At 32.5% G+C, this 144,179-nt stretch overlaps 4 protein-coding genes across 9 annotated transcripts; 2 read left to right on the top strand and 2 right to left on the bottom strand.

Moving 5' to 3' along the window:
* Window positions 1-31,263: 31,263 nt before the first annotated feature.
* Window positions 31,264-54,542, top strand: LOC139481674 (carbonic anhydrase 1-like). 2 transcript variants are annotated; one of them, XM_071265148.1, is made up of 8 exons: window positions 31,264-31,433; window positions 48,151-48,177; window positions 48,424-48,579; window positions 48,963-49,114; window positions 49,481-49,573; window positions 50,991-51,057; window positions 52,317-52,480; window positions 53,156-54,542. In XM_071265148.1, exons 1-8 carry the CDS (start codon window positions 31,376-31,378, stop codon window positions 53,345-53,347), a joined length of 909 nt encoding a protein of 302 aa, XP_071121249.1. In that variant the 5' UTR covers window positions 31,264-31,375; the 3' UTR covers window positions 53,348-54,542. The 2 variants fall into 2 exon arrangements, with proteins under 2 accessions (XP_071121249.1, XP_071121243.1); XM_071265142.1 differs by lacking the exon at window positions 31,264-31,433 and adding an exon at window positions 32,729-32,885.
* A 13,327-nt stretch (window positions 54,543-67,869) lies between these two features.
* On the bottom strand, window positions 67,870-85,422 carry LOC139481659 (poly [ADP-ribose] polymerase tankyrase-1-like). Of its 3 annotated transcripts, XM_071265127.1 has the most exons (8): window positions 85,292-85,384; window positions 76,511-76,564; window positions 74,140-74,219; window positions 73,176-73,327; window positions 72,830-72,896; window positions 72,035-72,133; window positions 71,030-71,249; window positions 67,870-68,937 (listed from the first exon to the last, which is right to left on the bottom strand). In XM_071265127.1, the coding sequence occupies exons 3-8, from the start codon at window positions 74,152-74,154 to the stop codon at window positions 68,462-68,464; spliced, it is 1,029 nt and encodes a 342-aa protein (XP_071121228.1). In that variant the 5' UTR covers window positions 74,155-74,219; window positions 76,511-76,564; window positions 85,292-85,384; the 3' UTR covers window positions 67,870-68,461. The 3 variants fall into 3 exon arrangements, with proteins under 3 accessions (XP_071121228.1, XP_071121212.1, XP_071121220.1); XM_071265111.1 differs by lacking the exon at window positions 76,511-76,564 and having other exon boundaries at window positions 85,292-85,422; XM_071265119.1 differs by lacking the exons at window positions 76,511-76,564; window positions 85,292-85,384 and adding an exon at window positions 85,182-85,285.
* A 170-nt stretch (window positions 85,423-85,592) lies between these two features.
* Window positions 85,593-103,737, top strand: LOC139481641 (extracellular signal-regulated kinase 2-like). Of its 3 annotated transcripts, none has more exons than XM_071265083.1 (12): window positions 85,593-85,798; window positions 88,784-88,882; window positions 89,556-89,676; window positions 90,730-90,860; window positions 91,566-91,735; window positions 92,278-92,417; window positions 93,043-93,100; window positions 93,452-93,692; window positions 94,093-94,318; window positions 94,687-94,790; window positions 97,142-97,297; window positions 99,735-103,737. In XM_071265083.1, the coding sequence occupies exons 1-12, from the start codon at window positions 85,733-85,735 to the stop codon at window positions 99,921-99,923; spliced, it is 1,701 nt and encodes a 566-aa protein (XP_071121184.1). In that variant the 5' UTR covers window positions 85,593-85,732; the 3' UTR covers window positions 99,924-103,737. The 3 variants fall into 3 exon arrangements, with proteins under 3 accessions (XP_071121184.1, XP_071121193.1, XP_071121200.1); XM_071265092.1 differs by lacking the exon at window positions 99,735-103,737 and adding an exon at window positions 97,851-97,999 and having other exon boundaries at window positions 85,647-85,798; XM_071265099.1 differs by lacking the exons at window positions 97,142-97,297; window positions 99,735-103,737 and adding an exon at window positions 95,694-95,816 and having other exon boundaries at window positions 85,647-85,798.
* Window positions 103,738-105,512: 1,775 nt separating this feature from the next.
* On the bottom strand, window positions 105,513-139,576 carry LOC139511986 (uncharacterized). The gene is made up of 26 exons (XM_071299290.1): window positions 139,465-139,576; window positions 133,881-134,183; window positions 132,555-132,893; window positions 131,540-131,878; window positions 130,589-130,927; window positions 129,641-129,979; window positions 128,690-129,028; window positions 127,742-128,080; window positions 126,791-127,129; window positions 125,839-126,177; window positions 124,887-125,225; window positions 123,932-124,270; window positions 122,983-123,321; window positions 122,029-122,367; window positions 121,079-121,417; window positions 120,129-120,467; window positions 119,179-119,517; window positions 118,225-118,563; window positions 117,272-117,610; window positions 116,321-116,659; window positions 115,370-115,708; window positions 114,416-114,754; window positions 113,457-113,799; window positions 112,533-112,885; window positions 106,530-110,513; window positions 105,513-105,916 (listed from the first exon to the last, which is right to left on the bottom strand). The coding sequence occupies exons 1-26, from the start codon at window positions 139,520-139,522 to the stop codon at window positions 105,822-105,824; spliced, it is 11,916 nt and encodes a 3,971-aa protein (XP_071155391.1). The 5' UTR covers window positions 139,523-139,576; the 3' UTR covers window positions 105,513-105,821.
* Window positions 139,577-144,179: the final 4,603 nt, after the last annotated feature.

Below are 144,179 nucleotides of genomic sequence, written 5' to 3'. Positions count from 1 at the left end.
CTGTTTAATACCGGCGTCACACATCAGCGTATAAAAAATCATATACGCTGCCAATACGCTAGTAATTGTGGATGCATTCAACCTGTCAATCGTATCTGTAACATATGGACAACGAGCTTTAAGCGTGTATAGGGCGTACGAGAAGCGTACCTTTAGCGTTTATCGGTAATTTGTATATTTTTCCTTCGATGTGTACTCGCTGATAATGTCAGTATTAGTGGACTAGCCGTGATACAAAAATTATTGGGTTAGTACGCAATTGACATGCGCAAATACAACGCGTAAGGATCTACTTTCCACTTTCATTCACAAAATTGCGCGTGATTTTTTTCGCAGAAACGCACGAGATTTTTGGCGAATGAAACACTTTACATTGTTTGAAACTTTCACAAAGTTAGTTTAGCCTTTTTGAACGATTGATGTCAAAATGTAAACAAAAAATGCATGAAAAAGCCGATAGACTTTTTTTTTAAAAATGCGTTAATTATAATTGATATATTAAGTACATGACTAACATTAATGTATCGTCCATGATGTTCCAATCCGAGTTTTTATGCATATAATACCAATACATAGCCGGGTGCTGTTCCAAGTAGTTTTCTTTTTCTGTTTCTTGAGAAGTATTTGTTTTACCTGTTCAGTCACTATAAAGTGTTACAATTCATATTTAAACGCAACACATAAATAGTGACCAAAAAGGTACCGCTATCGCATGAGATAAGCTAGAAAATAATGGTCAATTTAAAGACAGATATTCATAGAACAAAGAACAAAAAAGTTAACTTATTCATTTTCGGATCTACATGTAGAATAAATTTTAAAAAGGGGAATAACCGGGGTCACCAAACTATACATGTATAAAGGTCTGTTTTGACCTGAATTGTAGCCTTTATAAGCTAAGAGGTGACTGACACGGGTCGCCTTCCCCTAAATTCAAATAAGAAATTAAAGGTAACCACAGGGACTGTAAACTCCAATTTTCATATTTCTGGTCCGTGTTGAAAATAGAGGAACAAGACTTAGACAAAAGCAAGAATTATATTAAGCTAAAAGTTTAGTGACGTCTATTAAAATGTTTGAAATAATTATGAAGTAGACAAGAAATGAGCTTGTTCAGACAATTTACAAATAACTTTAACAGTCACTCAGCTCCTGAAATGTCTCCTCACATAGTCCAAATAATCATGACGAAAAAATATGATAGACTTTCAAGACGTCATAATTATTTGGACTACTCCTCAGTGCTTTCTTAAAATTATTTGAAATCAATGTGATCGTTTTCATGATGAACACTGAGCGAATAATGACAAGATAAATGTAATTTTATCCACTAAACTAAGTAAAATATAATTATAATAACTTGTCGTTGAACTTAAAAATGATGATCGACGAACAATCTGCTGATTCATATCGTATCATTCTATAGTCCAAATAATTATGACATCTTGAAAGGCTATTATAATTTTTTTCTTTGACGCCTTACTTCGTACTTCGTCGAAATAAGGCGTCAAAGAAAAAAAATACAATAGGCTTCAAGACGTCATAATTATTTGGACTAATCATTCTAATGTTCAGTTGGAAAGCAGGTCACGGTTTGACTCCAAGTTTATCAGCAACAATAGAGTCACGTGACCGTGAAAATTCAGTAAAAAAACGGATGAGACAAACCTCATTTTAACTCACTGAATACTATTGTCGTAATAAAAACTTATTGACATAACTAATCTTGAGTATCCATAGTTTATTCACGTCAAAGCTCACACATCAAATCAAAGTCCTTTATTCTTTATTTTATCTGCAAACTTGGAGTTTGGGTGAAAATTGTCAAGTCTCATGAACGAAAAATCTAAATATTTACGAGGAAACTAAAAATGATGGGCTGAATTTAAATTTAATAAAGCATCTTATTAAGACAAACACTCGATGTGAATATCTCGGCAATAGAATGTTGGATACGCAAACGTCAAATTGAGCAAAAACTAGCTTATCAAGCCAAGTCAGCCAAACAAGAAGTTTATTCATAGAGATGTTACAAAATTGAATTTATTCAAATGGCAAATTCTTGTCAAATTTAAGCATCTTTGACACAGGCACTTATTTCTGTCAATGTGTGGTTCATTATCCATACCAGTGCAAAAAAAAACACAAGGTAGCTAACGGAAATTTTCAATGTGTTCGCTTCAACCAATATTTTTTTAATTTCCCTTGATTTTTTCACAAATAAAAGTACACCAGTCTGTCGGTAATTGATTTATCTTTACAATGAAACAACTTTCATGTACCTTGAGAATACCCCTCAAACAGAATAACACACTTCAGATGAGATATATATATAATATAACTGTGTAATCCCATTGGTCACATTTTTCTGGTTACTGGTAACTAGTATCAATAAACAGGTAACCAGATGAATTAAACCAATGGGATTGCACAGTTACATTAACTTCCTACGTTTACCGGAAGTTAAGTCCTTACAAATTTAATGGTCTGGAAAAAGGTCAATAATTCCCATCTGAAGTGTGTTATTCTGTTTGAGGGGTATTCTCAAGGTACGTGAAAGTTGTTTCATTTTGTTTGGCTGACTTGGCTTGATAAGCTAGTTTTTGCTCTTATTACCATAAAATTGAGAATGGAAATATAGCTTACTAAGTAAAGAGATAATAATATCAGCAAGATTTTATTAACTGACCTTCATTTTCTTTTTTCATATGTTTTTTTTCCTACAGAATTTTCTTTGCAATGCATTTTCTATTGCTATTTTTGTGCTTTTGTCCATCCATACAGTAGGCTATCAATATTTGTCAGATCTGTCAGAATTTTCCAAGACGTTTAGCTTTAAACGCAATAAAGAAGATCTTTGTTTGTTGTTTCACTTTTCCAATGTGTAAATTTTTACTATGCACATGACCCTGACACATATTTTGTTATAAACGTTACATGACGTATGTTGAAAAAAGAAAAAAATGTCACCGTCAATTTGTGTAGGGGTTTTAGTTACTTTAAAATACAAGTATCGTATGGAATTGTGAAAATCCACAACTTTTAATTAAAATTTCAAATGACGTAACGCAGCCTGTGACGTCAAGTGTGATTCGCCGTGATCCGACGCGAAAAAGAAGTTCGTTTGTTTGTTTTTCTCTATTATTGTAGTGATTTTTTATTTTTTTTAAATTACCGATAAACAGAATAAAGGACTTTTTGTTTTTGATACTGACTTTATCACAGAAAATATCAGGCTCGCCCTTCGGGCTCACCTGATATTTTACTGTGATAAAGTCTATGGCAAGCCAAAGTGGACAAAAAGAGCTATTTTTTAATATTAAAAAATCATTTTCTAATATTAAGAAATCATTTTCTAATATTAAAAAATTATTTTCTAATATTAGAAAATGATTTCTTAATATTAAAAAATGATTTTCTAATATTAAAAAATGATTTCTTAATATTAAAAAATGAATTTCTAATATTAAAAAATCATTTATTAATATTAGAAAATGAATTTCTAATATAAGAAATTACTTTCGATTTTCTAAAATTAAAAAAGAAATTTCTAATATTAAAAAAGGAATTTCTAATATTAAAAAAGGAATTTCTAATATTAAAAAAGGAATTTCTAATATTAAAAGGAATTTCTAATATTAATAAATGATTTTTTAATATTAGAAATTCATTTTTTAATATTAAGAAATAATTTTTTAATATTAGAAAATCATTTTTTAATATTAATAAATAGTGTTTTTCTTTTTTAATATTAGAAAATGATTTTTTAATATTAAAAAATGGCTTTTTAATATTAGAAAATGATTTTTTAATATTAAAAAATAATTTTCTAATATTAGAAAATAGCTCTTTTTGTCCACTTAAGCTTGCCATAAAAGTCAGTATCAAAAACAAAAAGTCCTTTATTCTATATTTATCGGACGTTCAAGAAATGTATGTTGGCGTAAGCCTGGCGTTTGTCTAACGTATATGGAATGCACGTTACGAAGGAAAAAGTTTTTGAACGTATTTGAGACGCGTCCCGGTCGTATCTTGGACGTTCTATCATGGGGTGTTTGTTACAAATATACCCGCATACGTTTTAGTTAAAGTCGAACGATCTTGAAGCGAATACAACGTGCCCTAAACGTGTATCAAACTTATCTGTAGCGCGTTAAACGCGCTTGTAGCGTATGTATTACGTGCGTGTAGCGTACAGGTAAACGCTAGACACACGCTTGAGCTGGATGAAAATGTTTGTGCTGCATAAAAATTTCCTCGAGTTGTAGCGTTCACCAAGCGTATACCTTTGTTTTTCGATGTACTTCAAACGTATGCTGCGCGCGTTTAACGTATACCGACTTTGTCAATTTTCTCTGTACGTTTGGTGCACGCCGGTCTTTACACCAATGTAAGACGCCGGCATAAGAATTGTTTTATTGTCAATTATATCACACTTTCCATTTAATCCCCCCCCGGCACACACGGACACCTTCTTCAACCTCGGAGAGTTGCATAACAGCATATTCGTACAAACTGACTAAAATCAGTTATCAAAACTTCATAATTAATCAATGTTTAAAAAATAAAAGAAACAGAGGTTTGGAAGTTTTTTCATGTGACATTTTTTGCACTCCAAACATAACAAAAGCCGTCATAATAGATAAATTGTTATTCCCCTTAGGTTCAAGGCAATTCCGAAACCTCTTTAATCCGATTATCCGATATCAGGTTTTAGGTCAGTCTTGATATAATACCAGAAAGTATAGAGAACCTAAAAGGACTATTTAATTAATAAAATGCGATAAAATATATCTGCTGTGTCTCAGGTGGATAATTTTTAGGCCAATCGGATAATGAAAACGAAATTTTAAAATTGCATTGTCATCAATCTCCAGCTTACAAATCTTGTAGGTTATTTATGAAAATGATATTAAAGGTTTATATCATCAATGTCTCAGACAAGATCTTAAAATCAATGCCTCTTTTCTTTTTTTTCTTTTTACATCCGCAATGGCTTGGTAAAGTTCGAAAATCAGCGCTGTTGCAGATCATTAGATTTAATACTCTAAACTATGGCACAAAATAGTTACTTTGAATAGTATCCCAAACAATCAGAGTACCGAAATACTGAACATCGGGTGATCGCAGTTCTGGGGGAAGATCACAAACACTTGTCCTAGAAAAAATCATATCTCTTTACCTGAAAGATAGGTGAAGGAACATAGATATATTTTTATGAGATAAGTTCCTGTATTCATGACAGGTAATTCAACCTCACCGTAATAATTATTATATTGTAGTTCTATGATCAGTATATGGTTTGTTGTAATATGTTATATTAATATTCATATTTATATAGCAGATAATCTTTATATCTCTACAGGCAAATTTTAATCCATCTATATATCTGTTTTGATATTCTACTATTCTAATGATATCGCAGTGCAAGTGTGTAGTGGACAGTCTTCTGTAACAATTCGCTTTTGTAATAGATTGGACTTGAGTCATTTTCGCTAGCCAAGGGTTACGTCAAAAGTAAAAAAAAATATTTTGATTCGTTATATTATATTACATTCAAAATATAACCGACTTATAGGTACAACATGAAAACAAACTACACACATAAGGCATTACTATAGCACCATATAGATAAAACATAATTATGCAATTTAAAAACAAACATGATTTATCCATAGATATATCACGGTCATTCACAAATTCTTTCTTGCATTTTAAAGATAAGTTATATTTATTAAGACAAAGCACTCAAACAATACATTCATGCATCAAGCTAAAACAAATTTTCAGGTACTAATCTAAAGCACTATAATAAAACAAGAAGTTGTCCATTGTGCATGCATGGATGACCCACTCGCTCGATCATTTTCTATGTTCAGTGGACTGTAAAATTCGAGGTCAAGACTCTTATTTTGCATTGAAATTCTTAAAGATCATACCATGATAGAGAACATGTGTTATAAGTTTAGAGTTGATTGGACTTCAACTTCATACAAAACTACCGTGACCAAAAACTTTAACCTAAAGCAAGACAGACAGACGGACGACGAATGAACGGACGCACATACGAAAAACGGAATGCCCTTAGGTGGAGCATAGAAATACATGGGAAATTGACCTTACCTCTTTCAACTCAAAAATAATTTAATTTGTCACAGTTTACAGGAAACCTAGATTGAAAATTAAAAGGGTCTTCATTCAAACCAAGTAAAATAACACTAAAATCAAACTTGCTTGATTAAAGAACAAATTAAAAAGAATATTCGTTTTAATTCAATAATTTAATTCAACTGGATACATTAATAGTGGTAATTTATTATGTATGTATTAAAAAGAGCTGTGAATATATTGACACCAAAATAGTATTCTAAAAGGTTGTTTATTCTCCCTTCATACCCCATATAATACTAATAGTTCGTTCCATTTAATCTTTTAATTACTCTCAAGGTCCAATTGTTCCCCTGTATACGACATTAAATCTGGTTCAATCTTTCTTTAAACTATTTTATATTCTTTTGTAACGAACACTTTACACATATCTAAAATATTTCAAAATAAATAGCTGTTAACAAATAAATAAACTAGTGAATGATTTTTATAGTTGGGTCATTTTCAAAAACTGTCGAATTTTCAGTACACCCATGCTAATTTTTTTATTTCTAATGGAAATTTCAGTTGTAATGGTTTAAATGAAAGCTTGTCGGATTTGTGATTCAGAACATTAATAATAAACACACCTTACATCTATTTTGATAAGATTAAACTGCATTTAAGGTCGATTTTGGGGGTATTTGTGTGTGTACATTGTCAGGAAAACACATTTCAAAGATTTTTTTTCGATTTTCTGATCGCCTTGATATCTGCAAAAGGGACTTTCTAAGAACCTTAATTATAATTCTAACGAAAAATCGTAGCTTCTTTATTATTGTATGTAACAGATTATCTACAGCGTACAGGAGGTTCATATCTATCCTGTTACCGCTACTTAAATCAGTCGTTAAATTATTCCCCCTATGAATATTGAATCAGTCAGTGTTGATTTCAAAAATGCAAAGTAATCTTTACATTTAAAACGCCTCGTTTCTTCAACGACAGTGTAGAGAAAAGAAATTTCAAGACATTTAGTGAAAAAAATAGAGCGTACTCTTGTTCATGTCTATGCTATTACCAACCATTTTGATTAGTTACACTAACAGAATGGTTGTAAAAAGTGCAATAACGTGTTGGAAACCAAATTCACAATAGAAAATCATAATCACTTCACCAAAGGGAGTAGTTATTTCACAACAGCAATCAAAAACGAAGAAATTTGTCTATCCTGTTATGTCTATCCTGCTATTATGGTTCCTATGGTTACAGTAACAGGATAGACAATTATAGACAAAAACGTCGTTAATTTTTTTTATCTTAACATGTAGGTGGAAAACGAATGAAATATTTCATTGTTTGAACTCATCTTAAGGTTATAACGTCTTAATCTTCCCAATTAAGCATTTGCAGGTGCAATACTGATATCGGTAACAGGATAGACAAAAAGGTAACAGGATAGACTTTTATATAGTGATATATCAGAAACGTACGTTCCTGTTACCAACGAAATAAAGAGAAAAGTAAATTAAATTATAAGGGATTTACTTGATGTTGGTTTTATTTGAAAGGGTGAAAAAAGGCCGAACAATATAAATTGCTATCTTAGACTTGCTTACTGGTGGTAATTTTTACAACCTTTGAAAATTTTTAGAGCCATTTTTCAGTACAACCTAGAAAATTGGCAAATAATCTATTATTTTACAGAACGAATATATATAAAAGTTTATTTTCTTGAAAACCATCTAATTGGTAACGTAAAACAGGACGAGAGTATTTCAGAAGAAATCAAGAACATCTCTACCGCTTTCGTAGACCCAAAAAATTCAAAAGTTTAGTATATCAGCATTTAGATAAGCATAATCATAATCTGAAATATATAAAATTCCAACCGCTCGAAACCGTTCAAAAACAACCAGGAGAATCGCACAAGCAATTTGAAAAATCACGCGAAGTTCGCGAATTGTTTTGGATAAAAAGACTTCAAACAGCTTATCCTCTCGGTTTAAATGATAAAATATTAGGGCAGGGGAACATATCTAAAACTCATATCGATGTCATTAATATTGTTGATAAACGACTTAGAAATAATAGGTCTCATGGTAAACGCAAGAACCGTAATCAACGTATTAAACATCGTATAAATTATACACTTGCTGATCTGTTATCTATAATAAAGAATAATGGCAGACATCAAGTATTATGCAAACTGGGTCAGATACCTATAAGTAAATTATATGCTATTTTTCTGGAGTGTGATAAAATTTCTTTTTTTAGCCCATTTTATGAATACACCCGTATTATTACAGCCTTTTGTCATCACAGGCTTTTTCCTATTATTGATAAACCTGAAAATCATAAACGACATTTTCTCAAATTAAAATATATAAATAGAGGTATTGATTTTATTAATTTGTCTAGCATATTCAATGACTCTTCTGTCTATAGCTTAATACCTCCATATTTTGATAATATAGAACAACCCATTATTTCGTATTCTTATAAAAAACCAAGCAGAAATTTGATTTTCAATTATACGTCAATTACAACAGACGTCAATATAGAAAATAATGTTCCTTCCACTTGAGATTGCGAAACATCTAGTTTTAAATATGTTCCCTATGGTCATGTTATCACAGGAGACCTCAACATCGTCGATGACCGTGAAGTCATAACTTTTCTAAAGAAAGGACCGAAATACCGTCCTCCATCTACAATAGATTGGAAACAGTGTCGTCAGGTCATTAAAGACGCTCTGTCCGCCTATTGTAAAAATTGGTGCAAACGTGAAAAATCCGATAAAAAATCTTTAGACAGTTATTTGAATAAAATTATGAATACGGTTGATATTCGAATATCTCATTTAGAAAACAATTCTGAAATTAATAATAGGAACCATGATATACCCATTTCTAGAATAAAAAACAAACTCAAGGTACTCGCAGAGCGGTTTGTGTTCGTACCGGCAGACAAGGCAGCAAATAATGTAGTGGTGGTGTGACGCATATACTACACGAAAGTTCTTCAAAACGAAATTATCAATTCCTCTACATTCAGGTCAGTGCGCACCACAGAGAGTCAAATCGTTAACAAGCATACCACTGCCACTGCCCAGCTTAAAGCATCTTCCGAACATTTGAAAGTCCCTACCATGTACTGGTTACCGAAATTACACAAAAAACCATTTAAATTCCGTTTCATCTCCGCTTCCAGTAAGTGTTCTACTACTAATCTATCAGTGCTTCTAACTACCTCCCTTACTACTATCAAAGAACTGGTTATTAACTTTTTTAATAAAGCTTATGAAAATAATGGTATTAATTATTTTTGGAGTGTTAAAAATTCTTTAGAGGTTTTAGATAAAATACATGCTTTCAATGGTCCTTACAATTCTGTTGACAGTTATGATTTTTCTACTCTGTACACTACACTTCCACACAATCTTATAAAGAAAAAGTTTTTGTATTTGATAAAATGGTCTTTCGAAAAATCTCATTGTAATTTTATTTGCTGTAACTCGTTTAAGGCCTTTTTCTGTAACGAAAAGGGAAAGTATGCTAGATACACTTACTGGAAATGTGAGGATATGATTGAAGCTTTAAACTTTCTGCTTGATAACATTTATGTACGTTTCGGCGATAAAGTGTATCGTCAGGTAGTAGGTATTCCTATGGGCACCAACTGTGCCCCTTTAATAGCAGATTTATTTCTATATTGCTATGAATCTCAGTTTATGACCAAACTCAGTAAAGACCCATCATTGTTACATTTGGTTGATACATTCAAAAATACCTACCGTTATCTGGATGATATTTTTTCGTTGAATAATCCAGAGTTCTCTAAATATACTTCAGAAATTTACCCAAACGAACTTACTTTAACTAAATCTAACATAAACAGCAGCAGTTGTCCTTTTCTAGATTTAGACATTTCAATTTCAAACGGGAAACTTCACACTAAAATTTACGACAAAAGAGACGATTTTTCATTTCCTATTGTTAATTTTCCTTTTTTAGACGGCGATGTGCCTTTGGCTCCATCATACGGTGTTTATATATCGCAACTCGTTCGGTTTGCCCGTGTGTGTTCTGATGTCATAGATTTTAACGAACGTAATCAATGCATCACTGGTAAATTGTTGTGTCAGGGATTTCGATACCATAAATTACTTAAAACTTTTACTAAATTCTTTCATAGATACAAAGATTTGATTAGTAAATTTGGCTATACCTGTAGAAAGCTTATTAAAAATGGTATTTTACATCCTAAATTTTATGGTAATATTGTACTTAAAGCGAGGAAATCACTATGTGATCCTTGTAAACTCATCGAACCTTTAAACAAACTTATAAGTAAGGGTTATCGTACCGATATTGTAATAAGATCTCTGAATATAGTTCACATTGGCACTAATATTGATATTGTCATTAGCAAATTAAAACATAACTAAATTTCATTATCTTTTGAGGCGAGATGTATAGAGACACAGACACGTTAACTTTTATTTCTATAGAAGTCGCTCTTCACTATACTACTACCTGTCGATACATTTATTTTTGGCATTGCACAAGTCATGTCTTCTTTGACTATTAATGACGTTAAAATACTAAATCCCTGTGATGTGTTTTAGTCGATTTTAGTCTCTGATGCATGATTTTTTATTATTAATTGGTTTTGGCTTTTAACTAGCTGTCAGTAACTGCGAGTACTCTCAAATCGTATTTTCTTGTTAATTCGACCTGTTGATACTGTTTATAATGCTTTTTTGTCATTTTTTATTTATACGGATCTTGTCTGTACACCAGCTTTGATTATTTGTAATATCTTCACTTATTCTTACAACATTTGTATAAACTTCAAGATTATAAAAAAACCGGTTTTTTTCTAAAGTGAACATTGATTGGTTAAATATTTCTCAGTCATGTCCTGTTTTTGAATTTGTTTGTTAGCTTTTTGGTCATGAATGTTTGTCTCTAATATTTAATTAACTGTGCATTTGTATTCAGATATCGCAGATCAAATTTATTCGTTCATTGTTTAATCATACGTTTTTTGATTGAGTTAAGTCTGCCAATTGATATTTTATCGTATGTTTTTCTTTGTTGTGATGTTATGCTATTGTTTCAGAAAAAGGGAGAAGGTTTGGATCCATTAAAACGTTTAATCCCGCTGCAAATGTTTGCACCTGTCCTAAGTCAGGAATCTGATGTACAGTAGTTGTCGTTTGTTTATGTAATATATACGTGTTTCTCGTTTCTCGTTTTGTTTATATAGATTAGACCGTTGGTTTTCCCGTTTGAATGGTTTTACACTAGTAATTTTGGGGCCCTTTATAGCTTGTTGTTCGGTGTGAGCTAAGGCTCCGTGTTGAAGGCCGTACTTTAACCTATAATGGTTTACTTTTTAAATTGTTATTTGTATGGAGAGTTGTCTCATTGGCACTCACACCACATCTTCCTATATCTATTAACATTTTATCTGAACCTTTTCTTAATAACCCAAAATCTCTTTTGAAAATGGTAACAGGATAGACAAAAAATTGTACCACCGATCAAAAAATGTTTCAAGATATTCTTATGTGACATCATTAAGATTGCATCTTTTAATATGTTGTTCTTAAAGTACTGTTTGTTTTGATTTGCTTATGTAGAGGGTTGTTTGAATACGTAACTTTTAATAAATTTTTCAATTTCAAAATTCGACATTTTTGAAAATGACCCAGTTAATCCTTTTCCTGATGGATAATACATTAAATTTTCGTGTATCTATTTGATTACTAAATGTAATTTACAAAATATGGTGAAATATCTATTTAGAATGAAGTTTGCTTTGACGGAAAATTCAGATTGTCGTTAGAAAAAGCGATTTGATGGATAGCGACAGAATTTTTTGCCTTGCAACAAGCCATTTAAGAAACACTGAAAGGGTTATAACAGCGGTTCTGATCCTGTATACAAAGCGGCACAACACAAAGATTGGGGCACCGGATTCAACGTCCCATTTTAACTAATTTATTGCATTCCTTATAAGAAGCGATAATTGTCAAATAACAATTTCAAGATTGCGTGCACATCGAGTGAAACTAATAAATTTAATGTGAGAAGCTTTTACAAATTGAGGACTTTATCCGTATCATTTCAAAAATTATCAATTTATTTTATCAAAAAGAATTTGACGTGACATTATATAGCAAGATAGACTGGTGTCGTATCAGAACTTGAATGCCAATACTGTACTTTTTTTTCACGGAATATATCGTCGTGACAGCGAAATGTTCCAATTTCTTTAACTCATTCTAGCCAATTTAATCTTTCTTAAATCATAAGGCAACAATGAGCACCACTATTTGTTACGTAATATAGCGTGAATACCGTATGGAACAAAATCTTTCGCACCGTGACGGATAGCAAACAATATTGTATTTTGTATCTACTTCTAGGCGGCATAAGGAATAATAGAAAAAGACTGGTTCGCTTCGAGTCAGCAGATTGATGTTTCCTGGAAATGCGAAAGGTCTATCTGTGGATTATCACCTTGTTAACTAGCACGTCAAAAGTTCGTTTCAGTGTGTAGGTTGGAAAAGCAAGGATCATACTATTTTGCATTAAAATTTTCTTGTCCTAAATATGTATCTTATTTTTCACTGAACGATAAACTGCCATCCATCTAAACGGATACCACTGAACAAGAGTTCATCAAGCATGAAAAAATAAAGTTTTGGTGACAAAATTTCAAAAATAATACAGTAAAACTAAAGTATAGAAAAAGTGGTTTAGGAAAATTGAATTTTGTAGAAACTTCTTTTACAAAAATTTCACAGATACGTGGCCAAAATATAAATGGTAAAAAGAGGGAAGAACTACTATATCTCTGTAAAACTTATTTTTTCTTAAGGTATAGATTGTTGAATATTTTGACAATTTTTATGAGAGTATGCATCGGATACTCCGAATTTAAACGTTAAAAATAGACTGAAAAATTCTTTATAATCTTTGGGAAATTATTAATACTTCTTTTTTATCATAAAAATAAGTGAATTTCGGTATTAAATACATTAAATCAAAGAAGCAGAGAATGTTTTATTGAGGAAAAAAATAAATTTATTTTATAGTCCATAAAGATTTAGAAAATAAAGCAATTCAAGATTTGATTGAAGTTGATTTGATAAAGGAAGCCAATCAATACAAGTCTGTATTGTAGTCTTGAAACATGTTAGTAATATGTTGTTTATGAGAGATTTTAGTTTGAGGACGGATGAACTGCTAGTTGGTTGTGACAATGGAAAGGTGCAATCTGATGTCTCGAATAGTGAGAGAAAATTGATGTATGCACGTTACAGAAAAAACCATCTCAACTTTTACAAATTGTGACTTAGATGGAGAGTTGTTTCATTGGCACTTATACCACATTGTCATGTATCTGTTAACAACTGCGTAAGGTTGATTGCTTTCTGCAAGGTACAAATTTTGCCACTATCTAACATGTCATTGTCTCCAGCGGTAGTCTGCTTTTCATTATACGCATTTCTATCGTCCCACTTGCAGAACCTTCATATTGTATTAATTGTTTTATTTTCTTGACATGATTATGCATGAAATAATTGCCACTGGACGTTAATTAAGCAATCGGTCTACCATCCTATCAACATTTTTCGCGAAACTGTACCGTTTTTCCAGTTTTGCCTTTTGTCTATATTCAGTAGTGTACATGATTGTTAAATTTGTGTGCCTTTTAATGGCATACTGGCATAAAGATGTTATCAAATTTACAATGTATTTAGATGACGACTTGTTTTTATACATAAACTCAAGATCTAGCAGACAAAGATTAAATGATTCGATTTATCAAGAAAAACAATTGGCATTCTTCTGGTGTATACAATTTGAAATTAGCCAAAATATTGTTAGAACCATGTAGTACAGATATTGTGCAGTGATACTATAGATTTAGGTAAATATAAAATAATTTTTTGAAAATGGCGCCTTTGCCTATAAAAAGAAATTTGGAAAAAATTGGCCCAACCAAAAGAGAGAGAGAAAATTCATTAAGAAAGGCAATACCATAACTCGTGTAGCTGATAATTCAGATGGTGGTTGGAAAACAGTAGACAACCTTCTATTCGACGAAGCGCTAGTGACCCAGAGGACGAGTAACGTAGTTGAGCGACTACAAACAGAACAGTCAATATATTTAAAACTGTTAAAACAAAACGGAGAAAATCAAAACCAGGGGTTGCCTGATATAGTTGTGGACTGAACAGATACATGGCAAAAAAAAACGGGAAAAGGGAGAAACACTGTTGGACGAGAAAACTGATCTTAGTAGAACTTTAGATTTTCTTCATTTTGACATTTTTTATGCGTATGAATCTAGTACTTCAAGTTATAACGTTAAAAATAGACTGAAAAATTCATTATGTTTTTGAAAAATTATTAATATTTTTTCTTTGTTTTGAAAATAGGTGAGTTTGGGTATTAAATACGTTAAATCAAAGAACCAGAGAGTGTTTTATTGAGAAATAATAAATGTTATTAATACCATACAGGTTAAGATTTTTAGGATTTGATTGAAATTTATTTTGATAAAAGAAGTACATAGGGTAAAAATCTATTTTTGTAGTCTCGAGACATGTTAGTAACAAGTTGTTTATAGGAGATTTTTTAAGTGCGAGTACGGATGAACTACCCGGTTTTTTTTAAATCGAAAGGTGCAATCCGATGAATCGTATAGAGAGTACCAGGATCTCTACGTTAAGGAACAATCTTAACAACAATTTGAGGTGTCTGTTTCTGGCTTATTGCAAGGTAAAAAATTGCAACTATCCAATCTTTCATTGATTGCCAGTGCTAGTCCGAACTTCCTATAAGTCATACCTAACATGCCACCTAGCAGAACCTATATATTGTATTCGTTGTAAAAGTTTCTTGTCCTTGATATGCATGAAATAATTGCATCTGAACGTCAACTAAGCACATAATTATGGAAATTTTCTCGAAAATCAAAAGAATCATGGATTGTCTTTTATGTTTCGCGTATTTTGTTTTTAAGAGTACATTTTTGCCTTCTGTCTCTATTCAGTAGTGTACTTACTTATTCAGATTCTGCGACCTCTAGTTGCTAACTTGCATAAAGATATTATCAAAATTACAATGTATTGAGAAGCGACTTGTTTTTATAAGAAATTCAAGATCTAGCATGGACCGTTTTAAGTGTGGGTCGTGTTGTACTCTAATTTGTCTGTTTGTCTTTTTATTTTTTAGCCATGGAGTTGTCAGTTTATTTCGATCTATGAGTTTGACTCTCCTTTTCGTACCTGTCGATCTGCTTTTGAATGAATGGATACTATCAGGATTTGTCCCAAATACGAATAATTATGGTAAATAATCAAAATGTGCCAAAATATCGTAAGAACTTTTCTGCATTTATATTTGATTTAGAGAGTATTAATCTGATACTCCGAGTTAAAATGTTAAAAATAGACTGACACATTTTTTAATTTTTTTGTAAACTTATAAATATTTCTTTTTCATTATAGAAATAAGTTACTTGTAGTTAGGGTATTAAATACATTAAATCAATGAACCAGAGAGTGTTTTAATGAGAAATTTATTATACCATAAAGATTTAAAAGATAAACGGATTTGATTATTTTGATAAAGGACATACATCGGGTACAATTCTTTATTGTATTCTTGAGACATGTTAGTGACATGTGGTTTATAAGAGATTCAAGTATGAGGACAGGTGAATTGCTAGTTGGTTTTTGAGAGAGTTCCAGGGTCTATATATGTTAAAGAATTATCTTAATGGGGCTCGCGGGTATAAATCAATTTTGTTTTTAAATATAGGATTTCGCTCTATTTTTCTATAAATGAACTTTATCATATACTTAATAGAAAAAATAAAATAAAAATATGGGGTCACCGTTCATCTAAGCTCACAATCTGCCTTCGAAAGAAGTATACATTTTTGTAAAGGTTCTTTTTTTCTTCTGTTGAACTAATAGGAGAAATAAAGGTAATATCGAAATAAAAAAGAACTTAATTACAGAAATCGCTCAAATTTTACAATAATTTAGTTTGAGTACAGCTAATTTGAAACTAAATAATAAAAAAAATATAGGTCACCGATGAGTTAAAATAGACTTTTCAATTTTAATGCCCAAAAATGTCATTTTGCACCAAAGGGAGATAATTTGGAGCTTTTTACAATTTTATATACATTTTAAAAGTCATCTGGGGCCAAAACGAATTGATTGTTTTTGATGATTTTTGTACCATATGATAAAATAACAACAAATAAAGTAATAGATAAAATTGTAATGAAAAAAAAAATATTCTGTAAATTTTTGTACCCTCGAACCTCCTGCTAAACCTCTCACTTGTAATGACAGTCGCCTAAAATTCCATTATATTTCAAACGATGTGTGAACAAAACAAACAGACATTATAGGTAAAAGTGTTAATTCCAATGTATTTCAATGTGTTTAGAAGACGACTTGTTTTTATCTTAGACCCAAGATTTAGCAGAGAAGGTTTAAATGATTCGATATAATCAGGATTTGTCCAAAATAAGGATAATTGTGGTAAATATTCAAAAGGTGTCAAAATCTCTTGAAAATTGTGTTTTTGGCACTCTTTCGGTGTTAAAAATTTGATGAACTGTTCATAAATTGGCCAAAAGTACAAATATATTTGACAGTGATATCATGAAGAGAAGAAAAGTTTGAAATACTTTTTCAAAATGCCTCTTGTGTTAAATAAACTCGAGGAAAATCAGCCCAACCACTTTCACAGACACTACAAAGGAACTTGAAAGAATTTTGGACAGCATCGATAATATGGCCATGCACTGTATAGATCACCATGGCCACGAGAAATACATCAAAGTACTAGTATAATCGAAACAAAATCATCAAGATAAGGAATACACGGGCTCGTATAGCTAATAAATCAGACGGCGATTGGAAAATGTTGGACAAATTTCTATTCGACGATTCGACTAGTGACCCAGATGACGAGGTTCGTAGTTAGGCGACTATAAACAGTGCAGTCAAGACATTTAAAACTGTTACAACAAACGGAAAAGATAAAAACCAGGGGTTATCTAATATAGCTGTGGAATGAACAGACACATGCCCAAAAAGCTGTAAAAAGGGTGAAACATTGTTGTAAGAATAATTTTATCTAAGTAGAACTTAATATTTTCTGAAGGTATAGAAAGAAGACAATTCTGACGATTTTTATGAGTATGAATCTGGTACTTTAGGTTAAAACCTAAAAATAGACTGAAACATTCTTTAGTTTTTTTGGAATTAAAAATGTCACTTTTTATATTAAAAGTAAGTGATTTGGGGTATTAAATACATTAAATCAAAGAATCAGAGAGTGTTTTCTTGAGAAAAAATGAAAAATTCATTTAGACAATAAGATTAAGTAGATAAAGCATTCCAGGATTTGATTGAATTTAATATTGATAAAGGAAGTACTTTGTGTACAAATCTTTCTTTGTAGTCTCGGGTCATGTTGGTGTCATGTTGTTTATAGGAGGTTCAAATGTGAGGAGCAGTGAACTGCCAGTTAGTTGGGAAAATATAAATGTGCAATCCGATGACTCTTATAGAGAGAGTACCACGGTATATGTTCGTTAAATAATAATCTGAACAACTTTTTAAGGTTGGTGGCTTGTTGCAAGGTGAAATTTCTGTCACTATCCAACCTAGCATTGCTTTCCGATGGTAGCATTTCCTTTAAGTCATCCATATCGCCACACTTGCAGAACCTTTATATTGTATTTATTATAAAGTTTCTTGTCCTGGATATGAATGAAATAATTGGCACTGACGTAAATTAGGCGTCTAATTATGGACATTTTTCTTCGAAAATCGAAAGAATCGTGATTTTTCTTGAAACTTTGGCGAAACTTAACGTTTTTTGTTTTTACTTTTTTGACTTTTGTCTATATTCAGTAGTGTACTTATTAACCAGGTTTGTTGGGACCTCTAGTTGTTAACTTGCAATTAAGATATTATCAAAATAACAATGTCCTTTGTATTTAGACGAATTGTTTTTATAAGAAATCCAAGATCAAGCAGAGAAGGTTTACATGATTCTATATTATCAGGATTTGTCCCAACTAAGGATAATTATGATAAATAATCAAAATGTGCCAAAATCTATTACGAACTGTGGCTTTTTTTTTCTTTTTTTTTTTTTGGGGGGGGGGGGGGGGGGGGGGGGCATTTTCGTTGTATACAATTTAACGAACTGTTTATAAATTAGCCAAAATATTGTCTGACCCATAACGTATACATATTTGACAGTGGTGTTGGAAATAAGAGTAAAGATTGAACTACTTTTTGAAAATGGCCCATATGTTAAAGAACTCGGGGAAAATTGACCCAACCACTTTCGCAGATACTACCCAGAACTTTGAAACAAAAGTAGAGAAGTCTAAGAGGTCTTTTAAATTCAAAGTCAAGAAGGCTTGATTCGATTTAAATCGAAGATTTTGAACGGCATCGATAATATGATATGACCATACACTGTATATAACAACATAAACTTCAGAAGGCCATCGAAGTACGATTAGAATCGGGAAAACGCCTTTAGACAGGGAGTACATTGACTCGTATAGATAATAAAGCAGGCGACATTTTGGGGAATGGTAGACGAAGTTTGTTCGACGACACGGCTAGTGACCTAGGGCACAGCTAACAAAGCAGTCAAGATAGTAAAATCTGTTACAACTGAAGCATTTTTCGGGTCTATGGTACTTTGTCACCGACACAACAAAGCGGAGAACATCAAAACCAGGGGTTATCTGTTATAATTGTGGAATGAACACATATATGGCCAAAAATCAGTAAAAGGGCGAACACTGCTATAAAAGACGCAAACTTTATTTTTTTAGGTTAAGAATGTAAAGAATTTTGACAATTTTTATGAGTATGAATCTGGTACTTTTAGTAAAAATGTTAAAAATAGAGTGAAAAATTCTTTTGATTTTTGGAAATTGTTTATGTCACTTTATTAATAATAGAAGTAAGTGATTTTATGTTATAAATACATTAAATCAAAGAATCAGAGTGATTTATTTAGAAAATTAAAAAAAAATAATGTACACCATAAAAAAATAGTAGATTTAGCAATCCAGGATTTGACTGAATTTATTTTGATAAAGGAGTACATCGGGTACAAATATATTTCTGCAGTCATTAGACGTCCTAGTAACATGTTGTTTATATGATGTTTACGTGTGGGGACGCTTGCACTGCTAGACAATGTTTTAGATTTGATAGGTGCAATCAAATGACTCGTAAAGAGAGAGTAACAGGATCTCTGCACGTTCAAAAACAATCTTAAGTGTCCTTTTCTGGCTTGTTGCAAGGCAAAATGTCGGCCACTATCCAATATATCATTGCTTTTCAGTAGCAGTCCGAATTTTCTTTTATTCATTCATATCGTCCCACTTGCAGAACCTACATATTGTATTAATTGTAAAAAATTCTTCTCCTATAGAAGCATGAACTAATAGCCACGGGGCGTTATTTAAGCAATCGGATTATAATTATATAGACATTTTACTTTAAAATTTAAAAAAAAATGGATTTTCTTGAAAGTTTGGTGAAACTGAAAAGTATTTTAGTTTTTACAGTTTTGCTTTTTTGTATACATGTATATTCAGTAGTGAATGTATTTAATAAAGTTGCACAACGTCTAGTTGCTAACTTGCATAAAGATTTACCAAAATAACAATGTATATAGATGACGACTTGTTTTTATCAGATACTCAAGATTTAGCAGAGAAAGTTTAATTGAATCGATATAATCAGGATATTTGTCCCAAATAAGAATAATTATAGTAAATATGCAAAATTTTCAAAAATCTCTTATAGTATGTGGTCTTTGGTGCTCATATAGTGTATAAAATTTGATGACCTGTTCAGAAATTAGCCAGAATATTGTAGTAACCTTGAAGTAGAAATACTTGGCAGTTATATGCTGTAAATATTGAAAACATTACCAGCAAATTGAACGAAAAGTAAGGAAGTATGAGAGTTCTCTAATCATAAAAACAAAGAAAGTTCAATTTGATTTAAATTTGGAAATTTTGGACAGTTGAATATTGCCATTAACTGTATTAATTGCTAAGTAAAGGCTATCAAAGTGATGATATAATCTGGAGAATCATATAAGAAAATAAATCAACTTGTACGTATAACTGATGAGTTAGAAGGCCATATAAAAAAAATTAGAAGAGTTTCTGTCCAGCGATGTGGTTAGTGACCTAGAGGACGAGAATTGTATTTAGGTGGTTGCGAGCGTAGCGGTCAAGATATTTATTGTCAACGACCTGCGAGTGGTCCTACAAGCATGATTGCTCAAAGTGGTAATAATAGACACAAATGTTTCCTATCATTGCCCTTTTCGGGTTGAGGAACCTTCTTCCCCATAACAACACAGCGGAGAAGATCAAAGCCATGGGTTATTTTATATAGTTGTGGGTTTAACGGGCAATGGACCCAAGGCTGTAAAAAGGAGAAAACACTGCCCCTGAAACAGTTTCATCTTAGAATGTGACCTACCGAATTAGAATTGTTATCGGATTTGAAATAACATGAGCAACATGACGGATGCCACATGTGGAACAAGATCTCCTTACCCTTCCGGAGCACCTACGGTCACCCATAGTTTTTGGTGGGGTTCGTGTTGCTTAGTCTTTATTTTTCTATGTTGTTTCATGTGTACTATTATTTATCTGTTTGTCTTTTTTCTTTTTTAGCCATGGCTTTGTCATTTTATTTTCTATGAGTTTAATTGTCCCTCTGATATATTTCGCCCTCTTTTAGTAGAACTTCAGAAATTCTAACGGTAAAATTCTAGGCAATTCTGACTTCAGAAATTCTAAAGGTACAATTCTAAACAATTTTGACTCTTTTAATGATTATGAGTCTAGTATTTTTAGTTAAAACTTTAAAAATAGACTGAAAAATCTTTAGATTTTCCTAAATTATTAATGTATTCTTTTGAAATTAAACATACATGAGTTTTCCTATTTAACACCTTGGATCAACGAAATAGACATATACAATATTAATTAAGTCAATGTCAGAAAAATATAAACTGTTTGGGATAAGGCTGAGAAACTAGGTAAGGGCGATGTTTTTCCGTGCCCTTCCCCAGTTTTGTGCCGACTACATTGTTTGTATGCTAAAACTTTAATTAGATAAATACTTTGATAGCTATTTAAATGTAACACAAATTTAAAAAAATGATTTAAACAGACCGCATGTAGTTAACTCTTAAATGGTTTCGTTTGGTGGTCTATAATTGTAGTCCCTGTTAGCAACATGTTGTTTATAGAAGATTTAAGCTCGAGGACGAGCAAACTGCCAGTTAGTTTTTCAAAAAACTTCTATTCTAGATTGTCCTTGATTTAACACCCCATATGGTGACTAGGCTATACATAATAATCATATAGGTTTTCTCTCGACGGGCAGTAGAAATGTTGCCAAAGATGGGCGTCCGTTTGGCTGTGCAGGATTTACAAATTCGCAGTCATGTCTAAGTAAAACGGAGACGTTATATCCGATGCCTCTCATACAGACAGTGTTAGAAGTCTCTGAATGTTGAAGAAAAATTTTAACAACTGTTTAAGGTTGGTGGCTTGTTACAAGGTTACATTTTTGCAACGATCCTACCTATTGTTTTCCGGTTCCAGTGACAGCCCGAATTCCCTATCATGCCACTTGCAGAACCTACATATTGTATTAATTGTCCTGGATGTGCATGGAATGATTGCCACTGGACGTTAATTTAACAAAAATCTATTTATCAATATTGAATTTAAAAGCGGACTTTATATAATTATATAGACATTCATGTCTCTTGGTTTTTCTTAAAAATTTGAGGAACTGTACATTATTTTTTTAACAGTTTTGCTTTTTTCGTTTATATTCAGAAGTGTAACCAAGCTTTATTACTTAATTTAGTTTCTAACTGGCATAAAGAGGATATCAAAATTATATCTATACTATTAAACGAGAAGACCTCATTTTGTGTGTCGCTTCTCTTCTTTCCACGATTAGTTAATCATCATGCCTCTGTGTTCTATAGGTAACATGTATAGTCGCATTTGTTTCGATTGAGTTATTTTTGGAGAAAAACGACAAAAAAGGAGTCCGGATATTGATTCCGTCATCAGACTGACTTTTAATCATAGATAAGACTTCCGGTTTATCACAACCAATCGTATTATAGATAACAAAAATCGAAAAATAAATTAACCAATCAGAGCTTTCTCCATATCATGGTGTTTAGATCGCGAGAACCACAACTATTATATCTCCTTAGAGAGTACAATTATTTTATGTGTTTTCTCTACATGTAAACTACGATTATGCTACTTTAATATATAGACCCTCTCTGTATTTTGTCTACTGTTTTCTTTGAAATGTTTACTATTTAAGGGGTCATACCAGTTGCATATATATTTAAATAAGTAATACATGTGGAAACAAGATTGTGTCCATAGTATACAGATGCCACATCGGCACTATATTTACTAAGTTTCGAGTTGATTGGACTTTAACTTCATCAAAAACTACCTCGACCAAACTTTAACCTGAAGCGGGACAGACGGACGGACGTCACGAACGAACGAACGAACGAACGAACGCACGGATGTTCAGACTAGAAAACATAAAGCCCATAAATTGGACATAAAAATTTATTGTTGAAAGTGAAAGTAGTGATTTGGCAAAAATGAAATAAGGGTAGAGACTAGAAGGAGGCAGGACCTTTTTCGGGACTTCGGGATCGGGTGTTTTTAAGCTCGGGATCTGGGGATTGATTAATACGGGATCCGGGAATATATTTTTCGATTTCGGTATTCCGGGATATCAATTTCTTTAAATTCTGCATCTCGGGATTTCATGTTTTCAAGACCGGGATTTCGGGATCAGGACCCCTCTGACCACCCCCCAAATTTGCCTTAATCGGTCTAAGTCATTAATACAAGATTCATATCCTACCATTGGCATGTTAATAAGGCTCTCAAAAGAAAAAGCACTGATGGATCCGATTGTCCTAGAAGCATATTTTATTAGACTAATAATGGTCTATATATAAGTAGTTACATTAATTTTATGTTTGAAGCTGTGCAAATTTTTAATTTAATTTGACTTTTACCAAAAGATGCATTGTAGCAAAGGAGAATAATAATTGTAGTATGAGGCCAGAAACACGAAAATAGTTGAATTTAACAGAAAGGAAACAAATATCGAACTTTGGAAAAAGGGAGAGGGCTTGTGATACCTTTTCTGAAATTCTCCATGATACATAATTATCTTTTACAAACATCATCCTACAACAGTTAATAAGCTGTATATGCCCGCCATTTCGCGTGTGTGCTCTAGTTTAATTTAAATGAAGGGCTTTTTCATCAGAGACTTGAAAATTAGGTCAAGATCAAGCGGAGAAGGTTAAAATGATTCGATATAATCCGGATTTGTCCCAAATAAGTATAAACGTATTTGGACACCAGTTCAATCATTAGTTTGGCTTGGTTTCACATGGAATTTAAAAAGCTCCTTAATTGAGTTGCCTTCAAACAAAATAGATAATCTGATCAATCTCATTAATGGCATTTTGTCTACATCTTGTAAAGTGAAATATGATTGTTTGCTAAATTGTGTGAAAAACGAATAAAATAATTTCTTTTTTCACCAGCTATAGGGAATGTCACTCAAGTTATGACAGGGTGTACATTTTCTGTTTGATTTAAAAGAAGACTGGGACCAGATTGTTTTTACTTGAAATACCATTGATGTCACTATTCAAGAAATGTAATTTGAAAAATAAATATTCATTGTTTAAAACATGTATTCAGTTATAAAGTTGTCACGCGCATCGAATGCAGACCACCTGAAGTTTAAGGTTTTTTTTCAAATATGGTAATAACGTATTTAATCAAAATAATTAGTTCGTAGAATCGTCAAAAACTAAAATGTAATAGCTCAAACATTTTAATTCAAAGGGGGAGGGGTGTTATAGTTTCTGGTCTAAGACAGATTTTATTTTCGTAGTAAGTGCGATTATTTGGGTTTTTTTTTTTTTCGTTTTTCGACGCTATCAATGTAGTTATTTTTGTACAAAATTTTAACACTACAAGGTAAGGGGATATTCTGGATTCAGAATATTTCTTTTTTTTTCTCTGCTTGATGAATATTTCATTAGGAAAACCATATCCCTATTCCCTTTTTAAAGTGAAAAAAAGTGAAATGGTCGTTCTTTACCAAGGCTTTCCTACCTCAGGAAAAGATCTAAGCTGTAATTTGCAAAACTTTTAGGAATTTTTAGTCCTCAATGCCCTCAGGCGTGTATCACTTTCAATGATGATCCAAATGATGGATCTGCCGTAGTTTTGTCAGTTGTTTAGACTGACGCATGTACTATGTTTACGTTGATATCAAGTGAATGATGCAAGTTTAACAGAAACTTTATACAGTTAAATATATGTCGAACTCAGGTTATGTGTAGCTTTCCTGCGTTCTTTGTGATGTTACAGACGTGCATATCGTAAAGGTCATGAGACGACTTACGACTTGAGGAAACAATGATGCATCCATGTAGGCTTTTAACTCTACATTAGTATATAATCCTCAAAGAAAATGAACTAATATTTCTAAACATTTCAAAGTCGTTAGATTTAATAACACTGCACAGAAATGAAATATGCAATAAACAGACATGCAAGTTAATGCTTTTTAAATAGTTATGTGTCTTCAAATAATGAATTACGTCATCTGCAATTTATTAAGTTACTTTCTTCTTAACAGAGTCATGCATTTTATAATTGAATTTGGGTTTGGCTCGATCTTCTTTCAATTACTTATTCATTTGCATATCGAAACTAAAAATGAAGTTTTACGATCTACCGGTAAATAGTTCTTTTATTCGTGTCCAAATTATTTATTAAACAATATTTAAACATATCCGTTTAAAAAAGAAAAACTTTTCAAATAAAGATATATTTTCTCAATATAACTATTGTATGTAAACACTTATAAATGCACCTTTTGAGCAAAATTTCTTTCAAATTCTGAAAATGAAAAAGCAGTATCTCAACTTAAGCTAGTAGTTCAAACAAAAAAAATCTGATGTATTTAAATGACATTGTATATTATATGAAATATTAAAATGCATAATGTCTAGAAAATTTATTTTTTCATAACTCTTGTATATCCAAATAAATAGATTTCGAAAAGTTAACAAAATACTGCTCCGAAAAAAATTGACCTTGTATAGAAAACCTATGAACTGTTTGATAATACTAAACAAAATAAAAAAAATGTTCAAAACTTGCCGCACAGTTCCATCCCGTTTTTAATTTTAAATTCACACTTGTCGTAATTTTGTCTAACAAACTAGATCAAATTACAATTTCATGTTCAGTCTGTTCATAATATTATTATTTTGAAACAAATTATTATTGGTTAATATAATCACTTCTGTATTCAATTTTGAACTTAATATCCGAAATAACATTTGTAAATAATTTCAAAAGAAATGTTTTATCAGTTAAATGATGATATTGGTACAAGTTTTTGTCTCCGCGTCAACCTTGAGTTCATTTTTCATTTCTGCTAATGAGATGTCTCGTTGACATACATATGTGTGATCGGTCTGCTCCCCAGGTTATTCGTCTATTTTGCAGCCGAGGGACTGTCATTAAGTATATAAGTTGCATATTATTTTACTATGTAGACTATTGACAAATAAATGTTACCCATTTAAAATATCCCCCTTTTTACATATAGTACTACCATGTATGTGATTCTGCTCAAACGTGATCACAGCCCAAAGGATCATTAAAGTTTTTATAAGATATTGACTCTTTTTATATGATAATGTAACCAAACTATTGATATCAAAGTCTTAATACAGATTTTTTTTATCAGTTGTTATGAGTTTTGAACTAGTTGTCAGTTACTGGGAGAACTCTCTTCTGGTTTTTGGGATGAACAAGTACCCGGCCACGTCCACTCTGTTTTTTTAGATGTATTTCTATTTGTATCCATCTGATGAGTTCATCCTTTTTCAACGGATCTTTATAGTTCTTTTCTATGTTTTACTGTTACGCCACTCTCCCAGATTACGAAAGGGTTGGAATCCCGCTTAGATGTTTAACTCCGCCACATTCTGTATATATCACATTAATAGGCTGTTACTGTTTTCGTTTCATTGTTTTATATTTGTGATTTTAAATAGCTGACTATGTGGTATGGAGACGCTCATTTTTCAAGGCCGTACGGTGACCTATAGCTGTTAATTTCTGTGTCATTTTGGTCTCCCGTGAATACTCAATAGTTGTTTCATCGGTGAAAAAAGCATAAAATATATAAAAAGCTAAAAAGCTAAAAGAAATAAAATTGTAATGTATTTTAAAAAAAGATATCAGTTAACCCCGATTAATGTCGAAATGTATAGTATCTGAAATTTTCCAAATTTGTATTTACTTCATAAAAAAATATTAAAGAAATGAACGTTGCTTGTTTTCTACCCGAGAATAATCTCCGTTTAGAAATATTTATATGATAGATTGAACATTGAGATTATAATGTTTTCTTATTTTTGGCGATCAAACAGCATAAGTATTTGTTTCGAAAAGTTAAACCCAGAGTTCATATGTATGTGAACAGTCGGAGTTTCGGAAATAAAAAAAACATCGTTTAAAGGATAAATAAACTAATCTTTAAACCCTATTATGAAAAACATTTAAATTCTTTTAGATCATGCGGTCAAATGATGTGTATACATTTTATACATAAGGTGAGACGTAAATAAAATATTGAATTGAATTGAATTGTGTATATAATAAATAAACATTTTGTATCAATCAGATGAATTAAGCCTTTTTCAACTTACTTTTGTAGCTTGCAATTCTGTTAATATAGACAATGCAATTTCCCTTAGGATCTCCTTTTACAGCTAAAACTGTCACTACTTTTACTATGAAGTTTCTTAAAACACATATATTCTAGAATGAAAAGCTCATATGCGCTTCTATTTTTTTCAAATGTTAAAATAAAGGCTGTGTGGCATATTTTCAACAGTTCTATGCCACGAACGTCTAAGAGTTTAAACTTAAACTTAAATCTCTTCACTTTGGGTCTTTCACAGAGTTCAATTTGGCCACTACTCGTTTATATTGATACTGGTAAAATATTCCCAAGTTATGTCTCTTTGAGATGAAACAGAGAAACCAGAAGGTTAACAAAACAAAATATCTATGAATATTTTGTATTTCCCCAAAAGAGGCGTGGTATGTGAAACAGCTGTACTTACAAAGTGCAACACATAGCTTGTTCCTATGATGCACTGTTACACCACTGTCCCAGATTATGGTGAGGGCTTGCTTCTTCAAACAAGGATCCGTGTTGAAGGTCGTAATTTGACCTGTAATTGTCCACTTTTTATTCATTGTGACTTGAATGAATAGTTGTCTCATTGGAACTCACATCACATCTTCTTATCTACATTTACCCCGCCACATTCTGTAAGTCCCTATCCCAAGACAGGAGCCTGCATTTCGGTGGTTGTCGTTTGTTGCTGTGTAACTTATTATTATGTTTCGTTTATTATTTTGTTCATGAATTAGGCCGTTGGTATTTCCGTTTGAATTTTGTTACATGTGTTATTGCGGGGCCTATTATAGCTGAATATCCGAGATGGGCTTTGCTCATTGTTAAAGGCAATAGGGTGACATATAGCTGTTAGTTTATGTGTAATTTGATCTTTTGTGGACAGTTTTCTTATTGGCCTTTCTTTTTTTTATGTTATCATTGCAAATGTAATAAGGAATAAAAATTCTTATCTGTATACATACTAATAACTTCTGTGTATGGCTTTTGTTTTCTCAAAATAAATCAATGAAAGAAGATGGATAGATTTTCAGTTTACTTATACGTTAATAAATGCAATATGTTTTGCACAATTTTTTTATCGATGGATCCTTAAAATCGTAGGTTAGACATAGTTAAAATTGGGACAGGAAATGTGGAATATGTCAAAGCGACAACAACCCGACCATAGAGCAGACAACAGCCGAAGGCCACCAAAGGGTCTTCAATGTAGCGAGAAACTCCCGCACCCGGAGGTGTCCTTCAGCTGGCCCCTTAAAAATTATGTATACTAGTTCAGTGATAATGGACCTCATACTAAACTCCGAATTATACACAATAAACTAAAATTAAAAATCATACAAGACTAACATAGTTGTTTACATTTGCACCATTTGGTCATGGGTGGATAGTTGTTTCATTGGCAATCATACCACATCTCCATATATTTTTATTGCCGGAGTAATGGTTCAAATATTTCAATTTAAAAAGGGCATATTTACAACTAGTGTCCTTTTCAAGAAAGCAGCATCATCTTAATTTCCTATGTGCAATATTATTTGTATGGGGTTCAAATTTGTAAGGTTCATACTTTCTACATAACATGTATTACATCGTTTATCGGTTAAAAGTAAAAGGTGATATTTTATCTTTAGAAACTAATTCTGAAGGATAAAAGTTTCTTTATATTTTTAGTAGATGATTTTTCATAAGTCAGTGTACATAAAAAAAATATACGTACAAAAATTTCGTTTAAATATTATGTTGATTAACTTTTCCGATGTTTGTTGCATTTCGTGCAACCAGTAACACGTAATCTAGGTCTTTAAAAAAATCGTAACCAACAACTTAATCTAAATGAATACATACGTAAACAAACAAAGCCACAAAACGGAAACAGTACGCCCTAGTCTTTCATCCGCAAGTTGGCCAAGGCGAGTCATAAAAGGCCGAAAAAGACCCCAAACAATGTCGAAAAGGCATAAGTACGCATGTGGTCTTGATTGCATTGTGCATTGAAAACTTACATTTACAGATTTTCGACGTTTTTTTTCAAATTATATTTGTACCAAGATCTTCCTTAAATTAAATTTTCTCGATAACCCGTTCAACAATTTTTGTTAAACCGCGATTTTATTGCACTTCAATTTTCATTTTTTTTTTTTGCACCGTTGATAAATGTCAAATCTATAGAGCTCACCAATTTTCGATTTTCATGTATTTTAAATCATTCATGTACATTTCTTGTATAAAAAAAAGTTGAAAATAAGATTTTCGATGCACAATTCAGTTATGTGACTTCAACATCAAAGAGTTAATCTTTTAATTGAATCAGTCTATATTATCAATATTTTCTCTCTAGTCTTAACTTTCATCCATAAATGAATACATCTGCAGGTTAATAGAAAAGCAAAATTCTTACTTTTTAGTAAATATTCTGCTTCTGAGGTTTTGCTTATTTTAGGTTTATAAATAGTTCAGCTTTATTATGTGCCTGCGTAACTTAATTCTATATGCTTTTATGCATGACTAGACATTTTTACGTTACAATTGTAAATGTGTTAACTATATTGAATGTCTTGTGTTTCTTCATGCATTGTATATAATATGCATGTCTATAATTTATTATGTGTGTCAGTTCAAGAGTTCTCTTATATCTTGTGTTGTAATGTTATTTAAGATGCAATCTTCAAAAAATAAACCTTATATTTATTTGATGCAGCATACAACCAATAGCGTCTTTGTAGAGAACGTCCCAAAAATCAGAGGGAATATACCGTACGATTAGTTATCATTTGAGTATGATATTCTGTTTTAATTTCATTACATTAAAATCCGTTATTATGATTAACTGACAAAAGAGAAGCGAAAGATACAAGAGGGCCATTTAAACTAGTAAGTCAAAAATAAACTGACAACTCCAGTTCAAAAAGTAAAAGACCAACAGACGAACAATAGAACACAAAACACAACATAGAAAACTAAACTGAGCAACACGAACCCCACCAAAAAACTGGGGTGATCTCAGGTGTTCCGGAAGGGTAAGCAGATCCTGCTCCACACGTCATGATGACAACAATCGCAAGGCACTTCAACGTCAGATTTTATTTCCGCATAAAAAGATACAGCTATGAATGCATGTGCTATCCGTGACAATGATAAAGCAGTATATAGAAGAAGAAAAAACTAAGCACTTGATACTTACTTGTAAGTTGACTGGATACAACTCTTAGTTTCATGTGTTTAGCATAAAAATGTTAATTAATAGCAGTGGTGGATCCAGGGGGGGTTTCCGGGGGTTGGAACCCCCCTTTTTTTGGCCGATCAATGCATATGAATGGGAGCATATAGTTGGAACCTCCCCTTTACTCTGGGTTGGGACCCCCCCCCCCCCCCTTTATAAAATGGCTGGATCCGCGCCTGAATAGAATTGAATACTTATTTATATATTATTTATATTAAAAAAAGTGTTTATCGTGCATACCTTTTTTTAATGAAGCACTTCCGGATGTTTACTGTGTGCAACAGTGTGCGAGAAATTGCGTTGCGTTTTTACATATGTAAAGGACACTTTGAATACGTGTTCTTTCGCAATTTTTATTGAGATTGGGTTTGTGTAAGTTGATAAAATGCTGTACTTTTATGGCTGTGGTTGTAACATATTTACAACAAAATATTTTTCCGAAAAAAGTAGCGAATGGAAGATTGTTAGTTGAAACCCTCAAAATTTGTTTCGCTTTTTCCTATCTTTTATGCAAATACTGTACCCCACATGTCCTTTTATTAATTTAACAGATACAATAAATAGTTCAATAGTTTATTGAAACGAATAAAAGGTGTGTGGTATACATCAAAAGGACAGCTAATATGGTTCGAATGAGATAATAAAACAATACTATCATGATTGTTATTAACATAGTGTTTAAAAACTTCAAAATCTACGAACTTATAGGTATAAGTACTTATTAATCAAATGAGACACGAAAAAATTTGAACGTTGAAATTTTCAGCCTTCTTATAGATTTTAAGTATCAACCCAAAGTAAGGTATATCTATGTTTACAACATTAAATTTGTCACGGTCAAAATAATCGCCTTCTTTTTTTTTTAAAGTCGTATATAAAATATGATTTAAACCTTTAATATTGTGTCCAGTATCGGGTTAAAACAACGTATTTGGTCACATATTCGTTTGAACCCAAAACCATTAGGCGTAACAGCCTTGGGAAAGCTTCGCTAGTATATAATGCAGGATTTTAAACCGTCATAATCACTGGTCGATTTATGCTGGTGCGGCTGACGATTATACTTATATCTGTGTGATATATAAAAATTGTAATAGATCAAATATTACCAAGATTTACTTCGGAATACTTTTAAGAAAATGGAACTACAAAATTTATTTTTTCTTCTTATTTTAATTACACAAGCATCGGGAGCAAGTAAGTCTTTTGATAATGACATATACTTTTCCCACAAGTTGACTAATACAAAAGTTCTTTTTTTTTTAAGAAACAATAACATTTTTTTATAAATGTTATTATTCTCTTTACTATTTACTAACATTTCTTCAACAAAATATGTATCTTACAGTATGCATATTTTGATCAGTACAAATTATAGATTTTTAATTACACAAGCAAGGGCAGCAATTAAGGCATTTAATAATATCATAAACTTTTCCCGCTTTCAAAAGTTAAATAATACCATTTGTTTTTTAGAAACAATAACTTTTTATCACGGTCTTTTTTCTGTAATCGTTATCAATTTCATTCCTATTTACATTTTGCATATTTAGATTAACATATAGTTATAGATTGTTATTATGTTTATCATAATTATTTTTGAAATAATATGAAAATGTATTTTTTTTATGAATTTAGATAGGTATTTAACCCACGATTTGTTAGATTACAATTTGTCGATATCCTTTTAGTTTACAAAAATGAAACATGAATATGCTTTGTGGTTACTAACAACAGAACTAAGCACTTGATACTTACTTGTAAGTTGCCTGGATACAACTCTTATTTTCATGTGTTTAGCATAAAAATGTAATTAATAGAATTGAATACTTATTTATATTTTATTTATATGAAAAAAAGTGTTTATCGTGCATACCTTTTTTAAATGAAGCACTTCCGGATGTTTACTGTGTGCAACAGTGAGCGAGAAATTGCGTTGCGTTTTTATATATGTGAAGGACACTTTGAATACGTGTTCTTTGGCAATTTTTATTGAGATTGGGTTTGTGAAAGTTGATAAAATGCTGTACTTTTATGGCTGTGGTTGTAACATATTTACAACAAAATATTTTTCCGAAAAAAGTAGCGAATGGAAGATTGTTAGTTGAAATCCTCAAAATTTGTTTCGCTTTTTCCTATCTTTTATGCAAATACTGTACCCCACATATCCTTTTATTAATTTAACAGACACAATAGTTCAATAGTTTATTGAAACGAATAAAAGGTGTGTGGTATACATCAAAAGGACAGCTAATATGGTTCGAATGAGATAATAAAACAATACTATCATGATTGTTATTAACATAGTGTTTAAAAACTTCAAAATCTACGAACTTATAGGTATAAGTACTTATTAATCAAATGAGACACGAAAAAATTTGAACGTTGAAATTTTCAGCCTTCTTATAGATTTTAAGTATCAACCCAAAGTAAGGTATATCTATGTTTACAACATTAAATTTGTCACGGTCAAAATAATCGCCTTTGATTTATGCTGGTGCGGCTGACGATTATACTTATATCTGTGTGATATATAAAAATTTTAATAGATCGAATATTACCAAGATTTACTTCGGAATACTTTTAAGAAAATGGAACTACAAAATTTATTTTTTCTTCTTATTTTAATTACACAAGCATTGGGAGCAAGTAAGTCTTTTGATAATGACATACACTTTTCCCACAAGTTGACTAATACAAAAGTTCTTTTTTTTTTAAGAAACAATAACATTTTGTTTTAAATGTTATTATTCTCTTTACTATTTACTAACATTTCTTCAACAAAATATGTATCTTACAGTATGCATATTTTGATCAGTACAAATTATAGATTTTTAATTACACAAGCAAGGGCAGCAATTAAGGCATTTAATAATATCATAAACTTTTCCCGCGTTCAAAAGTTAAATAATACCAGGGTTTTTTTTAGAAACAATAACTTTTTATCACGGTCTTTTTTCTGTAATCGTTATCAATTTCATTCCTATTTACATTTTGCATATTTAGATTAACATATTGTTATAGATTGTTATTATGTTTATCATAATTATTTTTGAAATAATATGAAAATGTATTTTTTATGAATTTAGATAGGTATTTAACCCACGATTTGTTAGATTACAATTTGTCGATATCCTTTTAGTTTACAAAAATGAAACATGAATATGCTTTGTGGTTACTAACAACAGAAATTTAGAATGAAATTTATGTTAATATAAACTATTGTTTAAATAGCTGAAATGATTATTTTAATATGTTTAAATTGTTTTTTAATTAACTATTAACAGAGTTTTCTTATTTGCACCAGGTTAACTATTAGATGATATTGTATGCTAAGTTCATTGTTTTCTCCAATTCAGAGAGGCAGAACCTAACTTCCTTGATAAATTTCACACCTGGGCCATTTTCTAAAAATCCTTTAATCTTTTCTATCATTGATTCACAAACATGTAATCGTATACATAAAATTGTGAACAAAATGTTGATGTATTTTCTAACATTTGACCAAATTATAACTGATTGAATTAATTCAGGGTTGTAAGGACATCCTTCGATGTAAAATTTTATTAAAACGCGAAATTTGCAATTATGTATATAATAGCAATAACTTTATGTAGCACTAAACATATTTTTATATAATCCAAAGTATTTAAAATTGTTGATAATTTGGTTGTAAGATTATTGTATAGACTCTTAACATACGAATTTTAGAAAGTTTTAAATCCTGTTCAATATGCCATTCAAAATTAATGTATTTAACAAAACAATCCGCAATACATGAGCATATGTATATGTAAAAAGAACACAACTTCAATGCAGTAATATACGAGACAATTGGGACTATTCAGTTGATTAAAAAGAGACTACAAATAGATTGAAGGTAGCACAATACAAAGATTTTTTTACTGCCAATCACTCTCTTTTAAAATGCTGTAACTTTCTTATGAATGCATAGAAAATAATAAAAGAGGTATATATAGATGTAGTAGAGAATTGATAAGAAGTAGTGGATTCGTAAACGATAATCAACGAGCGACTTTAGTCGCGAGTTGATTATCGTTTTCGAATCCACTACTTCTTATCAATTCTCTAGCTTAACCCATTTCTAGTAAAACGACTATCTGTTTCATGATCTGACAATGAATCAACGGAATTTCATGAACATGATTTCGTATTTTGTCTTTTTTATTCTCTGATAGCTGGAAATGATTAGATCCACACGGTTCACATTTTTATATAACTTAATATAAGTTAAATTTAACTTAAATGTGTTGTTATCTTCCCTTATTATTACCAGATTTTATATTTGTAAATAATTATTTCAATCTATGTTTAAGCATTACAAATTATCTATATTGATTAGATTTTAGTATTTATAATTCATTCAAAAAGACATATAATTAATATACGTAATTTTTTTAATCTTTTTTTGAAAGTTAAAAAAATTTGACTACCAACATTTAGAAACCTTTAATATTTACATATATAGTTTTTAGCAACCGAATGAGCAGTTAATGTCGTCAATATCTCCCAATTGATTAGGTTTACAACACACATTAAAAATGACTTAAACATTTTAAATCTTATTGAAGTGAAAATGTCACAGTAACATCACTTCTCTAGAAACCAGTTGATGATAAGATAAATACAAGTGATTAGTCTTATTTAAAAAATTATATATACATTTTGTGTAAAATGGTTCCCTTTCATTATCTTTTGATTATTGTAACATTATTTCATTTGGCATCCATCGACAATCAGTTAATGAACTAGTATTATTTGTGGTACTCATTCTGAAACCCAAGCAGACTTGCTCTTATTACAAATGTACAATATATAAGGTATTCAATTTTGCAGAGTATCATGTAAGCTGTTCATAGCCGTGATCGTCTAGTCGTTGGCATGGTAAAAAAAAATTGTGATATCAACAGTGCCAAGTTCAAGCCTAGTATCCTGAATGATTTTTTTGCAATATTTTTCTCTACTAAAAAGTAAAATCACAAAAAAACTGAACTCAGAGAAATCAATTCGGAAAGTCCATAATATTGTTTTTAATCTTAGGGGTATCTTTATTTCATTTTTACTATAAAGTTGACGATTTTGTATCTAGTTTTGCCGCCAAAGAAGTAGTTTTGTAGTCAAAGCTTATCACTCTTTATTAAAATTAGAGTCAGTAAGATGTTGATTTATATAATCAAACAAAGAAAAACTAAGTGATCATGGTATGATATCATTTTAATACTAAAACCAAAATTAAGCATTTGCCATGATCAAAAGGGAAAGGCCTTGTACATTAAAAGTCATAAGTGTAATGTGTACATGGATGTTTATTTTATTAAGGAATTGTACTAATAAGTAATATTTACAATTCATTGATTTAAAAATCACCTGTGTAGATATTTTATTAGATAGCAAAAAGACTGAAATTCAGTATATTGACATGCATTGACAGATATACGATATAAGAGTGATATTTAATTAGTAATTCGGCACTCGTGGTCTAGTGGTATCATGCATAGACTACAGACTTTACTGACGAAAATACGCGCGAGTTCGAATCTTTCATTAGTCACTCGTTTTTGAGAATATCACATGCCGTAAGTTAAAAGTTTAAAGTTATGATATAAGTTATCTTAAGTTAACATGGTGGCCAGTGGATTCTTGAAAAATAATCCACTGTTAGAACAATAGACTGACGTCAGAGAAATGGGTTAAAGATAAAAGATTAATCTTTTAAACGGTTGCAATATTTTTTTTATGCAATCATAATGTAATAAGTGGCAAAATCTGGGTCAGTTCATTTGAATCTCATTTGAATGTATTTAGCTCTATCATCTCTTTAACTATACAATTTTTTTTTATATAAATCTTGGGCTTCAAAAGGGTGTCTCAAATTGTCATTATGGTATTCCATGCTCTCATAAATCTCTAATTGGTGTAAACAACTTAACCACATAAAAGAAGAAAATGTTTGAATAGGTGTAAAATTTGTTCTATACATTCTATCTGAAATCTGAGACACCCTTTTGTAAATAATGGCCATAGAAACAACATATAATAAAATCAACCCTCTAGGGATACCTAAGCAGAAGCTAATTTCATTTGAAAGTGGAAATTTGATAAAAAAATATTTTAGACACAGTTAACATTATAATTGGTTACATAATTGTAGCATAATACTAACATTGTATTGATTTGAAAGAGTAATCTGTTAGCTGTCCAAAACTACCACTTTTATAAATTTTCAAGCATTATTAAGAAAGTTACAGCATTTTAAAACTTGAGAGTTGGAGTCATAAAATCTTTGTATTGTGCTACCCTTAATAAATACATATATTATAGCTCCAGAGTAAACACTATCAAAGACCACCTCACTCCTAAAACTTTGTAAAATCATACTCGTACTACCTATGAATCAGTTCACAGAAATAAGTCCTACCACCGATTACGATTAGTTGGTTTGATTATTTGACTATATGCGCTTGTTTTTCGACATTATTATATCGAAAATGTAAAATGAGGGGGGATAGGACCTTTATCGGGACTTCGGGATAAAGTTTTTGAAGCTCGGGATTTCGGGATTGACCCTTTCGGGATCCGGGAATTCTTTTTTCGAATTTCGGGATTTCGGGATTTGAATTTATCTAAATTGGGTACCTCGGGATTTCGTGTTGTTAAGCCCGGAATTTCGGGATCAGGACCCCTCTTACCCCCTAAAATATAATGGTCTGTACTGAAGCAAGACAACCTTGATTTCCCATAGTTCAATGTTTCAGGAAGACGTAAACATAACCTCAAAGAACCTTTTAATCTTTAGTTGTTATTTTTTAATATGAATGCATATTTTAACGACTTACGTTGCAGTCAATGATTTGAACCGTTAGTGTATATAGGTATACCCGTTCAGTCACTTTCTATTTCACAGTTGTTTAAACACGTACCTTTGATACGAAATTCACAGGTATTAGAGCTACTTCTATAGATTGATTGATTGGCATTTGCTTTACTCCGCCTCAGCAAAAAAATGTTATATCGCCGCGATTTACTGTTATTGTTTTTCTTCTTGTGACATATCGAGGCGTTAATGGTATTTCGAACTTATTGCTGCTGTTTCTGAGAATTGAATAACGTTAACCTACTGGTGTCTTCATTTTTCTAATTTTAAAAATTTAAAGATAATAATATATAACTGCAAAGTCCTTTCATTATACTAGTATCTCATTTACTTATTGATACCAATAGCTTGATGAGATCTGCGATATCTATTTAAACGAGTGTGTTGTTGACAAATTACCCAATGATATAGCTTTACAGTTATAACTCATTAACCTGGTACACAAGGTCAACACTAATCAAATAATGCATGCTTCGCGAATTTTTAAAACAACCATATAAGTTAAAGGGACACTAGCTACGAGATATGAAAAATTAAAATATGATTGTGTTTGGTTCAATAATTAATATAAGTGAAATGATGAAATAAAAAATCGTTTTTAGCAACCAATTTGGTTCAAGAAACATTGTTGATGAATCATTCACTTGCAAGTGAATAATTCGACCTCATTGGATTTATATACATGTGACCTTCAATTTAACCCAAAAGCTAAAGATTGCGTACGCATGTAGTAATCGTGGTCAGCCATTAAAAGGAAAGGAATGTCAATATTGAAAGTGAAACAAAGATGAACCATTACTTTGGCTGATTCGATCCACACCAAAAAATCAGTCTTATACAGGTAAAATCTATATTTACCTTTTATTTAACATATAACATTAAACCAAACAGACCAAAAAAGATCCAATTGCACGAGGTCCCTATTTATTTATATTTAAGTTCATGTTTATATCGGGTTGAATGACAATCTGCCGCCTCCGGTGGTCATCTCCCAAGTTAATGAGATGGCGTCTAGGCTAAAATATACACGAAATTCTGATATATATATATTATGGAGTACATGCAGTGTTAACTGTTTATTTCAGAAAGATATATAACAACTATAAAATGGAATATATCAATAATTACTATAATAACAAAAATAATAATTCGGCCAACTGTAATTGTCTATAAATACTTGACGTCACTGAAAAGGAAATTTATCTTAATTCAACTTTTAAAATTATCAGATAAATCTATGGATCAGCTTGGAAAATAGGTACAGTATGAAAAAGTTTATCTTTTTTGTATTCTTCTTAAGTGTTCATTTACATAACGAGTCTTCTTTCAGTCTTTTAAAAAATTAGAAAAATAAATGTATTTTTTATTTTTTTTATTTTCTGATGATTTCAGCATGTCCAAGTCTAAAAACTTTGACCAGGTACATATACAGTAAATTGATCTTGATAATCTATACCCTTTGTCATTGAGCATCATCACATTCAACATGAAAAAATGAATAGATAGATAAATACCTTAATGACGACTATCACATATATATGATACATACATTTTTTGTCACAGTTGACAATACATTAATATTAGGGGTTAGTAATTTTATTTAAACACGATCTTTACTCTCTAAATGCTTAACAAAACATTTATTCAACTTTAGTCGACTGCATAAAAACCGGGGTTAACTGTTTTATTTGTCTCTGTAAAAGTAACAAAAACATGTATTCAACCTTTGTACTGCATTAAAACCGGTCTTAACAAAGAAACAAGAATCTTTTGAAAAAAAATGTTTTATGATTACATATACGATCTATATTTCAACCCCGTGACCATTGGTAAGTTTCGCACACAATTTATTAACATGGTATTCTGAAATTATCCTCTATTGTAGATTCACTTAAATGGTGTATAATAAGTCAAACATATATTTTGACAACGTAAACGCATTATTAATATAACAAATACTATGATATTGATTTCAAAGGTTACATTGTTTAAGCGAAAGTTCAATATTCAAATAATTTGAAGTAAAAATACTTTGTATTTGATATCCTACTTTATAGCAGTTGCCTTTTAATGTACGCACAGAAGACAAAGCAAACTTACAACAATCAGTTCTACATTTTGATATGATAGCAAACTTTATTTTCTATTAGACACAATCAGTGTTTAAATAAACAGCAAACAAACAGAATGGTATACTAACACTCTGCAAAAATAGAAACGCATTGGTCAATTTATTTTAAAGATAAAATTGACCATACCTAAAACATGTTAAATATCTAATCAGTGGTGTCTTTTAAATTACAAAATGCTTGTATGAGTATTTCCCCCAGTGTATTTTTAAAGACATAAAAAAATAAAGATTGAACAGTTACCCTGCTGACAAAACTATTCATGCTTTTCGTCCCCGAGGGTATCACCAGCACAGTAGTCAACACTTATGTGTTGACATGAATATCAATAAAGAGGTCTTTTTTTTATAAATTTCCTGTTTACAAAATTTTAGATTTTTTTCGAAAAACTAAGGATTTTCTTATCCCAGGCATAGATTACCTTAGCCGTATTTGACACAACTTTTTGGAATATTGGAGCCTCAATGCTCTTCAACTTGGTACTTGTTTGACTTTACAAATAGTTTAATATGAGCGTCACTGACGAGTCTTATGTAGAAGAAACGCGTACCTGGCGTACTAAATTATAATCTTGGTACCTTTGATAACTATTTCTAGTTTAATCACCTATGAATTTATCGCGTATAAAACTAGGATGCTAAACAGGCGATTGTCATTACAATTTTGAAATATTTCTATGAAAAGATTGGACCTTGCTACAAGTATCAACCTCGTCGATCGTCTGCAGACTGGATATTATCGATTTGAAGTCTCCTAACATTTCAACGTTCACTATGAACAATTTCACGCCTTTGACAGTGATGAAATTAATGAAATCAGTGTCGTCTTAGAAGTGTTGGGCAATGCCCCTGTTATTCCGTTCAAGATCGATGTATCCCATTGTTCATTCTACTAGATTTATTATGAACTCATTGATACAACCACTGATGCTAGTATACAAAAGTTTCTGCACAGACACTGCGTTATAGGATTTTCCAACACAAATTCGACACAAAGACAAAATTTTGGACTAGTTGTGATCCAAATACACAAACGTGCACATGTTCGTTGATGTCGTGAAACTAGTCAAGTCCGCAAACGCAAATCCTTACATCAATGGATTGTAAAAAAAATTTGATTCTTGCCATGTCAAAAAGATGACGAACATTGTGGTCCCAATAGATACTGACTTAAAACAATTCAATTTATCGTATGCGACGGTCTTTTAAAAACTTTGTTCCGGATCCTTTATGACATTCGAGTCTGAAATTGGATCTTTGTATACCAAGCATTTCTGTCAAATATCGATTTGAATTACACTGAATAGAGTTTAAATAAAAGTATCTGTCTTTTTGTACAGAATATGTTTTAATTGGTTGATACAATATGATGTAAATGTATAAAGGACATTGGCGATTGTATAATGACTGTAATTACGTTGTTCTGATAAGCTCTTAACTACTTAAACTACGTAGAGCGCTAGTTGACTTATGATGTATCGTTACTTTGTATCTTCTTTATTAGAATATAACATGTCAATCTAGGCATCACTAGTGTACCAGCCTTACACTATGCATCAAAATATGAAAATCAACAAAGTAACAACAAACGCTTCATATATTGATGCAAAATCACTGGTTCGAATTGTTCGTTTTTTGGGGTTTTTATTTTTTTAACATTAGGATATATTTTTGTAACAAACGTTTTTTCCCACATAGTCTAAGCATTTGCAAAAATGTTAAGACAATATCTGTATTAATCTACCATTGCCATTGTTAAATATGCTTCTGAAATAACCGAACATTAAATAATTCAAAAGTTCTTTTCCTTGAAAAGCCTATCAGGCCACCCCTTGTTATTGTGATCTTCTATTTTTGTATGGAAAATGTCTGTCGTTTTCAAGACAAATTAACTTTACTCAATAAAGGCAACAGTAGTATACCGCTGTTCAAAACTCATACATCTATGGACAAAAAACAAAATCGGGGTAACAAACTAAAACTGAGGGAAACGCATTAAATATTAGAGGAGAACAACGACACAACATTAAAATGTAACACACACAGCAACGGACTAAGCATTAGACAAAATCCGATGAGAATAACCAATATAACATCAAAACCAAATACATGAATTTGGGATAGAAAAGTACCGTGACACGTCTTATAGTAATGTGAATTCACACTCAAAAATACTCAAGTTCGTTTTCGAAGTCGCGTCTTTGGTAAAAGTAGACTCAATTTGCAAAATCTAAAAACTGAATATATAGTTGATTTGTTATATTCGTTTATATGAACCTTAAGCAAACTAACTTCTGTATATTTGTATTAAGATTTTAAGAAAGTGTCAAAGACAAAAAGGGAATACTTAAAATTTGTAAGTCGAATGAAACATACATTTGTGGCCAAAAACAAAAACAGCGATATAAGACTAAAGTATACAACCCAAACTAACAACTAAGTAACAGCCGCCGCATCAACGGTCGGGCTTATACACTAATGGTTTTGGGATATAATATACATTTTATACACAATACTAATACAAAATGGTCTTCCCATTTCTTTAGACTTTTTAAAACCAAAAGAAGTGAGAAACTGCATTTTTATTTTTTTTAATAAAAGTGATTAAATATTTCGTACGGAAAGAATAAATGTAGATGAAAACTTAAGAATCATTGTCGAATATATATTAAGAAATGTCCTTCATTTATTAGTCAATTCATGCTTGCATGCTAATTCATTAAGAAAACAAACTCGGCTCACTTTTTTTTTGTATTAAATTGAAATATATATAAAGCCAATTGTTAATGTTATCAGAACATATATGGATTAGTTTTGAGAAAAGTTGCTTCAAGAACGTTTTAATTGTATTACAATGTTATTTACATTTTTTTTATAAATTGAAGACATAAATAGATTATTATGTAATTTGTAGTATAAGTCAAATTCATGTTCACCGATTTGACTGAAATACTCATATTTGGTTTACGACAATGTAAAGCATTTATTCAAATTACGAAAAGTCTAAAATAAACAATTTAGAGATCTAGGGATCGATAATATGTAGTTTAGTTTCGTTTGTATTTAAGTCTAGAATCCATCTAACTAACTATCGAGTTCACCTCCGAAGACCTCCGATGGTCATAGAAGCAATATAAACATAAATATTGGTAAAAATAGACAACGAACTCGTGAAATTGCTTTTTTTCTAGGTCTGTTTTATTTCATATTATAGATTAAAAATGTATGTTTAACATCGTTTTTACCTGTAAAAGAATGAATTTGATGGATCGAATCTACCAATAAAATAATTTATTTTTGTTTCACTTTCAATTCTGACATTCTTTTACCTTAGAAGCCCAACGCGCACTATTCGTGTATTTTCTATCTCTTCATAACGGGTTAAATTGAAATTCACATTGATAATGATTCAATGAGGTCGAATTATTCATTTGCCAATGAATAAGTCATCATAAATGTTTCTCAGCTTTTTTTTTTTTTGACAATTTGAACCATACTGGCTGCTCAAAGCTAATTCATATTTCAGTATTTCACTTTCATAAGTAAACAAAACAAATTATATTTTACATATTTTATACATCTCGTAGCTAGTGTTCCTTAAAGAGTACATCTTGACAAAGACTAGAACCTCTGTGACACGGTTCCTAAACTGTAATTCAATCTAATGAAATACGTTTAACCTTGATCATTTTTTAATTGAATATGAACAATAAATAGATAAAAATAAAAATTATAGACAACTTTTAATCTATAATGCATTTATCTTTTGGATATCATGGGTCAGCTATTTAACTTAAATACATACTTCAAATTAAAGCCTCTTAAGGTTTAATAGATTCAAAAACAAAGACATGTATTAAACTTTTGTACTGCATAAAACTGGTCTGAGCAAAGATACAATAATTTATTTTTGAATCATACAAAAGAACTATTGTAACCCATTGACCAGTTCAAAGACTGGCATACAATTCATTTACATAGTACTCTGACATTGTAATTGTATTTGTAAATTGGACACCATTTACATATTTACTTGTAGGGTGTGTTAAAAGTTTAAATCAAGATATATTGAAATACAACAAATACTATAATATTTTTCGTAAATGCAACGTATCAATGCAAACGCTGAATATACAAATACGTTTACGTTAGGTTGTTTATCCCTGTAACAGAAAGTTTTTTTTTAGTATAATCAATAAGGTTTGCTTTAAGCTTAAGAAACAGTTATGTCAAATTCATAAGCAGCATAGTATGTTAAGTGATAAAATGTACATAAAAAGGGGGGGTCATGATAATATCTATATGTGTGATATATATAAATACTGGTGATAAGTGATTTAATGCAACAATAGTTAATCGATCTACAAATCAGGGTAACAAACAAAAATGCACGAACTCAAATAGTAATAAGAATGGATAATGTGTCGACTGGAATCAGTTTCTACCAGCCCAGTAGTCAACATTTCGATGTTGACATGACTATTAATAATGTGGTCATTTTTATAAATTTACTGTTTACAAAACTTTGTATTTTCGAAAAAAAACTAAGGACTTTCTTATTCCAGGCATAGATTACCTTAGCCGTATTTGGCACAACTTTTTGGAATTTTGGATCTTTAATGCTCTTCAACTTTGTACTTGTTTGGCTTTATAAATATTTCGATATGAGCGTCACTGATGAGTCTTATGTAGACGAAACGCCCGTCGGCGTACTAAATCTTAATTTTAATCCTGGTACATTTGATAACTATCTACTCATGTGCATGCATCACCTGCGAATCGCCCACTCATTTAAAATGCCACATTGGGTACAATTACAAATCACATGATTATTCTGGTAAATTATTTACTTTAAAGATTGAATTTATGGTCTGACCACTTAAACATTTTTATTAGCTAGGTAATGCGTTAGCTGACCGATGGTGCATTGTTACATTTGCAGCTTACTTTTCTTGGAAGCACTCATGTAGCATTTAACCATATATGAAAACGTTATAACGAATTTACGTTTAAATTCAACGCCTTGCGTAAAGAAAGTGAAGATACGAAAGTGATATCCAAACTCACTATAAGTCGAGAAACATACAAAGCCATGGGAAAAATCGCCAATCGACCAAACGACAAACCACATCTTTAATACACAATAAATCAGTAGTTTATTGTATTTTTTTCTTTTCGCAGTACTTGCAAGAAAATCAACAGTCAAATTGTGAGCAAATTGAGATTTCTGTATTTTGAAGGCTCTTTTAGGGTAATTTGATCTGCAACGTTCTGTGCTTATTTTCCAAATAAGCAAAGACCATAAGTCTAATTGCAAAAGGAAAAATCATTAATTTATAATTGACCTCCATTTTGTCATTATTAAGATGTTGAAAACAATGATTGAAGGTTTCATAGATTAAAACACAGAAACGACATAAAGTGCATTTTATAATTCTATTTTAAGGACCATAACTCCTGAACCGTAGAAGTGAAAATCGTAGATATTAAACTTGACCCCTTTTGCAATCTCTAACACCATTTTTGAATTTGAATTTGAAAATCATTTTGAAATCAAGGGTGCAGTAGCTGCCAATTTCGTGTTCATCGATTTGACTGAAATTCTCACATTTGAGTAGTAACGTATAAACTTATGTCCAAATTACAAAAAACAAGGCGAAATTATTGACTTGCAAGTCAATAATACATCAATCATGTTATTGTAGCTAATTCTGACAAATTTGGGTCAAACGGACTGCTTATGTTAAAATGTTATTTCAAAATTCCGCTTTTTTAGCTCACCTGGCCTATAGGGCCAAGCGAGCATTTCCCATCACTTGGCGTCCGGCGTCCGTTGTCCGTCGTCGTCCTGCGTCCGTCGTCGTTAACTTTTACAAAAATCTTCTCCTCTGAAACTACCAGGCCAAATTTTACCAAACTTGGCCACAATCATCATTGGGGTATCTAGTTTGAAAAATGTGTCTTGTGACTTGGACAACCAACCAAGATGGCCGCCATGGCTAAAAATAAAACATAGGGGGTAAAACGCGGTTTTTGGCTTATAACTCAAAAACCAAAGCATTTAGAGCAAATCTGACACCGGTGAAAATTGTTATCAGGTCAACATCTATCTGCCCTGAAATTTTCAGATGAATCGGACAACCCGTTGTTGGGTTGCTGCCCCTGAATTGGTAATTTTATGGAAATTTTACTGTTTTGGTTTATTATCTTGAATATTATTATAGATAGAAATAAACTGTAAACGGCAATAATGTTCAGCAAAGTAAGATTTACAAATAAGTCAACATGACCGAAATGGTCAGTTGACCCCTTTAGGAGTAATTGCCCTTTATAGTCAATTTTTAACCATTTTTCGTAAATCTTAGTAATCTTTTACAAAAATCTTCTCCTCTGATACTACTGGGCCAAATTAACCCAAACTTGGCCACAATCATCATTGGGATATCTCGTTGAAAAAATGTGTCCTGTGACCCTGTCAACCAACCAAGATGGCCGCCATGGCTAAAAATAGAACATAGGGGTAAAATGCAGTTTTTGGCTTATAACTCAAAAACCAAAGCATTTAGAGCAAATCTGACTGAGGTAAAATTGTTAATCAGGTCAACATCTATCTGCCCTTAAATTTTCAGATGAATCGGACAACCCGTTGTTGGGTTACTGCCCCTAAATTGGTAATTTTAAGGAAATGTTGCTGTTTTTGGTTATTATCTTGAATACTATTATAGATAGAGATAACCTGTAAACAGCAATAATGTTGAGAAAAGTAAGATATACAAATAAGTTAACATGACTAAAATGGTCAATTGACCCTCTAAGGAGTTATTGGCCTTTATAGTCAATTTTTAACAAATTTCATAAAATTTGTAAATTTTTACTAACATTTTCCACAGAAACTACTGGGCCAAGTTCATTATAGATAGAGATAATTGTAAGCAGCAAGAATGTTTAGTAAAGTAAGATGTACAAACACATCACCATCAACAAAACACAATTTTGTCATGAATCTATCTGCTTCTTTTGTTTAATATTCACATATACCAAGGTGAGCGACACAGGCTCTTTAGAGCCTCTGGTTATATAATGCATGAAACAAAAAGAATCCCCATTTTTAATTTTAATTCAAAACGCAGCTAATGCCCCTTCAACATGCCAAAATGTTTAATTTCACTGAAACGGCTCATTTATTCTGAATTCCTTTTGATAAGTACACTTTACCTTGAACATAGTTGAATAGAATTTATTAAAACAAATAAATTAAAAAAATATTTCAATGTCAACTATTATAGATATATAATATACAAATCAATCAGAGCATGTGATATTTACGTATTCTATATCACAAACAACAATGAATTATCACTAAAGGTTAGCAATCTTATTCAAATACGTACTTTACAATTGAAGCCTCTCTGAATGCAGAACAAACACAGCTAGTTAGCTTTTGTACTGCATAAAAACCGGTCTTAATAAAAGATGAATATTTTGAAACATATATATTTTACGGTCAACGTCACGAATTAGCTGACCTATATGAAGTGACCTGTTTTCGTAGTCTTTGATTTTTTGAAACCAGAATAGTTGTCTATTCTGTAATTCTTAGACTGTCGTAACTTTTTTTTACTATGTGTGGATTCCAAAAGCAGGCAATGAATACTATTTATGTACTTTTCGAGGGAGTAAAAGCGCAGGGCGAGGACCATTGTGTATGGAGTGTGGAAACCATATTCAATTTTGATATCTTCCCCATGTCTAGAATATACACCCAAGTTCATACAACATTTTTATAATGTATTTCAATATACCGTTACATATTGACTAACAGTCTTTTATCATATTTAATACTTTCGTCCGACGAAAACCAAAATGATCTAAAACGAAAAATAAATATTGAACCTTATTTTTGACAGTAATTATAGATATTAATTTCTACAATAAATATTTTCATCAATGTATGATTGTCAATTTAAAACCAATATATACATAAAAATGAACGTGTAGCCGCCATAATGGAATATTTTGATTTTGGATAAGTCGTAAACAAGGTTCCAACATTCAAAAAATAAATAATGTTAATTGTTTTACTTATCACCAGAATTGGTATTGTTTCCATGAACTAAAAGAAACAAGAAATGAATATGCAGTTCCATGATTCAGAAATCTCAAATATATTTAGCAATATAATAACCCAAGTGATATATTAATTAATAGTAAGATTTAAACAAATTCAAACGTTTTTTTCAATCTAAATCTTCATTCTCACAAACCTTTGGCATTTTCGTCATAAAAATCTATGCTTCTCCTAAATTACTAACAGTCGGTTTCTTGCAAATTGTTAAAACCTTCGAAGCTCCTCATAGACTCTATGTTTTATTATATATGATGATACAATGCGTGGATCTGTGATTTGTTCGATACTTCTGAAATTTCCAAAAAAAATCCTCATTACCTTAAACTTTATAGTTCATCGGAGAAAATACAAAATTTCAAAGTAAACAAACAAAAAATGCAGTCCCTGATTTTGAATACGATAAAATGTTCGTTTCCTAAATAATTTTACTATTTGATGTTTTTTACACCCGATATATGTTTTTGAATTTTCATAGGGACTCGCTTAATCCATTCTATTATATCCCCTGAGTCGTCAGGGGAAGTGGATATATGCAATTGACATGGAATGTGAGCCAATAGTTCAATAAACAGTTAAAGTATACTTCAACATCAATTACCATTTTGGATTTTGGGGTTTTTGCAGGGGAACTGAGCCTTTATGTCACCTCTCAATGTAGCCAATTAAATTTGCACGACTAGAATTGGTATTTTCTATAGTATTATAAATTATTACATGACTAACTTTCTAGTTGATGTTCACATTTTACATTTTATAATTACAGGTTATAATTATGACAGTAATGGAGATGGTAAGCAGTTATATTCTTTTTCAATTCTATCTTATGAATTTCAAAGTAAAATGATACTTTAAATAGAATAAGAATAATTAATTCGCCTTAATTATGATAGTATTATAAAGTTTATGCATGTTAAATCTGTTGTTGCAGAGATTTATTTGTTATTATGAACGAGTAAAATTTCAATTTTCTACGAATACCTGCATGCTTTTTTTATTTTGCTGTCCAATTATTAACATACCTATTTTGTTGTTTTAGATTGGACAGATGGAGTTTGTTCTACAGGGACTAGTCAGTCACCAATCAACATAGTTCTTTCGTCAGCTACGGTCGACACTTCACTTGGAGAGTTTACCCTTACAAACTATGATGATGCCAGCAAATATGGAAATATTAAGAATAACGGACATACAAGTAAGTAACGATAAACCATATCAGATACGTTACCACTGCTAACTATCAGTCTACAGTGGTACCATTCAATCAGTGTTTTGTACCAGGAAAATTTAAGTTATTATTTTGATCGAAGAATTTCAGATTATACAACAATTGTATTTACTTTTTATAACTTATTCATGCCAACTTTTCCTCAGACAGCTTTGACTGTTCCATTGATGTCCTAAAATGTGCCCTAGTTCAGTTATAATGGAGGCCATTCAATACTCCAAAACATATAAATTAACTAGAATTATAAATCCTACAAGACTAACAAAGGCCAAAAATCTTGTTTAAATTTGAAGAAAAAATAATGTTAGACTTTCAAATATATGACTAAGCGGTACTACTCAATTCTTCAGTTCAAGTTGATATGGCAGACGACACCGTTACTTTGAATGGTGGAGGACTAGACGGTGGACCATTTAATTTAGCACAGTTTCATTTCCACTGGGGAACATCAGATTCAACGGGATCCGAGCACACAGTTGATGGAAAACAGTCTCCACTTGAAGTAAGAAAGCTATTAGTTCATGTGAATGTAATTTCAAAGGTTAACGATATTAATTCTAATTAGAGAAACGTTGTATAAGTTATAGTTATAACTACAATTGAAACTCAAATCATCAGTTTATATGTTAAGTCGACATACACTAACGATAAATTATGGTATTATTAGGTTTTTTTTAAATTTAAAATGTTATAAAATTTCAGATGAATTCTGAGGCAATTAAGTATCGTAATTATTCTTTACCTTTATAATTCGCCCTAATCAGAAGTTATCATTTGTGTTGACTATGTTCCCTCTATGTCCGGGAGTGAGATCATAAATTTTGGTAAACAATAGAGACAACATACACATATACCTATCTTTTTGCAGATTCATTTTGTACATTACAAAGCGTCATTAGGTGACCTTGGTACTGCAGCGGGAACCGCAGAGGGACTAGCTGTCCTTGGATTTTTTTTCGAGGTACTTTTAATTATTTTCAGACACTGCAAAAATCTTGGTCATAAATAAACGTTAACCAAACAATAAATCCTGAAAATAAGATCAATGTAATATAAACAACGTCAGAGGGCAGTACACATTCCATTAACCCAAACACCAAATATATTTGACCTCAGAGGCGGAGAAAAACATGAAAACTTAATTGTTGACCTTTGAACAATTCATATGAGGTCAAGGTCAGATGAACTCTGTTTGGTGGACAATTAAACGCTTCAACTATTCCATACTTAACCCACTATTCGCAACTTTCTGAACTTTTAAAGGAAACCTCATGATCTTCTGATATTGTGTGTTGCGGTTATTTTAACCTAAATTATGCAACCCTTATTTTTATTAACTATGTATTTGCATTGTATCACAGATCAAATTTATTCGTTCATTGTTTGTTAATTTGTGTTCCTACGTTTTTTGATTGAGTTAAGTCTTACAATTGATAGTTAATAGTGTGTCTTTCTATGTTGTGATGTTATCCTATTGTTTCAGAAAAGGGAGAAGGTTTGGTACCATTAAAACGTTTGATCCCGCTGCAATTGTTTGCACCTGTCCTAAGTCAGGAATCTGATGTTCAGTGGTTTTCGTCTGTTTATATGATTTATAAGTGTTTCTCGTTTCTTGTTTTTATATAGATTATACCGTTGGTTTTCACGTTTGACTGGTTTTACACTAGTAATTTTGGGGCCCTTTATAGCTTGCTGTTCGGTGTGAGCCATGGCTCCGTGTTGAAGTCCATACCTTGATCTATAATGGTTAATTTTTCATAAATTGTTACTTGAATGGAGAATTGTCTCATTGGTAATCATACCACATCTTCATATATCTATTCAATCAGTATATGAAGGATTTATGAACTTCCGAGTCGTCAATATTAGTATATAAGTATCGTATGTGAAACGGATCTTGTGCAAAAATAAACTTCAAAACTAGATTGAATATATTAACTGGAATATAAATCGGGGTTATAATAAAACATATAAAAAACATATCTCTACCGCAAGTTGTTCGGTCTTTTCTTTAATGGTAAGTCTTATCTTTTCTATAATGTGTTTTGTAATTTGTTGTTTGTCTTTTTGTCTTTATTTTTGCCACGGCGTTGTCAGTTTATTTTCGACTTATGAGTGCGAATGTTCTTTTGCTATCTTTCGCATCTCTCTTGTTGATAAATGAATTATTTCATATTTATTAAACATTTTCAGCACATATCATTCATCATTCATCATTTAATTGTTATTTTATTTTTTGTCTTATATTGTCAATTTAAAATCTATATGATAAAGATCGTAGCATATTTTGAATTTTCATTTTGCATACAAGGAAATTTTATAATTTCAACTAGCAGTTGGATAAGATATACCATTATATAAGTGTTATACCATTACAGGTGTATCCATCAGACAACGCCAACCTTGATCCCTTCCTTGACGCAGTAACTAGCGTTGCAAATAAAGGTAGGAATTTTATCAAATAACAAAAGTTATCATGTGATGTTCACTAAGTTATCATGTGATGTTCACTGTACAATAGTAAAAAATAGAATAAAATCAGAAAAATTTATTTGGAGATTAGTTTATATAATCAAGAAACTCTCTGGAGCTTGTTGCCGACATTGCGGTTACTCCATGTAAAAAGGTTTTAACCAATCAAATTGAATGACTCTTCACATTTTATTTATTGGATAGTCTATTGTCAAAAACCACCTTCTGCAATTGTTTTACAAAGGAATACAACCTGTGTAAGAACAGACTATTTTTTTATTTTACTTTTCACTGTCTCTTCAAACCTTATGGAAGGTAAATCTGTTAAAAATGCATTCTCGATTTGGAAACAGAATCCAATTGATATATATTCTGAACTTTTGTATAGAACCTTTACACGTCAATCCTTGTTATTGTTCATGTAAGTGGATAGGATAGAAGGCGTTACAGGTTGATGTAATCTTATTTATAAATTTACTTCTTTCCAATCACGACTGTTCTACTGAAAGCTTTGTTCATATACTGATTAAGTAAACTCATCATCTCATTACCTGGATTAAACTTTTGTATTTGGGCCAGATGCGCGTTTAGTCTACAAAAACCCACTAGTGACGCTCGAATATAAAAAAAGTAAAAAAAGCCAAATGAAGTATAATAATTAGTAAAATAAGTCTAACAGCATTGGGTATTGCTATCACTGTGTCGATTTCTCTGCTGGTGGACTGTAAAACCCCGAGGGTATTACCGTGCAGCAGCCAAACTTCTGGCATGAACTTATACATGTTGTTTTATTTAAAGGAATGGCTCTCCCACGTGTATAGCTAAGATTCCTATATTCGAATTTAATGTATAAAAAAAATCGTAATCATTTTAAACTAAGCAATGTATCCCCCACATGAATAGGTCTAATTCCGGTGTCCGAATTTTATTTTATTTTTGTCCTTTTAAGTTTAACCTGCAGCGCTATAACGTTTGTATTATTTTGTGTATCTTCGAATATATTTGGTCTCGGCATCATTAAAGAAACAATAAAACATATCTCGTAAAGCGTATTCGGTGTAATAAAACTGGTATTGTTAATGTTATAGATACAATGTTCATCTTTTGATACTGGATACACGTACTCTTTACTATTGTATATACCAATTAAGTAAAGATATATACGTAAAGAGTAAAGAATGAAAATTGGGGATAGAAAACTTCAATTAATTATATTGTTGGTTTTTTTATAGATCAAACCGCTACTTTGTCATCACCGCCTGTGATTAACGCAATATTTCAAAATGTTAATACATCATTGTTTGTGAGATACAGTGGAGGTTTAACAACACCAGGGTGTAACGAAGTTGTTCAGTGGACAGTTTTCACTGAGAAAATTGCAATCTCAAGTGCTCAAGTAAGTTATGATAGGTTTTCATTATTTGCGCGTCAAAGATACAGAACAATATTTGACTGTTCATCTTAATGCGGAAATCAAAGTAACTTTTGTTTCTTATTATTTGCTAGTTATGACAAAAAGTTTGTTTTAAGTAGAAATGACTTTTATAAATGATTTACAAACATGTAGTTATAAACGTAAGTAAGACACAAAATTATAGTATAGAATTGAGCGGTCAAGTCACGTGATATACAATGCTACCAAATATAAAAAGCTCTTGGACAAGCTGTTTCTCGCATAGAAATACGCACAGTGTAACAAAACGGGTGAAAAAAGGTTATTTATTTATTTGATCGATAGAAATCATTTAAAATAAAATTTGAGAATAAAAAATGTCAAAGAGACCACAGCCCGACCATAGGACAGAAAACAGCCAAAGACCACCAATGGATCATCAACACAGCGATGAAATCCAGCACCCTGCTCCCTAACCAAAAAAGTGTGCTAGTTCTGTGAAAATGTTTTGTGAGATCTCAACCCTCCCCCGATACATCTAGTCAATGTAGAATTAACAAACACATAGTAATACGTACAGTAAACATCTTTTCGAAAGAAATCCGAGTCTGAATAGTTGACATAGACAAAATGACAATAATGATATATTTGTACTATCGTTACTCCTTTATTTTTCAGTTGGCTAAGATCAGACTCAGTTACCAAGAATCCTCTGGGACAACATTGATAGGGAAAAATTACCGTTCAACTCAGGATCTTAATTCTCGTACTGTCAAAATCTCGTATGATCCCGACATTAGTGCTGCATCAATTCTTACTCAAAATATGCTGTTTTTATTACTGCCAGCTATTGTAGGATTTTTATACTGAAAAATATGACATTCATATGTGCATCAATATTTGATTTTTTTGGTTTTATTCCACAATCGCATTTGAACTGAACAACTACTTTATACTTGAGACTCACTAAAAAGTAAATCCTCAAGTTCTCAAAGAATTTACGAGTAATGTTATTTGTACAATACGCATTCCTATTGAATATCAAAAGTGAACTTATGTTACTCATGTTATATTAATTCTCGTTAATTTTCAGTTAAATATATATTTTTTTTTATTTGTCCTCATTGAATCATGTGAATTAACTAATTTAAAACGGTTGTAGCATTGTATTAGATATGTTTAGTTTATAGGATATTTAGATTTATCATATACTTAGACTAAACAACACATGATTTTTACTGTATGATAATAGCATTAAATCAACGTAAATTCCATATTTTTCCGATATGGTGATTAGCGGGCTGATATGAAAAGTTTATCACATGCTTCGATTGTTATCACATGCCTTTCCGTAACGTTATCGCATGGCATTCCGGTGATACTCGGCAAATTCCGGAAAATGCACCTCAATGCTACGTTTTCTATGAAAAACATTACAAAGTAGTGTACAAAACAATTATTTGGATACTGGAAAGTATATTGTGTAAAACAACACCAAAAAAAAATAACACACAAAATTATTGAATAAATTAATGCATTTTTAAAAGTTTCAAACATAATTGAGGTACTTTAAAAAAAAAGTTGACTTTTCCAAACAGTGTTCATTAAATTTATATTTTGTCGATTCGTCCATATTAAAATAGGTTTCTTCTCTGTTGGCATATAATAGAAAAATTTCATACCGAATGTTCTAAATTTGGGGTTCGACGTCCGTGAACTTTTCACTCTTTAACTTCTATTTGGGAAACACGTAAAAGGATTAATTAATGAATCTGTTATTTTCTCCATTGTTGAAGCATATGATAAAAAGATCATAACATGGCATTTTTCATATCGCATGTATTATCAGCTCTCGGTCAATATCAGCCCTCGAGCCATGCGGCTCTTGGGCTGATATTGAACCTAGGGCTGATAATACATGCGATATGAAAAATGCCATGTAATAATCTGACAGTATTTGCTTGTAATGATAATATTATCAATGTAGTTAACTTGAAATTGTAACATTATAACCATTGTTGAATTTGAGGTTTAATATATATAATATATATAATGTGTTACAAAATAGTTGAGTGCATAGAAACCTTGAACAGTCTAATGGAATATGGTTTAACCTTCGGCAGTAACGCTCGAAACAAAACAAAAATAAAAACATGGGATGTACAACCATATGAAAAGCGATGTGGCGAAGTTGACTTAAAATGAGATAAGCAAAACAAACTACTTTTGTTGGGTGGTTTTGAATTATGATTTTTTAATAATTTATAAATTCATCATCAAAGTTATATTCCTTTCTAACTAAAGGCAACAGTATATATATAGAGTCTATAAGAATCTACCAACCAGTAAACTTAATAGGTATTGGATCATCAAAATTGACAATACTACACAAACAGGAAAAATTATATGAGTCTGAAAGATTGTGTAACAATACCGATAAATAGATGGAAAACAAAACACTAAAAAGTGTTGAATATCATTGCACAAAGATGGAAAAACTGAACAGATGATATAAATTATACAATAATTGCAAATATTTCGGCTCAACAAATGGCCTTCTTCGGTGACAAAAGTTTATATAATGTATAAGGTCGTAAACATAGATCAGTAATAATACAGGTAAGTTTTGGTCGATTGATTTTAATCCAAAATCCTGAATATAATAATATAAACACTAGACTGTAAATTTAATTATTTCTTTCTATTGATTCCATCTGGATGGAGGACACCCAGTGTTTTTATCCAAAACTTCTCCCGATTTTCTCTTTGCCTATTTTGCCATGTACAATCCTGCTCGATCACAAGGATCTTCATATGATCAAAATCTTTCAGATTGTGATCTGGTAACCTGAAGTTTTGGCTGACAGGAATATACGTTTTTTTTGTGAGGTCACTCCTGTAGCCATTGAGGCGTTTGTGAAATGGCTGCATAGATTCACCAACATATTGGAGACCACATCTAGGACACTCAAGAACGTAAATCACGTTTGAGCTTTTGCAGTTGACATTGCAGAAGATCTTGAATGTCTTTTCTGTGGTCTTACTGTGAAATGTTGATGAATGCTGCAATTGGTTGCAACATTTGCAGCGCTTATCCCAACAAGGCTGGCAATTACCTACAGTATGGTTAGGTTTGGAATGGTCAGCACGGACAAGTATATTTCTCAGGCTGTTAGGTTGTTTGAAGGCAATCATAGGAGGCTCAGGAAAGATTTTGGATAACTTCGAATGTTTCTCGATTGCTGTCCAATGATCACGAATGGTCTAGTATTTATTTCTTTAATTCAAATGTCGATAAAAACCCAAATTAGTAAACAGTCAATACAGTAGTCTCCAAGAAATTACATTTCTATCTGGGACTTTTATACTCAATATATATGTCCCAGTTTCACTCAAATAATCAGAAATTAATAGCATGGTATTTGCTGTTATCACTGAAAGTTAACAACTGTAATATATTTGAGCGTTTGGCTTTATCAACTTTTATAGACTTTCACCATTCCTCAATTTATACCTTTATTTTGGTATTCCTTTTATACATGTTCTGGAAAAAGAAGGTAAATAAAAGCAACAGTAGTATACAGTCATTCCCAAAAAATGGGTACAATTCGAATGTAGACACTGTTAAAAAATAAATTTCAACTGAGCAGAGAGAGTGTGTTGTTTTCTTCTGTGTCTATATCTAGTCTGTCATTTTTTTAATTTTTACTTACACCATTTTAGCTGTTTTCTAGTTTTAGCATTTTTTGTAAGACAAAGTAAGTATGAACGTATCGGAGGTTAATGTTATATAAAGTCATCTTAAAAATTGCATTAGAGAAAAACACAAGATTTAAATCCAGGCTCATGTGAAATGGGTTACATTTAACACCATAGCAAACTGATTTATACGTATTATTCTGTATATATTGAAAGTAAATACCAATTTTAAGGTCTGAATTAATATAGTGTTTAAAAAAAAATTCAAATAAGTAGTTTTCACAACTTATTTAGCAATAGATTTATTAAACTAATGAAATGTTATGCTGTATAATATTTTAGTTTCATAATACAGCTTTCCAGGAAAAACCCTATTATTTATGTTTTGAATTACTTGTATGTATTTTTTATGCTTGTATTAATCCACACCCCCATCTTTGTTACGGAGGTTGATAGCAAACCAGTATCTGAATGCTGATACATAGTAACACTTAACTCTTTAATGCTAGCTTTTCTAATCAATTTATTGACATTACAAACTAAAAAACTGTTTTCTATCAAGTTTTAGCACATACTTACAACTTCTCGTCCAATCAAATTGCTTGAATTTGCCTTCTAATTTTCATAGTACATACTTTTTCCGTGTACTAAGTAACTACGCATGAATGACCACAAGGGTAAGATTTCATTGTATTGTAATCAAGATATTAGAACAAAAATTGCTACTGGCTATTTTGAAATAAATGATGTGTTCCAAATTTAATACCCTAGTCCCACTAGGCCACGATCGCACTACGATCTGTGAAAAAAATGCAAATTTTGATGATCGTAGTGCGATCGTGTAGATCGCAGTAAGGTCGTATCAAGGTCGTGGTGAGGTCTTCAAGATCGTGAAGAGCGTGGCCAACTTTGAACATGTTCAAAACAATCGTGGTGCGGTCGTGGCGAAATCATGTCGTAGTAGAAGCGTAGTGAGAGCGCACTAAGATCGTAGTAAGATCGCAAAGGTCGCTGTACAATCGTAGCGAGAGTGTAGCGAAAGCGTGATTCTATTCGGAGAGATTGCGCTACGATCTCACAACGACGTTATCACGACCTCACTACGACCATCACGTTCTCACTGCGACCCAACTACGCTTCCACTACGACTATACCACGCTGTTCACGACCATAGTACGATTCTAGCACGCCCTTGCCGTCCTCATCACGCTCTTCTTACGACCTGACTACGTTCACACTACGACCATCATTCTCATTGTCATTTTCACATAAGATATATGAAAAAGCTCCCTAGATTTTGTTTGTTTGAATGTAATTATCCATTTGCTCTAACGACTCAACCATGCTTCTCGTTTTTATATAGATTAGATCGTTGGTTTTCCCGTTTAAATGGTTTAACACTAGTAATATTTTGGGTCCTTTATAACGTGCTGATTGATGTGAGCCAAGGCTCCGTGTTGAAGGCCGTACCTTGGCCTATAATGGTTTACTTTTATAAATTGTTACTTGGATGGAGAGTTGTCTCATTGGCACTCATACCACATCTTCCTATATATATTGATACATCTATGTCATATCTGCTATCGTTCACTAAAATATCGTCATTGAGCTTCATGGACCAGCAATAGGTTGTAATTTATGTTGGATTGGTCGGTCCGACATCTCTGCTTGATCAGAATTCGTTACTTTGCTCCCTTTGCCTCTACATCAACTCCTACCACCATGCCCACGTGTTCTGGTAGATTTTGGTGGCATGACTGTATTGTTTCCGAGAAATCTACGATTTAATCAGAAATAGAAGGAATGGAACTGTATTGATATGGAACACGATGTTGACGTTATTGCTGAGAACGTAGTAAGATCGTGCTATGAACGTAGTATAATCGTGGTAAGAACGTGTAATAATCGCAATAAGATCGTGTTGCAATCGGATAACTCGTTGTTTGGTCGTAGTGAGAACGTGAAGAGCGTAGAAAGATCTTGATAAGCGTAGTGAGGTCGCAAAATAAGCGCGGTGAGAACGTGGTATAATCGTAGCGGGATCTTTGTAGAAGCGTAGAGAGGACGTAGTAGCATCGTGAAAGCAACGAAAATTTACATTTTATTTTAGATCGCGGTGAGCGTGGTGCGATCGTGGTCTAGTGGGACTGGGGCTTAACTGAATAGTTTGTAATTAGTTTTCAAACAGATTTTTAACATCCTACTAATCGATCTTTTGATCTAAATTTTGTTTTTAACAATTAAAAAAGTTTCTTTCATTTAAATAAAGAGTAATAATAATGGTGCTTTATACCTTGACTAAAGTACAACTCAATCTAAAATGTGTAATCCTTTATCTTCCATGCAATTACTTTGTACACAAAAAGAGTCAACCACGAATCGTTTGAAGGGAAATTTGATATATGTAGTCATAAATTGGTCGATAATTGGTTGCCTAATGTCCAGTGACAAATATTTCATACACATAAACTATCTACTAGACTACCTATGGGTACATACCAGGGGCAGATCTAGCCATTTTTAAAAGGTGTTAACAGTTTCAACCAAAGATGTGGGAGGGGGATCCAACTGTTTTTACTCATTCAAAAGCTAGTTTTAGGTTTTATGTGAAATTTAAAAAATGTTTTCAAGAATGTAAAGCTTTTACTGCAATTTAAGAATTGTCTTCTCTTGGTCAATTCATTTTGTCATTTTACCATGCAAATAAGTACATGTATAGTAAAACAACGCTTCGTTCATATCAATAAACATACTTACACCAGAAGGTACCTTCTTTACATTCTAAAGTCAAGGGGCTTTTGAAATCTCATTTTTACCATGATATTATAGTGAGTAGATTTACAAAATTACGTAAATGAGCTACATCCAGTCAGCCAAAACATATCAAATAGACTAATTACAGGATTACTCAAGTTGTAAATATGTGCTAAATTGGATATTGTATAGAAAGGTATATACTATGAAAATAAGAGCTTGGGGCAAAGCCCCTCGCTCTAATTTTCATAGTATATACCTTTCTATACAATAACCGAGACATATGTTTCTTTTAGTCAAATGGACTTGTTCTTGTCAAAATCTCCGTAACGATTCATGAACTTTCACTCAAAAATATGTTTTACCTAAACCGAATACTGTTCAACTTAATTGTATTAGCTCTATACAGATAATGTCATCTTCCTTCACACCATAATGTATGTATTATACTCAACTATGAAGTTTTGAAGTCAAAATAGTTTCATTTCGAAAATGTCTATCCTCCGTAACGACATTTAAAACCTCCATAACGGACAATTCCAGTTCTTACCAACAGCAAACCTATAAATGAATGTAAATATTGGAATTAAATGACAAACAAGACAACAGAATTAAACATTTTTTCTTAGTAAATCGTTATCTAAAAAAGAGTAAAGTCCTGTTAGAGAAATCAAGTTTATTAAACGTTATAATGTTGCTCACATAATAGGGAAAAAACAAGTTAACCTACCTTTCTCAAAACAACATTTTTTTTCTCAAAATCTGTATTTTGTTTGTCTGTTTTCTTTATAATAAATGATGTCTGCTACAGAAATGACTTTCGGCAGTGTCGGCAGCCGCTGATACTGATAAAAAAAGTCTGACAACTTAACTGTAAATAACTGCGTCACGGAGGTTATTTAAACGGAGGTTAAGCTGGGGTCACACATTCACGATTTTTACTGCCGTCCTTGACAGGACCATTCCCGATTAAAATTTGTCAAAAGTCTGATCAAGATCCTGTGAATCGTGGATGGAAATTCGATTTGTATATTTCGCCAGGTAAAATTCGACCGAGTCTGTCACGACTGCGTCCCGATTCTACCGAATGTAATCCGACAGAGATCAGATAGTGACAAGACAGTGAACCGACGCTGACGGAAGTTATCCGTTCGAAAACTGTCGGCATAATCGGGATGATCAGGTACTGTCGGAACGTAATCCTATCACGGTCCGCTCTATCGTATTGCAAACGGCTTTGTCTGGTCTCAGTCGTATTGTATTCTGTTATTGTCGGGACTTCTCCAGATCATTCCCGTTCCACAGGACACCGTGCTGAATACACAGAACATTGTTAGGAATTCGATCCGATACAGCAGAATCTGTCACGACATAGGCACGATTGTAATCCGACTAGACAAAATCGGCTGAGTTTCCCCGAATGTTACGGGACGCACCTAACTGTCGGGGTGCTTTGCCGAACTATTCGGACCCTTCCCGACCAGTAGGAATCTGTTACGAACTAAAACGACTGCGTTCAGACAATGATAGGACATTCCAGATAATTGAGGATACTAATCCGACTTTTTGACTTTTCGTGTCGTATCGCTGTCTGATCTCAAACGGGAGCAATAATCGGCAATGTGTGAACCCCGCATTAGTTTTATTTACATTATACATGGAAATATGTAACAATATTGTTGAGTTGCTTTCTCAAAACTGATTATTGAGAAGCTTTATGGGTGCTTTCAATGCAATAATTATCATTTTGATTTGTTCTTGGTTAGTGCGTTCCAAAATACGCGTTACGTAGGTTGGATTCTTATATGCGACAATCGAAGAAAAGGGAAAGAGAAGATTTTTTTTTGATTTTTCGTTTCATTGCAATAAAAGTTAAAGGCAGGATTTTAAAATTTGATGTATCAACTTTGCTTAAAGTCACTTTAGGCATGATTTCCAATCATATAAATTTGTTTTGACTGTACCTAAAGATACGTTACGGTAGGTTAAAATACGTTTATCGGCGACATTGGTTTAATGGGTAAATCAAAGTGTATATTATAACTTTTGATTCTAAAATATTTTTGTGGATAAAAATTAATATAGTGTCAAATAAAAAAAGCAAATCTAATCATGATTTAGATGAAATAAAGTATTTTAATTCACACCGATATTTGGAGTTTTTCTTGGCGACATTCGGAATTCGTGTGATTTCCGTATATTGAATAGAAAATCACACAAATATATTTACGATATACATCACAAAAGAATATAATTTTATTTTAGTATACATATTAATCACTTAGAACACGAAAAAGATTATCTGTGACATATGTTAAGCTTGCATTTTGTGGTTATTTGCCGGCGACACTGAAATTTTGTAATTGTACCCATTTTTTGGGAATGACTGTATATCTCTGTTCAAAAGCCATAAATCGAAAGAGAGAAAACAAATCAATGTGACCTACCGCATTAGACTGTTTACCGGATTTGTAATATATTAAGCAACACGACTGGTGCCACATGAGGAGCAGGTTCTGCCTACCCTTCCGGAGCACCTGGGTCGCCCCAAGTTTTTGGTGGGGTTCGTCACGGTTGATTAGTCTTTAGTTTTCTATGTTGCGTCCTCTGTACTATTATGTGTCTGTTTTTATTTTTATTTTTAGCCATGGCGTTGTCAGTTTATTTTCAATCTATGAGTTTGACTATCCCTCCGGTATCTTTTCAACTTTAAGAGGAAACAGCGAAACAACAGAAAATTCGACAAAAAATAAACCACAATACATCATGCATAGTAATATTTTTAATTGGGGATGTCATATTTTGTCGATCAATGTAGTTTGGTTCGAATGAACAAAGAACGATAACTCCGATTATAATTTTACCTTTATTGCTATTTTCATTTAAAAATCAACTAGTTTTCACGAACTCGTGTAAATGGCTAAACATATAATTTTATACATAATTTTGTTACTCAATATCTGAGTGTATTTTTCATTTTAAAAATTGCTTGAAAAACTTAAAATAGAAAACAGTCAATGATTATAATTATACTCTCTCACAAATTACAACAATTTTTACATATTTCAATCAAATATTATTAAAAAGCCCGTAAGAACTGTCAAATAAATATTGCATTCAATATGTTGTCGTGTCTCTTTATTATGGCATTACTCCCATATTATCCTGTTTCTTTGGTTTAACATATTTCCCCAAAAAGGTTTGTGTTGTTATTATTCATTACTTCAATTCTGGCGTTATTAATATAATTATTTTCTTTCCTTTAATTTCTCTTTTGATGTTTCTGTTTTTGTTTTTTGTAATAGTGTTAGTTTGTCCGTGATTTTGATCCTTTGGCTTGGTTATACAGGTATTTTTCAGCATTTTCTTGATCTTGGTGGTTATCCATGGCAATCATTTATTGGACTTGACTATTTTAAATGTAATGTGTTTGCCTATACTGGCGACTTAGTGTTTCTAAAACGTCAGCCATGCTTCGTTGGCATTTTTGTTGTTTTGGATGTTTTTCTTTATATGTGACGACAGTGAATCTATATTTTGCTCGAGATATTTTGATTCAGTTCATTCCAGTTTCTTCGTGGAATTGTGTTGTAATGTGGGTCCTACTAAAAAGCACCCGGGAGTGCTCGGGTAAGAAAAAGCCCCCGGGGAAAAGAAAAGGCGCCCGGGGGAAATATATAGATTTTGTATTGGCATGAGACAACTTTGTGTCGATGAAAAAAGTTATGCACATTGATTTTTTTTTAAATTTTAGACAAGTATTTTGGAAATTCAGATAATAGACATTTGTAATAAAGCACAAAAACAAGACTAGTATGAATGTTTCAATTCCCGGGCGCTTTTTAGTAGGACCGTGTAATGCTTATGTTAATGCTTTTGAACTTCATCTTTTCTTCGTGTGTTTTCGGACTACACATACGACATCATACCATTATACGATCCCAAAAATACTTTTGCGGTCATATAACTAGAGGCTGTCAAGAGCCTATGTCGCTCACTTGTTACTGTATTTACTGATGTCGGCCATCTTGGTTGGTATGCGAGGTCATTGGACACTTTTTTAAAATAGATACCCTAGTTATGATTGTGGCCAAGTTTGGTTAAATTTGGCCCATAGTTTTAGAAAAGAAAAGATTTTTGTACAAGTTACAAAAATGACGAAAAGTTGTTCAATATTGACTATAAAGGACAATCACTCCTTAAGGGGTTCTCTGACAATTTTGGTCATGTTTGACTTATTTGTAGATCTTACTTTGCTGAACATTATTGCTGTTTACAGTTTATCTCTATCTATAAAAGTATTCAAGATAATAACCAAAAACTGCCAAATTTCTTTAAAATTACCAATTCAGGGGCAGCAACCCAACAACAGGTTGTCCAATTTGTCTGAAAATTTCAGGGCAGATAGATCTTGACCGGATCAACAATTTTGTCCAATGTCAGATTTGCTCTAAATGCTTTGGTTTCGAAGATTACAGCCAAATCTACATTTTACCCCTGTGTTCTACTTTTAGCCATGGCGGCCATCTAGGTTTGATGGCCAGGTCATCGGACACTTTTTTTAAACTAGATACCCCAAGGATGATTGTGGCCAAGTTAGATTAAATTTGGCCCAGTAGTTTCAGAGAAGAAGATTTTTGTACAAGTTACAAAAAATGAAAAAGTTGTTAAAATTGACTATATAAAGGGCAATGGGGTTGACTGACAATTTTGGTCATGTGGACTTATTTGTAGTTCTTATTTTGCTGAACATTATTGCTGTTTACAGTTTATTTCTATCTATAATAGTATTCAAGATAATAACCAACCAGGTGCTCCGCAGGGCGCAGCTTTATACGACCGAAGAGGTCGAACCCTGAACAGTTGGGGCAAGTATGGACAAAACATTCAAGCGTGATACAGCTCTGAATTTGGATTGTGATCAAATTTTTGACATTATATGGGTTTTTTACACAAAACAAATGTCAATATTTTACAAATCAATTAAAGATTTCTTCTTCAAACTTATTTAAATCTAAAATTAAATAGTTGACACAGCATAGGTTTCTGACACAGAATGAATGTGGTCTAATGAACTTAAATTATTTTTTTTTGCCTTTGAGCAATTCACTATGCTGTTGAATATTAATCCTCTCAAAAAAATGTATGAAGAAATTTTCTTTTTATTTATGAAATCTGAAATGAGAAAAATTTAGCCCCCCCCCCCTTTTTTTTCACATCCTCCTTTCCCTTTTTCCAAAACTGATATCAATTCAAATTTCTAATGGAGTTTGCAACAATAACTACTCTTTTAAATACATCATAAAATATTAAAATGTAAAATAAACTGCTTGTTATCACTGAATGGTAAAGATTGGTTGGTATAGTGAATATACATTGTATATTGTACATGTATAAAACAATGATTTAAGTTGATTCTACTACTATTCTGAACAAAGAAAGATAACTCCAATTGAAAATTTCTTGCTATTGCACAACATTGTGCAATTAGATATTTCTTGCTATTGCGCAATACTGTGCAATTAAAAATATTTGCTGTTGCACAATACTGTGCAATTGAAGATTTCTTGCTATTGCGCAGTACTGTGCAATTGAAGATTTCTTGCTATTGCTGAATACTGTGCAAATGAAAATTTCTTGCTATTGCACAATACTTAATATAATAATTTTGGATCCTGATTTGAACCAACTTGAAAACTGGGTCCATAATCAAAAATCTAAGTACATGTTTGGATTCAGCATATCAAAAAAGCCCAAGAATTCATTTTTTGTTAAAATCAAACTTAGTTTAATTTTGGACCCTTTTGACTTTAATGTAGACCAATTTGAAAACGGGACCAAAAATTAAGAATCTACATACACAGTTAGATTTGGCATATCAAAGAACCCCAATGATTCAATTTTTGATGAAATCAAACAAAGTTTAATTTTGGACCCCGATTTGGACCAATAATCAAAAATCTAAGTACATTTTTATTTGCCCGTGTCTGTTGTGACGTTTTTGATTTTAACAAACGCAACCTATGTATTACTGGTAAATTATTAAACCAGGGATATCGTTACCATAAATTACTTGAAACCTTTACTAAATTTTTCCATAGATATAAAGATTTGGTTTTGAAGTTTGGTTGTACCTGTAGAAAACTTATTTCAAACGGTATAGCAAATCCTTATTTTTACAGAAATGTTGTTAACCGTGCCCGGCAATTTAGAAATGATCCATGTAAACTTGTCACTCCTTTAAATAAACTTATTCTAAAAGGTTACCTATTCAATACTGTAATAAGATCATTGAATATTGATTTTATTGGTATAAATATTGATTTTGTTATCAGTAAATTAAAAGCTAACTAAATATACATATTCATGGAACTCCAATCTGTCGATACCTGTACTTTGGCGTTGCACAAGGTCATGTTTTTCTCTGGCTGTTTATGACGTCTTTACACTAAATCCATTGGATGTTGGATGTGTCAGATTGATAGTTTAGTCTTAGTTGCATGATTTTTTTATTAGTTGTTAGTGGCTTTGAACTAGCTGCTAGTACTCTCAGATCTGTTCATTGTGTCTTTTTGTGTCAGGATGTATAAGTACCGGGCCGCGTCCACTGTATTTTTGTCCATCTGATGAGTTAAGCCTTTTTCAACTGAGTTTTATAGTTCGTTCTTATGTTGTACTGTTATACCACTGTCCCAGGTTAAGGGGAGGGTTGGGATCCCGCTAACATGTTTAACTCCGCCACATTATTTATGTATGTGCCTGTCCCAAGTCAGGAGCCTGTAATTCAGTGGTTGTCGGTTGTTTATGTGTTACATATTTGTTTTTCGTTCATTTTTTTACATAAATAAGGCCGTTAATTTTCTTGTTTGAATTGTATTACATTGTCTTATCGGGGCCTTTTATAGCTCACTATGCGGTATGAGCTTTGCTCATTGTTGAAGGCTGTACGGTGACCTATAGTTGTTAATGTTTGTGTTATTTTGGTCTTTTGTGGATAGTGGTCTCATTGGCAATCATACCACATCTTCTTTTTTATATGTATACCATCTATAGATGACCTAGTGCTTATATCTCATCACCAAAACTTAACATTGACCAATGAACCATGGAAATAAGGTCAAGTTCAAATGAATCCTGTGGACTGGTAAGGTACCTCACAATCATCCTATAAATCAACTTGCAATGGTTCCATATACCAAATGCAGATAACCTATCACTCATTATTAGACAGAAATGCACATTTAAATAAGACATTTTAAAATAAGTGCTTATAACCATGAAAATAAGTTCAAGGACACTGTAACATATAAACTAATATATTGCATTCTGTAAACAATGTTTAAATTATCTAAGCCTTCTATATTGAAATATAAAACTTTATACAAATAGTTTATGCTGATAAACAACTCTTTGTGAGATGTGACAAAAATTCAAGACTTTTGAAGCCACCAAGAGTTTGTTGATCATTATGGAATATGTCACATGATCCTAATTAACTTCATAATAATATTGCTTTGGCCTCATTTCCTCAATTGTAACATCACAAAATGAGACTTAAATACAGAATTTGTATTTTACCATGAGTAGTAATATGGGTCCCACATATAGAGAAGGATTTGCATATACCCTTCCCAGGGGCGGATCCAGCCATTTTAAAAAGGGGGGGGGGGGGTTCCTAACCCAGGACAAAGGGGGGGTTCCAACTATATGTCCCCATTCAAATGCATTGATCGTCCAAAAAAAAGGGGGGTTCCAACCCCTGGAACCCCCCCTCTGGATCCGCGCCTGCTTCCAGAGCACTGAAGAAATTATATATTCAAAACTCAGAAATTCCTTACATCTTTGAACATCAAGGATTACAGGTTTGATGTGCTCATTGATAGTAATTCAGTTAAAATATTTCTTTGTTATGACAATATGTAATACTTATTTGATTCTCACAAGAGACATGTATATATGTTTCTGCTCTCACAAATACTGCTTAGTTTCACTTACATTTATGAGACCTTATAAAACCTGTTAAGGAGTGTATGTGTACATGTTGTTTCTGATATTTTAATGTGTTTATGCAGTGGTTTCAAATCAGCAGATGTGGATACCTTAGCTATCTATCTATAGAAGTGCCCACATTTTGACCCTGCTTTCCAAATTTAGTGCAATTAAATTTGTCTGTTAAAGTTACAACAAGAATGTGTCCATAGTACACGGATGCCCCACTCCCACTATCATTTTCTATGTTCAGTGGACCATGAAATTGGGGTCAAAACTTTAATTTGGCATTAAAATTAGAAAGATCATATCATAGGGAACATGTGTATTAAGTTTCAAGTTGATTGGACTTCGGCTTCATCAAAAACTACCTCGACCAAAAACTTTAACCTGAAGCGAACGGACGGACGCACAGACAAACGGAGGCACAGACCAGAAAACATAATGCCCCTCTACTATCGTAGGTGGGGCATAAAAATGTAGTCACCCTGCAAATGCACTATGCAGTCTTTTTGTTGTGTGATTTAGTGATCAACTTTAAATAGTTTCATTTAAAGGCATTCTTCTGAGCAACACTCCCTCGAAATGTGGTTGATCTAAAAGGAAATGAAGAAAATGAAAATTAATATTTCATGTATTTTTCAACGAGTACAATTTATGCCACTCAGTATGCATAGTGTGCCATGTTTACCACAGATCAATGTTAAATGACTAATTTTTAAACCTCCAATCAATCTGTTTTAGAACAATTTGTAAAGCACATCATGCACATATACATGCAAAAAAGGGCCAATAACATAGGACATGATGATCATGAAATAAAATTGTCTACGGAAAGGCAGATAAAGGATGCAGAGAAACACTACTACAGTAAAGACATTATATTGTCAGCAAGATTGACAATTATTTTCATTTCCTGAACTGCTCACATAATTTTGTGCATGTCACAATACTTTTCACATATTTATTCTGTTCTATAAACATGCATAATATGTCATATTACAAAATTAACTGTACATCAATGTTGTTTTTCTTCACAAATCACATAATATGTACACGTCATATTCAAAATTACATCCATGTTTTTGTTCTTTATTGGTTTTTTTTCTCAATCATATATGTCATATTACAATATTTATTGTACAACAATGAGTTTTACTTTCTTTAATGTTCTTTTCTCATATTCCATCATGTGTCCAAGTACAAAATTTACATTGATGTTTTGTGATTTCTTTAGTGTTTTTTTCTCAAATCATATGTCATACTACAATATTTATTGTACAACAAATGATTTTTACTTTCTTTAGGGTAATTTCTCAAATCACATAATATGTCTTACTACAAAATTTACATCAATGTTTTTTTGCTTTCTTCAATAGTTTTTCCACAAATCTGTAAGCAATGGGTATCTAATACCATTCTAAATGACTACATTATATTTTATTGTTTCTTGTGTGTTTATTATGCCATCATAGTCATAGAATAACCTAGGCCATGCACATGGGGCATTTTAGTAGATACTGAAGATTCGAAATAAAATCATCATGTTGGCACTGTTATTGGTCGTTCCATGTTCTGCATGAATCTAAATACTGAAATACCACAAACAGTTTCCATGATTTCTCCTACTTTAACAAATCCCAATTTTTCAAAGAAACCTACAGCACGACCTGCACTTTGAATTCTGATTGGTCGAATTTTATCATGACTTTTAAACTCATTCAATACTTTTTTCACCAACTTTTTACCAATTCCTTGTAATTGGTAGTCTTCTTTTACAAACATGAATGTTATCTGACTATAGTATTCGCTGTCAAAATTACTGCCGGGTGAATCCATCTTCAAGTCACAAAACTGGTAACTTATTTGACCAATGAGAGATACTTTGGAGGGTCGTTTTTCATAAACGAACCTGACTGAGTTGTTTTCTGGAATGTCACATACTTCTCCACAAACCTCTCGGGAAAGCTTTCTGAACTTGGTCCGGTTTGGATTGGTCCTTCCTTCTTTCTTTATTTCTGAAAACAGAAAAATACTTTGTATTATTGCTGTTTACAAAATTAATGTATCTATAATACTAAAATTATGAGGTCCAATTTGTCAGCCGTCATCACGTAAAAACGATGAATCAAAGAATTCAACTTTATACATAGCTAATATATGAGTGGTGTAGATTAAAAATTACACCACTCCAGACCCTTTTGTTTTCCACATAATTAATATTGCCAATAATTAACAAGTTCCGGGTCGAATCCGATACCGATACCAATAGTATATTCACCTGTTACCTATTACCTTATCTGTACGTTCCGCATCTGACAGGCACACCACCAAACGGTGTATTTAGGATTTTGCTATATACACGGGTCATAATCACAGGGTTGACACTACTAAATTCATTCATTGTCAAAATATTCCCTATTGTAGTATTTTAATCAGTAAGACTTTCTAAGATAACAATACTAATGACCTGTTGTTTTCCAAATAATTAATATTACCTACCAATCATTCAAAATTTCCAGTTTGACGGGTTCAAACAGAAAGATTTGAAAACAGAGAAAACTGTGTATCTTATAATCGGCTCAGATGACAATACCAATACTAAAATAGGGCTTAATTCAGTCACGGACCCGCGATATCACAGGTGTATTCTAGTATATTTGTAAATATGTTGTACTGGATATGCTGATGCTTGAATTATTATGTTTTTCTCTAGATTTCTGTTTTTTTATGTTGATTGATTGCTGTCTCATTGATGTATACAATTTTCCCAAGCTATATTTTTCAAAGAAGTCTGTGTCAAATATTAATTTACATTTTTGTATTCTAACATGTTTCTGATGTTGTTTCTGTTGTTACTCAGTCTCATGACAAATGAGACCAGAAGTAAGAAAGAGATTTCTGCTCAAATGCGGGAAAATCAATAAGTTAAAAAAAAAGTTAAAGATTTTGAAAGTACATTGGAAAATTATACTTCTTAATTCTTTTTTTTTTTTATGGATTTTTCTACTGTTATAGGGGACTTTGTCTCATTATTATTGCTCAGCTGTTTTAAACATAAATGCATGCCATGAACAATTAACGTCATACAATAGACAACCATAAGTTCAATGCATTTCCTTCAAAAACTCTGGTTTTAGTGATCATTTGTGCGGATAGGGGCATCATCATTTCCGTTCCCATGTTGAGCAATCAGTAGGAAAACTATGATGCTATATTGAACGAATTATTCGGAAAATTGAATCCTCATAATTGAGTCAGCACTGCTGTCATTAGGGAATTGTGATTTAGTACCACAGGCACTTGTTTCTGTCCATTGGAAGACCCACTATCAATGTATATTTACGAGTACCTGGTACTTGATGAACATTTAAAGTGCAGGGATACAGGTGATCCCCTCTATCTGGTAAATGACGTCATAAAGACGTGCATAATTGAAAGGATTTTCCCATGATGGACAAACTCGAAAGTGGTCTATTGGAACAGTGAAAGGCCAAATCAAGGATGTAGTTGAAAAGCATCGGAAACAAGATCTTATAAGGGACAACTAAATCCAAATTTATGTATTTAAACAAAATAAAACAAAAACTTTTTAAGTGTTATTTAAGTTTTAAAATATTATATACACATCATACATTTCCCCTTTCATTTTAGTTGATCAGTGAACACACATATTCGTTTTCTAGAAAGATAATTAGTTAATGTCCCACTAGTGACACCAGTTTATATAAGTTGTTAGAAAATACAAAACTGGCAGAACGGTTGAACCCAGACACAAATTATCTGATATTCAATTGCTCGATAGCGTATAAATAAATCAAATTAAACAGCTATCACTTATACAATGAAAGAAGCATTTTTAAGATGAATGAGCATCTCGGTTTGATATAATGACATTATAACATGCCAAAATTCAATATCTTGTTGATGAAAAAACCTAATATATGAAGGAGCTTGGTGGTTAAAAACCCAATTTTATATTGGCTTGAGGGGTGAATTGGAATAAATAATGCAATTTAAAAAAACATTTCACTCAATTACATTAAAAATGGTGGGTAAAAACCCCAATTGTGAATTCTTATCTGGAGCTCTGATATTTCAGTGTATTACCTACTAAATGCAGTGGAGTAGAATTTCTTCCTTGATTATCTCTACAATTGATATTTTCTTGTGTTGATAATTTCTGTTCTCGAGTCAAGTTTCTTTTTTCGGCAGCTTCTGACAATGCAGCATCACTTCTAAGTAAATCAGCTACATCATGATCACCTTCTTTGACAAGGTCCAATGGTGTGTTTCTATCCTTATTCTTTTTGGTTGCATCTGCTCCATGCTGAAAGCAAATTTAAAACATTTAAGACCTTCTGTGAATTTATTTTTATGTATTTAGAAAACTTGCATTTTCCTGGAAACTTGATTTTGTGGTCTTTTACAATTTATTTTTTATACAACTAAAAAGATTTGTTTTAAATGAACACTTTAATTTGTGGTAAACAATGTTATTAAAATTTGCTGTTACAAAATGATAGAAATTATTATAAATTAAGGAATGTATCTCCCTCATGCAAAGCTCTGATTCCTTTCACGGATTTGGCTATACTTTTTGGACCTTTTGGATTATAGCTCTTCATCTTTTATATAAGTTTTGGATTTCAAATATTTTGGCCACGAGCATCACTGAAGAGACATGTATTGTCGAAATGGGCATCTGGTGCAAGAAAATTGATACCGTTAATTTTATTACCAAGGAAATCAACAAAATTAGTACCAAATGAATAATATTTGAACATTTTGCTTTTTCCAAATAAAAGTTTGAAATAATAGTATTCTTATTACCAGCCATTCCATTCAAACTATGCTTTTTTTTGTTAGAATGTGTTATTCTATGTAAAACAGTCCAAAGAGGGTTAAATTGTACATGTCTGATGACCAAGAAGAAATTTTGCAACTTTAAAGTCAAGCAGTCATATATTCAACAATTGGACCAATATTTTGTTTTCCTTTTTCATTTTGACTTTACAAACATTAAAGAAGATTAGTTGATTTAAATTTCAATTTGCCTTCTATGCAAATGTATGAATGTATGTTGACCCTTGCTGTTTAAAATGTGTATAATACCTTCAGCAATAATTTACATATTTCCAATTTGCCTTTAGCTGCAGCTTCATGTAGAGGAGTAAACTTCCATAGATCTGCAACATTTACATCTGCTCCATGCTGAAAATACAAAGTATCAATGTAACCATCTAATGGCAATATCAGTGCATGAAAATAAAAACTTAAATCAGAGCTTTCCCAGAAAATTCAACTTGAACTATAAGTTTTGATTTAAAACTACTCAACTACAATATTTACAAATGTATATTTCGGCTGTTGTCTGCTCTATGGTCGGGTTGTTGTCCCTTTGACACATTCCCCATTTCCTTTCTCAATTTTATTAAATGCTTAAATAAACACATTGCTGTAACCCCCCATAATGCTCAATTCCCATGATATTTAACCAAGAAATTCTTTATTTTGTTAATAGAAAACTGTAATAAAATGGTGGATTTAAGGATTCCCACTATTATAATATGGCAGTATAATCCATTACAAAAACTTGGCATAGTGGTATGTCACAATAAAATGTCAAGTCAAGGTTTAAATGTAACGATGAAACAAACAGAATGTTTGAATGTTATAAATTTCAACTGATATGATAGAAAAATAGCCAGCTACTACAAAGTATCACAAAAGCGTTTGTCTTATCACCTTACACATTTGTCTATGCTATGCCAGTAGTTATATATTTTTTATGTACACTAAAGTTATTTCTTATATTGGTAACTTTCTAGTATAACAGTATCACTTTTCTTCTCCAACTAATTTTCCTGAAGTAGGCAATGCATCAGTTGTTCAAATCTCTAAATTAACCTTTATCAATAGTTCTGTTACTTCATAATGTCCATAACTACAGGCATTGTGTAAAGGAACCAGTCCTCTGAAAGATAAAAATATAAGTTCAAATATCCATTTAAATATTGTAGAAAGCAAGTACTTGAGTTAACTATTCAGTTTGTATTTAATTTGGTGGATGTTGAATTTGATTAACAACTAATTCTGGAGTTCAACAAATTACAAATTGTCAATAAAAACTCAAAACACCATTCAGTCTATAATGTATAATGTGAGGTCCTTTTCAACAATGACTTAATGAAAGCTTACTCTGAAATTTCTGTTGCACAGCACTATTCTTGTAAATTTGTATATATATAATTACCCTTTGTCTTTAGCATGCATGTTGGCATCATGCGTTAGTAAAAATTCAACCACAGTAACTCTGTTATATCCAGCAGCCACATGTAAAGGTGTTGAATGTCTTCCATCCAGGTCTCGACAGTTCACTGAGTGTGGGTTAGCTGATATTAACTTCTTTAAAAAAAATGTGTGTGATTTTAGGATATTCGCTTGTCATGTTTTGGAATTTTTGTCAGATTTTAGAAACCCTCAGGTTTTATCCATTTGAATGCCTTAAAAAAATTGCCCATTCAGGTATTGACCCCCATTTTTCTTTTAATAAATCTATTACGTACATGTATAATTATAAGCCATTTGTAAAAGTCTTATAAAATCTTATTTATTTTTTAATAGTTTTTGAGAAATTTAACTTGTCAATGATAAAGCTATGAAAAATCAAGAGAGAACATTTTCCCGCCATAATTCCAATGGATAATATCTCAAAAACAAGCTTTTAGCACATTGATATTTTTTTTGCTTTTTTGATTCCTCAATTAATCCCCTATCAATATATACTAGCGTTATGGAAAGCTATTTATTTTGAAATTGAGAAGTGAACTTCCTTAACTTTTAATTCTTAAATACTGAACATTTTTGGCAAGGATGGGTGTTATTCTAAAAAGAAAATAATAATATTTTAAAAGACACAGAGTGATCTATAGATTCTTATAATATGTTACCAAAGCAACCTAAAAACATGTTAATTACAATCAATGATGTATTTTTTTCATTCCCCAGGATCAAAAGAAACAAATCATTACTTATAAAAAATATTTTAAAATCATGCATAATGTTTCAAGTTAGCAAATAACCCAACCAATAATGAACTCCATTAAAACAGGTTTGTATCACAAGAACTCCCGATTTTCATTCCCATGTAAATAAATCTGAACCTTTGTTTGTTTGAATAATTCCTTTTGATGTCAACATCCGTTGAGTAAACCTACTTTAACTACCGCCATATCCCCAGCCTTTGCTGCCTCCAGTAACTGTATATCTACATCTGTACCTCCTACAGGGGGGTCTTCTGTAAGAAATGAAAAATATGTTATAAAATATAATCAATGATGATTGGTGGTAAACTTCAATGAAAAAGCAATGTCTTCCAAACTTTTACATGCTGTATATGATGGATTATACTGCCTATTGAAAAGAGGGATTTTTTTATTATTAAAAGTGTATTAAAACTAGAGGCTCTCAAGAGCCTGTGTCGCTCACCTGTATTTACTGATGCTTTGTAAATCGTGTAAAATTAGGTGAATTGATAGTATTAGATATTAGATATTCATCTATAATACTAAAATTGTCAGCCGTCATCACGTAAAAACAACAAATCACAGAATTCAACTTTATATATAACTAATATAGTACAAAGGTGTAGATTAAAAATTACACCACTCCAGGCCCTTTTGTTTTCCACGTAATTAATATTGCCAATAATGAAGAAGTTCCGGGTCGAGTCCGCTACCGATACCAATAGTATATTCACCTGTTACCTATTACCTTATCTGTACGTTCCGCATCTGACAGGCGCACCACCAAACGTTGTATTCAGGATTACCGGTAATATGCTCTATACACGGGTCATAACCACAGGGTTGACACTACTAAATTGTCAAATTGTTACCTATTGTAGTATTTTAATCAGTCAGACTTTCTAAGATAACAATACGAATACTAAAAATCTGGACTAAAAATAAGGCGTATAGGTACAGTTTTCAATTTGTTAGTGGGCAAGACGTAAAACAGCAAAGCAAAGAATTCAACTTTACTTATAACTTATATAGGACAATGCTGTTGAATAAAAAATACTCCATTCCAGGACCTTTTGTTTTCCAAATAATTAATATTACCAATAATTGATAAGTTCCAGTTCGACAGGTTCAAACAGAAAGACTTGAAAGCAGAGAAAAACTGTGCATCTTATAATCGGCATGACTTTAACAGATGACAATACTAATACTAAAATAAGGCTTGCGCATAGTTATATACCGTACTTTAATTCAATCACGGACCCGTGATATCACAGGTGTGTTCTAGTGATATCTAAGATTATAAAAAACTGCAAAATTTCTGTAAAACTACCAACTCAGGGGCAGCAACCCAACAACGGGTTGTTGGATTCGTCTCAAAATTTCAGGGCAGATAAATCTTAATCTGATAAACATTTTTGTCTCCCATCAAAGTTGCTCTAAATGCTTTAGTGTCAGAGATATAAACCAAAAACTGCATTTTACCCCTATGTTCAATTCTAGACATGTTGGCCATGTTGGTTGGAAGGCAGGGTCATCTGACACAATTTTTAAACTAGATACTCTAATGATGATTATGGACAAGTTTGGTTTAATTTGTCTCAATAGTTTCAGAGAAGAAGTTTTTGTAAAAGATTACAAAATTTTACGAAAAATTGTAAAAAAATGACTTTAAAGGGCAATAACTCCTTACGGGGTCAACTGACCATTTTAGTCATGTTGACTTATTTGTAGATCTTACTATGCTGAACATTATTGCTGTTTACAGTTTATCTCTATCTATAATAATATTCAAGATAATAACCAACAAGAGGCTGTCACAACAACAGCAAACCGGATTTATTAACATTTATTTCTCTCCTGGCAATATCACAAGAACCATAAGGCAGCAACCATTTGATTTTCTGGGGGGGGCTATGTTTTTTTTTCTGTGCAAACTTTTTTTTTCGCCTTTGGCGAAGAACAATCTATTTTTTTAGCGACAAACCGAAGACAATTTTTTTCTTTCAATTTTAGCATTACATATAGTGGCAGCTGAGGGTGAAACAAACAATTTTTTTTACTCAGGGTCCAAAACAAATTATTTTTTTCACCAAAACCTGGAAACAAACTTTTTTTTCCAAAAACAATTTCACCCTAGTCAGATTTGCTCTAAATGCTTTGGTTTCAGAGTTATAAGCCAAAATCTACATTTTACCCCTAAGTTCTATTTTTAGCCATGGCGGCCATCTTTGTTTGTTGGCCGGGTCACCAGACACATGTTTAAAACAAGATACCCCAATGATGCTTGTGGCCAAGTTTGGTTACATTTGGCCCAGTAGTTACAAAGGAGAAGATTTTTGTAAAAGTTAATGACGACAAAAGACGCCGGACGACGGTCGCCAAGTGATGAGAAAAGTTCACTTGGCCCTTTGGGCCAGGTCAGCAAAAAATCTAAAGTATGATTCTTTTTGTTCAATCATTAATGAATGTGAAATAGTGAAATAATAATATGCTTTTATCAGCTAAAATGGTTCAATTTTGTCAAATAAAGCTTATAAACATTGATAATGAATTATTTACTTACAAGTGAATAATTCGACCTCATTTAAACTGTATTCATGTGAACTCCAATTTAACCCTGTAGAAATTAGAGATAGAATAACACATGCATTGGCTGTGTATGGTTATTTAAAGGAAAAGTATGTCAACATTGAAAGTGAAACAAAGGTAAATAATTTGATAGACTAATTCGATCCACAAAAAATCTTTCTTATAAAGGTAAAAACGACGATAATTATAAATTCATAATTTATAAAAAACAAAATTTAATAGACCTATAAAAATCCAATTGCACCAGTTGCTTAATCTATTCATATCTATGTTTATGTATTTATTGATTATATGGTCATAGAAGGTCAACTCAATAGTTAATTAGATGATGTCTTGGCTAAAATTCTTACGAAATGAAGTTACATCTTATTGAGACCATGTCTTGTAAATTGTTTATTTTATACTTTTGATAGTTTGGAAAAATGTTTTACATTGTTAATTTGTTATAAATAAAATATTAGAATTTGAGTCAAATCGGTGAACATGAATTTCAATCTATCAGAACATCGGATTTTAATGAGATTGCATGAATTTGGCAGCTAGTGCCCCTTTAACATAAATTTCAAGCAGCGTAAGGGAGGTCATCAAGTAATCAAACATATATATAACTGTATTCTTTAAATTTTAATTGGAATTGGATTACCTCTCTTACACTGCTTTTAAATTGTCTAAATTGTCCTTTAACCAAAAAACCTTGTTTCCCCCCTTTGATGCCCCTTATAGCTTAATGATTTGATCCATTACCACCTGTAACCATCCTTTTGTAGTATGAAAACTTGTGGTATAATTTCAGAGAGATTTATACACTTAAACACAAGTTATTGACTGAAAACTACAAAAATGCTTATTTGGGCCCCAAAACTCAATTCCAGCCTTTACTTTGTAGTAAGAAACCTTGTATAATTTCAGAGAGATCCATATACTTAAACACAAGTTATTGTCTGTAAACTAGAAAAATGCTTCTTTTTGGCCCTTTTTTGGTCCCTTATTCCTAAATGTTCAGGGTTATATTAACCCCAAACTGACACCAAGCCTACCTTTCATTATATGGAACCTTGTAGTACAATGTCAGAGAGATCCATACAGTTAAACACAAGTTATTGTCCCGAAATTTCAAAAATGATTGTTTTTGGCCCTTTAATTCCTAGACTGTTTAATGCCCCATAACCCTTAAAATAAATCCCAACCTTATACTTAATGGTATGAACATTGTGGTACAATTTCAGAATAATTGAAATACTTATACACAACTTATTCCTAAACCAATGGGACCATAACCCCTAAAATCAATCCAAACCTTACTTTTGTGGTTATAAACATTGTGTTAAAATTTTATTGATTTCTATTTTCTAATACTAAAGTTGTTTCCCCGAAACCATCCGTTTTCAGACGACGTGATACCAATATACGACCACAAAATTTTTGCGGTCATATACAAACTACAAACTTTCTTAAAATTACCAATTCAGGAGCAGCAACCAACAACAGGTTGTTGGATTCGTCTGAAAATTAATGGGCGGATAGATCTTAATTCTGAAAAACATATGTACCCCTTCAGATTTACTCTAAATGCTTTAATTTCAGAGATAGAATCCAAAAACTGCATTTTTCCTATGTTCTATTTTTAGCCATGTCAGCCATCTTGGTTGACAGGTGGGGTCATCGGACACATTTTTTTAAATTAGATACCCTAGTGATGATTGTGGCCAAGTTTGGTAAAATTTGGTCCAGTAGTTTTAGAGGAGAAGATTTTTGTATAAGTTAACAGACGACGACGGACGCCAAGTGATGAGAAAAGCTTACTTGTCCTTTCAGGTCAGGTGAGTTAAAAATAAATACTATTTAGCCAAGCTCATTATGTTGAACAGTAAAATTGAGAATGAAAATGGGGAATGTGTCAAATAAACAACAACCCGACCATAGAACAGACAACAGCAGAAGGTCACCAACAGGTCTTCAATGCAGCAAGAAATTCCCGCACCAGGAGGTGTCCTTCAGCTTATGAGATCTCAAATCGCCTCCTATACCTCAAGCCAATGTAAACAAGAGGCTCTCAAGAGCCTGAATCGCTCACCTTAAATTTTTTGCTTAAATCTTCAACAATGATTATTTTGGGTTTTCAATTTATATAAATGGTTCTTCGATTCTGTCATATCTTCTTCAAAAAGCAAAAACAAGAGTGGACACACTGAAATGTCTCGTTTGTCTTGTGTTCATAATATAATTTATTCTGAAGTATAAAAAAACATTGTATACCCCAAGCATTACATTAAATTAACTGTACTTGAGATGAAGGCGAGATAAACCCTTTCAGACATAAATGTAGTTCATACACTCATTCCATACAACAAATCGAGTTTACCTATTGCTAAAAGTATCTCAGAAATAACCTCATAAAAAAATAACTTTGACCAATGAACCATGAAAATTAGGTCAAGATCAACCTACACTTACTAAACAGACATACACACCTTACAATTACATGTATTCCCTACACCAAATATAGTTCTACTATCGCTATAGTATCTGATAACTAGAGGCTCTAAAGAGCCTGTCTCGCTCACCTTGGTCTATGTGAATATTAAACAAAGGAAGGAGATGGATATGACAAAATTGTGTTTTGGTGATGGTGATGTGTTTGTACATCTTACTTTACTGAACATTCTTGCTACTTACAATTATCTCTATCTATAATGAACTTGGCCCAGTAAGTTTCAGTGGAAAATGTTAGTTAAAATTTATGAAAATTGTTAAAAATTGACTATAAAGGACTATAACTCCTTAGGGGTCAATTGACCATTTCCGTCATGTTGACTTATTTGTAAATCTTACTTTGCTTAACATTATTGATGTTTACAGTTTATCTCTATCTATAATAATATTCAAGATAATAACCAAAAACAGCAAAATTTCCTTAAAATTACAAATTCAGGGGCAGCAACCCAACAACAGGTTGTCAGATTCATCTGAAAATTTCAGGGAAGATAAATCTTGACCTGATAAACAATTTTACCCCTGTCAAATTTGCTCTAAAGGCTGCGGTTTCAGAGTTATAAGCCAAAATCTACATTTCACCCCTATGTTCTAATTTTAGCCATGGCGGCCATCTTGGTTGGTTGGCCAGTTCAAGGGACACAATTTTAAAACTTATTACCCCAATGATGATTGTGGCCAAGTTTGGTTTAATTTGGCCCAGTAGGTTCAGAGGAGAAGATTTTTGTAAAAGATAACTAAGATTTACAAAATGGTTAAAAATTGACTATAAAGGGCAATAACTCCTAAAGGGGTCAACAGACCATTTTGGTCTTGTTGACTTATTTGTAGATCTTACTTTGCTGAACATTTTTGCTGTTTACAGTTTATCTTTATCTATAATAATATTCAAGATAATAACCAAAAACAGCAAAATGTCCTTAAAATTACCAATTCAGGGGCAGCAACCTAACAACGGGATATCCAATTCATCTCAAAATTTCAGGGCAGATAGATCTTGACCTGATAAACAATTTTACCTGATGACAAGTTTGCTCTAAATGCTTTGGTTTTTGAGTGATAAGCCAAAAACTGCATTTTACCCCTATGTTCTATTTTTAGCCATGGCGGCCATCTTGGTTGGCTGGCCAGGTCACTGGACACATTTTTTTATCTAGATACCCCAATGATGATTGTGGTCAAGTTTGGTTTAATTTGGCCCAGTAGTTTCAGAGGAGAAGATTTTTGTAAAAGATGACTAAGATTTACGAAAAATGGTTAAAAATTGACTATAAAGGGCAATAACTCCTAAAGGGGTCAATAGACCATTTTGGTCTTGTTGACTTATTTGTAGATCTTACTTTACTGAACATTTTTGCTGTTTACAGTTTATCTCTATCTATAATAATATTCAAGATAATAACCAAAAACAGCAAAATTTCCATAAAATTACCAATTCAGGGGCAGCAACCTATCAACCAGTTGTCCGATTCATCTCAAAATTTCAGGGCAGATAGATCTTGACCTGATTAACAATTTTACCCCTGTCAGATTTGCTCTAAATGCTTTGGTTTTTGAGTTATAAGCCAAAAACTGCATTTTACCCCTATGTTCTATTTTTAGCCATGGTGGCCATCTTGGTTGGTTGGCCGGGTCACCGGACACAATTTTTAAACTAGATACCCTAATAATGATTGTGGCCAAGTTTGGTAAAAATTGGCCCAGTAGTTTCAGAGGAGAAGATTTTTGTAAAAGCTAACGACGGACGACGACGACGGACGACGGACGCCGGACGCCGGACGCCGGACGCCAAGTGATGAGAAAAGCTCACTTGGCCCTTTGGGCCAGGTGAGCTAAAAAGACCAAATCATTGATGATTTAACATTGACCAATGAACCAAAAAATAAGGTCACGGTCAGATGATTATTGCTAGACAGACATGTACACCTTACAAACATTCCATACACCAAATATAATTGACTGGATGCTAATAGTATCTGAGAAATAGGCCAAAACACAAACATTTAATTTTGACCACTGAACCATGAAAATGAGGTCAAGGTCAGATGACACCTGTCAGTTGGACATGTACACCTTACAATCATTCCATACACCAAATATTATTGACTGAATGCTAATAGTATCTGCGAAACAGACCAAAACACCAAAATTTAACTTTGACCACTGAACCATGAAAATGAGGTCAAGGTCAGATGACACCTGCCAGTTGGACATATACACCTTATAATCATTCCACACACCAAATATAGAAGACCTATTGCTTATAGTTTCTGATATATGGACTTAACCCTGTAAACTTAACTTTGTTCACTGATCCATGGAATGAGGTCAAGGTCATGTGAAAACTGACTGACAGACATGAGGACCTTGCAAGGTACGCACATACCAAATATAAATACTTATTATTACCTATTTATACTTATAATTAGTGAGAAATTAACATTGCAAAATATTTGAACTTTTTTTTCAAGCGGTCACTGAACCATGAAAATGAGGTCAAGGCCAATGGCAATGGTCATATGATCTTCTGAATATTTTCAACCCTTACCTGTTTTGCTTCAACTCCTTTAGTTTTTGAGATTTTTAAAGCCCAACACTGTATATATTATCCCTATGTTCTCCTTAGCCATGGCGGCCATGTTTTAATTTTTTTTTAGATATATATACTAAACACAATATGGATCCTTTAGCCTTAGTTTAGCTCAAATTGGTTTATAAGTTTCAGAGGAGAATATTTTAAAAGTTAAACAACATGATGAACTAATTGTGTAAAGTTGAGTTAAAAGGCCAATATTCTAAGGGGTCAAAAGCCAAATTGGTTATTATGCTTTGCTAATTGTTGAAGGCTGTACAGTAACCTATAGTTGTTAATTTTTGTGTCAGCTGATGGATCTTGACTTAATAAACATTTTCACACCTGTCAAATTTGCTATAAAAGCTTTAGTTTTTGAGATATAAGCCCAAAACTGCATTTTACCCCTATGCTCTATTTTTAGCTATGGCAACCATATTTTTTGACAAAACAGAAAATAAAACACAAACTTTATTTTAGACACCTTAATGATAATTCAGCTTAAGTTTGGTGGAAATTGGTTCAGTAGTTTCAGAGGAGAATATTTTTTAAAGTTAGCAAATATGATGAACAAATTGTGTAAAATTGTCATTAAAGGACAATAACTCCTTAAGGGGTCAATTGACACTTTTGGTCATATGAACTTATTTGTAGATCTTACTTTGCTGAACATTTTTGCTGTTTACAGTTTCTTTTTATCTATAATAGTATTCAAGATAATGACCAAAAACTGCAAAATTTCCTTAAAATTACCAATTAAGTGGCAGCAACCCAACAATGGGTTGTTTGATTCTTCTGAAAATTTCAGGGATGATAGATCTTGACCTATTGAACATTTTTACCCCCCTCCCCCATCAGATTTGCTCTAAATGCTTTAGTTTTTGAGATATAAGCCAAAAACTGCATTTTACACCTATGTTCTATTTTTAGCCATGGCGGCCATGTTTTTTGATGAAATGGGAATTAAAACACAAACTTTATTCTAGATACCCTAGGAATCAATCAGATGAAGTTTGGTTTGAATTGGTTCAGTAGTTTCAGAGGAGAAGATCTTTGAACTAGTTTACGACGACGACCACGACGACGGACGACAAGTGATGGCAAATACTCACATTTCCTTTTAGGAAAGGTGAGCTAAAAAGTAAACGCATAACAATACACACATTAAAATTCAGTTCAATAAAAGTCTGAGTCTAATGTCAGAAGATGTAACCAAAGAAAATAAACAAAATGACAATAATACATAAATGTCAACAGACTACTAGCAGTTAACTGACATGTCAGCTTGCCTGCTCTAGACTCCAATTAAACTTAAACTGATTGAAAGATTATGTCTTCATCATATGAATATCAGGTACAATCCTTCCCGTTAGGGGTTTAGTATCATACCATCATAACATACATGTATATGAGAAGAACATAACCTGTGTCATGCCAACAACTGGTTTTTAAATAAATGTGTTGAGTTCCGATACAAAGACCCTATAAGTGAATCAATATTAACGCCAATAAATGCAATCTTTAATGACCTGACAACAGTATCGTAACTATATCCCTTCTTAATAAGTCTTAATAAGTGTTCACTTTATATTTGCTTGCTTTTATTACATGTAGATATTATGATAATTATCATGATTCAAACATCAATGTTCATACAATCCAAATTTCTTATAAATACTGGCTTGACTAGCAAAATGATATCAGTATCACAATGAGTTAGTCCAAGAGAAAGTTCTTCTTTAAAAGAAATTCTGATGACATTGAATCATCAGTACAAAGTTAAAGACGAAGAGTTAGTCCAAGTTAAAGTCTTTCTTTAAAAGAAAACCTGATGACATTGAATCATCAGTACCAAGTCAAAAACCAAGAGTCTGTCAAAGTTAAAGTCCTTCTTTAAAAGAAACCCTGATGACATTGAATCATCAGTACCAAGTCAAAAACCAAGAGTCTGTCAAAGTTAAAGTCCTTCTTTAAAAGAAACCCTGATGACATTGAATCATCAGTACCAAGTACATTAAAAGACCAAGAGTCACTGACCCACTACACCAAGAATTGATAGATATAGAAAAATATTCAGATTTGGACAAATATTTATTTTTCTTTCAACATGATATCCCAGAACTCCCAAGAAACATCACTTCTGGTGAATATAAAATATAAAACTCGGTAAAATTTGATGGACCCTAATTTCCTGAACGTTCGATTTCTATTATCCGGAAATTGGGGTCTGTCAAATTTTTATGAGATTTTAATTTTATATACTCTTCAGAAGTGACATATTTTGGTAGTTCTGGGATATCATGTTGAAAGAAATATAAATAATGTCCACCTCAAATGGAATCGTATCTTGTTTTATCATTTCTTTTGGATATTTCTGGAAATATTTTGTATCAATAAGCACAAAAAAGGAAGGACTTTGTTACTACGTTAAAATTTCCAGCCGGCAATAAAAATTTCATGTCAAAATTAGGTCGCAAAGTCCCCCCCCCCCCCCCCCCCAACCCCCCTGAGCCAATGGTACAAGTCTAGTCCAAATAATTATGATGTCTGGCAAGGCTATTTTATTTTTTTTCTGGGACGCCTTCCTACGATGTCATAACGCCGAAGCCATTTTTTACGTCTGGAGTTTGAGAGCAAATTTTGAGGGGGACTAGTCTTTGAGACCTTATTTTTACGTTATTACAAAGTCCTACCTTTTTTCTGTATATTGATGTTAAATATTTCCAGAAATATCCAAAAGAAATAATAAAATAATTTTATCTCAGGCATAGATTACCTTAGCTGTATTAATTTGGCAAAACTTTTGGGAATTTTGGTCCTCAATGCTCTTCAACTTCGTATTTTAATTGGCCTTTTTAACTTTTTTGGATTCGAGCGTCACTGATGAGTCTTTTGTAGACGAAACGCCCGTCTGGTGTATATACTAAATTTGGTCCTGGTATCTATGATGAGTTTATTTATAAGATGCGATTCCATTTCAAGGGGGCAAATATTTTTTTGTTTCAAAGAGATTTCCCACAATTACCAAAGAAACGTGACTTCCGGTGAATATAAAATATTAAAATCGGTTAAATTTGACAGACCCGAATTTACGGATAATGTAAATCGAACGTTCGGGAAATTCGGGTCTGTTTAAATTTTACTGATTTTAATAATTAAAATATAATTATTTGGATTAGTATAAGTCTACAGATTGCTTGAAAGCAATTGTATCCCAAAAATGTCGTTTTGTGTGGATGTGAATTCAGCATTATGACGTCATAGGAAGGAGTCTCAGAAGAAGAAAAAATAGCATTGCCAGAAGTCATAATTATTTGGACTAGGGGTGATGCCAATATGAATCCTCTAGATTTTTCATCTATTTGAAGGGGATTACTGATAATTTATATTGCCGATTATTTTTAACCAGAGTATATAGATATCATATAGTATAATTAAAATCAAAATGGAGATATTATATAGTGTCTTTAAAAATATTAAAAGAGTAAAATTATTCAACTGGTGTCGATATATTATATATCAATTAAATTAATTTGTATTGAAGTCTATGGAAAATCCAGAGGATTCTTATTGGCATCACCTCTCAACATTGTTTACACAACACAAATGCTAATCATTGATTGGTCAGTTACATGTTGTAATGTCACTGCAGATCTGAGAATTTCAAAAAGTGGTGAGTCCAGGACTCACCATGAAAAATTCCTATTGAGAATGAGTTGTCAAGCTGACTATTTTTTGTTGTCATTATTAATTGCTGTTTCCCGCCATTTTCAAAACCGGATACAGTAATGTAATCGCTAAATCATGAACCCTGTTTAGAGGTTGTTAGCTCCATGACAACTTCACATAATTTCGCAAAATTGATGACGTAAAAATAATTGTGTAAATTCCAATTACTTTTAATATTAATACGCGTCACGAAAGAAATCTTTATCGATTGTCATAGTTTTGTCTTTTGACATATCTAAAATCTGGTTAAAGTCTTTAAAATATATTATTAAAAACGAACACAGCGTGATTTCGTTCGTAAACCGATTCATGATTGGAACTTTATTATAGCGTAGGATTTATTTATAAGTGATTTGGCATTCATGTCTGAATTTGATGTAATCAAACTAATGGTCTGAAAATATGAGTACTGAAATAGAGCCCCATATAACCAAAAAGTATGAAATCAAGAAGCGGCTCGGTAAAGGGGTTAGTATTTTATACTCTGGACAAATAAACGGTGTTAGTTTCTCACTTAAACGTAATTGTGAACGCATTTCTAACGAATGTTGCCGCAATGACAGCCCAGAAATTATGTGTTGATACTTGATTTTCAGTGACTTTGACGTCTGTAATCCCCGTCAAAGTTTCGGTTTAGTCTCGAATGTTTTTTTTATCAAATGACCAGTCCCATATGAATTTAGAAAAAAATATTAACTTTTGATAATGATCGAAAATGCAAACAGATCACTTTGAAGCCGAACCCGGTATTTGTTTACCTGGTATAAAATATTTGGGTCCAGGTATAGGGAAAGTATAATGAGGGTAGTAATGGGGTGCCTTCATTACGTATAACAGTAAAAATTCTTGACAAATGATGTTAACGGTAATTCTAAGTGCATGACGATAAAATGTACACTTTCTTTTAGACGATATCATAAAAAAAATCAGCAGAATTTGACGAATCACGCTGTTTTTCCCAAAAAATAACGGTAACAATAATTATTTGAGACATCTGACGAATCACAATAAGAATATTTTGACGAATCACGATAAAAATTTAACCAATTTGACGCTAACTGCAGGGATCTCCATGGCCTGTTTAACGATGGCGCCCCGCCATCGTTCAAATGTCTTGCGCCATCGTCAAATGACTCGCGCCATCGTTAAATTGTCTTCCGCCATCGTTCAAAACTTCATCGATAATTTAGATTAAATAAATAAATTACTAATCCAGTTACAAAGAAAACAGTTTAACAAGTCGAACAAGTGTTTTATTTTGACTTACGCAATCAGCATCCCCCTTTTTTAAGAAGTACAAAATAAGACGCAAAACAATAAATATTATTTCCTCGCAAATAACTCGAGTACTGCTGTAACGATAATTTAGAATTACTTTAAAAGTTTAAAAGTAAAAACTTAAATATTTCCTGTAAAGAAATATCGTATCGTAATTCCGAATTAATTTCGTATATTACAATCAAATTGATACATCCGCGTTTCCGGTTTCTATTCAGACTCGAAAGATGCATGTTGCACAGCATCAATTTGCCAGATAAAGTCATTAAAAATCTTTTCATTTGTCAACGTTTGCTTTACAAATCTCTTTAACCTTTTACATAACCCGTACAAATCGTTTTGTTGTTCCTGCAAATCAGTCATACCGGTAACGGGTTCTGAATTTGACAGTGTCCATGAAAAATAAGCTCCACATCATATGATTTTTAACCCCCATAACAATTACCAAAAATACAAGAAATCTACATGGGGACCTTCATGACAGCTTTTGGTCATTCTCGAATAAATCTCGACTAAGGGGGACCATGAAGACTTGGCATTTGAATGGTTAAAAACGGCAATAAATGAAAATATTGATACTTCTAACTCTATAATGAAAATTCAAATAAATATAATTTAAATTAGCAATGAATTAGCATGTTCACCATTCCTTGTATAGAGTGATAAAATACTTCCGATCGCGCACACTGTACCGTGTAGACATGGTTTGTAATGGTGAAAGTTCCTCTATCGTTTAATTTTCATCCATGGAGATCCCTGTAACTGTAGCCGAAAATTACCGTTTGATGCCTGATGGTAAAGGGCATTATAACCCTCTATAGGTCACAGGTAGTACTACTGTAGATGATAATAATAAAATATCATGTGGATAATGCAGACTTCATTAACAGGTTAAAATGAAGTAATTATAACATCTGATAGACGAGGCTGGTACACTACACATGTATTTGGATTTTGCGTTTTTGGCATGTTCAGTAAATGGTTCTCTACATGTATGTATTGAAGTTACAAAAATGTACACCACTGGCACTGTCACAGGTTTAGGGGGGGGGGGGGGGTGGCGTCTCTAAACATGTAAGTTAACCCTGCAATATTCTAAATGTGTCTGTCCTCAATCAAGAGACTGAAGTTCAGTGGTTGTATCTATAACATTTATGCTTTTTGGCAGTTAATATCAATGTAAAACAATTCAAACGAGAAAAATTACGGCCTTATTTATATAAAAAAATAAAAAAACAAATATGTAACACATAAAAAAAATTAAGTCCACTTATTTGTTGGTTTACTGATTCTGTGCTATATTATTGTACATGTATTTCCAATTATCACAATTTAGCATGAAGTGTGATATGTATGTTACATAATAATGTATGTCTAGCTGTTGTCACTATAAATGGATTATGGAAGCAAGTCCTGTACCATTGTAAGCTCATTGTATATGTATACATATTATATATGGTATGTCATCTTATACCACTCTTACCATAAAAAAAAGTGTCCAATATCAATATACTGTAACTGTTATATATGCTACATGTATGTACAAATGTATGCATTGTCATTAAAAACCATTTGAGATTATCATTAACTTATCAAATTAGATTTGAACTACATGTAATTTATGGATTGACCTTAATTTATTTGATTTAAAACTAATAATTTAATGTTTTTATCGTTCATATCAATGAATTACCCAAATTTGTTGTCCCCAAAATAACCTGATGTTGAAAGAAATCCAAGACTTAGTCCTAGCTTTGGGGCTTGATCACCTACAGAACCAAGACTTAGTCCTAGCTTTGGGGCTTGATCACCTACAGAACCAAGACTTAGTCCTAGCTTTGGGGCTTGATCACCTACAGAACCAAGACTTAGTCCTAGCTTTGGGGCTTGATCACCTACAGAACCAAGACTTAGTCCTAGCTTTGGGGCTTGATCACCTACAGAACCAAGAACACATTTGAATTAATTTGAGACTTAAAAAATGCTTCCAAGTGATTAAATGTAAATATGCATGGATACATTGTATGTAACATTTGATGACCAAACATAGTTGTATACAGAGGAAATATATTCATTTAATTTATAAAGTGGTTTTTTGAACAAACTAAATGTGTCATCTTTTAAGTGTGCGTACATTATATATACATTTATAATTATATATTTTTATATTAACAGGCATATGGTATTGTATGGAAAGCAATTGATAGGAGAACCGGTGAGGTTGTTGCAGTCAAAAAGATCTTTGATGCCTTTAGAAATCAGACAGATGCACAGGTAGGGAGATAGATATGTACAATGTATACTCTATCATGTTTTGAAGCAAGTCTTGTAACTTAAGGAAATACATTTGTAATAACATTGTTTCACAGTGATAAAGTTCTGATTTTTAAAAAAAGGAAAGGAACACAAGTGTAAAAATTCTTAACACTCTTAAAAAATACAAACTTCTCATGCACAGATACATGTATATATATAATTTAAAAAAAGGTGTCTTAAAAATGTAAATACATGTAGTAGAATTGCTACATTGTTATATAACATTAGATAGACTATTTTGCTTGGCTAATCCCCAATGTTCTTTGACAATCACCCGTCTGTTGTTTACATCATTTTGCTTAACCTGGAATTTTCTAATGGCATCTTTTCTTTCTTTTTTTTAAGAAATCATAGCTTCTAATCCATACATAAAACAACATCTATAATAACATAAATTTCATATTACAGCATTACCTTCAAACAACTAACATGACTAAAGCATCATATTACCATATTTTAAATGACTGAATAGTCAATGATAGTACAATGGATATATAGTCTGCTATCACCAGATGCATCACCAGGCCAATATGTGCAGATGTTAAACATTAAAGCAAAAGTTATATTTTGTTGAGTCTTTTATAAGTGATTACTTTACATAAATTGTTATACATGTGTACTTGTTTTTCAGAGAACTTTCAGAGAGATTATGTTCCTACAGGAATTTGGAGACCATGCTAATATAATCAAATTACATAATGTCATAAAAGCAGAAAATGACAAGGACATTTATCTGGTCTTTGAGTTTATGGGTAAGTTTGGGATTTTTTAATTTAGTAAAAGCATGAAATAAGAAAATTAGAACTACTGTACATGCTGTAGTTTAATTCAGATTCTGGTAGGCTACATTTTATGCCTCATTTACTATGGACCAAAATCACTTAAAAATACATACATGAGGGTTTATATTTCATATCTTCAAACTTGCATTTGTGTAATAACAGTAGGATAAAATTGAGAATGGAAATGGGGAATGTGCCAAAGAGACAACAACCCGACCATAGAAAAAAAACAACAGCAGAAGGTCACAAGGATGCATTAATCAATAAGTATTTTCCTAGTTTCCAGACAATGACTTATGGAATGGTGTATGGATCTCTCTGAAATTATACCACAAGTTTCCATACCACAAAGGGATGGTCAGGAATGGCTTTGAGGAGTTATGGCTGAAACCATTTAGGAATTAGGGGCAAAAAGGGGCAATTCGCAACATCATAGTGTATTGCACAAAGTAAAAAAGGGGACAATTCACAAGAGCATAGTGTTTTGTACAAAAGCAAAAAAAGGTGGTAAAATTTTATTTTTGGAAAGCAAAATTTTTTATATAAATTCAAATCATATAACCAATTAAGTTCTTTGACTACAGTTATTTGGTGTCAGAAACCTATTATGTGTCAAATATTTAATTACAATCAAAATACAGACCTGTATCAAGGGTAAATATTGTGTCCATTTTCGCCACAACTGTTCAGGGTTGGACCTCTGCTGTCTATCCAGCTGCACTCAGCGAATCAATTTATTTATGTTGATTTTGTCCAAAAAGAATTGTCCATAGATGGCTTTTTTAAGAAATGTCTAGCCTAAGTGAATATCAAAAGAAATACAATTAAGTTCTGTTTATGGAAATTTGTTTCAAAGGTTGATCAACTAAAATTTTATGAAAAAAATATCCAATATTTATCTCATTGTGAGGACCTATGGTTGAACTAAAATCTCAATTTTGCTTTGGTTTTTAATTTTTGATTTTTAAAAGTTATCAAAAATAAATTACGGTAAGTAATGCATTATTTGATTTTAAATTACAGAGACGGATTTACATAATGTAATTAAAAGAGGGAACATACTAAAAGATGTACACAAGAGATATATTATGTACCAGTTACTCAAAGCCACCAAGTATTTACACAGTGGAAATGTAATACACAGAGATCATAAGGTAATTCCCTTATATGGTAAAAAATTCAATACAATGAAAATAATTAATTTGTCATGTCAGAATGAAAATGATCGAAAACAATACAATATGGTTATTTAAAAACACTGCTACATTCACATTTGAAACAAGAGGTAAATACATACAAAATACAATCACATACGATCATGGAAATAAATGAATAAATGGTATGTCATGCTATTATTTACTGTAGGTTCGTAAGTTATTGCATGCATAAACATTGACAGATCCAGAAGTTTCCTGGGGGTTGGAACCCCCCCCTTTCTTTTTATGGCCTATCAATGCATTTGAATGGGGACATATAATTTGGAACCCCCCCTCTGTCCTGGGTGTGGCACCCCCCCCCCTTTTTTTAAATGGTTGGATCTGCCCCTGCATAAACCATTGCAATTTCAGGAAAATACTTAAGCATTTTTTTTCAATGATCTGTGTAAAAGATAATGTATTTTTCAAATCAATTGAAAGCAGGAAAAAAGTATCATGATTGAGTTTTGACCAATGGAAAACTATTAAAAATCAATGAAACCATAGTGATACATGACTATCAAAGAAGAAACAGTTGGGGTGGTTGTAGATCTGCTATAAATTAGTTAAATGCATGTCACTATTTGAATAGTTATTATATATAACAAAGTATGGAAGTTTAAGTAAAAAATGAATAAATCTGATATAACATTATATTTTCAGCCATCAAACATTTTGTTGGATAGTGAGTGTGTTGTCAAAGTATGTGACTTTGGTCTGGCAAGGTCACTGTCTCAGATTGGTATAGATGCTGAGACAGGTGATCCTAATTTAACAGAATATGTAGCAACTAGATGGTACAGAGCTCCAGAAATTCTTCTCGCTTCACACAGGTTAGTATTTCAGGGCTTGCTCATGAATGTGATTTCAACTGGAACTATTAGATAAACATAACTTCACATGCATGAGACATTACATTAAAATATCCATCATATATTAATTTCATTATTTTTTCCTTAATAATAATAAATGTTATCTTGTTACTTGCTGGCAATTGTTAATGGTCTTAGACATCATTTTCATGGTTCTGCTACTCCTTAAAGAACCTATTAAGTAGATATTCTTTATTTTCATGGAAAAAATTATTACTTAACAAAAACATGAGTGAAAGCAAAGAAAGCATATATCAATAGATCAGTCAGGCTATGGTAATTCATTTTACAGGGTAGGGGTGTTGGAAGAGATATGTATTGCTTTCATAATGATAAACAAAATCTTAACCAGAACTCATGCAGAATCCTCTCAATTCTTCTTTATAAATTATGGAGGAATCACCTATGAATTTAAATTATGTTGGAGGTATTGAAATTGATTTGCTAAAATTGTATTTTTTTTTTATTGACATTTGTTTTGAATGTGTTTTTACTAATTTTAGGTATACCAAAGGTGTAGATATGTGGAGTTTAGGATGTATACTTGGTGAAATGTTGGCAGGAAAACCATTATTCCCTGGCTCATCCACAATAAATCAAATAGAGAAAATAATGACGTATATTGCAGAACCTTGTAGAGAAGGTAAGTCTATCCTGATACTAATAGATACAGCTTTAGGCCAATAGATACAGCTTTAGGCCAAGACTAGTTCAAGAAGGAATAATGTGTCCAGGTAGGGTCTTCCTTTGGACTGCTACCTTTTGAACTAGCACATAAGAAATACTGTTCTGTGTGTTGATTTACGTCAAAGCTTGGTTCATATTTGTATCACATCAACATGTTCTTATCCTGAATATGCATTTAATTTGCCATCAGAAGCTTAAAACCAATCCATTCATGCTTTTGTGGTAGGCTTTTGAAAGTCTTATGATGAAAATAAAATAGTACTGTACATCAATCTTTGATATGTTTCAGGTTATCAACTCAAGTGTATAGTTCAGCAATATTTCTTATAACATTTTAGTAAAATGCCAAATTTGCATTGCATTGCAAGGTTGGTTATTCTCTATAGGTATTCAAGCATCCTTTAGCAATAAAAAGGGGCTGCAATGATTCAGTTATAGTCTATGAAAAAAGTCATTAAACACCAAGAAACAAACACATATTAATGAAATACAAAAAAAGAATGAATGCTTGGGATCTGTCTTATTTTTAATACTGTACTTTTCATAAATATTTGATTGTATTAATATTTTCTTTATTACAGACATAGATAGTATTAAATCTGCATATGGTGCCTCAGTATTAGAGAAAGCTGCCTCTAGGTAATATTTCATTATCATAACTTTCACCATTCTCAGCCTATGTCCCCATATAAATGAAAAAAAAATGCTGAATTTGCGGTGTCCACACTAAAATGTTAGTATGCCTCAAATAAAAGTTATGAAACTTATAGACTTATATTGGGGTACCAGCTTAGCATGAAAATCTATGCATTCTTGTTTGTACACAGTATTCTTCTTATGTAGATTGAAAGACTTCAGCTAAACAAATGCTCTCCAACAACTTTGAAAAGAATATATCTGTTATACCAGTAATGATCAAGGTACGCAATATATGGCCATGGTCACTTATATAATTTTATCGTAACTAAAGAGTTGTTTTTTACATTTCAGAGGAAAGAAGTCATTAGAATCGTTAATACCAGATGCACCGAAAGATGCAGCCGATTTAGTACGAAAACTTTTACATTTTAACCCTGACAAAAGAATAACTGCTGACGAAGCATTACGACATTCATATGTAGCTAGATTTCATAATGTATCAGAAGAAATAGGATTAAATTATGATGTAGTTCCACCATTAAGTGACGATACACAACTGACAGTTGATGAATACAGAAGTAAACTGTATGAGGTAAAGGTTAAACAATAGATCTGATAATTATGAAATGATGAAAATAGTCTTTATAGTTCTGTTAAAAAAAAGATCTGTCTCTGTCAGGGCAATGGAAGGCACTTGATTTATTTGAATATTTGAATTTTGTTAGAATTAAAGTTAAAAAAATATTTAGTGATTAATATGGTTCTTAAAACAGTGCCTCCCTTATTTATCCTTTATTTACCAATAAATCAAGCAGAAAGATTTCTGTGAAGTTAAGTCCTTTGAAATTTTGAACATGGACTAGATATGTTGGATATATAGGGGCAAACATTTTGTCTGTCATTAGTTTACCTATAGTTCTAATAGACAGCATTAACAGACATTGCTTTATAAAGTAAAAACATAATATAAGAAATAATTGGACATTTTACAGATGATTATGCAGAAAAAACAGGAAAGACGACGAAAGAGACATGAAATGAGAAGTGCACCGCAGCCCACACGACACAAATCTAGAACTCCAGAGGAACCTCCTCCAAGCGAACCCTACAATCGTGAAAATGAATATGACAAAGGCGCAGAGCCGAAAATATATTACAAAGGTCATCCATCAGAAGGTCATCCACATTCAGCTCCACATCATCAATCATCATTTTCAGGTAAGTAAAAGTTGAGCATGTCGCTCTGAATATTCAGATTTTTCATGGAAAGAAATCTGTGCTCACTGAAATATACAAAACATGACATAAGTCATTTGCTTATTAAAAGACAATAAAGGTATCAAAAGCAAATTGCTGAAATAAATTTGTTTTATAGCTGGAAATAAATCCCCAAAACAAAAACAAGAAAATAAAAACCTTTTACATGACAACTAGAGTACAAAATGTAGATTGATATAGAAATTTTCATTCACATATCGCACAACTTGTCTTTTTGGGATATGTGCATGTCTGATGTACATAATCAGCTGCAACTAAAGACAGGACTAGATTTTCTACATTTGTTCAATTATAATCTTTTTTGACAGCATTCGGCAGAACAACACATGAACAACCACCAAGGTCACGGTTACAAAGCAGACAGAAAACCAGTATTGGAAACAATGTTCAGCATTCTAATAGTGCCACAGCTGTAAGTTTTATATTAGTTAACATTTTGTACCGAGTGCTGTAAATCAACCAGGGGTCTCTTTTGCAGAGTGGTCTAATCAGTTCACAACACTGAGGTAGTTAATTCTTGACCCACATGTGTTCGAATCCAATCATAGTTGACTAAGATATTCAGTTTTCCTGCTAGTGGTCGTTGGCTCTTTCTGGGCACTCTGGTTTCCTGACCCAACATAATCTGCATGCACTCAAATAGTCAATCAATCATATAAAGCAACTCACCCCAGTCATTTTTTTTAAGTCAGGTTATGAGGTACATTGTGAGAACAAAATGTATAACATGCTGTTTTATTTTGTGAGAATTCATAGAAGGGAATATACAAAACTGTGATGAATATTGTCACAATAGAGGACACCTTTAAATATGGTACAACATTCCATATACAAAATATTTTAAGACATCATCAGTTTCTTTCAGAGTATGGTTTAATGAGTAGTTTAGCTTAGAATAAATACCATGAAATAAAATATGACATTGTTTCTTGGTACCTTATTTTGTTTATTATTGAAGGGATTTGAAGAAAAATAATAATCTGAATATTTGCTATTCATAGATACCAATCTACCTTCTAAGGCAATTGTTAAAATATTATTTTCTCTCAGTTTTGTCATTGATAAGTGGTAAACAAAACAAGTTATTGAATTTAGAAAAAATAAATGTTAGACAAGTTTGAGACAGATTTTAACACCTACAAAAATGTATACTTTCTGTGTAACTTAAACCCATGCATTTTAAATGATAGAAATGTTTAATTCAAAAGAGGAAAGAAAATGACTCAAAGGACATTCACAAACATAGAAACATGTTCATGACTTTCTTTAAGATACATTGTTATTTATATAGTACCTTAATACCACACCACTTCAGATGCAGTTATATGAGATATTTATGAGATCTCAACACCTTGGTATTCATCCCAATAAGTTTCTATATGGTAGAAACATTAAGGTGAGTCAGAGGCTTGTAACCATATAGAGCTTCCTCATCTATAGCTTGTGTGTCATTGGCTAAAACCATGCATGTTCCTCATTTATCCATTTAAATATTGTATATTGCACATCTAGTAGAGTAAATTGTATGCTAGGAAGTTTAATTAGTTTCTGTTTTATATTTAATTTTTTTAAATTTTTATTTCATTTATATATTTTTTATTTTTTTATTTTATTTTTGATATTTTTGTATTTTTTATAAGCAAATTAAACTTAAACAACATTTAGATACCCAAGTAGGTTTTGTAATCAAAAGATATTTTTTTAACGACATAAAAATGAGGAATACATGTATGTGACTTCTGTAGTGAAAACTAATGATTCTAGTTTACAAGCCTCTGATTAACCTTGTTTCATAACATTTGATGTGCTGGAAACTGGTTATTGTAATTTTTTGTTTGTTTCTCCGTTCTATTCTAAAGCATATACTCTATAATATATCCAAGTTTTGTACAAAACAACCCCTCATAATACATTATTGTCTTATGTCAGGAAATGAGATGCCTATCCAAACCAAACACTAAAATACTATCTATTCCCTATCAATATCCAAACTAAACCACAATCAAACTTAAACTTTAAAGTATCTGTTTAAATATGGTGTCTGATGATCCCATCTGCATACCAACATGGCCACCATGGCTAAAAAGGTGAAGTAAAGAGGAAAAAGGAAGGCATGGAGGTTCTATAGAGCATTTAGTTCATTTATATAATAAATATATGCCATTGTATAAACAGAAAGTAGACTGAATGAGAAAAAAGTTTATGAAATATGTTTTTTGTGCTATATATCTTAGATAATAGATTATTATTGTCAAACAGATTTTCAGATTTATTTTATTTTTTCCTATTTTGATAGCATTGTTTTTTCAGGCGATCTGATTCATATTAAGTTTGCTTGTTGGTTGTTTTTCTACGGCTTAAATATCTAATCTATGTATTTAAAAACTAGGAGATGTGGTATGATTGTCAATGACTTAACTATCCACAAGAGTTCAAATAAAGAAATCAAAACCAATTATAGGTCCAAGTACGGCCTTCAACGTCAGCTATTAAAGGCTTTTACATGAAAACTGTGAAACTATTTGAATGTTGAATCTATCAGCATCACTACCATGCAATAATTTTAGAAATGATTGTACTTGTATATGGTTTGTAGCACTGCAAGTTACACAGGGACAATTGCCTTTACCATACGTCAAATCTACAATATGTTTTGATGCATTTGAAACCTAAGAAAAAACTTTATGAGTTACGACTATTACCTTTAATAGTGTGCTAATTGTCAATGCTTCACAGTCTGAAAAAATTTATATAAATTTTCAGGTTCAGCCAGATCCTTATCCACCTATGTCAAAAAACAGACACACCTCAGCTCCGACCCAAAGCAGGGCAGGTAGACCAACGTCAGGCTTGTATAGAGGACCAACAATTACTAGAGATGAAAAAGCTGGTGCATTGAGTGTCACTAGTTCAAGACTGGTACGTTTATATAAGTTTACAAAAGACATATATATGCCGCTAGATATTTACATTACATTCAAATGACATTCAAAAATCATATGAATTGCAAATAACTCTGTTCTTTTCCACACTTGTTTATGCCTTAGAGAAGTGTATTAAAACTTGCTCTCCTGTCAACACTATTTCTTTTTTTTTGTTCTCTGTGGTGTTCTGCTGCATTTCTTGATTTAATAAAAGGGGGAGGGGGGGATTTGGATTTCCTTTTTGGTAAAATTATGAAAATGATTTAGATTTGCACCAGACAAGAAATGCAGTATCACTTTTCTGACACAAGAACAGCACCAAAGTATTGGCAGCTATTCACAGCACAGTAGATTAGAATATATAATGTTTCATGTTGACTCAACAATAAATATTGACAAAAATGGAAGAGAAATTTTGTTGACAGCTGCTGATGTTTTTTATGTTCTAATAATGGTGTTTTGTAAAATTTGATTCTAATAACTGCTATTAAAATTGTAAAAGTCATGAAATAACATGAAACAGTGTGTTAAGAATGCCTTTTTCTCAGTCAGGAATTGGCCGGTTGTTAAAATGTGCAATGGAACCTTTACCTCCCATCCGATCATACACACATTATTACGTAAGTTTTCAAGTGTGTTTTGTGCTAGCTTTGATAGGTTACACATGAATGCACACAATCACATCCTTTTTTCTCCATCTTCATCCATACTGTAGTTATGATATGCACTATCATAGGCTCTTTCCAAAAGGAGGGGAGGGGGGCAACCAATTGATATACTATGAATTCCTAAAAAAAGTAATAATTTAGTTCTTGAATACTGCTGTGTCAGGAAATAATCAGCCTAATATCTTTGTTGTTGAGGAATAAAATGAATACAATACCGTGTTTTAATTTTGAATTAGAAGCTGATGGGGATTATTTCAATTTGATAATGAAATCCAAATGTCAACCTTATAGCAGCTACCCTTCTCCAGTCATATTTTTTAGTTGAAAACTCTTATTTTTGGCATAGTTCCTATAAGGGTTAGGATCTTAGAGATAGCAACATATAGTCTGGTATACTTGTTGCTGTGGTATTTTACTTCTTAGGGAAAAACAGGAAGGTTTTTTATTCATCTTTAAATCTAAATTTTTGTAAAATAAATAGTGACATACTGATTATTGAGTACGATTAAGAACTGATTAATTCATACCTGAAAAAGAAGCAATGCCTAAAAACAAGGGTTTCAAAAACAGTCATATTATCCAGTCTAGTCAGACAAATTATATGCTGGACTAGTTGTACCGAGCATGAATCTGACATATTACCTGGGTTTGCCATTTAACATCTTTCAGAAAAAAAATTTAAAAGTTTATGGGATCCTTTTGACCATACCTCCTGTTTTAATCAGCCACACGTTTCCAGTTTTAAAAGTGACATGATGAATAAGAACTATAAAAAACAACCCATACTTTAATAGCCCTCATTACAAGAAAGGTAATGAAGGATTTAAGCAAAAAAACCTGCATGTGCGCAGGTGAGATTGAATTATGAATCAAAAATGTTCAAACTACTGAAAATATCATTGATACCCTTCAAGGTCTAAAGGTTAAAATGGGAATAAGCAAAAATATTTGGCTAGTTTAAATTTTGTTTGGAAGCTATGCTTATAACACCTTTAAAATATCTTGTTTTGTACATATACTCACTTAATTGGTGTACAGTACTCATATGTAATCTGTATGTTTTGGGAATTCTATTTCAACACTATATATGGCCATCACAAGGATAACAGTAGTAAAACGTGTTTCTAAATTCATACTTTATATGCATATAAATAAAAAAGGGTATAAAATTTGACAATTAAATCAAAGCAAGCTTTCTGATTATTGTGATTAATCAGTTATAATTTTCCAGCTGTTTTGTCATCTGCACATGTGTGAATTGTATATATTTGTTGGCACTTGATGTATTATGTACAACTTATAGCAGCACTGCTTTTAGTACAGAAACTGTTTAACTGCACATATCTAGTATTTGAATGCTTTTTATCATTAATTCATTGCTTGGGTATAAGAGTCATTTGCAATTCATATAGTTTTTTGAATTATCCTATTGCTACTGGGCATTATTTTTTCCAGTATTTAGATTTTTTACTGTAGCCAAGTTTATTCTAGTAAGAATTTTATTTTTCTTATTTACAAGTTTTATTTTATTTAAATTTTTTATATTGTTTTTCCTATAAGATAGTCAATTTAATAATTTAACCTGTAGTATTGGTCAAATTTTTTATGAACTTGTTCGATGTTTAATAAAATTTTGAAGTAATGGCAAAGTATTTTTCAAAAGTTTAGATAATGTTTTAAGCATCTTTGATATTAAAGTTTACATATCCAAATTCTTACAATTGTTTCATTTTTCAGATCAATATATTTTTTTGCATTTTGCAGGTACCTGGTTCAAGACCAATATCAGCTCAAAATAAGCCACAAAAGCCCATCTATGGAAGGAAACAGTTCAGTAATGCTACAAATGTGCCGTCTGCTGGGGCCCCTAAAGATTACTTTGGTAGTTATGCCCAAGATATTGGTACAATCTCATCATCAGGCTTGGCTGCTCTGCAGGGTAAAAAGGCCTAAAGTGTCACTAAATTGTCTTTCATAAAACTTTGGAGCATGCTCCTTAATTTCTGAGTTGAACTCAGTATGTTGGCTGTCTTTAATTAAATATATACTACATTGTATTCACTATTTAAAAGACAGAAGTAACATTTATTGTATAAGTGTTTGACACAGATGCTTAATATACATTACCAGTTAAAAAAAAGTGTGGAAGCAGAGATATGTAAAATACAAAGAGGTGCCAATATATAAACACTAGGTGTTCAGACAAGATTCTGCATATCACTCTGTGAAACGACTTTGTAATCACAATATTTTGTTATCAATTTTTTTCCCTATTTTGGGAAACATCTACATATAGAGCATTTAGTTTGCTGGAAAAAATGTTGAATTACAAATTATTTTTCACTGTTTGAATGTGCACAATATGAAAAATTTGATTATGTAAAATCTGAGTTCCAGAGTGGTAGCTGTGTAGTTCTAAGTGTAATCAAATTTACCTGTGATGCTGAACTAAAGTGATACCAATATTTCAACTATCAACCATTTTTTTATTTTTTAAATTGTAATTTTGATGATGTTTTTTAATGTTAATATTATATTCAAATAACATTCCATTACTGTGTTACATATCTAATGTCTTGGTTGTGAATGATAATCTTCAAAGAAATATACTTGCATTATACAGGTCCAGAACATATTTCCATATTTAGTTGTCACATTTTCATTCAATAAATAATTTTTTTTGTATGAACACCATAAGGTATTTAAGTTAAGTAAGATTGAGGAATTTGAGCTCCAGATAATTTAGGCCTTTGTGGGAACTTGTTGAAGAAATAAATGCATGTATTAATAAGATGTATTTATAAAAAAAACCTACTTCATTTAGGATTTCTATAATATAGTATATTTAATCAGGTAGAATACTTCCGTTTTACGTTATAAGGAATCAGCAAAAACATTAAACATTTGATGATTATTGATGAAATTTCTGGAATTTTGTAAAAAAAAAATATGTTTGAATACTCATGTCCATTTTATCTCACATATAACATTGTGTTCAAATTCACACATGTCATGCTAGTACTAAAGTAATCATTGAACGCATAAAATATAATCATCACTAATGTCAATTCTGATACACATTTATCTTATTATTGAATATGTGATATATATGAAATCTGTGATATCAAAGATGTCATAAGACTTGATCCTAAATCATTTTCTATATATTTTAAAGTGTTCAAATGTTATCATGATGAAATAATCTAATTTGTTGTCTTTTCAAAGTGTATATAAATGATGGGAGGGGCAGATAATAACTAAGATTTTTGATAAAAATAATGACAGATACTTTCAACACTGCTGACAAAGAGATATTCTATAAACCCTGACACTAACTACTTAAAAAATCCATGTAAAATCAAAATCCTTTGTTTTGTAACAATTTGACTACATTACTACTAAGTCAGGTTTTTTGTCGTTAGGTCGTTAGGGTTGCTGTCTCGTCGAGGAAAAAAACACATAGTTCTTTAAAACAATATAATTGTCTTGCCTTGTTTCCTTTGAAGATTATCGAGGCAGGGTTAGTTGTACATGCATTTAAGCTTTCTTATTATTAATGCAGAAACTAACAAGAATCAGATGTTGAATAAGAAATATGTAAAAGATACCTCAATGGTAACATTCCATTTTTATTTAATTATTTTTATACTAGAATTTCTACAGGGATTTTTATTATTGATAAGAGTAACTGATATACATTTGTTGTTTGCGTTTGGTGTTTTCACTTGCCTTCATATATATAACTGCCTCAAGAAAAACAAATTGTTTTCAGTCACATAGTTCCAAACTAACAATAATTAACAATAAACAGGCTATTATTTGAACTTGGAATTATTTTTTTAATTATGGAATTTGCATAATTTCTTGTGTTTAAATTTTTTAATAAATTCCATGTTTATTTGGTATTATGATCTTTTGAGCAGTTTATAACACTTTCCATACAATATATTTGGGTTAGATAGTGTTGCGTGCGGCACAGTACATTCTATTGAAAATTTACTATTTTCTTTGTAATAGAAAGTGTTGTGCACAGCACAGAACATTTCAGTACAGAATAAACATGGAATTTATTAAAAATTTCAATAACAAGAAATCAAGCAAATTCCATAATTAAAAATAGTTCCAAGTGCAAATAATAGCCTGTTCATATTAGAATAAGACAGAAGAGGAACTCTATTAATTTATTGCCAATGCTGATTTTTAGACACAGTTCTAAATGTTTGAAGAACAATAATGGAACAAGACATAAAAGAGTGGACACTTTGTTAATTTATTGCCAATGCTGTGAATCAGGATACTGATTGTAGTTGTTAAATGATGTTTATATGTTTAAAAACCAAATTTTGTTTGTTGTGTCAATTTTATATGACAGGGGTATGAATGAATAGTTGTGATATTGAAAACTAATCCATCCAGATTTTGTGATCCGTCCAGTATTAATGTGTTGTAACCATTCCATCCAACTAAACGTTCCAGTATTTTTACTACATAGTTTATGATTATTTTTATTTATTTGTAAATTATTTTTATTCACGTTATCATATTTATTATACATTAAATCATTTATTTCTATGTAAAAATCCATCTATTTGTAAATAGTATAGTTTAGATGAATTGCATTTTAGATATAGAAAGTATAAGAGGTCATTGGCTGTATTATTTTGTCTTGATACTTAGTTCTGTATTTGTTTTTAGAAATTTAAAGTATCGGCAAGAAAATGCAAACCTAACTTTATTTTATTTTAATCTTGTTACAAAAAAATATGTGTTGACTTTCACCTAACCAACCTTTAACATTTTTATTATTGAAGAAATTTAGTGCTCTTTTTTATACCGAATGTCCCATGTGCCAACAAAATATGGTTCTGTTCTAAAGTGAAAACTATAGCTAGACTAAATTAAATTTGATAAACCATTGAGATTTACCTTCTTGATTTAAATGATGAGTTAAGAAATTTTGCCTGTTTCCAACTGCTTAATATTCACAAGTGTATTGATAGGATCAACTATATATGTGTACTGATATCTTATATAATGTAGAAAATTCATTACCACAAGATTTGAAAATTAATGATACAGCATTTCAAATGAAGTGGACATTTAAAAAAAACAATGTCAGTCTAAGATTTATTTGCTAGTTTTTACTCCAGGTATGTGTTTAATCATCTTTTTTATTTCAAAATCATAAGTGAAAGAGTAAGGATGTGGCCTGGCTATCTAGTATGTTCTAAGATGGATTTGAACTGTTATCAATCTGTCAATCTTTCAAAGGTTAAGGTTACCTTATATCATTGTAGAAAAACTCATATTTTAGTAATATGTTTTTTCATTGGGATTGTTTACTCGCCTTCCTTTTAAGTTTTCTTATGATTTGACAAGAATTTTTCTGCTCATTTCTATATGTTAACTTTTGCTAAATTGCAATTAATTTGAAGTATATCTTTTAAAGTCTGAGCATCAAAGGGACAGGAAAGTCAATGTTCAGAAATATGACATTGAATTTCTTTTTTCTGTGGTAATAAAAGGATATAAAAGAGAAATTTGCACAATATTGAGATCAATGAGCTAGAATCTAACTATGCTTTTGATATCTATTATGCTACCTGTTTGATTTGTTCAACAACATAAATGATGCATGCCAATGATCTACTGTGCTTTGAAAAGTATCATTTTATCTGTTGATTGTCTTTATCATTTAGTTTAATTTTAACTGAAAGAAGAACATTCCCATTAAAACCTGAGATATAAAATAAAGGTGGATGATATAGTTATTTGTTTTGTTTTTCACTATGTTTTAATATACATTACTCGTATGGAAAACCTGCACCACAGCTCTTTACATAAACAAATTATTTCTGCATTAATGTGGAAGTGGATATCCCTTTGTTTATACTTATTAAACTCTCCAAGTAAGAAAAGTAGATGTTTATACTTCAATATCAGTGGAGTAGAAAATTATCAAAACATGAATAAAAGCTGAGTTTACATGATAGCATTCTTAGAATTAAATGATTTATCATATGTTAAATTCCATTGGCGCAATTCATGGGGAAACATTTGAAACTGATAAAAATGTAAAGTGATTGAATCCGGAAGAGAGATTAAGCCTGATATAAGATTTATAACTTATACACATGATTATTTCAAAACAACCTTATGATGGCTTATTGTCTGCACTTCTTAGAAAAAATACAGATCTCTTTAAGGAAAATACAAAACAGAAACTCCATAGTCAAATGGCAAAATCAAAAGCTCAAACACATCAAACGAATGGATAACACCTTGGAACAGTCATTTTCTAATGTAGAAAATTTTGGATTAAACCTGCTTTTATAGCTAGCTAATCATCTTACTTGTATGACACACACAACCTTTTAGATAAACAATGCAAGGCTACTGAAATCAATAAAGCATGTTTAATAGTTGCACCAAATATCCTGCCAAAAATGAAAAACAGGAATAGTGAGTGCATATCCAAAATAAATTCTAAATCTTATCATCTGAACAGAGTAAATTCCCAAAGTAACTGATACATAAGTATCTTACAAGACCTATCTGAGGGCTGTCAGGTCTATTGATAGGTAAAATATCTGTCAAGTCTCCACTTTTCTCCAATTTTCCAGTTGTAGGTTGGCCTACCTTACAGAAACTATTTATTAAGGCCCCGCCTAATGATAGACGCACTATAGTGATTTGTCTGTCATTCCGTAACAAATTGTGTCCACTATATCTAGAGCAAAAAAATACAAATAACATAAATACAAAAAAACACTTAAGTTCTTATCTAAACGAAGAAATATCAAAAATTGATTATGAATCTACGTGGGATTCCTTTTATCCACAGACAACAATATAAGGAATACATCATAAAAAAAAGTCATTTAATATGGTGAATCTAATTCTACTTTAACTAGTAGAGTTGCAACAATGTTGAAATCAGCACGTAATAACATGAATAATGTCAACAATGTGTTTTCAGGACACAAATACTTCAAGCCACATTAAAATACTTCCTACCAAACTAGCCTGAATCCATTTAGGGATCAATAAATCTAAAGTTAAGTTCACATCAACAATAAATAGACTGAACTTTGGGCAGATTTTTGCATCATTGAAATAAAATTTCGGCAGACTTTTACAATCTTCTTTGCACTCGAAGACAAACATGTTTCTTTTACGACAAATCAGATAAGATTGCAACCCGGCAGTAATGCTGCTATTGTAATTGTTTTAGCTACCGGTATAAAGTATTCAAAGAGTGACTTAATTCAAAATATTTGGTACAATATCCAGTGTAGCTGTATTTGAAAAATTATTTTTGGACCCGGTACACATTACTTGGTTAAAACCCTAGGTTAAATTTTTAACTGGGGTTTACGTGATCAGGAATTAAAATTCTGTTGTTCATCTTCCTTTACCATGGGTATGTAACCCTTTGATAAAAAAAACCAACTTTTAACCAAGGGTTTAATTTATCTATATCCTTTTATAGCAATATGACAGAAGTTCCTTATTCAGATAAAAAAGACGAACAAAGCATAATTTCATTTTAACAAATTTATACTTACACCAAATATAACTAACATTGCAATTTATTTCTTACAAAACTGCAATTGGTGTTCTTGTTATAATTTAGTTTTCAGTTAAAGCTATTGTGTATGTAACCTTGTTTCTTTGGTTCTACATTTTTTTAAAACATGATTGATTTGATAAATTGATAATTCAATAACAAAATCTGCATTCAAACTTCTAATTTTCATTTATGAACAGTTACTGTATATAAATATCTGATATATCACATTTGATTTTTCATTTTTACAAATGAATATCACGAAAAGCTATGTTTTACTTTCAAGCATCTCTGCAAAACATTTTCTGGATTGCTATCATCATAAGAACTGTAAGAATCATCATCTTTGTGCTGAAGAACGACCATACAGATGAACCTATAACAAGATAAATGTTTACTTGCATTAAACCAGGTTTAATAAGAAAATGCCTGTACCGAGTCAGGAATATGACGGTTGTTGTCCATTCGTTTGATGTATTTGAGCTTTTGGTTTTGAAAATTCTTCGGAGTTCAATATTTTTGTAATTTTACTTTTTGCAAGATATATTTTTCGTTAGAGTAATATGATCTTTCTGTTGAATGTCAATAGCTTTCTAATTGGCATAAGATTTGCCATCCTGTTGGTTGTTTGGTTTAATATTTTCGACTTGTTTACCTCGTGGTCCTTATTTTTAATGCAAGACCTGTAAATATCTCAATTTCAAATAAATTTTGCCTGTTTTTTTTTTGTTTTTTTTTTTTATTTTAGAAACATAAAGGAAACCTTTAAAAGTATTTAGTTAATTTAACAAGCTGTTTTATAACACAAACTATTTTCATATATTTCTTTTTCGCAAGAAAACGCAATGCAGTGCTTATAATTCATAGTTATGTTCGGGGTTTTTTTGTTTGTGTTTTCATACCTTTTAAAATGAATTGTAAAACTTGAAAGAAAATAATTTACAGTACATTAGATGTGTGCTGTGACAAATTGAAAAAGATATACTTACTGCCTGATCCAAGATTATTTGATAGACTTGATTGTGTCGTTGTAGAGGAGTTTGAACTCATATTAGACGATGTTTGGGTCGTTTGTTGAGAAGATGCGGTATTTACAGAACTTGAAGTCGACGATGAAGTTATTGTTGTAGAATGAGAAGTTGTAGAGGACGTTGTAGGCTGGGTTGTTTGGGTCGTTTGTTGAGAAGATGCGGTATTTACAGAACTTGAAGTCGACGATGAAGTTATTGTTGTAGAATGAGAAGTTGTAGAGGACGTTGTAGGCTGGGTTGTTTGGGTCGTTTGTTGAGAAGATGCGGTATTTACAGAACTTGAAGTCGACGATGAAGTTATTGTTGTAGAATGAGAAGTTGTAGAGGACGTTGTAGGCTGGGTTGATGGAGCTCCATTTACACTGCTTGATGCAGGTGTAGTCGGTGTATTTTGGATTGGCTGAGTGGTTTGAAGAGGTATAGAGGCACTAACTATAGATGACTGCGTTGTTTGTATTAAAGTAGGTACGTTTACACTGCTCGATGCAGGTGTAATCGGTGTATTATGAATAATTTGAGATGTAGTGTTTGGAGGTACTACAGTTGTCAAATCAGTTGATAGGCTATTACTCATAACAAACGATCCGACAATGGTACTGAATGCTGGAGTGGTTGGTGTATTTTGGGTAACCTGTGACATAGTGTGTGGAGATACAGATGTTTTCAAAGCAGGTGTCTGGCTATTTTGCACTAGAGGAGATCCATTAATGCTGCTAAATGATGGTGTTATTGGTGTATTTTGGATAACCTGAGACATCGTGTGAGGAGGTATTGATGTTGTCAAAGCAGGTGCCTGGCTATTGCTCATTATAGACGATCCTATAATGCTACTGAATGCTAGAGTGGTTTGTGTATTTTGGATAACCTGAGACATAGTTTGCGGAAGTACTGATGTTGTCAAAGCAGGTGCCTGGCTATTGCCCATTAAAGACGATCCGATAATGCTACTGAATGCTAGAGTGGTTGGCGTATTTTGGATAACCTGAGACATCGTGTGACGAGGTATTGATGTTGTCAAAGCAGGTGCCTGGCTATTGCTCATCATAGACGATCCTATAATGCTACTGAATGCTGGAGTGGTTGGTGTATTTTGGATAACATGAGACATAGATTGCGGTGGTACTGATGTTGTCAATGCAAGTGCCTGGCTATTTTGCACCAGAGGAGATCCATAAATGCTGCTAAATGCTATTGATGTTGGCGAAGTTTGAATAACATGAGACATACTGTGCGGAGGTACTGATGTTGTCAAAGCAGGTGCCTGGCTATTTTGTACCAGAGGTGATCTATTAATGCTGCTAAATGCTATTGATGTTGGTGTATTTTGGATAACCTGAGACATAGTCTGTTGAGGTACTGATGTTGTCAAAACAGGTGCTTGGCTATTTTGTACCAAAGGAGATCCATTAATGCTGCTCAATGTTATTGTTGTTGGTGTAGTTTGGATAACATGAGACATAGTGTTTGCAGGTATTGATGTTGTCAAAGCAGGTGCCTTGGTATTTCCCATCATAGACGATCCTATAATGCTACTTAATGCGGGAGTGGTTGGTGTATTTTGGATAACATGAGACATAGATTGCGGTGGTACTGATGTTGTTAAAGCAGGTGCATGGCTACTTTGCACTCGAGGAGATCCATTAATGCTGCTCAATGTTATTGATGTTGGTGAACTTTGGATAACATGAGACATAGTGTTTGCAGGTATTGATGCTGTCAAAGCAGGTGCCTGGCTATTTCCCATTATAGACGTTCCTATAATGCTACTGAATGCTGGAGTGGTTGGTGTATTTTGGATAACATGAGACATAGATTGCGATGGTACTGATGTTGTCAATGCAGGTGCCTGGCTATTTTGCACCAGAGGAGATCCATTAATGCTGCTAAATGCTATTGATGTTGGTAAGGTTTGAATAACATGAGACATACTGTGCGGAGGTACTGATGTTGTCAAAGCAGGTGCCTGGCTATTTTGTACCAGAGGTGATCTATTAATGCTGCTAAATGCTATTGATGTTGGTGTATTTTGGATAACTTGAGACATAGTCTGTGGAGGTACTGATGTTGTCAAAACAGGTGCCTGGCTATTTTGTACCAAAGGAGATCCATTAATGTTGCTAAATGCTATTGTTGTTGGTGTAGTTTGGATAACATGAGACATAGTCTGTGGAGGTACTGATGTTGTCAAAACAGGTGCCTGGCTTTTTTGTACCAAAGGAGATCCATTAATGCTGCTCAATGTTATTGTTGTTGGTGTAGTTTGAATAACATGAGACATAGTGTTTGGAGGTATTGATGTTGTCAAAGCAGGTGCCTGGGTATTGCCCAGCATAGACGATCCTATAATACTACTGAATGCTGGAGTGGTTGGTGTATTTTGGATAACATGAGACATACTGTGTGGAGGTATTGATGCTGTCAAAGCAGGTGTCTGGCTATTGCCCATTATAGACGATCCTAAAATGCTACTGAATGCGGGTGTGGCTGGTGTATTTTGGATAACATGAGACATAGATTGGGGTGGTACTGATGTTGTCAAAACAGGTGCCTGGCTATTTTGTACCAAAGGAGATCCATTAATGCTGCTCAATGGTATTGTTGTTGGTGTAGTTTGGATAACATGAGACATAGATTGCGGTGGTACTGATGTTGTCAATGCAGGTGCCTGACTATTTTGCACCAGAGGAGATCCATTAATGTTGCTAAATGCTATTGTTGTTGGTGTAGTTTGGATAACATGAGACATAGTCTGTGGAGGAACTGATGTTGTCAAAACAGGTGCATGGCTATTTTGTACCAAAGGAGATCCATTAATGCTGCTCAATGTTATTGATGTTGGTGTAGTTTGAATAACATGAGACATAGTCTGTGGAGGAACTGATGTTGTCAAAGCAGGTGCCTGGGTATTGCCCATCATAGACGATCCTATCATACTACTGAATGCTGGAGTGGTTGGTGTATTTTGGATAACATGAGACACACTGTATGGAGGTATTGATGCTGTCAAAGCAGGTGCCTGACTATTGCCCATTATAGACGATCCTATTATGCTACTGAATGCGGGTGTGGTTGGTGTATTTTGGATAACATGAGACATACTGTGTGGAGGTATTGATGCTGTCAAAGCAGGTGTCTGGCTATTGCCCATTATAGACGATCCTATAATGCTACTGAATGCGGGTGTGGTTGGTGTATTTTGGATAACATGAGACATAGATTGTGGTGGTACTGATGTTGTCAAAACAGGTGCCTGGCTATTTTGCACAAGAGGAGATCCATTAATGCTGCTTAATGATAGTGATGTTGGTGTATTTTGGATTAGATGCGACATAGTGTGCGGAGGTACTGATGTTGTCAAAGCAGGTGCTTGGCTATAATACACCAGAGGAGATCCAGCTATGCTACTGAATGTTGGAGTGGTTTGTGAACTATGAATAATCTGAGACACACTTTGCTGAGTTAATGAGCTTCCACTAGCATAAGCCTGACTGTTCTGCAACATATGAGATGGATTTATGCTGCTAACTGATGGCGTTGTTGGTGTATTTTGAACAAATTGCGACATGCTTTGCGGAAGCACTGATGGAGTTGTCTGGATTGGATGCATAACTGACAGCCCATTGTAACTACTTGATGCAAGTGACATAGAGTTGCTTTGCATAATCTGTGTAGTTATTTGTTGTAATCCAATTGTACTTTGATTTGGAATGTTATTTGAAACTGAAATTGTGCTATACGAAGGCTGTATATTGGATTGTTGCATATAGTTGCTTGATGACAGCTGAGAGGGATTCATTCCCATGTAGTTACTTGAAAGCATTTGCAGTGTACTCATAGCAGACTGAAATACCATATTGGAATTCATAGATGTTGGTTGAATGTTGTAAACAGAAGACGTAGAATACATCAAAGTACTTTGTACAGATGTTGATGACATGTGACCTGCAAAAATATCAAACAGTTATTACTTTCATGGAAGATAAAAAAAACAAAAACAACGCTTGATTGAACAAAAAATGGTCATGCAAATTCACAACTTAATTAAACAATCTTATTTACGTAATAATTGTCTGATTTTTAAATATCAAATATTATTTTATGTCAAATTCAAATATATAATAAGTCTTTGTCGAATGTTGATTAAGCACACGTTTCAGTATAAAGCAACACTTAAAAGAGGTTATATGTCATTTACATTTTTGTCGAGCCTGCAACTTTTGTTGCAGAAAGCTCGACATAGGGATAGTGATCCGGCGGCGGCGGCGGCGGCTACGGCGGCGGCGGCGGCTACGGCGGCGGCGTTAGCTAACTTCTTAAAAGCTTTATATTTTAGAAGGTGGAAGACCTGGATGCTTCATACTTTGTATATAGATGCCTCATGTTACGAAGTTTCCGTCAGTCACATGTCCAATGTCCTTGACCTCATTTTCATGGTTCAGTGACCACTTGAAAAAAAAGTTCAAATTTTTTGTAATGTTGAATTCTCTCTTATTATAAGTAATAGGATAACCATATTTGATATGTGCGTACCTTGCAAGGTCCTCATGTCTGTCAGACAGTTTTCACTTGACCTCGACCTCATTTCATGGATCAGTGAACAAGGTTAAGTTTTGGTGGTCAAGTCCATATCTTAGATACTATAAGCAATAGGGCTAGTATATTGGGTGTATGGAAGGACTGTAAGGTGTACATGTCCAACTGGCAGGTGTCATCTGACCTTGACCTCATTTTCATGGTTCAGTGGTTGTAGTTAAATTTTTGTGTTTTGGTCTGTTGTTCTCATACTATATGCAATAGGTCTACTATATTTGTTGTATGGAATGATTGTAAGGTGTACATGTCTAGCGAGCAGATGTCATGTGACCTTGACCTCATTTTCATGGTTCAGTGGTCAAAGTTAAGTTTTTGAGTTTTGGTCTTTTTATCTTATACTATATGCCATAGGTCAACTATATTTGGTGTATGGAAATATTTTATGATCTTTATGTCAGTCGCGCAGGTTTTATTTGACCGTGACCTCATTTTCACGGATCATTGCACAGTGTTAAGTTTTTGTGTTTTGGTCTATTTTTCTTAAACTATAAGTAATAGGTCAACTATATATGTTGTATAGAAGCATTGTTAGCTGTACATGTCTGCCTGGCATGGTTCATCTGACCTTGACCTCATTTTCAAGGTTCATTGGTCTTTGTTTAGTTATCTTGGTTAATGTTAAGTTTATGGTACAGTTGTTATAAAGCTTAGCTTTTTACTTAGGACTATCAACATAATATCAATGATTAGTGTAGAAGGCGAGACATTTCAGCGTGTGCACTCTTGTTATGATAAATGTTATGCATAACAGTATTTTCTGTTTAACACATCATTATTTATGTTTGAAAAACCAACTATATTTACTCTTGATAAGACATTACAACACTTGATTATATAAGTGGAATGCTATCACAGCCTTATATCAGTATGGTATACAAAACCAACTTTGTTTACTATCATCTAGAAATAACATCATTCCCGATATAATTGTAGATCATTGTAAAGTAAATAATGCTTTAATGTATAGCATTAAAAATAGTATTAACGGTACCGATATTGTTCTACACAAGATGAGCTTTTCGACAATAAACGCCTCTCCAGTTATGCTGAACAGAACAATTTAACTACAAAAGTAATCAAGCCCGGAATAAATGTCACGAACAGACTAAATGTGACGAAAGGTAAAAAAAAATCTTTTTAAGGAACGACTATAATATATTTTTCTGTTTATGAAGAAATAACATTAAAAAAAAATATTACAGTCATTCCTTATAAATAAAATTTAAATTCCATTTTAGGCCGAAGTAAACCATGAAAAGACGTTGACGATGTCACTGTCACATAACAAAATTATGTATTTCAGCGATAGACAAAACACTGTAAGCCATCCAAAATTAAATTATTTCAAAATATATTAAAATAACCTACTGTTGCACTCAACTGCTGCATCATCCATCTGATAACACATTCCATTTGTTGTGTCGTTCTCGTTGACATAACAATCGAAGGCATCCGTTTCGTTACCCATGCAAAAGACGCCATAGGCATTAGCCCGATCATATGACCAGTCGCGCGGCAGATATTTGGCTCCTCCTGACATTCCAAGCCCAAGATGTCTACATAAAACTCCAGCATCGATATCATCCCATTCATATGAACAGATGGTTTCAGTAGTTCCATTTTCAGTGTACAAGACCCTTCCATCAGAATTAACAGCCAGTGTACCAGTTTTGTCGTCTGAAAATCCAAATATAAAGTTAGTATAGAAATTATTGTTTAAACTGTCGTTTTCATATATGGATTAATCAATTCAATTTAACCTATCAACCCTAATAAACTCAATTAACAATCTGTAGATATGGACAAACGTTGATAGATCAGCGACTTAATCGGATATTTGAATCCAATCTTCTCAACACAATGATTGTAGTAGTCATACTAGATACTTTTGTATTAGGTTTTCGAGAGCAATGGTGTTTTAAAAGGATTTTTAAACTAACTGTTTTTCGATAAGGCCAAAAGTTATTTACTGCCTCCTGGAAAATGTAAGAATAAACAAAATAAAAGAGCATTGATAATTTAAAAAAAGGCATATTCTACCCAATACGTACACAGAATATTTGATTTTTAAAAGAAATAATCTGATATCAAACGATGAATTTTGCATTAAAAAAAAGTAAGCTCACATCAATCGAATGAATATCAATCATCTTATGACAATATCGTCCACAAAATGCATGAAAAATTTCCCCCTAGATCGTAAGCAACCAACAATCAATCAGTCGATAAAATGACAATATTTCAACATTCTATTTTGACTCTTTGTAAGTGTTAGCGATATATGAATTTGACTTACTCCAAAATTGGTTCATCGGCATTGAATAAGGGTGACAATCAACTGCTGCATCATCCATCTGATAGCACATTCCATGTGTTGTGTCGTTCTCGTTGACATAACAATCGAAGGCATCCGTTTCGTTACCCATGCAAAAGACGCCATAGGCATTAGCCCGATCATATGACCAGTCGCGCGGCAGATATTTGGCTCCTCCTGACATTCCAAGCCCAAGATGTCTACATAAAACTCCAGCATCGATATCATCCCATTCATATGAACAGATGGTTTCAGTAGTTCCATTTTCAGTGTACAAGACCCTTCCGTCGGAATTAACAGCCAGTGTACCTTTTTTGTCATCTGAAAATCAAATATAAAGTTAGTATAGAAAATAATGCTTCAACTGTCGTTTTCATATATGGATCAATCAATTCATTAAACCTATCAACCCTAATAAGCTTTATTAACAATCTGTGAATATGGCCAAATGTTGATACATCAGCGATTAAATCGGATATTTGAATCCAATCTTCTCAACACTATGATTTTAGTAGTCAAACTCGATACTTTTGTTTGAGGTTTTCGGGAGCAATGGTGTTTTAAGAGGATTTTTAAACTAACCTTTTCGATAAAGCCAAAAGTTATTTACTGCCTCTCGGAAAATGTAAGAATAAACAAAATAAAGGAGCATTGATAATAAAAAAAAAATGCATATTCTACCCAATACGTACACAGAATATTTCATATTTAGAAGAAATAATCTGATATCAAACGATGAATTTTGCATTAAAAAAAAGTAAGCTCACATCAATCGAATGAATATCAATCATCTTATGACAATATCGTCCACAAAATGCATGAAAAATTTCCCCCTAGATCGTAAGCAACCCACAATCAATCAGTCGATAAAATGACAATATTTCAACATTCTATTTTGACTCTTTGTAAGTGTTAGCGATATATGAATTTGACTTACTCCAAAATTGGTTCATCGGCATTGAATAAGGGTGACAATCAACTGCTGCATCATCCATGTGATAGCACATTCCATGTGTTGTGTCGTTCTCGTTGACATAACAATCGAAGGCATCCGTTTCGTTACCCATGCAAAAGACGCCATAGGCATTAGCCCGATCATATGACCAGTCGCGCGGCAGATATTTGGCTCCTCCTGACATTCCAAGCCCAAGATGTCTACATAAAACTCCAGCATCGATATCATCCCATTCATATGAACAGATGGTTTCAGTAGTTCCATTTTCAGTGTACAAGACCCTTCCGTCGGAATTAACAGCCAGTGTACCTTTTTTGTCATCTGAAAATCAAATATAAAGTTAGTATAGAAAATAATGCTTCAACTGTCGTTTTCATATATGGATCAATCAATTCATTAAACCTATCAACCCTAATAAGCTTTATTAACAATCTGTGAATATGGCCAAATGTTGATACATCAGCGATTAAATCGGATATTTGAATCCAATCTTCTCAACACTATGATTTTAGTAGTCAAACTCGATACTTTTGTTTGAGGTTTTCGGGAGCAATGGTGTTTTAAGAGGATTTTTAAACTAACCTTTTCGATAAAGCCAAAAGTTATTTACTGCCTCTCGGAAAATGTAAGAATAAACAAAATAAAGGAGCATTGATAATAAAAAAAAATGCATATTCTACCCAATACGTACACAGAATATTTCATATTTAGAAGAAATAATCTGATATCAAACGATGAATTTTGCATTAAAAAAAAGTAAGCTCACATCAATCGAATGAATATCAATCATCTTATGACAATATCGTCCACAAAATGCATGAAAAATTTCCCCCTAGATCGTAAGCAACCCACAATCAATCAGTCGATAAAATGACAATATTTCAACATTCTATTTTGACTCTTTGTAAGTGTTAGCGATATATGAATTTGACTTACTCCAAAATTGGTTCATCGGCATTGAATAAGGGTGACAATCAACTGCTGCATCATCCATGTGATAGCACATTCCATGTGTTGTGTCATTCTCGTTGACATAACAATCGAAGGCATCCGTTTCGTTACCCATGCAAAAGACGCCATAGGCATTAGCCCGATCATATGACCAGTCGCGCGGCAGATATTTGGCTCCTCCTGACATTCCAAGCCCAAGATGTCTACATAAAACTCCAGCATCGATATCATCCCATTCATATGAACAGATGGTTTCAGTAGTTCCATTTTCAGTGTACAAGACCCTTCCGTCGGAATTAACAGCCAGTGTACCATTTTTGTCATCTGAAAATCAAATATAAAGTTAGTATAGAAATTAACGCTTCAACTGTCGTTTTCATATATGGATCAATCAATTCATTAAACCTATCAACCCTAATAAGCTTACTTAACAATCTGGGGATATGACCAAATGTTGATACATCAGCGATTAAATTGGATATTTGAATCCAATCTTCTCAACACTATGATTGTAGTAGTCAAACTCGATACTTTTGTTTGAGGTTTTCGGGAGCAATGGTGTTTTAAGAGGATTTTTAAACTAACCTTTTCGATAAAGCCAAAAGTTATTTACTGCCTCTCGCGAAATGTCAGAATAAACAAAATAAAGGAGCATTGATAATAAAAAAAAAATGCATATTCTACCCAATACGTACACAGAATATTTCATATTTAGAAGAAATAATATATCAAACGACGATCTTTGCTTTTAAAGAAGTAAGCTCACATCAATCGAATAAATATCAATCATCTAATGACAATATCGTCCACAAAATGCATGAAAAATTTCCCACTAGATCGTAAACAACCAACAATCAATCAGTCGATCAAATGACAATATTTCAACATTCAATTTTGACTCTTTGTAAGTGTAAGCGATATATGAATTTGACTTACTCCAAAATTGGTTCATCGGCATTGAATAAGGGTGACAATCAACTGCTGCATCATCCATGTGATAGCACATTCCATGTGTTGTGTCGTTCTCGTTGACATAACAATCGAAGGCATCCGTTTCGTTACCCATGCAAAAGACGCCATAGGCATTAGCACGATCATATGACCAGTCGCGCGGCAGATATTTGGCTCCTCCTGACATTCCAAGCCCAAGATGTCTACATAAAACTCCAGCATCGATATCATCCCATTCATATGAACAGATGGTTTCAGTAGTTCCATTTTCAGTGTACAAGACCCTTCCGTCGGAATTAACAGCCAGTGTACCATTTTTGTCATCTGAAAATCAAATATAAAGTTAGTATAGAAATTAACACTTCAACTGTCGTTTTCATATATGGATCAATCAATTCATTAAACCTATCAACCCTAATAAGCTTACTTAACAATCTGGGGATATGACCAAATGTTGATACATCAGCGATTAAATTGGATATTTGAATCCAATCTTCTCAACACTATGATTGTAGTAGTCAAACTCGATACTTTTGTTTGAGGTTTTCGGGAGCAATGGTGTTTTAAGAGGATTTTTAAACTAACCTTTTCGATAAAGCCAAAAGTTATTTACTGCCTCTCGGAAAATGTCAGAATAAACAAAATAAAGGAGCATTGATAATAAAAAAAAAATGCATATTCTACCCAATACGTACACAGAATATTTCATATTTAGAAGAAATAATATATCAAACGACGATCTTTGCTTTTAGAGAAGTAAGCTCACATCAATCGAATAAATATCAATCATCTTATGACAATATCGTCCACAAAAAGCATGAAAAATTTCCCACTAAATCGTGAACAACCAACAATCAATCAGTCGATCAAATGACAATATTTCAACATTCAATTTTGACTCTTTGTACGTGTAAGCGATATATGAATTTGACTTACTCCAAAATTGGTTCATCGGCATTGAATAAGGGTGACAATCAACTGCTGCATCATCCATGTGATAGCACATTCCATGTGTTGTGTCGTTCTCGTTGACATAACAATCGAATGCATCCGTTTCGTTACCCATGCAAAAAACGCCATAGGCATTAGCCCGATCATATGACCAGTCGCGCGGCAGATATTTGGCTCCTCCTGACATTCCAAGCCCAAGATGTCTACATAAAACTCCAGCATCGATATCATCCCATTCATATGAACATATGGTTTCAGTAGTTCCATGTTCAGTGTACAAGACCCTTCCGTCGGAATTAACAGCCAGTGTACCATTTTTGTCATCTGAAAATCAAATATAAAGTTAGTATAGAAATTAACGCTTCAACTGTCGTTTTCATATATGGATCAATCAATTCATTAAACCTATCAACCCTAATAAGCTTAATTAACAATCTGTGGATATGGCCAAATGTTGATACATCAGCGATTAAATTGGATATTTGAATCCAATCTTCTCAACACTATGATTGTTGTAGTCAAACTCGATACTTTTGTTTGAGGTTTTCGGGAGCAATGGTGTTTTTTAAGAGGAGTTTTAAACTAACCTTTTCGATAAAGCCAACAGTTATTTACTGCCTCTCGTAAAATGTCAGAATAAACAAAATAAAGGAGCATTGATAATAAAAAAAAAATGCATATTCTACCCAATACGTACACAGAATATTTGATATTTAGAAGAAATAATATATCAAACGACGATCTTTGCTTTTAGAGAAGTAAGCTCACATCAATCGAATAAATATCAATCATCTAATGACAATATCGTCCACAAAATGCATGAAAAATTTCCCACTAGATCGTAAACAACCAACAATCAATCAGTCGAACAAATGACAATATTTCAACATTCAATTTTGACTCTTTGTAAGTGTAAGCGATATATGAATTTGACTTACTCCAAAATTGGTTCATCGGCATTGAATAAGGGTGACAATCAACTGCTGCATCATCCATGTGATAGCACATTCCATGTGTTGTGTCGTTCTCGTTGACATAACAATCGAAGGCATCCGTTTCGTTACCCATGCAAAAGACGCCATAGGCATTAGCCCGATCATATGACCAGTCGCGCGGCAGATATTTGGCTCCTCCTGACATTCCAAGCCCAAGATGTCTACATAAAACTCCAGCATCGATATCATCCCATTCATATGAACAGATGGTTTCAGTAGTTCCATTTTCAGTGTACAAGACCCTTCCGTCGGAATTAACAGCCAGTGTACCATTTTTGTCATCTGAAAATCAAATATAAAGTTAGTATAGAAATTAACGCTTCAACTGTCGTTTTCATATATGGATCAATCAATTCATTAAACCTATCAACCCTAGTAAGCTTACTTAACAATCTGGGGATATGACCAAATGTTGATACATCAGCGATTAAATTGGATATTTGAATCCAATCTTCTCAACACTATGATTGTAGTAGTCAAACTCGATACTTTGGTTTGAGGTTTTCGGGAGCAATGGTGTTTTAAGAGGATTTTTAAACTAACCTTTTCGATAAAGCCAAAAGTTATTTACTGCCTCTCGGAAAATGTCAGAATAAACAAAATAAAGGAGCATTGATAATAAAAAAAAAATGCATATTCTACCCAATACGTACACAGAATATTTCATATTTAGAAGAAATAATATGATATCAAACGACGATCTTTGCTTTTAAAGAAGTAAGCTCACATCAATCGAATAAATATCAATCATCTAATGACAATATCGTCCACATAATGCATGAAAAATTTCCCACTAGATCGTAAACAACCAACAATCAATCAGTCGATAAAATGACAATATTTCAACATTCAATTTTGATTTTTTGTAAGTGTAAGCGATATATGAATTTGACTTACTCCAAAATTGGTTCATCGGCATTGAATAAGGGTGACAATCAACTGCTGCATCATCCATGTGATAGCACATTCCATGTGTTGTGTCGTTCTCGTTGACATAACAATCGAAGGCATCCGTTTCGTTACCCATGCAAAAGACGCCATAGGCATTAGCCCGATCATATGACCAGTCGCGCGGCAGATATTTGGCTCCTCCTGACATTCCAAGCCCAAGATGTCTACATAAAACTCCAGCATCGATATCATCCCATTCATATGAACAGATGGTTTCAGAAGTTCCATTTTCAGTGTACAAGACCCTTCCGTCGGAATTAACAGCCAGTGTACCATTTTTGTCATCTGAAAATCAAATATAAAGTTAGTATAGAAATTAACGCTTCAACTGTCGTTTTCATATATGGATCAATCAATTCATTAAACCTATCAACCCTAATAAGCTTACGTAACAATCTGGGGATATGACCAAATGTTGATACATCAGCGATTAAATTGGATATTTGAATCCAATCTTCTCAACACTATGATTGTAGTAGTCAAACTCGATACTTTTGTTTGAGGTTTTCGGGAGCAATGGTGTTTTAAGAGGATTTTTAAACTAACCTTTTCGATAAAGCCAAAAGTTATTTACTGCCTCTCGGAAAATGTCAGAATAAACGAAATAAAGGATCATTGATAATAAAAAAAAATGCATATTCTACCCAATACGTACACAGAATATTTGATATTTAGAAGAAATAATATATCAAACGACGATCTTTGCTTTTAGAGAAGTAAGCTCACATCAATCGAATAAATATCAATCATCTAATGACAATATCGTCCACAAAATGCATGAAAAATTTCCCACTAGATCGTAAACAACCAACAATCAATCAGTCGATCAAATGACAATATTTCAACATTCAATTTTGACTCTTTGTAAGTGTAAGCGATATATGAATTTGACTTACTCCAAAATTGGTTCATCGGCATTGAATAAGGGTGACAATCAACTGCTGCATCATCCATGTGATAGCACATTCCATGTGTTGTGTCGTTCTCGTTGACATAACAATCGAAGGCATCCGTTTCGTTACCCATGCAAAAGACGCCATAGGCATTAGCCCGATCATATGACCAGTCGCGCGGCAGATATTTGGCTCCTCCTGACATTCCAAGCCCAAGATGTCTACATAAAACTCCAGCATCGATATCATCCCATTCATATGAACAGATGGTTTCAGTAGTTCCATTTTCAGTGTACAAGACCCTTCCGTCGGAATTAACAGCCAGTGTACCATTTTTGTCATCTGAAAATCAAATATAAAGTTAGTATAGAAATTAACGCTTCAACTGTCGTTTTCATATATGGATCAATCAATTCATTAAACCTATCAACCCTAATAAGCTTACTTAACAATCTGGGGATATGACCAAATGTTGATACATCAGCGATTAAATTGGATATTTGAATCCAATCTTCTCAACACTATGATTGTAGTAGTCAAACTCGATACTTTTGTTTGAGGTTTTCGGGAGCAATGGTGTTTTAAGAGGATTTTTAAACTAACCTTTTCGATAAAGCCAAAAGTTATTTACTGCCTCTCGGAAAATGTCAGAATAAACAAAATAAAGGAGCATTGATAATAAAAAAAAATGCATATTCTACCCAATACGTACACAGAATATTTGATATTTAGAAGAAATAATATATCAAACGACGATCTTTGCTTTTAAAGAAGTAAGCTCACATCAATTGAATAAATATCAATCATCTAATGACAATATCGTCCACAAAATGCATGAAAAATTTCCCACTAGATCGTAAACAACCAACAATCAATCAGTCGATCAAATGACAATATTTCAACATTCAATTTTGACTCTTTGTAAGTGTAAGCGATATATGAATTTGACTTACTCCAAAATTGGTTCATCGGCATTGAATAAGGGTGACAATCAACTGCTGCATCATCCATGTGATAGCACATTCCATGTGTTGTGTCGTTCTCGTTGACATAACAATCGAAGGCATCCGTTTCGTTACCCATGCAAAAGACGCCATAGGCATTAGCCCGATCATATGACCAGTCGCGCGGCAGATATTTGGCTCCTCCTGACATTCCAAGCCCAAGATGTCTACATAAAACTCCAGCATCGATATCATCCCATTCATATGAACAGATGGTTTCAGTAGTTCCATTTTCAGTGTACAAGACCCTTCCGTCGGAATTAACAGCCAGTGTACCATTTTTGTCATCTGAAAATCAAATATAAAGTTAGTATAGAAATTAACACTTCAACTGTCGTTTTCATATATGGATCAATCAATTCATTAAACCTATCAACCCTAATAAGCTTACTTAACAATCTGGGGATATGACCAAATGTTGATACATCAGCGATTAAATTGGATATTTGAATCCAATCTTCTCAACACTATGATTGTAGTAGTCAAACTCGATACTTTTGTTTGAGGTTTTCGGGAGCAATGGTGTTTTAAGAGGATTTTTAAACTAACCTTTTCGATAAAGCCAAAAGTTATTTACTGCCTCTCGGAAAATGTCAGAATAAACAAAATAAAGGAGCATTGATAATAAAAAAAAATGCATATTCTACCCAATACGTACACAGAATATTTGATATTTAGAAGAAATAATATATCAAACGACGATCTTTGCTTTTAAAGAAGTAAGCTCACATCAATTGAATAAATATCAATCATCTAATGACAATATCGTCCACAAAATGCATGAAAAATTTCCCACTAGATCGTAAACAACCAACAATCAATCAGTCGATCAAATGACAATATTTCAACATTCAATTTTGACTCTTTGTAAGTGTAAGCGATATATGAATTTGACTTACTCCAAAATTGGTTCATCGGCATTGAATAAGGGTGACAATCAACTGCTGCATCATCCATGTGATAGCACATTCCATGTGTTGTGTCGTTCTCGTTGACATAACAATCGAAGGCATCCGTTTCGTTACCCATGCAAAAGACGCCATAGGCATTAGCCCGATCATATGACCAGTCGCGCGGCAGATATTTGGCTCCTCCTGACATTCCAAGCCCAAGATGTCTACATAAAACTCCAGCATCGATATCATCCCATTCATATGAACAGATGGTTTCAGTAGTTCCATTTTCAGTGTACAAGACCCTTCCGTCGGAATTAACAGCCAGTGTACCATTTTTGTCATCTGAAAATCAAATATAAAGTTAGTATAGAAATTAACGCTTCAACTGTCGTTTTCATATATGGATCAATCAATTCATTAAACCTATCAACCCTAGTAAGCTTACTTAACAATCTGGGGATATGACCAAATGTTGATACATCAGCGATTAAATTGGATATTTGAATCCAATCTTCTCAACACTATGATTGTAGTAGTCAAACTCGATACTTTGGTTTGAGGTTTTCGGGAGCAATGGTGTTTTAAGAGGATTTTTAAACTAACCTTTTCGATAAAGCCAAAAGTTATTTACTGCCTCTCGGAAAATGTCAGAATAAACAAAATAAAGGAGCATTGATAATAAAAAAAAAATGCATATTCTACCCAATACGTACACAGAATATTTCATATTTAGAAGAAATAATATGATATCAAACGACGATCTTTGCTTTTAAAGAAGTAAGCTCACATCAATCGAATAAATATCAATCATCTAATGACAATATCGTCCACAAAATGCATGAAAAACTTCCCACTAGATCGTAAGCAACCAACAATCAATCAGTCGATCAAATGACAATATTTCAACATTCAATTTTGACTCTTTGTAAGTGTAAGCGATATATGAATTTGACTTACTCCAAAATTGGTTCATCGGCATTGAATAAGGGTGACAATCAACTGCTGCATCATCCATGTGATAGCACATTCCATGTGTTGTGTCGTTCTCGTTGACATAACAATCGAAGGCATCCGTTTCGTTACCCATGCAAAAGACGCCATAGGCATTAGCCCGATCATATGACCAGTCGCGCGGCAGATATTTGGCTCCTCCTGACATTCCAAGCCCAAGATGTCTACATAAAACTCCAGCATCGATATCATCCCATTCATATGAACAGATGGTTTCAGTAGTTCCATTTTCAGTGTACAAGACCCTTCCGTCGGAATTAACAGCCAGTGTACCATTTTTGTCATCTGAAAATCAAATATAAAGTTAGTATAGAAATTAACGCTTCAACTGTCGTTTTCATATATGGATCAATCAATTCATTAAACCTATCAACCCTAATAAGCTTACTTAACAATCTGGGGATATGACCAAATGTTGATACATCAGCGATTAAATTGGATATTTGAATCCAATCTTCTCAACACTATGATTGTAGTAGTCAAACTCGATACTTTGGTTTGAGGTTTTCGGGAGCAATGGTGTTTTAAGAGGATTTTTAAACTAACCTTTTCGATAAAGCCAAAAGTTATTTACTGCCTCTCGGAAAATGTCAGAATAAACAAAATAAAGGAGCATTGATAATAAAAAAAAATGCATATTCTACCCAATACGTACACAGAATATTTGATACTTAGAAGAAATAATATATCAAACGACGATCTTTGCTTTTAAAGAAGTAAGCTCACATCAATCGAATAAATATCAATCATCTAATGACAATATCGTCCACAAAATGCATGTAAAATTCCCACTAGATCGTAAACAACCAACAATCAATCAGTCGATCAAATGACAATATTTCAACATTCAATTTTGACTCTTTGTAAGTGTAAGCGATATATGAATTTGACTTACTCCAAAATTGGTTCATCGGCATTGAATAAGGGTGACAATCAACTGCTGCATCATCCATGTGATAGCACATTCCATGTGTTGTGTCGTTCTCGTTGACATAACAATCGAAGGCATCCGTTTCGTTACCCATGCAAAAGACGCCATAGGCATTAGCCCGATCATATGACCAGTCGCGCGGCAGATATTTGGCTCCTCCTGACATTCCAAGCCCAAGATGTCTACATAAAACTCCAGCATCGATATCATCCCATTCATATGAACAGATGGTTTCAGTAGTTCCATTTTCAGTGTACAAGACCCTTCCGTCGGAATTAACAGCCAGTGTACCATTTTTGTCATCTGAAAATCAAATATAAAGTTAGTATAGAAATTAACGCTTCAACTGTCGTTTTCATATATGGATCAATCAATTCATTAAACCTATCAACCCTAATAAGCTTACTTAACAATCTGGGGATATGGCCAAATGTTGATACATCAGCGATTAGATTGGATATTTGAATCCAATCTTCTCAACACTATGATTGTAGTAGTCAAACTCGATACTTTTGTTTGAGGTTTTCGGGAGCAATGGTGTTTTAAGAGGATTTTTAAACTAACCTTTTCGATAAAGCCAAAAGTTATTTACTGCCTCTCGGAAAATGTCAGAATAAACAAAATAAAGGAGCATTGATAATAAAAAAAAATGCATATTCTACCCAATACGTACACAGAATATTTCATATTTAGAAGAAATAATATGATATCAAACGACGATCTTTGCTTTTAAAGAAGTAAGCTCACATCAATCGAATAAATATCAATCATCTAATGACAATATCGTCCACAAAATGCATGAAAAACTTCCCACTAGATCGTAAGCAACCAACAATCAATCAGTCGATCAAATGACAATATTTCAACATTCAATTTTGACTCTTTGTAAGTGTATAAGCGATATATGAATTTGACTTACTCCAAAATTGGTTCATCGGCATTGAATAAGGGTGACAATCAACTGCTGCATCATCCATGTGATAGCACATTCCATGTGTTGTGTCGTTCTCGTTGACATAACAATCGAAGGCATCCGTTTCGTTACCCATGCAAAAGACGCCATAGGCATTAGCCCGATCATATGACCAGTCGCGCGGCAGATATTTGGCTCCTCCTGACATTCCAAGCCCAAGATGTCTACATAAAACTCCAGCATCGATATCATCCCATTCATATGAACAGATGGTTTCAGTAGTTCCATTTTCAGTGTACAAGACCCTTCCGTCGGAATTAACAGCCAGTGTACCATTTTTGTCATCTGAAAATCAAATATAAAGTTAGTATAGAAATTAACGCTTCAACTGTCGTTTTCATATATGGATCAATCAATTCATTAAACCTATCAACCCTAATAAGCTTACTTAACAATCTGGGGATATGACCAAATGTTGATACATCAGCGATTAAATTGGATATTTGAATCCAATCTTCTCAACACTATGATTGTAGTAGTCAAACTCGATACTTTGGTTTGAGGTTTTCGGGAGCAATGGTGTTTTAAGAGGATTTTTAAACTAACCTTTTCGATAAAGCCAAAAGTTATTTACTGCCTCTCGGAAAATGTCAGAATAAACAAAATAAAGGAGCATTGATAGTAAAAAAAAATGCATATTCTACCCAATACGTACACAGAATATTTGATATTTAGAAGAAATAATATATATCAAACGACGATCTTTGCTTTTAAAGAAGTAAGCTCACATCAATCGAATAAATATCAATCATCTAATGACAATATCGTCCACAAAATGCATGTAAAATTTCCCACTAGATCGTAAACAACCAACAATCAATCAGTCGATCAAATGACAATATTTCAACATTCAATTTTGACTCTTTGTAAGTGTAAGCGATATATGAATTTGACTTACTCCAAAATTGGTTCATCGGCATTGAATAAGGGTGACAATCAACTGCTGCATCATCCATGTGATAGCACATTCCATGTGTTGTGTCGTTCTCGTTGACATAACAATCGAAGGCATCCGTTTCGTTACCCATGCAAAAGACGCCATAGGCATTAGCCCGATCATATGACCAGTCGCGCGGCAGATATTTGGCTCCTCCTGACATTCCAAGCCCAAGATGTCTACATAAAACTCCAGCATCGATATCATCCCATTCATATGAACAGATGGTTTCAGTAGTTCCATTTTCAGTGTACAAGACCCTTCCGTCGGAATTAACAGCCAGTGTACCATTTTTGTCATCTGAAAATCAAATATAAAGTTAGTATAGAAATTAACGCTTCAACTGTCGTTTTCATATATGGATCAATCAATTCATTAAACCTATCAACCCTAATAAGCTTACTTAACAATCTGGGGATATGACCAAATGTTGATACATCAGCGATTAGATTGGATATTTGAATCCAATCTTCTCAACACTATGATTGTAGTAGTCAAACTCGATACTTTTGTTTGAGGTTTTCGGGAGCAATGGTGTTTTAAGAGGATTTTTAAACTAACCTTTTCGATAAAGCCAAAAGTTATTTACTGCCTCTCGGAAAATGTCAGAATAAACAAAATAAAGGAGCATTGATAATAAACAAAATGCATATTCTACCCAATACGTACACAGAATATTTCATATTTAGAAGAAATAATATGATATCAAACGACGATCTTTGCTTTTAAAGAAGTAAGCTCACATCAATCGAATAAATATCAATCATCTAATGACAATATCGTCCACAAAATGCATGAAAAATTTCCCACTAGATCGTAAACAACCAACAATCAATCAGTCGATCAAATGACAATATTTCAACATTCAATTTTGACTCTTTGTAAGTGTAAGCGATATATGAATTTGACTTACTCCAAAATTGGTTCATCGGCATTGAATAAGGGTGACAATCAACTGCTGCATCATCCATGTGATAGCACATTCCATGTGTTGTGTCGTTCTCGTTGACATAACAATCGAAGGCATCCGTTTCGTTACCCATGCAAAAGACGCCATAGGCATTAGCCCGATCATATGACCAGTCGCGCGGCAGATATTTGGCTCCTCCTGACATTCCAAGCCCAAGATGTCTACATAAAACTCCAGCATCGATATCATCCCATTCATATGAACAGATGGTTTCAGTAGTTCCATTTTCAGTGTACAAGACCCTTCCGTCGGAATTAACAGCCAGTGTACCATTTTTGTCATCTGAAAATCAAATATAAAGCTAGTATAGAAATTAATGCTTCAACTATCGTTTTCATATATGGATTAATCAATTCAATTTAACCTATCAACCCTACTAAGCTTAATTAACAATCTGTAGATATGGCAAAATGTTGATAGATCAGCGACTTAATCGGATATTTGAATCCAATCTTCTCAACACAATGATTGTAGTACTAGATACTTTTGTATTAGGTTTTCGAGATCAATGGTGTTTTAAAAGGATTTTTAAACTAACTCTTTTTCGATAAGGCCAAAAGTTATTTACTGCCTCTCGGAAAATGTAAGAATAAACAAAATAAAAGAGCATTGATAATAAAAAAAAAATGCATATTCTACCCAATACGTACACAGAATATTTGATATTTAGAAGCAATAATATTATATCAAACGACGATCTTTGCTTTTACAGAAGTAAGCTCACACCAATCGAATTAATATCAATCATCTTATGACAATATTGTCCAGAACATGCATGAAAAATTTACCACTAGACCTTAAGCAACCAACAATCAATCAGTCGATCAAATGACAATATTTCAACATTCAATTTTGACTCTTTGTAAGTGTAAGCGATATATGTATTTGACTTACTCCAAAATTGGTTCATCGGCATTGAATAAGGGTGACAATCAACTGCTGCATCATCCATCTGATAGCACATTCCATGTGTTGTGTCGTTCTCGTTGACATAACAATCGAAGGCATCCGTCTCGTTACCCATGCAAAAGACGCCATAGGCATTAGCCCGATCATATGACCAGTCGCGCGGCAGATATTTGGCTTCTCCTGACATTCCAAGCCCAAGATGTCTACATAAAACTCCAGCATCGATATCATCCCATTCATATGAACAGATGGTTTCAGTAGTTCCATTTTCAGTGTACAAGACCCTTCCATCGGAATTAACAGCCAGTGTACCATTTTTGTCGTCTGAAAATCAAATATAAAGTTAAACTAGAAATTGATGCTTCGACTGTTGTTTTCATATGGATTAATCAATTCAATTTAACCTATCAACCTTACTAAGCTTAATTAACAATCTGTAGATATGGCAAATTGTTGATAGATCAGCGACTTAATCGGATATTTGAATCCAATCTTCTCAACACAATGATTGTAGTACTAGATACTTTTGTATTAGGTTTTCGAGAGCAATGGTGTTTTAAAAGGATTTTTGAACTAACTCTTTTTGTATTAGGCCAAAAGTTATTTACTGCCTCTCGGAAAATGTAAGAATAAACAAAATAAAAGAGCATTGATAATAAAAAAAAATGCATATTCTACCCAATACGTACACAGAATATTTGATATTTAGAAGCAATAATATTATATCAAACGACGATCTTTGCTTTTACAGAAGTAAGCTCACACCAATCGAATTAATATCAATCATCTTATGACAATATTGTCCAGAACATGCATGAAAAATTTACCACTAGACCTTAAGCAACCAACAATCAATCAGTCGATCAAATGACAATATTTCAACATTCAATTTTGACTCTTTGTAAGTGTAAGCGATATATGTATTTGACTTACTCCAAAATTGGTTCATCGGCATTGAATAAGGGTGACAATCAACTGCTGCATCATCCATGTGATAGCACATTCCATGTGTTGTGTCGTTCTCGTTGACATAACAATCGAAGGCATCCGTTTCGTTACCCATGCAAAAGACGCCATAGGCATTAGCCCGATCATATGACCAGTCGCGCGGCAGATATTTGGCTCCTCCTGACATTCCAAGCCCAAGATGTCTACATAAAACTCCAGCATCGATATCATCCCATTCATATGAACAGATGGTTTCAGTAGTTCCATTTTCAGTGTACAAGACCCTTCCGTCGGAATTAACAGCCAGTGTACCATTTTTGTCATCTGAAAATCAAATATAAAGCTAGTATAGAAATTAATGCTTCAACTATCGTTTTCATATATGGATTAATCAATTCAATTTAACCTATCAACCCTACTAAGCTTAATTAACAATCTGTAGATATGGCAAAATGTTGATAGATCAGCGACTTAATCGGATATTTGAATCCAATCTTCTCAACACAATGATTGTAGTACTAGATACTTTTGTATTAGGTTTTCGAGATCAATGGTGTTTTAAAAGGATTTTTAAACTAACTCTTTTTCGATAAGGCCAAAAGTTATTTACTGCCTCTCGGAAAATGTAAGAATAAACAAAATAAAAGAGCATTGATAATAAAAAAAAAATGCATATTCTACCCAATACGTACACAGAATATTTGATATTTAGAAGCAATAATATTATATCAAACGACGATCTTTGCTTTTACAGAAGTAAGCTCACACCAATCGAATTAATATCAATCATCTTATGACAATATTGTCCAGAACATGCATGAAAAATTTACCACTAGACCTTAAGCAACCAACAATCAATCAGTCGATCAAATGACAATATTTCAACATTCAATTTTGACTCTTTGTAAGTGTAAGCGATATATGTATTTGACTTACTCCAAAATTGGTTCATCGGCATTGAATAAGGGTGACAATCAACTGCTGCATCATCCATCTGATAGCACATTCCATGTGTTGTGTCGTTCTCGTTGACATAACAATCGAAGGCATCCGTCTCGTTACCCATGCAAAAGACGCCATAGGCATTAGCCCGATCATATGACCAGTCGCGCGGCAGATATTTGGCTTCTCCTGACATTCCAAGCCCAAGATGTCTACATAAAACTCCAGCATCGATATCATCCCATTCATATGAACAGATGGTTTCAGTAGTTCCATTTTCAGTGTACAAGACCCTTCCATCGGAATTAACAGCCAGTGTACCATTTTTGTCGTCTGAAAATCAAATATAAAGTTAAACTAGAAATTGATGCTTCGACTGTTGTTTTCATATGGATTAATCAATTCAATTTAACCTATCAACCTTACTAAGCTTAATTAACAATCTGTAGATATGGCAAATTGTTGATAGATCAGCGACTTAATCGGATATTTGAATCCAATCTTCTCAACACAATGATTGTAGTACTAGATACTTTTGTATTAGGTTTTCGAGAGCAATGGTGTTTTAAAAGGATTTTTGAACTAACTCTTTTTGTATTAGGCCAAAAGTTATTTACTGCCTCTCGGAAAATGTAAGAATAAACAAAATAAAAGAGCATTGATAATAAAAAAAAATGCATATTCTACCCAATACGTACACAGAATATTTTATATTTAGAAGTAATAATATTATATCAAACGACGATCTTTGCTTTTAAAGAAGTAAGCTCACATCAATCGAATAAATATCAATCATCTAATGACAATATCGTTCACAAAATGCATGAAAAATTTCCCCCTAGATCGTAAGCAACCAACAATCAATCAGTCGATCAAATGACAATATTTCAACATTCAATTTTGACTCTTTGTAAGTGTAAGCGATATATGTATTTGACTTACTCCAAAATTGGTTCATCGGCATTGAATAAGGGTGACAATCAACTGCTGCATCATCCATCTGATAGCACATTCCATGTGTTGTGTCGTTCTCGTTGACATAACAATCGAAGGCATCCGTTTCGTTACCCATGCAAAAGACGCCATAGGCATTAGCCCGATCATATGACCAGTCGCGCGGCAGATATTTGGCTTCTCCTGACATTCCAAGCCCAAGATGTCTACATAAAACTCCAGCATCGATATCATCCCATTCATATGAACAGATGGTTTCAGTAGTTCCATTTTCAGTGTACAAGACCCTTCCATCGGAATTAACAGCCAGTGTACCATTTTTGTCGTCTGAAAATCAAATATAAAGTTAAACTAGAAATTGATGCTTCGACTGTTGTTTTCATATGGATTAATCAATTCAATTTAACCTATCAACCTTACTAAGCTTAATTAACAATCTGTAGATATGGCAAATTGTTGATAGATCAGCGACTTAATCGGATATTTGAATCCAATCTTCTCAACACAATGATTGTAGTACTAGATACTTTTGTATTAGGTTTTCGAGAGCAATGGTGTTTTAAAAGGATTTTTAAACTAACTCTTTTTGTATAAGGCCAAAAGTTATTTACTGCCTCTCGGAAAATGTAAGAATAAACAAAATAAAAGAGCATTGATAATAAAAAAAAAATATGCATATTCTACCCAATACGTACACAGAATATTTGATATTTAGAAGTAATAATATTATATCAAACGACGATCTTTGCTTTTAAAGAAGTAAGCTCACATCAATCGAATAAATATCAATCATCTAATGTCAATATTGTCCAGAACATGCATGAAAAATTTACCACTAGACCTTAAGCAACCAACAATCAATCAGTCGATCAAATGACAATATTTCAACATTCAATTTTGACTCTTTGTAAGTGTAAGCGATATATGTATTTGACTTACTCCAAAATTGGTTCATCGGCATTGAATAAGGGTGACAATCAACTGCTGCATCATCCATCTGATAGCACATTCCATGTGTTGTGTCGTTCTCGTTGACATAACAATCGAAGGCATCCGTTTCGTTACCCATGCAAAAGACGCCATACGCATTAGCCCGATCATATGACCAGTCGCGCGGCAGATATTTGGCTCCTCCTGACATTCCAAGCCCAAGATGTCTACATAAAACTCCAGCATCGATATCATCCCATTCATATGAACAGATGGTTTCAGTAGTTCCATTTTCAGTGTACAAGACCCTTCCATCGGAAGTAACAGCCAGTGTACCATTTTTGTCATCTGAAAATCAAATTTAAAGTTAATATAGAAATTAAGGCTTCAGCTGTCGTTATCATATATGGGGATTGTATTTCAATTTTACTTTCTTTTCTGAGTAACTAAATGAACAATCTGTAGAACACGTTCATAGTACAGCGATTTTATCTGATTTTTAAATTACATCTTAACAATACCCAAATGGATATAGTCAAAATTGTTGTGTTTTGCTTTTGATGTTTATTTTTTTTAAAGGAGTAATATCATTAAAAGAGAAGTGAAAGATACCAGACGGACATTCAAACTCACATAGATCAAAAATAAACTGACAACACCATGGCTAAAAAAGGAAACAACAAACAGAAAAAAAAATAGTACACAAGACACAACATAGAAAAATAAAGACTAAGCAACACGAACCCTACCAAAAAACTGGGTGTGATCACATGTGTTCTAGAAGGGTACGCAGATCCTGCTTCAGAGATAGCACCCGTCGTGTTGTGCATGTTATTACAAACCCGGCAAATACCGGTAGTCTAATTCGGTTGGTAATACTCGTGGAAAGAACATGATAAATCGATAATATAAAATTGTTGTTATCAAATAGTCCGTTTCTCTATGTACGTTGGTGTTTGTGTTTGTAGCAGTTTAATATTTCTTTTTTTTATTTCAAGTTTAACGATATATGTATTTGACTTACTCCAAAATTGAGTCATCGGCATTGAATTAGTGTAGCAATCAACTGCTGCGTCATCCATCTGATAGCACATTCCAAGTGTTGTGTCTTTCTCGTTGAAATGACAATCGAATATATCTGTTTCGTTACCAGTACAAAATACGCCATACAGACCCCTACGATCGTATGACCAGTCACGTGACAAATACTTGGCTCTTCCCCACATTCCAAGTCCTAAATTTCTGCAAAGAACGCTAGCATCAATATCGTCCCATTCGTATGAACAGATCGATTCAGTAGTTCCATTTTCGATGTACAAAACTCTACCATCAGATGAAATGTCTATTGCCACCTTTTGATCATCTGAAATGGTATATAAACTGAATGATAATATTAAAAATAATATTGTACATTTTGGGGGTAAAAACAAAATTTGTAACAAGAATGTAGTAAAGAATGGGATTAAAATATTTAAATTAACATAATGTTACATTTGTCGTATGAAGGTTACCATCACTTATTTGATACTACCCACAGTTGATAGCTATATGTAGTCACCGAAGGATTTATCCATCCTAGTGCCACGATATTTGGTTTGATATTTATTCAGTTAATGAATTTTGTAATTTTTAGAAATTTTATGTTCTGTATTTCTGATATTGGTTTTTAGTATCACGTGCAAAGCGTACTAAATATATTTTTACTATTCTATCGATTATTTTTTTATTTTACATTTGAATACAATTGTATTATTACCTCGCCTCTTTGCATATACTTTGTTGTTACAACTTTATAATAGTTTTCTTTTCAAATTATTATCGACAAATAACTCAGAGCAAATTTTTAACGTGATATTTTCATCTCTAAGTTATTATTTTAAATTGATATTATTTGTTAGCTCTTGGAAATGTGTATTTTGTGTAGACAACTTTCACATTTACTCTTTAATCATGTAAAGCCTGAACTCGAAATTAGTGTATTGCATGATAAAACGCTTTGTCGGTTTATTGAATAACAAGAGCGTACATAAATTTATGTGGTTTTGGTTGTACTGATGTTTGTCTTCTCGTTGTTTTTTATGCCAATGCATTTTCAGTTTTTTATTTCAATTAAAAAGTTGGAATATCCCTTTATTATCTTTCGACTCTATTCTATTATAATGTTCGGTATTCGAAATATGAATTCAAACAAAATATTAAGTTGGAGTAAAAGAGGGACGAAAGATACCAGAGGGACAGTCAAACTCATAAATCGAAAATAAACTGACAACGCCTGACTAAAAATGAAAGAAGACAAACAGACTAACAATAGAACACATTATAGTAAATTATTTCAGCTCTGTTTACTCACTATTGCACTCAATAGCAGCGTCTTCCATGTTATCACATCCTCCGAACGTAGTATCATATCTGTCCATCATACAATCATTGAAATTCACTTCATTGCCAGTGCAGTACAACCCAAACACTTCCCGGTGGTAAGTCCAATCACGTGTTAAGGATTTTGCCTGTCCGGAATTAGAAAGTCCATTACTGCTGCACAAAACGTCGGCGTCAACATCATCCCAGTGGTTAGAACATACTGTTCCATATGTTCCTTTGAATGGATCGAATGCTAACAGTCGTCCATCAGGCTGAATATCGATGCGGATAGCTGTGAAGGATAAAATGTACAAATGAAGGATGTTTCCCGTGTTTTTATCTTTCAGCGGGAACGGTTCGGATGACGATTGAAAGTCTCATAAATTCTGACAATGTGACAAGTAATCAGTTAACAGTTTACCGCAGATCGCTATTTATGAGATATATGGTCTATGTGAGTAGGTATATTACTTGTTAATATCTTCACCGAAACAGAATGATCCAGAATGTTAGCAAGGAAAATAAAATTGAAAACGTGGCTGCAGTTTTCTAAATGCATGCGATAAAGATTATTAGACCTGTATCTATGATCATATTTAACTATGCCACTCTCCAATATTGAAGACAAGAACATAATTCATGAATAAATTCGCTTTTTTGTTAATAATGTCTTCCTAATATTGTTTACTGTTTTCCGTATCTATCTTCCATGATTTTAGCCGAAATAAAAAAAAGAGATAAAAGTCGTCATTTAAGGGCAAAAACACATAAAAGGAGTCGACTAACAATTTCGGCTAAGGTAATCTTTTGTAGATACTTGTCTTGCTGATAATTTTTGCAATTTACACTTTGTCTTGATTCAATAAAAAAAATTCCAAAAATAGAAAAATAGGTAAATATCGTCATTAAAAGGCAGTAACTCCAATATGGAGTCAATTGACCATTTCGGTATTCTTGATACATTACATGTAAATTTTCTCAAAACGTAAAAGAATGTACGAATTCTGAAATATTTCTTATTTCCCTTTTGCACGTAAATATCTAGCCAAGAACCACAGTAAGGAATTAAACGCCACGCAAAAATATATTTTCGGCTGTTGTCTGCTCTTTGGTCGGGTTGTTGTCTCTTTGACACATTCCCCATTTCAATCCTCAATTTTATTCCATTCTCAATTTTATTTCATACTAACTTGTACACAACTATTTCACTTAAGTTTACAACGGTTATCCTTTATAAAATAAAACAAAAACTGAAGAAGAGTCGCTTCTTTATAATTTTAATGTTAAGTGGTTGTATTGCATTCAGATAGTGCATGTCGGTGAAAGCTGTATAGATGATAATCATGAAAAATTGTGTATTTTGTGTCTTTTATACGGTGGCGTTTCTTTATTGCTAACAATTATACAAAAAAATGTATTAATGCAATTCATTCTTCTCTTTATATAAATATATAGGGAAACGATGTGGGACATACTTTAAGGGAAAAGCAACCGAACGACACAATAAAAACAACTGAAGATCAATTTGTGTGACTTTGGTTAGATTAAAAATGAATAATGTACAAATGTTTAAACTAGTATTTCAATTTCACCCCTAAGAAACTAAAGTCTATTTATTCTTCTCTTCACAATTCATTTCAATTTCTTAAAACATCTCTTATACAAATATAGCCTTTGTATGAGGTCGATACAAGGATATATTGACCTGAAAGAAGTATATTTACTGAGGACGAAGTCCGAGGTCGATATACTTCTTTGGGTCGATATATCCTGTATTGACCTCATACAAAGGCTATATTTGTTATATTATTAATTTCCGACCATGTTTGTATCAAAATCATCATTTAGGTTTGTTGGAAATTTATAAATATTACATTGTCTCCTTGACAATAACAACATATAAGTTGTTATTTCATTTACTTTTTTTTTTACATCTTATGTATTTGAAGATTTGTTTTCGTCAAATAATCAATCACAGATATCATTTGTTTCAAAACGTTAAACAATATCCTGAAATTCATTACATGACGTCACAAAGTATATCGGTTTTTAGATATCTAAAAATAACCGTGCAATATGCTTTTTGCCGGTCAATATGCTTTTTGCTATCCGCCGTTTTCTCTCTACCTTCGAAAATATAGTTTAACATGTGACTATCCCTAAACGAATCAAATTTGTTAAAATATACGAATTAATAATATATCTTTATATAACCAAATGAAAAGTTCTGATGACCCGGGTGAGTCTTCGTCTATCATAACATACAACACTGTATTATACTTAACAACACAAATAACGCACCTAATTTTACCATATACTATGCATAGAGTTTCCCAATTTCTTGATTGTCCTTACATAACCATAAAATTGGTTTACAAGGAAATTTTCATCTTAGTGGCCACCACGGAATTTCCAACTTTCCGGTTAAAAAAGTTCCAATTTTCACAAATTTCATTGCTCATGACTTCAGAAACGTTGTGTAAAATGTTTGACTCATTTTAATAGCTTTTTGAAAAGTATAGACTGTAGAAATATTTACCCCAAAGAAATTAATGGAAGAGGTGTGTTTCTTTTATTGTTGAGTATATTTGACATTTATACTATTTCTAAATCATCCTCAAAACATAACATGTAATGTCACAACCGTTTAGCATTAGATATATCTAAATAAATATTTAATGGGAACTTCATTGAAGTGTGCCCCAGGACTCTGTATGTGTTATTTTTATTATCACAAAAGTTTAACATTTTGCTTGATATATATATAGTTCTGATAGAATTTAAAATTCTTTAACGTGAGACGTCGTATTTATTTGAATAATTGATCAAATTTACTAACGGGTGAATGAATATTTATCTTAATTTATCGGTTTATTAAAAAATGATATTGTTATTCCTCATGATTTCAACGAGCTAGCCATCGAAACCCAATTATTGAAAATTGCGCCACATAATTTAATCATAAGATTTAGCAAATATATTGATTTATTTATTGAAAAAACGGAATTACATAAAGCCCTCCGTCTTTAAGAATGGGCTCACTTATTTTTCACTTTTTCGAAAGTAGATAAAAAAAATTAAGACAAAGTAAGTTATCTTTTTCATCGGCTATATGTACCTCACCGACTAGAAATATTTAACGCACTTTTCTGTCTAAGCTGATAAAAGAGTGTTATAGTCATAGTTTCCGCATATGCTAATCCTAATTCATATTGTCCAATAATGACGTGTTTTTTTTTTGTTATTTCAAATGCAGTTTTTTTTTTTTTTTTTACAATTTTATCCTTTTTATGTTGACAGGAGATTCTATTGATAACATTACGCAATGTAAGTAAATCCATTTTAGTTATTTTTTAATAAAGATTTGTTTAACCCTATTCGGCATAGAAAAATGTCCAAGATGCCAAAATATATACATGTATGTCCAAAGAACTGACAACATCAAGCAATGTCAATTAAAAAGGCAACAAGACAAACGACGGTCGATAAATCACTACACAGAAGACGCTGGAGATAGATCAAAACAAAATCTGTATGATCTAAAATGCTACGGTTTGGAATAAGCTCTTGTCCTACTAATGACTATCTTTGCGTTAATCGTTTGAATACGAATATAATCCAAAAATTGCATTGCACAGTAGCAGATTGGTTTAGGCTTCCTGTCTCAAAAAAAACATCGATGTTAAGATGAAAACTTCTTTAGAAGGAATAGACTAAGTTGTTATTTGTCAAAATAAAACAGATATTTGTAAAATAAATAGATTACATTACAAAGCACCACCATTAAAACAAAAGCAATATAACTATGAGAACAAGGGTTGTCTTCCGATTGTCTAAAATTGTCAAGTAACCAAAAAATACCAACTCCGAGGAAAATTCAAAACGAAAAGTCTCTAGCCAAATTGAAAAATTAAAAGCTAAAAAAATTAAAATGAACGGATAACAACTGTCACATTTTCTGATTTGGTACAGGCATTTTCTTATGAAGAAAATGTTTTTATGAAGAAAATAGTGGATTTAACCTGGTTTTATAGCTAGCTTTACCTCTCACTTGAATGACAGTGGCTTAAATTCCATTATATTGACAACAATGTGTGAACAAAACAAACTGACATACTGGTAAAAATGTCAAAAAATAGGCCGATACAGCAGTCAGCATTGTGTTATAATCTCAATCACTATAAAAGCAAAAAATTATGTCAACAACAAAAACATGCATATACAGGCAAAGCACATAAGCAAAAACGAAAAACAAGAATACAATAATTTACCCATCACAATAAACAATGAAGGGATGTACATATAAAGAACCAAGCCACATCAACTGAATATTACCAACAAAAAGAGACTAAACAGTAAAAGTAATAATTTACAAAGACAAATAAAAGAACAATATAACACGTGATTAGGATGATAATCAACGTCAGCACCTATTTATAAACTATTATTATACTTCAAGACCATCGAATGTGATCATGATATCTACCAATGAACTTTTTAAGAAAAATGACGAAACGATCTTTAACATAATCCTCGTTCATCAACTTTTTGCCCAGCACTGGTGACATATTATAAAGTCTGAGTATCAGAGTAAAGGGGTACTTAGTTAATGTTGCACTAACCCGTTGTGTTACTCATGACCAGAAATAGCGTTTGTTTTCTATGATAATTGGATTTGAACTACGATAAAGAAACATATCTGTTGTCCTCAGTAAGGCATATTTTTTTCCTAAACGGCGAACCAAGCCGTAAGAGCGTCCGTTTGACTATTTTTTTGCCTGTAACAATCTTTTTTGAAACCTAAACCGAGGATTTTGAAAATGAATACCTTGGCCTGGTTGGAACTGAAAATATATGACTTGCACGAGACAGGATGAAAATGAATATTCTGCAGCATACAATACTTTAACAGTTGGGGATGCAGGCAAATGTGTAAAATGGTACAGATTTAGATTTTCGAGTGACTAAGCCTTGAAATACAAATAAGAATGCCTAGAAACAGATGACAATATATGATCATTTTTCAAATGGTCGTCCCTTAAGTTTCTTTAGCCATTGTCGATTTCCGTCGGATTATTTTGCTGTGTTCATCATATAATAGGATATTTTTTTTAAAATATTTTCAAAATGCTTATGGATAAACGATAACGCAGAAGCGGTAATATAAGTTTTCATTGATGCCTATGTCTAACTCATGCGAGACATAATTGTATGCATGAAGTTCTGGTCCTTGTTTTTTTGTATTGCAACTACAAAAATACTTAAACCATGGTCGCTCCATAAATCTTGTTGCCTCGTGTTTTCAACTCGAACCGTTGTCGTAGTTGTAAATGAAAGTATGTACTCTAGTATGAATTTTAAATATTGATTAATTGACCTAATTTATGTGTTTTGTCCTTTTTCTATAACTTTTTTGTAACTTTTTTGTTCATTTAAACTGTATTGAAAACCGTTACAGATTATCCATCCTATAAGTTAACCTGAATTTAAGTTGTGACTCGTATCACTTACTTTATATTTTTCATATGCTACACACTATCCATCAGATATTAGTTAATAGATTTTTTACATACTCTGAGCATTGGATATTGCAAGAACTGTGGCCACTACAAAAACTAATTCTTCTATCATATCCTTTGAAGTTAGCGAAAATAGACGTCACCCAGTAGTTCCACTTTTTATTGACTTTCTGAGGAAAATGAAATATTAAATTTTAACATTCGATAATTATATGCATACCTTTGACTGCTGAGAAAAAAAGAGCAAATAAAATTTGAATATTCAAAAAACTTTTCAATGATTGAATGCTGTGACTATCTTCAAATAACATTCCATCTTTAAAAACAGTTATACAATATGTAGACAAAACTAGTTCATATTCATTTAGAGGAAAACTTTTAAATAGCAGAACGATCGAGACAGCTCAATTTTGATTTTTGATGTGAAAGTCCGTAGAAATGAATATTTTAAATGAATTATAAATGGTTCACTGATCACAGCCTGATACGACCGCAGAGGTCGAACCCTGAACAGTTGGGCCAAATCTGGACACAATATTCAAGCTTGATACTGTCTGAATTTGGATTTTGATCAAATTTTTGTTATAATATAGGTTTCTGACACAAAATAAATGTGGTGAAAGATCTTAAAAATTTGTATTCATTTTTTTTTGCTATTGCGCAATACTGTGATATTGTGTAATATTGTGATACTGCCCAACACTTTGCAATTGAAGATTTCTTGCTATTGTGCAATACTGTGTAATTGAGAATTTCTTGCTATTGTGCAATACTGTGTAATTGAGAATTTCTTGCTATTGCGCAATATGGTGAAATTAAATAGAATGAAATTCAAAACAGTGTAGCTGTGGCCATTTATTGACACATTAAATTCATCCATTGACTAGGACAATTTAGGTGAGCGTTTGTATGTAACGACAACTGCTCACTATGTACTTTTTAAAGACACTTTAACTATGGGGTCACCAAAGGTTCTCAACACATAAATAAAGTAATTCGAAAAATTAATCAGAAATAACACGATGTTTTGATTTATATATATTATATAAATCGAAACATAAAGGTTATTCCTGATTAATTTTTCGAACTATTTTATAATTAAAGGCGTTAAGAAACCTTTGGTGACCCCACAGTTTAAATGTCTATCGTAGGTACGTCGTGAAAAGTGGTCGTTACATACAAACGTTCACCTAAATTGTCCCAGTCAATGGATGAATTTAATGTGTCAATCAATGGCCACAGCTACACTGTTTTGAATTTCATTCTAGTTCTTGCCATTGCACAATACTGTACAATTGAAGATGTCTTGCTATTGCACAATACTGTGCTATAGCACAAACTATGCAATAAAATATTTTCTGCTATTGCACAATACTTCATATAATAATTGACACATCATGTTTGGTGTGTATCTCATGCCATATCAGTATATTTTTTGCTTTTATATATTAATCAGAAATAATATATGGAAAAATGGAAATTTTTAAGAAGAAAAAAAAAAACAATTATGAACCCTACCCCAAATTTTGTTTAATCCCCCTTCAAGTATTTACCCCTAAAACTCAATCTCAGCTTTCCCTTTGTGGTATGGTACCTTGCAGTACAATTTCAGAGAGATTCATTCACTTAACCCAAGTTATTGTCTAGAAACTAGAAAAATGCTTGTTTTTGGACCCTTTTTGCCTTTAATTCCTGAATGTTTGGATCAATTACCCCCAAACTCAATCGTAGTCTTCCCTTTGTGTTATGAAACCTTGTGTTACAATTTCAGAAAGATCCATACACTTATATACACAACTTATTGTCTGGAAGCTACAAAAATGCCTATTTGGGCCCCTTTTTTATCCCTAATTCCTGAACTATTAGGACCATTACCCCTAAAATCAATCCTAATCTTCCTTTTGTGGTTTCAAACCTTGTGTTTAAATTTCATAGATTTCTTTTCATTTAACCTAAACCATAATTGTCCGGAAACCAAATGTCTTCGGACGACACAAAAAAAAATGTTGCGGCCGTATAAAAATTGTTTTATTGAGAATCTGTACAGTTTTCCTCATCTACCGATTCGAAATTATATGTATCAATTTTTTTTAATCTCAAATAAGTTAAATAGGAAAGATATGTTTTTAAAAAATGCACTGGCTAACTAAAGGAATATACAAAAATATTAACAAAATGTATTATTTGAAAAGATGTTTCGCAAAGAAAAATTACATGATTAGTTGTCTTTATATAATAAAGTTCTATTTTAATACTTCTATTCTAAATCAGCAAATAAATTAAACTCGAAATATTTACATATATTTGTTTTTTTTCCGAAAAATAACTACTAGTACTTCAACAAAAAAGAGTGTTCAGGTACGTAAAATTGACAGTATTAGAAAGCTTACCTTATTTGTTGCCGCTCTACAAAAAACAGTAAGTAAGGATTTCGAAATATTAGAATATTAATATCATAAATCGTGAAAGTTTTCCATTGAAACTTAGTAGTCTAAACGACAATCAAACATGTTATTTAAACAGTTAAAAATTTAAGGAAATATTGACTCTGATATACTGGCCAACATAGAGTTTAAACAATTAATTTATAACCATCGCTTTTTAACAATTGCCTCTTTAAATTACAGTACAAATTTATTTTTAATTTTACAATTAAGTACCACATTTATTTAGTCCTACTTTTCTTATATATTCAATTCTTTTCAATATATGTAAAGATAGTAAGATACGATTTCAACCCTAATTGGATTTGAATATCTATTTAAATCTCCTGCAAGGTTTTGCTGAGGAGTCAACAATGGATATGACGCAACCGATCAGAAAGGGGACATTATTTACAGAGTCAAATGTTGGGACGGTATAATGCTCTAGCAAAGTAAACGAATGCTTTCAATTACAATGAATGGAAAATAAGTGTCCAATTTTACAAAACAAAAACTCAAAGCATAGTTGTTAACAGTTACCAGTGTAAGACCTACTTTTCTGCACTTCATCTCGGTCGATACAGTTTGAAAAAAATTAATTCATCAATTGTTTCATTTGTTTTCGTCCTGAATGTGCAAATATTGCCACTGGTTGTTAAGCAAACAACCATTATCGATAAAAAAAAATCATCAAAGCTGAAAGGTATGTGTTCTTTCAACAATAAGTTCAACAATCAGTATTGAATATGAAGTAATTTAACTTCAATTTAGTCGTTATTTAATACCTTATGCAGATAATGTTCATTAGTACATTAATATGGACAGAACATGTTGCATCACATGGCAGAGAAATCAGAAAAGCATATGAATATCAATTTTATTTTTTACAAGTTCGGTCTTGTAATAAAACAAGAATTTACCATGACAAATTTCGCAAATCTTTGACATTTTGTAATTGCTTAGTAGCTGAACTATTCTGAACGTAGAAGAACGCAGAAGAACGTTTATAACGATATGGTTTAATAGGCTTCATCGTTAATTCTAGGTAACATTCACATTGTAGTAAAAAATGAAACTCCTCCTTAACATTATTTACAGCACTAAGACACAATTTCTTTCTGACCTATTTACTACATGCTTATGTCCTACTGCTACAATAAGATTATTTGGCGGGAATATACGAATGCATTTTTAATTTTACCTGTTTTCTAAGATATTTTATTAGTTAATTCAAAGATTGATTTGATTGGCTGTATTTTCTTCCTTTTACATTCACCAATAAGTTAATATCAACACTCATATTGTCTCAATTCCAAATTTCATTGAAATCAAAGCTGACAATCATTTCTTTTTTCCTATAGTCACAAGTTAAGCAGTTGTTCCCTATAACAGTTCTTATGAGTATATTTTTTGTAGATAAGACTTTGAATTATGATATCTTAATATATGTTTGTAATCAATCTAAAAAAGAATAGAATAGTCGATGCTTTCACAGACTATTTGCTAGACAACAGTTTCCTTTCAATACCAGTAACTGTACTCGACTTCGACTCGATAAATCTTAATATAGGGACAACAAACGTGTGTTACCCGCATAGTCAATCAGTAAGTGTAAAAATTGGTCATCAATATTTGCTGTAAGATGTAGAATTTCTTATTGCAAGTCGGAAAAATCCCTGCAATTATTTAGAACCACGATAACCTGCAGTTGATTTGTGGTTATATTCAAGTCGATTGTTTCACTTTTACAGAGAGCACTGCACATGGTAAAGAACGAGTCAATTTTTCTAAATCAGACGAATATATCATAGTGTAGACAGCTAAAGATGTGTTGTTGGAATATCGTGAATAGATTGCAACGGGATTAATATGTTTAGCACTTTTTATTTAAACATATTTATTTTACAAAGTGAATTGGGAAACAATTAATTGGAACTTATATTAATCCCTTTCCTCTTTGAGGGTGCGAGTGCTGCCATGAAGCGGCATTAGCCTTCTCTTTTTCGAAATCTACAAGGATGTCTTTACGTGCAAGAGATATGGCTCTCGTTTAATACGGGTCAGTTATTTATCGTCCCCTTCCGACGGACTTTCATCGTTGCTCAGACCATACTCGCAAATGGTAGTGAGGGAGAATCGCAAATTCAGTCCCTGGAATTTTCTCCCGGAAACGGGGATCGAACCAGGAACCTTTGTGTCAGTAGCCCGTTGCGCTAACCACTACACCACGGCTCTCTGTCTTTTTGTTGTTCGGATATACAAGCATCCGGCCACGTCCACTCTGATGTATTTATATTTGTATCTATCTGACGAGTTAAGCCTTTTTCAACTGATATGTATAGCTCG

The sequence above is a fragment of the Mytilus edulis genome, chromosome 1, assembly GCF_963676685.1.
Source record: "Mytilus edulis chromosome 1, xbMytEdul2.2, whole genome shotgun sequence".
Lineage (NCBI taxonomy): Eukaryota > Metazoa > Mollusca > Bivalvia > Mytilida > Mytilidae > Mytilus > Mytilus edulis.
The sequence above is the reverse complement of the archived record's forward strand: the minus strand, read 5'-3'. Positions and strand labels throughout refer to the sequence as shown.

Coding starts and splice junctions, on each gene's coding strand:
- LOC139481674 (XM_071265148.1), top strand. CDS start 31,376: ATGGAACTACAAAATTTATTTTTTCTTCTTATTTTAATTACACAAGCA. Junction 31,434..48,150: donor TACACAAGCATCGGGAGCAA/GTAAGTCTTTTG, acceptor TTATAATTACAG/GTTATAATTATGACAGTAAT. Junction 48,178..48,423: donor TTATGACAGTAATGGAGATG/GTAAGCAGTTAT, acceptor TTGTTGTTTTAG/ATTGGACAGATGGAGTTTGT.
- LOC139481659 (XM_071265111.1), bottom strand. CDS start 85,346: ATGACAACAAAAAATAGTCAGCTTGACAACTCATTCTCAATAGGAATT. Junction 72,897..73,175: donor ATGCATGCTAAAGACAAAGG/GTAATTATATAT, acceptor TTTATCTTTCAG/AGGACTGGTTCCTTTACACA. Junction 71,250..72,034: donor TATGTAAATTATTGCTGAAG/GTATTATACACA, acceptor ATTTGCTTTCAG/CATGGAGCAGATGCAACCAA.
- LOC139481641 (XM_071265083.1), top strand. CDS start 85,733: ATGAGTACTGAAATAGAGCCCCATATAACCAAAAAGTATGAAATCAAG. Junction 91,736..92,277: donor ATTCTTCTCGCTTCACACAG/GTTAGTATTTCA, acceptor TACTAATTTTAG/GTATACCAAAGGTGTAGATA. Junction 93,101..93,451: donor TTAGAGAAAGCTGCCTCTAG/GTAATATTTCAT, acceptor TTTACATTTCAG/AGGAAAGAAGTCATTAGAAT.
- LOC139511986 (XM_071299290.1), bottom strand. CDS start 139,522: ATGATAGAAGAATTAGTTTTTGTAGTGGCCACAGTTCTTGCAATATCC. Junction 132,894..133,880: donor CGCTGCTATTGAGTGCAATA/GTGAGTAAACAG, acceptor ATACCATTTCAG/ATGATCAAAAGGTGGCAATA. Junction 116,660..117,271: donor GCCGATGAACCAATTTTGGA/GTAAGTCAAATT, acceptor TTTGATTTTCAG/ATGACAAAAATGGTACACTG.